Below are 144,179 nucleotides of genomic sequence, written 5' to 3'. Positions count from 1 at the left end.
GTATCTAGTGTAAATCTTTCATCATTCTAAGACCTCTGGAACTAGAAGAAAAATAGAAGGCACTGAGGAGGAAAAGGAGGAGAAGGAGGAGGAGAAGAGAGAGGAGATTAAGGAAAAAATTATATTCTTTGGAAGCATACTAACCTTTGAACTCCTTACCAAAGTCATGGTTAAACAAGCAAATAGAAAGACAAATGTGGAACCCCAAGAAGTCAGGTTGAAACCCAGACTCTTGGTCAGTTAATAATCAATTCCAAAATAACATACAGAAAAGAGAATTTAATAATAGACTTATCACATTTTTATGGTATCTAAATTTTTATAGCTGTTTAATCATACCCAAGTCATTAACCTCTTCTGAGTCTCAGATTTCTTGCTTGTAAAAAGAGGTGGTTAGATGAGAGGAAGACCATAATCTTTTCCTACATCAATATTCTCTGATGCTGCTGAGTTTCTACTATGTCGCAGACATACAATTGTGTGTTAAGGCACAGCTAGTAGCTCAGAGCTCTGGGCCTGGAGTAAAGAAGACCTGAGTTCAAATTTGGCCTCAGACATTTATTAGCATACCTGGGTACCTTAACTTTTGTTTGTCTCTGTTTCCCCAACTGGAGAATGGGGATAATTATAAAATGGGGATAACATCTACCTTGAAGATTGCTGTGGGATTGAAAGAGATAATATTGGTTAAAACAGCAATTAGCACAGTGTCTGACACATGGTAGTTGCTATGTAAATGGTTATTCTCCTTCCCTAGGGGGGATACAAGGATGTAGAAAGCCTATCATCTAGGAAAAGGGAGAACACATGTAATTAAAAAATGAAGAATTATATGACAAGTCATGTAGTGAGGCAAGTAGAAAATGTTATATACAATTGCTGAAGGAAAGGAAAGTGAAGCAAAGAACAGCTAAGGGTGAATTTTTTTCTGTCCTTTAATAATACAAACATTTAGTCTTCCAAAACATTTATTTGGTGCTTAAAGGTTGACAAAGCATGTTAAAAACTCCTATCATAGGAGTCAAGTAGTGTTATTCCCATTTTATAAATATGTAAACTGAGGCTCAGAAAGGTAAAGTAATTTGTTCAGGATAAGACACCAGCATGTGATAAAACTTCCTTTCTCATGGCTCTTTTCATTATACTTTGCAGCCTTTTAGATACATGAACACAGATTGATATTGTATTATCTAATGTGAGATTAAAAATTGGATATTAGATCATAAATCTCCCCAACTTAACCTTTCCCTTAATTTATCTCCCAGACTAGTAAATTGAAGAAGCTTTTCGTTTTCTAGATAGACCTTTTATTGTTATGGTAGTCACAAGGTGATGTTGATTAGAAGGATAGGAAAGTAGAAACACAATACAAATCGTCTTAAGTCTAAGCTTAGTCTATATTCCTTATAAAAACTCACCCAAACCTAAAAGGCCACCTTTGGAGAGCGAGAGCCCGTCCGTGCCACGCAGTCAGGAGCCCCGCCGAGCTGGCAAAAGCCCCACTTCTGTTCTCTCCACCCCGGAAGTCCAGTGCACTGCAGGCCGTCTGACATGCGCAGCAGGCGGACTGTTAGTCTCCTCCCCAAAAGGGTGGTCCTTCAAAAACTGGCGTCTTTCACTTATCCTAACCGACTGTTAAAAACCTTTCATATTTTTTTTACCACATTTCCCCCCTTTGCTTCCTCAAGAAACGGAATGTTTCCTTGATGGAACAGTAAAAAGAATATAATAACTATTGCTAACTAATAATATGTGAACAACAGTATAGAAAGGGAAGAGAGGAAAGTTTTGTCCAGAGGGACGATTTTTTTTGTCCTCATGAACCGACGCTTTGACATTAGTCTTGCAAAGGGAGAGCCTCTGCAGAGAGTACATGTTACAGATAGTATATATTATAACAGAAAGGAGATAGTAAAAGCTAATAAAGCAAAACAGTTCATATAAAGTCTCTGAGTTCTCTTGTCTTCTTGAAGTGGTAAGATGTCATCAGGAGGAAACTGGATTCTGGTCAGGAAAACTGGATTCTGGACTCTGGTCTGGAAAGCTGGATTATCTTCTTTAACTGTTTGAATTGCTGTATTTTTTACTAAACCTTAGCATAGCATTGTCGATGATCAAATTAATAAATTCCATTACATTCCCTCCTTTATATCCTTAGACTTCTAATAGAGGGTTGAGGTAGTTATGCAATCTGTAACACTTTTTACCACCATGTGTCTGGATCAAAGCCAAATTTAGTATGTGTTCATGACACCTGAAAATGTTATGGAAAGGTTATCATACCATATCTCATGGTTCCGAGACAGCCAGTGATTGTGCTAGGCCACAGGTGAGTTCAACTGAGTGAGATAAAAAGATAAATAAGTTCAGTTAAATTAGGTTAAATTAGGAGGGAGAGAGGATGAATACTGGACTGTGCCTAGTAATTGTGCTCTACATAGTCACCATCATAAGCAAACCATGGACTTACGTATACCTGTCTCTCCTTTTGTTGCACATATATTCTCTCCAGGGCCTGCATCAGAGTTCACAGCAAGTTAGTCTCTGAAATGATAAGTTTCCATATTCCAAAATCTCATTAATTTCACCAAAGACAGTATGATGGTAAAAATTCGTGCTATGCTGCGTAACTGAGAATATATTAGTGATATATACAATAATTCCAAACCATACCCAGAGTATAATGACATATAAATAATAAACGAATTTATTATATTAATCTGATTATATTAAACATTATTACATAATCTTCTTTTAGCAAGTAAACCACATCATCTTATACATGAATTCTCTAGTATAACAGTAGCAGATACTTAAAGTGATGATTAATTTATCAAAAAGAAGTAAGACTTCAATTAGCAAGATTCAATATTCAATGTTTTCAGTGAGGTATCAAGCAATAGGGTTCAATAACCCTCTCTCAAAAAGAAAGAGTTAAAAAAGAATTCTGGTAGCTTCTGAGGCCTGATGGCCTCACCCACAGCATATCCTAACCGACTGTTAAAAACCTTTCATATTTTTTTTACCACACTAAGTAGATGGCAAAAGATTACTTTAATTTTTTGCTTAGTTTGATTTTTATTATAGACTTAATAAACACCAAAGAAAATGACCATTTCCATACATGTACCTTATAAAATAGGAGATTATTGTACATGAAATTCAATCTCCCGTATATGGCAGTTAGCATAAGAGCAATGAAAATGGATCTACCCTTCTGAGATGTGTCAGTTTTTTATCAAGCAGATTACCAGAAGGACTTTGATCACCTTCACCAAGCTCAAAATTATAAATGGGATTTTGTCTCCAAAGTATAATCTTGGGAAGAGTTGTATCGATGAACATGTGAAACACCTAGAAGACTCTTTTCCAAGAGAATAATCAGGTTCCAACCTCCTAATAGATTAATTTCTGCAATAGTTCATTTTTATGTTATCTAATTCAATCCCAGTAGAGAATGATTCTTGAAGGGAGTACATTACAGGATTCTTAGAAGTGTAACATTAGATCAGGGATTTTATAAAACATGAGTTGAGGTCAGCTAGGTGGCACAGTAGATAAAGCACCAGTCCTGTATTCAGGAGCACCTGAGTTCAAATTCGGCCTCAGACACTTGACACTACCTGTGTGACAATGGGCAAGTCACTTGACCCTTGTTGTCCAGAAAAAAACAAAACAATAATAAAAACAAAACATTAGTTGTATGATCCTAACAGTACTATGCCTCATTTACCATCATCCTCATCCTCATTCTCATCACCACAAACAAGTATAGATATAATTAGACATTTTGGCTACTGGCCCCAGTTTATTTGAGGAGGGGTATGGGATAAGGGGAGAACAAACTTGGGGAGAGGCTTCAGATCAGGAGAAAAAAGCCCTATGTGGGAATTCTAACCCATGACAGAGGAGATAGAGACAGGAGAATAGCTCTCAGGTGTGGAAGTCCAGGGCCGCTGCTAATGGAGACATTGCCAAGTGATGGAGCAGAGTGGGTTTAGATAAGGAAAGTTTACATCAGATAGAGAAAGGTATGGAGATCACACCTTAACAGAATGAAGAGTATAGAGGACAGGGTGACCTAGCTGGGAATGTTCATGTCAAGAAATGGGGAAATACATCCTTCATAGAATCGGATCCTGTATTCTTTCAACATGGCCAAGGACTCCTTTGGTGGTGAAAGAGAGGCACCACAATAACATGACCAGAATAACTGAGGATCATTGCAGGGGACCTCAAGAGAGCAGATATGCATGTACCACTTAATGTAAAGTCTAGCCTGTAAAAGACTATAAAATGTGGAGAAGGCAGGATGGAGAAGTAGAAAAAAGTTCATTACTCCCCCCCTACCCAATACATAATGTCGGGATGTAATGACCCTGAGACAAAGATCTTATTGTTTCTACTTGGTTACAACTGTTATTATGTCTGCCTGTTTTCTGGCATAGTCAGATATGCCAAAAGCAATTGACTCTATCTCTCCTCATTGCCTTTTGAAGACATTTAATTAAGCAACCCCAAAGTATTTTGAATGGCCTAGCCCAGCTGATACATGGGAATTGTATGACCTCAATCAATTAATCAAGAAACATGTACTAAGCACCTATTACATATCAGGAACTATACTAGGAGCTAGAGATACAAAGACAGAAAACAAAATTATCTCTGCTCTCCAGAAGCTTAATCTAATAGGGCAGTCACATGTACATATATGAAGACTAAATAAAAAATAAACACAAGGTCATTAAGGACAGAATTCATTATGATTTGGGGGAATCAGGAAAGCTGGAGCTTGAGCTGAGTCTTGATGGAATTGAAAGATTCTATATGGTAGAGGTGAGGAAGGAGTGCATTCTTAACTTGGGAGAATGACAGTTAGTTGGAAAGGAGAAAGAGAGAAGGAAGAAAGGTAGGAAGGAAATAAGGAAGGAAGGAAGGAAGGAAGGAAGGAATGAAGGAAGGAAGGAAGGAAGGAAGGAAGGAAGGAAGGAAGGAAGGAAGGAAGGAAGAAGGAAGGAAGGAAGGAAGGAAGGAAGGAAGGAAGGAAGGAAGGAAGGAAGGAAGGAAGGAAGGAAGGAAGGAAGGAAGGAAGGGAGGAAGGAAGGAAGGGAGGAAGGAAACATTTATTAGATGCCTGCTTTGTGCCAGGCATTGTGCTAAGTATTTTATAAATATTTCCTCATTTGATCCTCACAAAAACCCTGGAAATTAAGTGCCATATTATTCCCCCCATTTTGTAGATAAAGAAACTGAAGCAAACAGGTTAAGTGACATGCTCAGAGTTACACAGCCAATAAGTGCCCGAGTTGGAATTAGAAGTAAGATCTTTTTAACACCAAGTCAAATGTGCTATCCATGGCATCACCTATCAGCCTCTTTGCATAGGACTTTAAAAGCCAGTATTAATATTTAATCCTAGAGGCAACTGGGACTCCCAAGACATTACTGAGCAAGGGAGTAACATGGTCAGATCTGCACTTAAGGAAAATCACTTTTGTAGCTGTGTGGACAATAGACCAGTGTAGGGAGAGATTTGAGGCAGAAAGACCAATTAAGAGGCCATTATAATCAAAGACTAATGAGGGACTGAATCACTTAGTAATTGTGTTAGTAGAGAGAAGGAATTAAATGCAAGAGATATTTTGGAGGCAGGAATGGAAAGATTTGACAGGTGATTGGAGTGAGAGAGAGGAAAGAGTCAAGGATAATATTAAAGTTATGAAACTGGGATACTAGATGAATGGTGATACCCTAGACAGAAATAGGAAAGTTCAGTGGAAGGATGGAAAAATAATGAATTCTTCTTAGATATGTTGAGTTTGAGTTACCTCTGAGACATCTAGAAGATTCTTCCATTTTTCTGTGTGGGCTACCTGTCATTCTTTGACATCTCTATGGTCTATTGTAGCCATGATCTAAAGAATTCCTCCTATGGCAAGCAGACCAGAAAAGGAATTATATTCAATAAATATCATTTTCTGTAGGAGGTTCCAACATATTGTGCTCCTTTGCCTCAGGGCCTGCCTCTTGATTTGAGCCAAGACTTCATTGATATTAGGTAACTCCTACATCATCATTCCTATCATATCCTTTCTTTTTTATACAGACCCTGGTTTCTTTTAAATGATCATTCTCCTAGTAGTGTCTTTTTTATGCCTGACAAATTGTGGAACTCTGTCAGATAACTAAAGAGATACTTGTGAAAGGAGGTACTTTGGGAGGTAATTTGGTTCAATGGAAAGAACACTGAACCTGGCATCATAGAAGATGAGTTTGAATCCTGGATCTGCCACTTAGCATCTATATAGCCCTGTGATGGTCCTTTAATTTCACTGAGACTCAGTTTCTCTTTGGCATAACGAGGGGTTGGACTAGAGGAACGTTAAGTTGCAAGTCCATATTTGTGTTCTAATAATGGTAGTAATAAATGATCACTTGCCAATTTACTAATCCTTTCTATAATTTCAATGTCTAGTTTCAGTGGGGATGGTTGAGGATCAAAATATCACAAATGATCACGTGTATTCTAATCAACTTCCCTTCCAATAAAATTATTATCATGGTTACGTGACTTTCCTGAAGACTGTAATAAGCTGGTCTCTCAATGTATTTGCAGTTTTGATTTTATGCCAAAGGAAGACATAGTTAGATTGAACATAAGAAATAGAGCCCATTTACCTCATTTTACTAAGAAGAAATTAAGAGTCAAGTCATCTTCCCGAGTGACAAATAGAAACAATAATAAATCCAGGCCCTAGAACCTAGGCCTTCTGGCTCATTCCTCAACTCTTTCCATTCATAATCACAAATAAACTCTTACAGTCAGGCTCAGATGTTTGCCAGTGAAAAGATGCCAAAAACAGTTTATGAGGTGCCATATTCCAAATCCTAATTCTGAAAAAGAACTTGGTGGTACTCGATAAAAATGCTGTGTAACTGTGGGCAATTCAGGCTGAAGAGACTACCCATTATAGGTGACATATTCCCCCAGGTAACTGATAAAGTGGTTTGAAAAATCCATGGAGCCAAATGGTAGATAAACAGAGGAACTTCATTATAATAAATCACTAGCCTTTCACAAACTATCATGAGCATAAATCTCCATAAAAAAGTAAAGTATGCATCCTCCCTGAGGATCTCATAGAAAATACATTTCTTTTGTGGCGGTGAATGAACGTCTATATTTCTTAATGAGCATATCCACCACAGAGAGGACTGATTACTTTTAATAACACAGAGTTGAACCTCTGCCACAGACCTGCTTTCCTAGATGGATGTACTATTCTTCATTGCAAGACTTTTCTCCAAGGCTGAAATATGGTGACACATTTAGCAAAAAGTGTATTTGCCAGGGGGAAAGAATAAAATATCTTACTATTAACCACCTGTGAGAGAAGTGAGGAAAAATGAATGCTTTTGAGTAATCAGATAGTCTAACCAACATGATTTCCATCCCATTTCCCATAAACACTGGTAGAGAGCTTGTTTATAAATGAAGAAATTATGAATGATTTTTTGTTTGTTTACTTTTGGTTCAGATCTAGGATGTCATAGGAGGGGGGAAACTTTGCAATTATGTTCACTAATAATTAGCCATAATAATTTGGTAATGGTTCTTCAACTTTCAGTCTTAAAGAGTTGTCCAAAGTCACAGAGCCATTATTTGTCAGTCAGGACATCAACCCAGGTCTTTCTGACTCCAAAGGCAACTCCCAAACCCAGTTCTTCAAACTGCCTCTAATATTGATGACAATGGTGATAATAATGATTTTTCACTAAAGTTTTCCTGTCTCATGATGGTATAGAGCTGACATGCCTCCTGTGGTTTTTTTCCAGATGGAACAGACAGAAAGACTTTGTGTATGGGATGTGATCATAAATCAATCAGGTCAACATATATTAAGGGCTTGCTGTGTAGCAGCACACTGTAGACTTTGGTTAGATATACAGATCTAAGAATCATTAGCATAGAGATGGTCATTGAACCAGGGGAGCTGATGAGATCCAAAGTGAGAAAGTACAGGTCAAAAAATGAATTAGGCCCATGAAGACCCTTTGAATGCAAGTAAAGATACCAAGTGGGACCTGAATGAAGATCCAGGAAAGTAGGGTAAGAAGGAGTGGTCAGGTAGCTTGGAAGAGAACTATAAGTCAACAATGTCATGAAGAGGGAAAATCCAGAAGGAAATAGTGAGCAATGGTGTCCAAGCCTGCACAAAAGTTAAAAATGATGAGAACTGAGAAAATGCCATTAGATTTGTCAAGGATGGTATTGGAAGAAAGATTGAAGAGGATTTAGAAGTAGGGGTGGGGGAACAGAAGCATCTGGCTTTCTCAAGGTGTTTAGACAAAATGGGGAAAAGAGATATTGGAAAATAGCTAGTAGAAATAGTAGCATCAAATAATTGTTGTTGTTATTGGTTTTAAGGATAAGATCAAAATGTATAGTGAGTCAGCTAGGTGGGTCAGTGGCAAGAGCACTGGGCCTAAAGTTAGGAAAACCTGAGTTCAAATCTGGCTTCAGATACTTACTATCCATGTAACCCTTAACAAGTCAGTTAACCTCTGTTTGTCTTAATCCACCAGAGAAGAAAAGAGCAATCCAGTATATATATGGCTCCAGTATCTTTGCCAAGAAAAACCCATGGATAGTACTAGCATGATATTGTTCACATTGTCATGGAGAGTCAGGCATGACTGAACAATAACAAAAACAGAGATGCATAGTGCTGGGCTTAGATTCAGGAAGACAGGATAAAAATTCATCTTCTGACATTTACTAGTTATATGACCCCAAGAAGGTCATTCAACTTATATATGCTTAAAGAAGCTTCTTAGACTTCTACATGAATAAAGATGCAGCAAAAATGTCTGAGGAGGAATCAGAAAGGCATAATGGGAACCCTCAAATGTGTATCAAAAGGCTCAGGAGCCTGGCTTCAGGAGAACTGGAATGATATGTGATGGAAATGGATTCCAGAGATTTTTAATAGACATTCTGTTTTTGGTTCTGGTCTGCTAATCATGTAGTGAACAGTAGCCCTTTGATTGAGTGCAATTTCAGGACTGGAACTGAGGAGAGCCTCAAAAGATCTTAATCACCCTCAGTTTCTTCCTGTCTCTTGGTAGATCTCCTCTTGGTTAGATGCCTTTGCTGACTGCATTCAGTTGATATAAGAGGAAAGGTCTGAGCTCTTTAAGGCCAACGTGCAACCTTGTAAATATGGTCCTTAGTTATTTGTCTGTTGTGATATTTGTTTTTCATTTTAAGTCAAGATTAATCTGGAGATTCTCACCTTGTATGTTCTGAATAGCCAGGAGAGTTACTATTATCTAGGAGGCTGGGACCCAGGGAAGTCCAAGTATATTTCAGGTTTTACAGCTGTCCCAGCATCAATTCCCAAAGGAACAAAGTAATATTCAGGCCCCAGACCAGTGGTAGCTGAGACAAAGACTCAAGAAAATGCTATATTTGGACTTGAAATTATAGGAACCAATACTTTGTAGGAACTGTTTTTATTCTGAGCCAACTCTCCCCAGAAACTGAGATGATAAAGAAGAGAATGTGTCTATTATGTGTGTGTGTGTGTGTGTTTGTGTGTGTGTGTGTGTGTGTGTGTGTGTTTGTGAAGGGGTGGGGTATTTGTATTTTTGTTATTTCTATATCTTCAAAGCATATATACCTTTGTAAAAGCTAATTGCTGTAAAATGATTCCATGGAACTGGTCACTGATGACTGAGTGTAGGGAGAAACACAATCAGGGGGATAAGAATCAATAGAATTAGAAAAGAAAAAACCCCAAATCCTCTAATACTGTCCCTAGAATCCAGCTATACTCTATACACAGATAGAACCAGGAGAGAGCAGTGTCATGAAAACACAGATAGGAGATAATATCCAGGAAGAATTGATCAACAGTGTTGAATGCTGTGGAGAGGTCAAGAAGGATGAGAATTGAAAGAAAAAAGGCCATTAGATTTTCCATTTATTAGATCATTAGTAACTTTGGAGAAGGCAGTTTCAATTGAATGATGTGATCAGATGTCAGATTGCATAGGATGTAGAAGACAGAATGAGGAGATGAAGTGGCAGTACCTAATGTAGCCAGCTTTCTCAAGTAGTGTATCCAAGAAGAAGAAAGGGGAGAAAAATAGAAAAAGCAGATGAAACGAGTGGATTTTTTTATGTATGGGGGAAATATTGTTGTATTTGTAGGCAGCAACAAAAAAGTCAATATTTTCAATCCAATAGAATCATGATGGAAAATGATATCCCTATCCAGAGAAAGAAGTAGGGAGTCTGAATGCAGATCAAAGCACACTATTTTCACTTTTTTGTTGTTTTTTTGGTGATTTTTCCCTTCTGTTTTTTCTTTCAAAAAGTGATTAAAGTGGAAATATGTTTACGTGATTTCACGTGTATAACATATATCATGTTGTTTGCTATCATGAGCAGGGAGGATGGGAGGAAGGAAAGAAGGGAGAAAAAAATCGAAACTCAAAGTCTTATAAACACAAATGTTGAAAATTATCTTTACATGTAATTGGAAAAAATAAAATACTATTTACAAAAAGGAAGGTCAATATTTAGAGACATGATTTGGATGATTGCAGGGCAATCTGCTGAAGGAAATGAGAGGGGATGAAAATAAGGATGCATGTAGAAGGATTAGTCTTAGGAAGAAGAAGGGCTACCTTGAGAAAGGAGATAATGTGGAGATAGTGAAGGAAGATGTCTAAATGATATAAGATAAAGTGTAGGTGAGAAGAGGGACCTCTCAGTGGGAGGACTTCTTTTTTGAGTCACATATCAGGTCTGAATGTCCACTGAGAGAGAAAGGAGAGATTGCTTTGGAAGGTTTGAGGACAAAAGAAAAAGTTTTGAATAGCTACTGTGGAGAACTGGATAGCAAATACATTAAAGAGTAGAATTACTGCACTAAGAGACCAGTTCAGATAAAAGAACATGAATTCATAATGGGCCCAGGCAGTATAATTCTGTAATTTTCTTCAGTTCCATTCAGTAGCATGTGAATAAAAGAAAAGTAGACAGATCATTGGATTAATCCAGAGTCGGGGTTGGGCAAATCATGATTGTCAATAAGATAATGGAGACAGGAATTTGAAAGTAGAGAGAAAAATTGAACTGGATTACCAAGGGGTCAAGCAAGAAGGAAGAATCCATGCAGAGTTGTTAACCTAGGAAAAAATCGGAGGGTAAGCTAATGGATTTCAGTGAGGGCAGAAAACATGATCAGGGTCTCTAAAGCATAAGGCTTTTTTTTGGAATGATGAAAGATTGTAAGCAAATAAAATAATTTTAAAATTCATGGACCTGGAAGGGAAATATGTGTGGATGATGACAAAATGAAGAGTATGACTATCTCTTTTCATGTAATAGAGATGGAATGTAGGAATAAGTTATCAGAATTGTTTGATTTGATGAGTTAGAGTATCAATATGCATGTTGAAGTTCCCCACTACAAATATATTATTTGAGATTGAGAGTGTAACTATGAGTCAAGCACTGAATTCACTGAGAAAGGAAGGAGATAGTTTTGAGGCACTTGGGGAGGTTCTATAGAATAAGGCCACCAGAATCTTGATTGAATGATAAATTTGGATAGCATTAACCTCAAAGGAAGAAAAATTACTAAGTGATAGTAGCAGAGGGGGAGTTTGGAAGTTGCAATGAAGAGCAACAAGTTTTGCAACTTCCCTACCATAACCAGTGAATTGGAGAGGGGTGGTAGTGGAAAGGGTTTACAGTCAAACAATGTCATCAGGATGTAGCTAATTCTAAACCAGTAGAATAGATGAAAGGAAACTATATTTAATATGAAAGGAAATTTGTTAATTATAGAGCAGGGATTCCATAGGGCAGAGTGGAAGAGGCAGGATAACATTGCAGTTGGACATTGGAGGAATGTTATTGAGCTGGGAGTAAGGTGGTCTGTAGTTGGAGATGGGAAACAGGATTATATGGGGATTCAGAATCATCAAGAGGAGAGAAGATGTGGAGATGGGAGTATGTTAACCATTGAGAAAATAGTTCAGGAAGTGTATCAGTGTTAATAAAAGGCTCTTTTGGGGGAAGTATGTCATTAGAGTCTTTGAAGTCCTAATTTCTAACATGTATTGATATATTCTGTGACATCCTGGGAGGACTTTTTGTTGTTCAGTCATTTTAGTTGTGTCTGACTCTTTGTGACCCCATTTTGGGGGTTTTCTTGGCACAGATACTGAAATGGTTTGCCATCTCCTTCTCCAATTGGGAGAACTACTCTATAACAGATCAGAATAGGTGGCAATATGGACTGGGAAGCTAGGAAGACCAGACAGAGGAGGCAGAAAGTGGCAGTGAAGGTTGTAAAGATGGAAGGAGTGACAGAAAGAAGCTGAGAGGTAGATACATGGTCCTAGTGCCAGACTCAGCAGACAGACCAGAGATTTAAATACAGGCTTTCTGATTCCCAACACAGAGCTCACTCTATAACACTCCCCCTAGGGAGACCTAGGCAAGTCATTTAACTTCTTTTCATCTCCGATGTATTTCTAGCATCAAATGAAATAATATATGTAAAGTATAGAGCTTATTTTTATTAGTACCACTCTTATATGCCCTTACGTGGAGGTGTTTTGGATGTGTCTTTCTGTATTAGTTATTCATGTCTTCTGGAAGTCAGTCTGGTAGGGAATTAATAAATCTAAATCACTTTCCTAGGGGCCAAAATGATAGTCCCAATGGTGTGGCTTAATCTCCTTCACAAGGCCGCATAGCCATGTTGTGTGTGTGTGTGTGTGTGTGTAGTGGGAGGCAGGGGTTGCAATGGGTAGATATAGGAAACTTCGGTTTTAGTGATGTCTGTGTGTAATTAAAAGTCTAAAAATGTCTAAGAATTAAGTTGGAGGGGCCAAATGAAAAGCACATGGACTTCTCACAAGTTTATGATGGAGAGGGGGAAAAACAGTTACCACAAGACCTTCAACTTACTATTACTGAAAAACATTTTTGGAGATGAGAGTCTAAGCATCTATCCCCCTTGATGGAGATATTAAAAATATCTGATGCCAATTATCTCCCAAACAAAATTCAAATGGTCAGCCTTGGTAACATATCACATAATTCTAATTTCTATATGTTATTAAAACCTAGAAAGTAATAAAAAAAAGTAATAAAATAATAAAAATGTATCCACACCCTCCTTCTTTACCCATTTCCTAACTATCCTTCATAGATTCAACTATTCTAAGGTTCTGATAATCATAATAGTACTTACATCGTACCTTAAAGTTTGTAAAGTGCTTCATATATATTACCTCATTTAATCCTTAAAACAACCCTAGGAGATAGATATTACTATTATACCCATTTTGCAGATGAAAGATATGAGTGAGAGAAGCTAAATGAGTTGGCCAGATTCACATAGCTAGAAAGTATCCGAGGCCAAATTTGAACCCAGATATTTCTGATGCCAAGCCCAGCACTCTATTGTTCCACCTAGATCCTGTATGGGAATATTGTGTATTATAGTTAGGTGATTGACTTCTCCCATCTAAACATTTCAGAACTCTCCAAATAATGTCATAAGATATTTAGAGTAGTAATTAGCATTTATACAGCACTTTAATATTTACAATATACTTTACATACATCATCTGATATGATTTTCCCCAAATTCTGTGAAGCACCAGAGATGCTATCATTTCCATTTTACAGATGAAGAAAAACAGGTGTAGAGAGAGGTTAGGATCATAGATTTAATATTGGAAGGGTCCTTAAAATGATTTCATCTAATTTTCTCATTCTATAGAAAAGGGAACAGAAATCTGAAAGGTAAATTAACTTACCCATGGTCAAATTAACAATAAATGTCCAAGTCAGAACATGAATTGTAAATCAAGCACTTGTCTCACCAGATCATGCCTTCTCCCTAGAAACTTTTCAAGGAAAAAAAAATGGAGAGACCTTCAGAAAGTCAATATTATGAGTTTCAGAAAGCCCCTGAACAAGTCAGGCTTGTAAAAAGATACAACAGAGTTTCTGTTTATAAAACAAAAGGATTCTTTCTCTTTCTTACCAAGTGATTCTCTGTAGGAATAAACTAAGTAGGTGGGCCCCCATTTATTTGCCTGATGACAGTTGATATGGAATCTCCGAATTGATAGGTATATCTGTAGGCTGTGTCTGGCTCACAAAGGGATACTTATCCAACGGTAAACAAAAGCCCAAACAATCTAGGCCTAATACCCTAGAGGGTTTGGAATATGATGATCTAATACTAACTTTGGCCCTCATTGCCTATAGAACACAGTACTTGTCATTTGATATCTCCTCCCACAGTGCTTTGGAAATGAGGGATGATCTCTGATCATCTCTTCCTTCCAAAGTCAGGCAAAGGAGGAGGTGAAGTGTTAGTTGTATTTATGTGAGCAGTAAATTTTGTGAGCATTCATCAGTTATTTCTCAGCTACATACCCTTGCCAACCTTTTTACCCTTGCCAAGCTAGAATCATCATGTCCTAACTTCTTCCAGACACACGAGGAAAAAAATATGAAGAGGAGACAGGTAGAAGGAGAAGGGAGGGGGAACTGTCTGGAGGATCATGGGAGGTCATAGGAGAACACAGAGAGAGGGAAAGGGGAAGTGAGAAGAAAGGATGTAAGAAAAAGGTATATAAAAGAAGAAAGAAAAGAGGAGAGAAGAAATAGGGGAGCAAGGAAAGGGGAAAGAAGGAGGTTGGAGGAAAAGGAATTTGGGAGGAAATTAATCTTAGTATATAAATTTTTATAGTAGTGATTTCCCAAAATCTGTTTCATAACACTTTGGGGTTTTTTCCTCAATTATCTCAAGGGATGTGGAAAAATAATTTTTTCCCAAATTTTCATAATGAATATTGGACTGTTGTTCAAAAACCCAATAGAGTGTAAGTTCCGTAATGGAGCTGTTTTAATTGTTGTGTTTGTATTCCCAGCACAGTTCCTGACACATAGTTGGCCCTTAGTAAATGCCTATTGACAGAATGAATGCCCATCACTTTCAGATGAGTCTTTTTCTGGTAATATTATATGATCATAAATTATGAAACACTAGGCTGGAAGAAAAATACAAATTGTAAGATTTCCCAAAAGGCAACAGAGTGGTTCATGGTGGGCAAAGATAGGTTGCAATATGTTTTAAGCAATGACTTATATGTGAGAAGCAATATAAAATTCAACCAGAACAGGAAAGATGATCATGTGGTAAGAGAAAGGTAATGTGTATCCAAGTATTTTGAGGATTTCTGGCCTATTGGGTAGATGGTCTAAGTGGAATTTCCAGATAAAAGTAAATTTTCTAGGCACCTAGGACCTGATTCCTTCAGGCTGGTCCCTGTTTCTGATATGACCCCCATAATCCCCTTCTAACCAGCTAGTTGGGCTTGGACACATATCTCTAAAGTATCAATTACAATAAATATATCAGTTACTCAAGAGGAAATGCACTTTGTCAAAATACCTCATATCAGTATTGTGTTTATTTAGCCCTTTTTCAATCTTGTATAATTCCCCTTCATTCTGCCTTAGAGTAGAGTCAAGGGCAGGTCCAGAAAAGGGCTAAAGGGAGAGGCTCCTTAAATGAGAATGCCACCCTGGTGTGGATGTACTTTTCTGCTTTCAGGGACTACAAGGGAGAATGGATATTTTGAAGTGGATACCCTCATCTCAAGATACTGTAAGACAGTCTGGTGGTGTATATAGAGATCTGGGGATTATGGTTATAAAGGTTTCTATCTAAATGTCTTTGGAAGTTACTACTCACTCTCTGACCTTGGGAAAGTCACTTAAACTCTGTAGCTTCAAGAAACTCCCCAGAACTGCATCTGTGGAAGTAGGCTTTATAAACTGATGAAATCTAATATCCTTTGTAAATTCTTTTCTAGAAGAACATTTTTTTAACCGTGTAGAACATTGATTAAACTCCAGAAAGAAAGTAAGACCCCCTTAGGCATGTAGCAATAGATACAATCAATGAATTTTTTGAGCACAACTCCCACAAAGTTAAAATCAAAACCAACATAGGGGCAGAGCCCTGAGGGGGCATGCCTAGGTGTGGTTTGAGAGGGGCACCATCACTACCTCTCCCTTACCTTCCCCTACCACTCTGGGTGACTATGCATATAGCTTCTGCATAAGTCCTGGTGCTCTCACTTATGGTTTTGAACATAGAGGGGAAGGGCTAGAACCATTTGCTAGAAGGAAGATATGGGTATTTATGGCGGCAGAGTTTCCTTAATGCTTATACTCTGCCCCCCACTAGCCTTTAGCAGGTGGGAACAGAGCCCATCTCACCTCTGACTCTTATCTTGAAGTTAGGCCCCCATGGTCAGGCACCATTGTACTTACTATTGCTCTGAAGGCCCCTCTGGCACTGGTCCATGCTGTTCCCTCTAAGAGTCTCTTGAGGACTCCAAGTAACAAACTACCAAGAACACGCTGAAGCCTGACTCTTGGAAGGCAAGGCAAAAACCCTGCACCTTTCCTTCTAGTTGGTCCCATATACCCAGAACATCAGATACAGAATTTTAAAAAATGTAGGGGAGCATACATGTCGCCTTCAATTTTTCTGTTTTTGAGATATAGCATGATACAATAGAACTGAATCAACTAACAATCACTTATTAAACACTAGGCCCTATGCTAGTCACTGGGGACACAAATACAATAAATAGAACAATCTGTAATTACAAGAATTATAGAAAAAAGGCTAAATGTAAAATTGATTCCAATAATAGTTCTGCCATTTATTATGGTTTTTTTTTAATGTTGGGAAAGTCATTTAGGGCAGCTAGGTGGCACAATGGATAGCATTCTGTGCCTGGAATCCAGAGGACCTGAGTTCAAATCCAGCCTCAGATACTTACTAGCTCTGTGTCCCTGGGCAAGTCACTTAACCCTGTTTGCCTCAGTTTTGTCACCTGTAAAATGAGCTGGAGAAAAAATGGCAAACTATTCCAGCATCTTTGCTAACAAACCCCATTAAACATGTGTCACAAAAAGTTGGACACAATTAAAATGAGTTAACAGCAAAAAGTCACTTAACCTCTGCAGGCCCATATTTCCTCCTCTATAAACCAAGAAAGTTGGACTATGTGACTTCTAAAGTTCCTTCCATCCCTGTGTCTATGATCCTACATGTTTATGGTATGTTTCAGATTTGATTTTATGTTGTAAAAATTGTAATAAATTCTTAGTTTTATTTTATAACATATAAACCAAAACATTATTTTCAAAGATTACTTTATGAAAAGTATATGTGGGAGGGGAAGGAGCATAACGTTTTTGGGAGAGAGAGGGGTAAAAGAAAGAGGCACTGATCCATAAAGTTTGGAAACAACTTCTGTATTACAAGATAAAAGGTGAGCAAAGGCCAGGGGTATGAGGCACATGAACTATTAAGAAGTAGAGATTGGCAAAACACCTTTGGAAGTCAGAGAGCAAAAGATGTGGTCCCAGATCTGAATCACAGAATTTATAGTTTTGAAGATACCTCAATGACCATTTAGTGCAACCCATACATAAATGAAGCCCAAGACCATACAGCTAAGAATGCAAGAAACTGGCTGTCCAAATGGGGATGAGGTCAACAAGAGGGATCTTTTCCACTTGACTCAAGGCATGCAGAATTTCCTACTTTTGTAGAATCATAGATCTTGAGTTAAAGGGGACTTTAAAGGTATGTATTTTAATCCTGTACCCAGCTTGTATTCTAATCCCATACCCACCTTCTACAGATGAAGGAATTGAGGCAAAGGACATTGCTTGTCCAGTGTCATACCCCAAGTTCAGCATTCTTCTCCATTGGAACTGCCCTTATCCCCTTGATTTCTTTAATGAGCTTCAGGTGTGGACCTCTCCACCACAATTAGCATTTCCTAGATAGGGAAGATCTGTGTTCTCTACCTGGTAGAAAAAAATTGGCCTCAAAGAATAAATGCCTATCCCCAAGATGTTTCTGTAAGAGTCTATAGGAATAGCATCACTTGGATTGATAGTTCTGTTGCTAAAAAATATTTCGGTACAAATAGATAACTGGAAATATACCCTATAATACAATTCATGATTGATGCAAAATTATCTCTATCAACACCTCTGATAGCACAAAACTTAAATGATAGCTGCTATTCAGTTGGTGACAGGGAATATATAGTAATAACAAACTCTATACCTAGTTTATATTTGGCTACAGAACAATTTGACTTGCTCAGCAAAACCCTCTATTTTTTGGCCTAAAGACTGTTTATTATATGCCAACTCTCTTCTCCCATCTTGCCAAGGTGAACGGTACTTCTTCACCTCATAAAACACCTAATAACTTATTAATACCTTTTCAGGCAGCCTCGGCAGAGAAGGCAAAGATGGATTGTATGAGGAGACAGAAGGATACTCCCTTTCAAACTTCACCCTCTCCAAGGTCAAGGTCAGGGTCAAACTAAATCTATGAGACAATTCCGGAAAGTATGTGTTAAGTATTCAGTGTCTAATGCCAAGGACTAGCACTAAATTTATTTTATCTGTTAGGAAGCCAGGAATACACTATTTTTCTAATGGCCTGTCCTCATAAACCTTGTGTCCTATTTCAGTTAATTTTTCATGAAATATACTATATGTATAAATGTTCAACACTTACTTGTTTGTATGTTTGGGAAGGGGAGAAGTGATTTCAAATTCAAATGATGCAAGGGCCAAAGTCGTACATAAGGATCCCTGTGGGGAGTGTACTGACTTAGAAAACCACATATTAACTCTGTGTTCTCAGTCGAATTCTTGGTTCAATTGCATTTATTTTTACTTTTAAAGGTAGTTCCTGGTTTTAATCTGCTGCAGCAGTCCTTGGGAATACTGCAAGCTTCCTCTTTGACATTCACTGCACAGGGTTGGGTCCCATTGATAAAAGACCTTACCCATATTTAACATGACTATCTAGTATTTTTCCTAAATCTTCATCTCATAAGCTAGGCCATAACTGATCTGTGTCCATTTGTCCAAACATCGAAAAACAGGTCTAGGATCCAGGGTTCCCCAGTTTTGTTTTGTTTTGTTTTTAACTCTCTTTTTGGGCCTTGCGAATGAATGAATATAGAAAAAAAGATATAGTCGCAAACTATGTGCAGGTGGCAAGTTAATTGTAACTAGGCCCAGTTCAGCTGCTTTCATGGCCTTTTAATATACAAATAAATCACTTAAAACTTCTTTTGCAAGCACTTTACAAATATCTCATTTGATCTTTCCCCAAACCCAGAGAAATAGTAACTGATGCAAGAAGATGGTAAGTGATTTGCCAAGGGTTATGCAGCTGGTAAGTGTCTGAATAAGCTGGATTGGAACTCAGGCCTTGATGACTCTAGGCCCAGAGATCTATTCACTGTGCTATCAGCTGCCTCAAAGTGCAAAATGTACTCAAATTTAAAGGGCTCACTTTACAAAGTTCCAATTCATTGGTAATGAAGCAAAACCTCTCCTAAAATGTACCTAACTACAAAAGTGCTATCCAACCTTCTTAATGGAAGCAACTATTCCAATTTATGATCACACACTAAATACTGGATGTTGTAGGAAAATACATCAATCAAATGCCTTTTAGGGAGAAGGGGCTGGAACTCTCATTTCATTAGCAGATAGGTAATTTTTTTCCTATAAATTAACAATCTTAGAGAGTTGGCTGAGGCATAGACAGGATAAGTGATTTAATAGTAGTCACTCAACTATCATATATCTGAGGGAGGACTTAAACCCAGGTCTCCATAATTTAAGGCTGTCCTGTTAACCCCAATGCCACACAGGTACTCAAGTGCTATTCATTGTAATTCTTCTTCCTGAGGTTGCCAATGTGCTATTCTCCCAATACCACCACCACCACCCATGCCGGCCTTTTCAGGGATGGTGGTGCCTTTAGGAAAAGAAAAAAAAGAGAAAGATAAAATTGAGGGTCAAGGGCTTGGAGGGATGTCCTTCATGCTTGCCTGCCAGGCAGCAAAAAAAAAAAAAAATACAAGATTGTACAATGTTAGGGAACTACCTGAGGATACTCAGGGATTTCTTTCTCCTGTTTAATTTTCAAGAATCCTGCATTTTGCTAGAAATAAAATTAACCCCCCTGTAACGATTGGAATGATGCCACCTGCTGGAGACTTACTGTAGGAAAGCTTCGCCATGAGGAGAAGGTGCCTGAGGGCAAGATATGTGGCTTTTCTTTGGTGCCAGGAAGTGAAGTTTGCTTGTGGGAGGAAGAGGGGGAGAGGCTGGCGCTCTAGCTCTCTTTTACCAGGACTCTCGTGGAGAGCGGAGCAGGAGAACTGTAGCTCCCTGAGATAGACAGATGAATCTAAGCCTTTCTCTCTCTCTTCACCAAATTCTTATTCTCCTTAATAAATGCTTAAAAGTCTAACTCTTGCTAAAGCTTATAATTTATTAGCAACCACTCATTAGATATTTTAGACAGACTAGCTAGAATTTTAGCCCTTTACACCCCCAAAATACATTTGTACAGATATTGAGAGGCAAGAGAGACAGCAGAGACAGAGAGACAAGGGAGATGAGAGGGAAAAAGAGAAAAGAGAGACACAGGGAGAGAGAGAGAGACAGAGAGATGGAGAGACAGTGACAGAGACAGAGACAGAGATTTGCTAAGGGCTTACTATATGCCAAGCCACTGTGCTAAGTACCAGAGATGCAAATAAAACAAGACAGTCCCTCCATTCAAGAAACTTCCAATCTAAGGAGAGAAAACAGAACATGTAGAGGAGCTAGAAAGTAGGATTTGGGAAGTACATGAGGCTAAAGCTGTCAAGGAAGTTCTCTGGAGGCCTAATACTCAGCAGGAAAAAAGTAAAATCTGGCTTTGTTAACAGAAATTTCATCAGGAGCCAACACCTGGGAGGCAAAGTTATGTAAGATGGTTGGAAAAAAGGGGAAAATTCTTTCTAGGGAGCCTTGAACTGGAATGTTTGCCCATGGAAAAGTCTTGATTTGATGTATCAGATCCCATGTACCATCCTAACAAACCCATACAGTGCCCAGGGCTGAAGGAGTGAAGTTGACTCTCTGGTTGTCCCACAAAGGAGTCAGGTCTGTTGCTTTGCCCATACAAATTCACAACTTCTCATCACAAATATGATGAGTTAGTACAAAGCCAGATGTTCTCAAGGGGTTTGAAATGCTGAAAATGACTTGGAGGGATTTGGTAATGAGTCATTCTTATTCCCTAAAACATTGAGCTGCCAGAATATGTGTGTGTTCATCTGCAGGCTACGACTGCAAAGATTTATGATATCAAATCTGGACTTGGGATTTGCAACGTAATGTACGTATTAGTGGGCATATTTGTCCCCCATATAATCAGATATGTTTTTGACAATAGCAACCTCTAAAAAAATTAGAAGGTATTAACATTGTGCATTATAATGCTGGTGATAAAAAAATACCCATTGATTATTCATAGGACAAAATGAATAAATACCTTGCAACTTCACTGTAACACTCACTGAAAGAGAAAACTAAATATCAAGCTGGATCATCTTGGATGGCATCCAAGGGGGTTTATTACTTAACTCAATTTAATTAATTCAGCATTTTAAGTGCCTACTACATCCAAAGTCCAGGGCTCTTCATTGTCCTCCAAAGACCTCATGGGATTATATGATTATAGGGATGGAAAGAACCTTAAAAACCATTAACTTCAACCCCTATGTTTTACAAATAAGGAAACTGAAGCCCAGAGGGAGTAATTGATCAGTACAGAATCATCCAGGTGACCTGCCAGAATTTGAACCTAGATCCTTGAAACTAGACACTTTCTAATATGCTAGCACTGCCTCTCCCAGTTACCCCTGCCCTCCCAGAAGAATGTAAGCTCCTTGAAAACAGAAATTATTTCATTTTTGACTTTGAATTAAGAGCAGTTTAGTATCTGGCACATGGTAGTTACTTAATAAATGAAACTCAAACTGAATTGCTTCCCTTATGGAATGATTATAATGCCATTGTTAAAATAAGTATCGTAGATTTATGGCTAAAAGGGAACTTAAAGGTTACCTTATCCAATGAATGTACTTAATTTTTAAAATGAGGAAACTAAGTTTCAGAGAGACTGAATGACATTCTCAAGTTTACACAGACAAGTATGAGAGTCAGGATTTGAACTCAGCTCCTCTGACTCTAAATTCAGAACATTTAACATTAAACCACCCATGCCGCCTGCTCTAAAATATCAATTGGTAAGACATATAACTCCCCCCCAACCCACAACATACACACAAATATGTCTATGCACAGATGCATAAAATTACAATTCTAATGTAAATACTTGGTGTGGGGTAGATTGGTTGGCTGTTGTCTTTCTTGTTCAAGAGGACCAAAATGACATCATTATGTCTGGGTCAAAGTACAATGTGCCCAATTGTGATTGAGCAGACCAACATGAGCTCAGAAGGCTCTACCACAGGTTAGGTACAATAAGTCCATAAGAATATTTGAAGTGGAGATGGTTCTAAATTTGTGCCTCTCATCATTCCTTTGAGCTACTGCAATTCTGCTTTGCTCATAGAGCAAAGTATCTTCTTTGATGCAGGCACGCCATGCTGGGCAGTCCTGTCTGTGGCAGTTGTCTCCCATGTCTCATAATCGATTCCAAAGTTCTTATGGAGACCTTGAGAGCATCCTTATATTGCTCCTTCTGATCTCCATCTAAGTGTTTGTTTTGTGTGGATTCTCCTTAAAATAGTCTTTTTGGCAAGTGTACTTTTAACATTCAAACAATATGACCAGCTCATCAGAGTTGTATTGTCTGCAGTAGAGATTGAATGCCTGGCAGTTCAGCTCAAGAAAAGACTTCATGTCCAGTTCCTTATCTTGCCAGGTGATCTTCATAACTTTCCTAAAACAATTCAAATGGAAGCAATTCCATTTCCTGGTATAGCACTGGCAGGCTGCCAGTCGTGAAGGCTTGTGGAAGATCATGCCAAAATTTGGTTGCCCAGTATAGTTCATTAGTTTTGCAACTAAAGAAGAAATTTTGAATTCCATTATGCTCTTTTTGTGTGGCAAAGTACCTGGAGTTGATGCTATTACAGCTGTGATTTACAAGGCAGAACATCCATTGCTCATTCAAAAGCTGACTGAAATATTCTGGATTATATGCGAAAAGGGGGTTATCCCTCAGAAGTTCAAGGATGCCTCCACTATCTATCTCTATAAAGGAAAAGAAAATAATTTGGCCTGTGACAATCATCATGGAGAGTCGGTGGGTGTGTCTCTCAGTCATTGCCAGCAAGATTCTTGCTAGAGACCTCCTTAGTAGGCTGATCCTTCACTTGGAAGACAGTCATCTATCTGAGAGCCAGTGTGGCTTCAGAAAGGACTGAGGAATGGGAAATATGATGTTTGCTTCCTGACAAGTCCAGTATCAGATGTCCCTCTATATTAGTAACAAACTGTTTATTCACGGAGAAATACTCTCATCTATTGACAATAAGTCTTCTGGTAGTCATCTTACCTTTGGCCTGCCACCTTTGTTGAATGAGAATGTTTAGCTAGAAGAGGATAAGTCTATGCTTTGTCTAGCATTCTCCAGCACATATCACTTTTATCACTCTTAAATCCTGTCTGTCTCTTCCTCTTACAATGCCATGGTCTGTTAAACACCATTGTTTGCTACAAGGGTATGTCCATGAAATTTTATTGAGTTTAGGTAAATGGAGAACAGTGTTGGTGACGAAAACTGATCATGTATAGATGTCTTCAAATAAAGCACAGATATCTACTTGCCAAGAGTTGTGTACAAGACCTGTTTTATTCAGATGTGGTTGGACTGGTAGCCATTGAGGTCCCTTCCTACTTTGTTTGAATCCCATTATGGCCTTGTATTGGTAATCTCCCAACACTATAGTTGTCATGACACTTGAATGGCTAGCAGATATAATAACGATCAGAATTAATGGTTGTTTTTCCTGATGAAGTAAGTTCACAGTCTTGGCTTAGAACTTCATATATAGTTTTTGGCAGAACATTATTTTAATATGAGAATTCCAATGAGTTATCCTATGTATATGTTGGTTTTTTTGATTTGCTGTGCATCATAAATTGATTGCGGTCGTGTCCTTGGTAGCTCTGAAAGACAATCTGTGTAAATGGTAGAATAAATATTGGGCTGGGGACTCAGGAGGGTTTTGTTCTAAGCATAGATTTCATAGTCCAGTAGAACTAGAAGTGACCTTAGAGTCCAGTCTCTTAATTTTAAAGAGGATGAAAGTAGGGACCAAGGAAAAAGTTTACTTGACTATGATCAAGTCAAGTCAAGAAACTTTTTTAAATTATTAATAAACATTTATTATATATCTACTATTTGCCAGGCATTGTGCTAAGGGCTGGGAATGTGAACATGAAAAAAGAAAGACAGGCCCTGCCGTCAAGAAGCTTGAAATCTAGATGTGATGGGGTAAAGGAGAAGAGGAGAAGGAACTGGACCTGAGGATATAGTTAAGTCAATCAGAGAAGTCTCAAAGTAGGGCAGCCAAGTGAGAAATGTATGAGCTAAGCTCTCTCATTAAATGGAAGTTTGGAGTTCATAGGCCCATCCTACAACCAGGTGCATTTATTAAGCACCTACTATGTGCAAGGTTAAGTGATGGAGATACAAAAGAAAGCTCTCCAAGAGTTTATAGTTTTAGACAGAAATGTGGAGACTATACACAAGATAAATTACAAATAATCAACAAGGGCCCATCAATCAGGGGGAAAAGCTTCTTATAGAAGCTGTAGTTTTAGCTAGGACTTGAAGGAAGCCAGGGAAGGCAGGATGTAGAAATGAAGGAGAGAAATCCAGGCATGGGGAACAGGCAGGGAAGACCAGTCACACAGCAAGTTAAAAATAGAGATGGGATTACAACTCAGGGCTCTTGAATGTGAGCCCAGAGTACTTTTAGATTCGTAGTGGGAACATGAACCACTGAAACACTGGATTTTTACCACTGCAAATAATCTTTAGCTATGGCAAAAACATAATCTCTATACTGGGTGCATGGATTCCTCTTTCATTCCTTCAGCTGTATTTATTAAGCACCTTCTATGTGCCAGACACTATGATAAGTAACAGAGATACAAAGTCAAGAATGAAATAATTCCTGCCCTCAAAAAGCTTATATTCTGGCTGGGGGAGCAACATGCACACAGATAAGCAAATATAAAATGCATACACTATGAATGTGATATAATTATGGAGGGAATACTAATAATTGGAATATCAGGAAAGTCTCCTTTGTAGGAGGCAAAAGAGCTGAAATTTGAAGGAAGCTAGAAACTGTCCACTGTCAACCCTACTGGTGAAAAAAGTGAATATTTGTACTAATTTCAAACTTTTTGCATTTTCCTTCAGTTCATTTTAGTTTAATACTTATGATGAGACAGCTAGATTTGGGAAGTCCTCAATTTAAAGCCATTATTAGACATTTACTAGCTATGTGATCCTGGGCAAGTCATTTAATTTCTGCATGTCTCAATTTTCTCATCAATAAAATGGAGGTGAAGGAAGGAGGGAATAAACATTTATATAGTACCTACTACGTGCCAAGAACTATTCTAAGCACTTTACAAATATTAGTTCATTTTATATTCTCACAACCCTGGAAAGTAGATGCTATTATTATTCCCATTTATACAATTGAAGAAATTAAAACAAACAGAAGTTAAAGGACTTGTTCAGAGTCACACAGCTAGTAAGTGTCTGAGGCTGGAAAATTCAGGTATTCCTGACTCTGGGCCATGTGTCTATCCACTATATCACCTACCTGCCATCTGGATTTAGACAGATTTATAAATCTAGATACCTATAACTAGATAGATGATAGCACCTATCTCCCAAGGTTCTTGTAAGGATCAAGTAAGTTAATATTTGTAGAGTGGTTTGCAAACCTTAATGAGTTATATAAACTCTAAGATAGTGTTAATATTATTATCATTACTTAGTCAGCTAATACAATGTGCAAGGCATTGTGTGAGATGTTAAATTCTACCTTGCAGTGGATTATACCCAACTGTACTAGGGAGTAAGTGTAGTATGTAAACAGATAAGCGAATACAAAATTTCAAGATGGACAGTGTGCTGCTAACAACTAAAGGGAATTGGGAAAGAGCTCTCTTGTTCAATAAATAAATCTCAAAATAACAATAAATAGGTACTGAGATATAGTGTGATATATTCACAAAGGACCTATTAGAGTCAAAAAGACTAACAGCAAATACAAGCTATGTGACTCTGGACAAGTCACTTAATCATTCATTATTAAGTTATCTTTCTAATATTCTAAGTTATAGAAGAGTTGTAATCTGCATCAGTGGAGGGAGATATAGTTGAGGCATCATAATTGGGGTTTTATTATACTGATGAACCAATTAATTCACAAGTATTTGTTAAGCCCCTACTCTGTGTCAGACACAGTGCTAGGTCACTGGGGATATAGGTACAATGAATGAAATAATACTTATTTGCAATGAGCATGGATTCTAAAATGGGGGAGACAACAAGTATTTATAATATATGTATATAAATATGTGTTTATATATAAACATACACACATATATGTATATATAATCAATATAATATTAATGAGTAGCCACACATAGTAGTTAAATACAAGGCAGCTTGGAAGGGAGGACATTAGCAATTGAGGAGATGAGGAAAGACTTGATATGGAAAGTGGTGCCTGACCCTCATTTGAAAAGAAGAAAAGTACTGTATGAGGGATAAAGATAAGGAGGGAGTGCATTCCAGGCATGGAGTCCAGCCAGGACAAAAGGAATGGAGAGGAAAGGTGGACTGTCACTAGTAAGAATCTGTAAGAAGGCCGAGGCAAGAGGGGTAGTCCAATGAAAATGGAAAGATAAGTTGAGGTAGTATAGAGCAGGGCTTCTTAAACTTTTTTCCACTCATGACCCCTTTTCACCCAAGAAATGTTTGTGTCACATAGCTATATAAAATAGGTGTACAAGTCAAAAATTTGCTGCCAAACTTTTTGTGGCCCCCACATTCAGTTACATGTCCATATGGAGATGCAACCCACCATTTAAGAAGCTTTGGTGTAGGGAGTTTATATTTTATTCTAGAAGCCATAAGAAGTCATCAGAGTTGGTAGACTAAGGGATTCACGTGGTCAGATCCATTTATGGAAAATTACTTTGGCAGCAATGTGTAGGAGGGACTGGGGTAAGGAAAGAGAGGCAGAGAGATGAACTCTGCCCCCAAAACAACAACAAAAACAAATAAATCTCATGTGCTACAGGAAGCATAGAGAACAAAGGCCTGTGTCATTTAGCCATCATCCTGCCTTCAACTCCCTGGTACATTATTCAAAATTCTTCATTGCATATAAAGCAGACGTTTTGAATTATTGTCGTTGCAGTCTAATATATGGTAATATGGTCTTCCTTCCTTAGGCCACTGGCCATCACCCTGCTCTTTAATCCTGAATTATTGCTGTACTAAGTCTGCTCAGCATGGTTCACTTGAAGTCTTCAGTAGGGGGCTGGGAGTGGAGACACAATTTGCACTATTTCTGAATAAGACAGTTTTCAGATTAGAATTTGGATCAAGTCCTCATGATAAATCCTGCCTGTGCTTTATAATTATTGAGAGAAGCCATGCCAAGCCAGAGGAGGAGGGGGAGGAAATTCATAATTCCCACATACTCCTGGAAAATGATGTGTTGAAGCAAAATAATAAGAGAAAAACACATGCTTTCAACTAACTCCACTTCCCTACACTCTGTGTATGTGTGTGTGTGTGTGTGTGTGTGTGTGCACACGCGCGTGTGTGCACGTTTCTTGCCACAACCACAAACCTTCAGGATTTGGAGGAAATGCCTTATAATTAATTACTTGCCAAAAATGATGTCAAAGAGCTGGAGCTATGCCATCCGGGGCCATCCTGCTGGTTGTCTCAGTACACAAGGACATGGCAAGGGTAGCTACAGAGCCCCCTGAGGGAAACACAAAAAAGGGGGGCTTTCGATGATGGTCACGCCGTGATTGGAAGCTGTGAAGCCAGGTGGAAGAAGGTTGCTCCCTCCAACTCCCCCTGATATTAAACAGCCAACTGCCCAAGTGCCACCTGTGGCTAATTATAATGCCAGCTGAGGTGTATACACACAAGGTGTCTGCTAATCTCTGCTTTAGAAAATGCTGAGTCCTATGCTCCAAGGAACCAAGGGTGACATGCTGTGATTCCCTTGAGTGTAATTGGAGCATTGATAGGTGAGAGAGAGAGACAGTGAGAGAGACGGGTACAGAGGGACAGAGAGAGAAACAGATACAGATAAAAAAGACAGAGACAGACAGGGACAGAGAGAAAGGGAGAGAGACAGAGACAGACAGGACAGAGAGAGAGCCTTCCATTTTACTGCTAGACAATCCCATAGAGAATGACCATGAGAGAATGTGTGTCACTGTAAAATAGTGTTAATAATAGTGCCTACCGGGAGCAGCTAGGTGGTGCAGTGGATAAAGCACTGGCCTTGGATTCAGGAGGATCTGAGTTCAAATTCGACTGCAGACACTTGACACCCACTAGCTGTGTGACCCTGGGCATGTCATTTAACCCTCATTGCCCCACAAAATAAATAGATAGATAAATAGATAAGTAGATGAATAGATGAATGAAAGAATGAATAAACAAATAAAGAAAGAAAGAAATGAGTGAATAAATAAATAAATAAAGGAATGATAGTACCTACCATAAATAAATAAATAATAGAGCCTACCTCCCCAGGGTTATTTTGAGGCTTAAATTATATATTTATAAAGAGTTTAGAACAATGACTGACTCATAGTAGGGACTTAATAAGTACTCGTTTCCTTTTTTCCTTCCATTTTTAATTTGGGGATTCTTAATGGGATTTTTTTTTATTTGAAGGTATGGAAACTTTTTAAAAATGTTGATAATTATTTAAATATAATTGATTTTCTTTCTAATCTTATGCATTTACTTTAGGCATTCAAAAAACGCACCCTGCTATTTTGAGAAAGGGTCCAGAGGTTTCACCAGAGTGTCAAAGCAGTCTATGATCCAAAAACATGGTTAGGATCCCCTGCTCTAAACCTATACATAATATTTTCCTGATCCTCATACACTACTTTGTTTTCACCTCTCATGCAGTTATATTCTGTTTTATGCTAAAGTTACATATATATTTCATTCCTTTAATGTATAAACTCTTCAAGGACTGGAATTGTGACTTGTTTTATTGCTATTTCACCCTTTTTTTCAGGACAGTTTTCTGCATGGAACAGGTGTTCAATAAATGTTTATGGAATTTGAATTCAATCTATAGGACCACAGGATAGAGGGATTGAAGAATCTACATGGAGCCTCTTATACAACATAATTTATAGGAAGGAAGATTAAAAAAAAAAACAACTAAGGCCCAAATAAGTGATTTCACACAGGTAGCAGGACCCCAGATGTCCCTGATGGAACCAATCTACACCCTTGGTTTTCATCTCCATTATGATCATTCATTCACATTGATTGAATCTCTTTAAAATTTACAAAGTGCTTCCTCTTAATAGTAATTCTAGTATTATCCACATTTTATAGATGAAATAACTAAAACTTGGAAATGTGATACAACTTACCTAAGTTCATACATATTTTTAGGGTTGATATCAGGGTTTGAGCCTGGGTATCCTGGATCTATTTCAAGGTTCCTTCCATTCTTTTCTTTTTTTTTTTAGTGAGGCAATTGGGGTTAAGTGACTTGCCCAGGGTCACACAGCTAGTAAGTGTTAAGTGTCTGAGGCTGGATTTGAACTCAGGTACTCCTGACTCCAGGGCCGGTGCTCTATTCACTGCACCACCTAGCTGCCCCAGTTCCTTCCATTCTACCATAAGTGGTCATACATAGGACATCACATTTTTGTCAGGTCTAAATTAGTGACTATATATATATATATATATATATATATATATATATATATATATATATATGTTGTCTTTCTTTGATGGAAGGAGATTCTCTCCCATTCTTTCCTGTCCCACCAAAAAATAGGGGGGTGGGGAGGTTGGGATGGGTGTAGCAATACTGATAAGAGCCAAAATCTTCAAACTCTAGAAAAGAAATATTTTAGCTCTAATGGAAAATTAATGCTATCATTTACTTAATTACATCCTGTCACTTATTTTTTTTAAATAGGATAAAATCTAGAAATACTACAATTGATAAAGGAGCACTAAAACTAAAGGTTTTCTTTAAAGCAAACTTTTAAAAAAGGAAAATTATTTCCTCACACTTCCTGAAAGGAAATGTTATCTCATTAATATATTATTTAATGACATTTGAAATTAGTGATGGGAAAATCCATTAAGCTAAGTCCAAGATATTTTCTCACTAGTATATTTTTCCTGCCCTGCTTTGGTCTAGTTTTAAGTAACTTGGGCAGTGAAGCCTCTGGTACCTCCCTTGGGAAAATGAACAAAGATCACATCTGCCTGATCTCTTCAGAAAGCTCTGATACACCACAGAGAACTAAGCAGGGTTTTTTAAAAAAATAATTTGACAGTCAAATTGCAGGTTTTCTGTTTTTTCTTCATAGGATCTGAGCCTTAGCATCTCATGTGAAAGGCAACCTAGGGATGGACCCATCTACCCGGTGTCGAACAGATTTTTGTTCTCATAATTTTGACCAAAACAGTCCTTCATTATTAAGGTATATTAAATACCAATTAGAATACTAATGCTAAATCTCATATTTTTATTTGAAAAGCAGCAAAATAATGAAACATTCACTGAGATATGAATATATTGAATCAATCAAGAAATACTCATGAAGTACCTATTGTGCTAAAGACCTGCCAATTTTCCTTGGTTTATCAGTTCTGAGATTTATCAAGTTGGAGGACAGAGACCCAGTAGTTGATCAGGAACCAACCTCTACTTTCCACTATAAATTAATTCCTTTTCATATGATATTTTTCATGTTTACATAATGCTTTTCTCACAATAAATCCATGAAGTAGTATTCAAGAGTAGGTATTATTATACTCATTTTCAAATGAAGGGTCAGTGAGATTCACTGTCTTAACTATAGCCTCTAGTTTGTTACTGTCAGAGCTGGGATTTGAACCCAAGTCCCTTGCTTTCAGTTCCTGTGGTCTTTTTTTATCAAACCACAACACTTAATTACAAGAACTTTCACTGTTCCTTTTATATATTAAGTCACATGACCTGTTTTCTGTGTTTAAATAAAAATGATGGAAACTGATCAATTCAATTTACCACCCTTCATAAGAAGGAGACCTAACACAATACAACTCACTATAAAAGTGTTGTTTGCTAATAACCCCTTCCTTCTAATACTATTCTATAGCCATAGGAGCAGATTGACTCAGAAAAACAATGACAGGTATGCATGCATTATCGGGAGAAGCTGAAATTAAATGTCCAGTAGAGAAATTACAGCAGAAAAAAGCCTTTACACAACACATATATGCAATGAAAAGGAATATAAGGGAGGAATAACAACCACAATGACAATGGTTGAAGAAGTTTGCCATATGGAATAGAGTAGCATTTTTGGAATTTGGAAGATCTCTATTCAAGTTTGGCCACTGATACATACTGGCTATGTAATCCTGGACCTTAAGTTGCAAAGTTGGTACTGGCCTCCATTGAGAGAGGGAATGTTCTCAATCAGAGTTTGATATGCAAAAAGAATCACAGATTTTGTCAAAAAGGTGGGGTGGGGAAGTGATAAAAATAACAATAAGTGAAATGCCCAAGGTATTTTACAGATGTATATAGTGCCTTTTATAAGAGAAAAATGTCTTATGAGAAATTGTGATCAGTCCAACATGACATATCTGTACATAGTGGTGGTGTAACAAAAACTCAAGTCTTTGAATGACAAAGTTAATTTTCTTTCCTCAATCCTGAACTGCAACGATTTCAACATGGTTCTAGAATATACATATTTAGACCCAATCTCCTTTAGCATGTCCTTGCTTCAAGGTAATAACACCGACATTTTCACATACAAAAGGTTCCCTGAGAATCAGTCTTTAAATTATAGACTTTTAGGGCAAGAAGAGAACTTAAACTTTAGCTAGTCTTTGCTCACACCTTCAGGCAGAAGTGCCATAAAAATCTCTGGCGACAAATGAGAATTTTTCCTTTTTTAAATGGACTCTGGGGAGGTTTCCATAACCTCCCTCAGTAACTGTTAACTACTTTAGAACTATAAGAAAGTTTACTCCACAAGCAGTAACCTTTTGGGGAATACATCTTTAAGAAATTAGTATTAAAACCCTACGAATATAATATCATGTCCCAAATGACAGTGAATATGCAATAGATATGTTTCTTTAAAGTTGTTTATAAAAATTTTAAGGTGTTTTAAATATACTGGGAAACTAGTGTTTTAAACAACTGATGCCAGCCCTTTATGGAATTAATAATCAGGGAAACAACAGTGAGGTGTACGAGAAAGAATATGAGATTTGAAGTCAAAGGTCTTGGGCTCAAATCCTGATACTCTTTCTCACTAGCAGTTCATATCACTAACACCTCAGAGCCTCTGTTTCCTGCTCTATAAAATGAGGGGTTCAGACAAGATGACCTCCAAGGTTCCTTTTCCACCTGCAAATCCTATGATTTGTTCCAATTTATCTCTGTAGAAAGTTAGGATTTCATACTTAAGGTGTACCTGGATTTTAAAACATCGGTTAAGTGGTGCTAATACCTATACTCTTGCACCTGCCTAACTTAAAGTCTTTTGTTGTTATTTTTGTATAAATCAAATGTAACAATGAAGGTGAAAACACTTTGTAAAATATAATCATTAAATTACTCATAATTCTAAAACATTTGGGATGAAAGGATCATGGAATCATCTGGAGCTGGAAGGGACCTTGCAGGCCAACAATCCAGTAACTTCCTATTATAGTTGGGAAAATTGAGATTGATTAAGTAACTCTGATTTACAAATATTTTCCTTCACAACCCTATGGTATAAACACTGTAATTATCATCCCCATTTTACATAGGAGGAAACTGAGGCTAAGAGGCAAAATGAGATGACCATGGTCATGGTCATGCCTACTGGATTGATTTCAGAATGAGCATTAGAACCTATGTATACTAATGATTACATGTCTACAGTGTTTTAAGAATGCAATATATGTGGTTTTTATATGTTTCTTTATATGCATTATATATGTGCTTTATATGCATTACTTTGTTGAAGCTTTGCAATGATACTCTCTCGTATTCGTATTTTAGAGATGAGTAAACTGAAGCCCAGAGAAGGTTCACAAATCTAGTAAGTGTCAGAGTAGGCCTCAGAGTCTACATTTCTTGATTCTAAGTCCAGTAGTACTATTCCCAGAGGGCTTCATAGCCTATATGAAGGTCCTAGAAATGTATGGAATCATTATTATTTTATTATTTTTATATTTTAAAACCCTAATCCTTTGAGAAACAGTTAAATGGTTCTCTTCACAATGAGAATAATTTACCTTTACATATTATTATTTTGGTTTTTTTTTTAATGAGGCAACTGGGGTTAAGTGACTTGCCCATGGTCACACAGCTAGTAAGTGTTAAGTGTCTGAGGCTAGATTTGAACTCAGTTATTCCTGAATCCAGGGCTGGTGCTCTATCCACTGTGCCACCTAGCTGCCCCTTACATATTACTTTATAATTATATATCCATAGCCATATACCATTGTATATTATTTTCTATTGCATATTGTTTACCTTTATATACCATTTAATAGTTGACAATGTCTTTTAATATCATTTATCTTATTTGACCATTACCACACAGACTTATAGAATCAGTAATATACACTGTATAGGTATATATGCTATATATGTATACTATAACATACTGTAATATATACTGTATTTGAATATTGTGATATGCTGTGATATACTGTATATGTATACTGTAATATACTGTATATGTATATTTCTTGTCATTATATACTGCTTAATAGTTAACAATATCTTTTAACATCAGTTTTCTCATTTGACTATTAGCAAACAGCCTTCTGGAATCAGTAATCCAATTATCATTATCCTCATTTTATAGATGGAGTACCTAAAGACCATAGAGGTGAATTGACCAAAACAAATATTTAATAAATGTTATAACCAGGAATTTAAGCTAGCTTTTCTGACTGTTTTTTCTTTCCTTAATAAAGTTCTCCTAGTGAAAGAAATACAAAAGTCTTTGGAGATTCTGCATTGTCCCTCATGTATTGAACTTGCTTTTTTCCTTCGTCGCAATTCTGAAACTACAATATTGGTACTAGGATAACAGCTTCTTGGACACATTGTGGGGAGGTTATTATTAGGATAGGATTAGGGCAGGGGCCCTTGAGTCAGTAAGACCTGAATTCAAATCCAGCCTCAGACACTTAATAGCTATGTGAACCTACACAAATCACTTAACCCTATTTCGCTCAATTCTTTATCTATTAAATGAATTGGAGAAAGAAATGGTAAATTACTAAAGTATCTTTGTCCTAAAATATAACATAACAAAACAAACAAATAAACAAAAAATCCAAATAAGGTCACAAAGAGTCTGAAACAATTGAAAAACAAGAAGCATCAAAAGCTTAGAAGGGGTGGCAAGGAGGGTGGCAATTATTCACACACATATAATATTTCCCAAAGGAATGTAAAGAATATTAATTTTTGAATATTTTGAGTTCCAAATTTGCTCCTTCTGTCTTTCTCCTCTCTCCCCCTTGAGAAGGCAAGCAATTTTATTGCAATTGTATATGTGATGTTATCCAAACATATTTCCATATTAGGCAGGTTGCAAAAGAAAACATACACCCCCCACACACACTCCCTCTTGACCAAAAGCATTTCTCTCTGCCCCTGAAATATGACCCAGAAATGGGTGTAGATGATAGATTTGCCAAACTGCATCTAGTCTTTTCCAGTGCTAGCACAGGAGTCCCCTGTAATCTATTTCTGACAAGTTACTAGGTCCCCTTAGCAGAGAACTCTCAAAGCTACCGCTGCTTCTCTCACCATCACTTAGTCCCAGTGCTATAGTTCTATCCATGTGGGCTCTGGGCCAGCCTCCAGCTCCATGTCACAGATCTCTCTTTCCAATCTCCTAAGCTGTCTTAGGCTGGAAGAGTATCTCACCCTGAAATTTTGTTGTCTCTGCTATGCCAAAATTCAATTTGTGGTGTTATTTTAAAATTGTTAGGAGGGGGATGTGGAGAGAGCTCAGCTGAGGACTTTCTCTATTCTGTCATCTTTGGTCCACCCTCCAGGTAGTCATATTTTCAATGAGAAGCATGTTTAATAAAATTAATAGCTATGTCATATTAATTGTATGAGGATTCTTATACATAGAAAAAGCAAATTTAATGCTATCCAGGGGTTTACTTCAATGGATCCTTAATCACTTCCATGTGAGTATTCCTTCCATCCATAGAGGTGATCAAGACCTTCCCATGCCACATAATATTTTGTGGTATTCTTCCAGAGAGACCCCATAGAGGATCAATCACACATTTGGATGCCTTCCTTTAGGTATTTTTATATTTCATAAGTTCCAGAGAGGCCCGTGGGCTATCCATCTGTTACTCCTTGCTCTTTATATATAAGTGGCCCACCTTCTTTTCATATCATATATTTTCTAACCAATAACCCTCATTGTACATATCATTATTGAAATGTGCTGCAGTCTATTTGCCCCAAAGACACATCTCTTCATTAACCTTTTGATCACCTGGAAATTCATGAGTGGTCTTCCCAGGTTAAAAATTTCTGGTTGTCAGTTATTTGGAGAATATCTATATGCTGTGCTCCCTAATGGACTGACATTATAGGTTATAACAGCTTCAATCCTCCCTCTCCCCAATGGGAAGCATGTATGTCAGGGCTGTTAGCAGATTGTGTCTTTTTATATCTGACAAGTCAACCCTCCTCTTCAATATACTTTCTTTTTCTCAAGCTCTGAAGCAAGGGCTATTAACCTTGTGTGTGTGTGTGTGTGTGTGTGTGATAGAGAGAGAAAGAGAGAGAGAGAAAGAGAGAAAGAAGGAAAGAAAGAAAGAAAGAAAGAAAGAAAGAAAGAAAGAAAGAAAGAAAGAAAGAAAGAAAGAAAGAAAGAAAGAAAGAAAGAAATTAAAAAAGAAAGAAAGGAAAGCCTCTTAGCCTTTGTGGGAAAACCTATTGCTTTATTGCTTCTCAGAATATTTTTTAAATACCTAATACAACATATGTTGGGCTACAAAGGAAAATAATTATATTTAAATAGTTATATATATATATATATATATATATAATATTCCACAGACTTGAGGTTAAAAACCTTTTTTCAAAGGCTTCATTTACAAGGACAAAGGAATTGGCTATGGCTGCATAGTTAGGCAATTTTAAAATGACATTTATTTACTTAAAGGAATTAAGTGATATGCCCAAGGTCACAGAACTAGAAGGTAATGTTGCTACAGTTTGAAATCTTCCAACTACAATTCTAGTTTTATTTCCAATAAATAAACATACAAATATTCAATTTGGCTAAAGGACTATCTAACTTGATACTGCTATTATTCTCTTCTGGAGGCATGGATCTCTGTGATTTAATGGTGTTTAAATTTTATTTTTTTTAAATCTTGATGTAAAGTAACAACTGATAAACTTTTTGTTTTGTTTTGTTTTTAGTGAGGCAATTGGGGCTAAGTGACTTGCCCAGGGTCACACAGCTAGTAAGTGTTAAGTGTCTGAGGCCAGATTTGAACTCAGGTACTCCTGACTCCAGGGCCAGTGCTCTATCCACTGCGCCATCTAGCTGCCCCAACTGATAAACTTTTAACAAGTGTAACTAAAAGACCACTAAATTTCGGATAAGACAACCTATATATGCTTCTAAATACTTTACAACAGACACTCCAGAAAAAGAAACAGTGTATCCACAGCATACTTTTGAATTTAATCTGCATTCTCAACATGTTCTCCATTCCTTTGTTAAGTCTACACAATCATTAAATCAAGTCCTCATTTGTAGCATTTACCATTTTCTGAGGTATAAATGCTCACACTGAAAATTTCACAATCAGTTTTTAGAAGCTGGTATGAGCTGGCTCCAGCACACCCCTGTGTAGATTGTTCACATCTTTTTCATTATATATATATGTGTGTGTGTGTGTGTGTGTGTGTGTGTGTGTGTGTGTGTGTATGTATATATGTGTGTGTATATATATATATATATACACACATACATATATATGATCTTGAACAAGTAAATGATCTTCTTTCCATAGACCTTAGCTTCATCATCTTTAAAATGAGGGAGAGTCAGATGATGTCTAAGCTATACTCCAATTCAAGGTACTATGATTCATTAAACCTAAATCCCAAATCAGCCAACCTTTCTTGCTGAATTTTTCCCAGTTTAAAAAAAAAAATCAATGCCACTGTGGTTCACATGGGAATTCATTCTCAATAGCTTCCTTGCTGAAGATTACCTGAGTGAAGATTATCAGCCTCAACCAATCTAAAAAAAAACCAAGAATGAAATATTATTTTCACCTCTCTCTATGTTTTAAAGAGAGTTCTTTGGTTTGGCTGTGACACATCAAGAATTTTGCTATTGAACGAAGTTTGTTATAGTTAATGTAGACAACATTATAGACTTAATAAAGAACTTTTTAAGGAGATAGATTATACAGCATTGTTAGGGATGTCAAATTTCTCACAAATGCAAAGTTCTATCTTTAAAAAAAAACTGCTTCTAGGGGTGCTATATAGCTGCCAATCTTGTAACATCGTTCTTTGGATGAGTCAAAATTACAAGATACTTTGCAGGCAAAAGAAATATGCTTAGTGGGTATAAAGAGGCTACAGCATGTATCAATGATGACTTACACATAAGAAGATGTGTACAAGAAAAAGCTAAGTATAAGAAATTCAGGTGGGCTTAGTATGTAGGAAGAATAAGAGTCAGCCTGCCAAAGTACTCTGGTATTTTATGAAGGAGGGAAGGAGACAGACAGACAGACAGATAGGCAAACACAAAGAGAGACAAAAAGCAAATGAGAAACAGAGACAAAGAGAGAGAATGATAGAGGAAGGGGAAGAGAGAGAGACATAGAAACAAAGAGAAACAGAGACAAAGCCACCAGAGAGACAGAGAGATAGAAGAGAGAGGCAGAGAGAGAGACAGAGAGAAATATGAAGTAAAGGAGAGAGATGAAGGGAGGGAGAGAGATGGAGGGATAGAGGAAGGAAGGAAGGAAGGAAGGAAGGAAGGAAGGAAGGAAGGAAGGAAGGAAGGAAGGAAGGAAGGAAGGAAGGAAGGAAGGAAGGAAGGAAGGAAGGAAGGAAGACAATATTAGGTAGTTCCTCTATAGAGAGTTTATGAGGAAATATGGGCAAAGATCACAAAATGTGAAAATAAGTTTGATGTTCTTGGAAAAATGTGGAAAGATTTACATGAAATAATGAAAATCAAAAAGAGTAGAATGAAGAGAACATTTTATGCAGTAATACGATAACACTAATATTATTTATAAAAAATTTTGAGTAACTAAATCATTTTCACCATTATGAATATCCAAATTAAATTCAAAGGGCATATGAAGAAGGATGCTATCTAAATCCAGAGAAAGAAGTATATAAAGAATGATTTACATAAACCCATATATGTATATGTGTGCATGTATATATGTACATCTATGCATATATACACACATGTGCATATATGCAAATGTGTATTTTGTGTACATATTTGTGTCTAATGGTAGCCATCTCTAGGGTGGGAAGAAAAAAAAAGAAAGCTACATGATAATTTTAATATATATTTTAAAAGAATAGCAAATTGTATGTAATAGATTTATAGTTTCATGTGCAGTCATCTTTTCCCCCTATTCTACCATGTTATGGAAATGCTTGTTGTATTTCTTGTAAAAATAAATTAAAAAACAAGAAAAGACATCAAAGGATTACAGTCTGCTTTGAATAAAGGAATGGCCAGGGAAAGAACTCAACCAAACAAAGGATAAAAGTGACAATAAAAGGAATACACAGAGGACACAGGTCTGAACTGAATATGAAGGGATGATATCTTTAAAGGATTTTTTTTTTGTTTATCCTTGTTCTTTGTGGGGTGAACAGGGTGGGGTGTCTTATGTCTGGTGCCAGATTTAGACTTGGGGCCTCCTGAGTCCAGGACTAGTGCTTTGTCCACTTTGCCACCTAGCTAACCCATGAAGACATCTTTAAAATAGGGTTGAGGGGTAGGAGGAATAGACTGGGGGAGGGGGAAAGGGAGAGGTTGACTGGGGAGAGGCAGTTCACATGAAGGAAACAAGAAAAAAAGCTTATGGAGGGGAGGGGAAGAGGGAGGAGTGGGAGAATGTGTGAACCTTACTATCATCAGAATTGGCTCAGAGAAGGAATAACATACATACTCAAGTGGGTATAGTAATATATTTTTACCCTTAGGTAAAGAGGGAGGGGAAGGAGATGGGGATGGGGTGGAAAAGAGGGGAAGGAGGGAAGGGGAGATTGTGGTGGGAGCAATAAAAAGCAAAAAACTTTCAAGTAAGGTGAAGATGTTCTGCATAACTGCATAAGTATAATATATTGAATTCCTTGATTTCATAGGGAGGGTTGAGGAGGGAGGGAGGAAGAAAAATTTAGAACACAGAAGTCAAAGACCTTAATCTTATCAGACTGGGCTCAAGGAGGGAATGACACTCACAACCAACTGGGAGGAATAATCTATTTAACCCTATAGGAAAGTAGGAGGGGAAGAGGATAAGGAGGGAAGGGGGAAAGAAGGGAAGGCAGAGCTAGGGAGGGGGCAGTCAGAAGTAAAACACTTTTGAGGAGGAATAGGGTAAAAGAATATAGAAAATAGAGTAAATATCATGGGAAGGGAATAGGATAGAGGGAAATAATTATGATGATCGACTATAATGGCAAAATGTATGGTACTTACTTTGCTGGGCTATTGTGAAGAAAATTCCTTGTCAAGTTTAAGGTATTATATAAAATTTATGATGAACAGAATACTATCAGAAAAACCTGGAAAGACCTACATTAACTGAAGCAGAGTGAAATGTATGGTATACAAAATAACAGCAATAGTGTAAGATGATCTGCTGGGAAGCACGTGGTTATTTTCAGCAAGGCAATGATCCAATATAACTCTGAAGGACTTGTGAAAATTGCAATCCATCCACAGAGACAAAACTGATAGCATCTGAAAACAGATTGAAACACATATTTTTTGACAATTCCTTAATCTGAAGTTTTGTTCTTATCTGTTTTCTCTCATAACCTAGCTAATGTTGAGATATTTTCCATGACTACTCATCTATAAGTAATATTGAATTGCTTGAGTTCTTGAGGTTGGGGGCGGGGAAGGGTGGGAGGAATAGAGGTCAGAACACAAAGTTTTAAAAAATTAATGTCAAAATTTGTTTTTACATATATTTTGGAAAATAAAATTATAAACAGAAAAAATGAATTAATTATATCCATAAACTATGCCCAAAGGGCTATAAAGCTGTGCATATCCTTTCACCCAGAAATATCACCATTAGACCTTTTTCCCAAAGAGATCATAAAAAAGGGAGAAGGACCCACATGTACAAAACTATTTATAGTTGCTCTTTTTGTGGTGGCAAGGAATTGGAAATTGAGCAAATGCCCATCAATAGGGGAATGGCTGAACAAGTTGTTATATATGGATGTAATGGAATACTATTGTACTGTAAGAAATGATGAGCAGGAAGGTTTCAGAGAAACCTGGAAGGACTTACATGAACTGATAGTGAGTGAGATGAGCAGAACAAAGAGAACATTGTACACAGTATCATCGACATTATCGATCAACTGTAATAGATATAACTCTTCTCAGCAATACAATGGTGAAAGATAGTTCCAAAGGACTCATGATGGCGAATGCTCTCCAAATCCAGGAAAAAAAAAGAACTGTTGAATCTAGATGCAGATCAAACCATACTATTTCTACTGTTTTTGTTGTTTTTCTTTTTTGAGGTTTTTCCTTTTTGCTCTGATTCTTTTCTCATAACATATCTAATATAGAAATATGTTTATTGTGATTGTACATATATAACCTATATCAGATTACTTGCTGTCTTGGGGAGGGGGGAGGGAGGGTGAAAAATTTGAAACTAGAAATATTTTAAAAACAAATGTTGAAAACTATCTCTAAATGTAACTGGAAAATAATAAAATATTTATATGGAAAAAAAGAAAATGCTCTCCAATCCAGAAAAAAAGAACTGTGGCATCTAGATGCAGATTGAACCATACTATTTCTATTTTTTTTTGTTTTTCCCTTTTGCTCTGATTCTTCTTTCACAGCATGACTAATGCAGAAATATGTTTAATGTGATTGTACATATATAACCTATATCGGATTGCTTGTTCTCTTGAGGAGGGGGAAGGGAGGGAAGGGAGGGTGAAAATATTGAAACTAGAAATATTATAAAAACAAATGTTGAAAAATATCTCTATGTGTAACTAGAAAATAATAAAATGCCTTTATGATAAAAAATAATTACATCCATAGACATCCCTAAAAAGAGAAAAAGACATATTTGTACAAAAATATTTATAGTAGCTCTTTTGTGGTGGCTAAGAATTGGAAACCAAAGGAATGCCCATCAACTGGGGAATGGCTAAACAAGCTGTGGTGTATGATGGTGATAGAATATTATTGTGCAATAAGAAATGACAAGCAGGATGATTTCAGAAAGGACTGGAAAGACATGTGTGAACTGACATATGCATATAAATGTTACATAAACATTTAGAAAATGGCAGTACAATAAAATGATGCCCGGTTTTGTAGCTGATGGTCAGCATCTTGTTTTATAATAGCCAGCCTTTTGAACCTAGATAAGTCCAGCAGTCATCAGACAAAGAGAATTAAAACAAAGAAACAAACAAAAGTTAATGTCCATCCAGAATGATATGTTACAAGTATCAGGCCTTTTAAATGGAGATTCCCTTGTACCAGCACAAAATTCTTGGGAAGTCTGTAGGATGGTGCCATGGGTCTTATAGTGATCTCTGTGGGAACCCAGTGGTAGAAAATGCCAGAAAAAGTCAGACATTCTAATGCTGCCTATTAGGTGGGCAAGCCTAAGCATGCCTAAAGGAAAATGTGGAGAAAATGTGGGTGCTGGAGCAAATCACATTTTGAATGACTTTGTATCAGGACTTGTTTATGCTTGTTAGATGCTCACAGCCCAGCAGGGATTACAATGTTCTTAGATTCAACAGATTAAAACTACTATTGAGTTAAAGTATGTATCTCTAATCATCTAGATACCCTAAATGATATAATAAAGTTGCTTCCCATTATTCTGAATTTTCTAAAAAGAAGTCCTGCATGTATCTGCAAGGAAATAAGAAAATGGGTCATAATGATTTCTTTTTCTTCTATACACTCCTGAAAGAAAGACATTTGGTCAAGTTTCCCAAGTATGCTCTAGGGGAAGATATAGCCCAAGTTGATGAGGAAATATGGCATGGAATAAAAGAAAACCAAAGTTAGAATATACTTTAGTAGTCCCCATTTCCCACCAGAGACACTACTATTGGACTTCTTTGGACCTCTGCATCATGTCTTCCTTCCCCAGGGAACCCATCATTGGGAAACCTCATTAGCCTGAAAGATTGAATCTGCCTACTCACATCTCATCAGTTCCCTTGGGCCCCTGATTGTACTCTGGTTGAACGGCAAGGCCACAGGTTCCAGGGCCTCATTTTTTTAATCATAAATGTATTTTATTATTTTCCAGTTACATGTTTTCAACATTTGTTTTTCATATGAAATCTAGTTCCTCCCTTCTCTTCCCCCTACCCAAGACAAAAAAGCAGTCTGATTATATATATATATATTATATATGCATATATAATTAGCATATAGATTATATATGTACAATCACATTAAACATATTTCTGCATTTGTCATGTTGTGAAAGAAGAATCAGAATAAAAGGGAAAGACCTCTTAAAAGAGAAAAAAACAACAACAAACAAATATAAACAGTATGGTTAAATCTACATTCATAATCCACAGTTCTTTTTTCTGGATGTGGAGAACATTTTCCATCATGAGTTCTTTGGAATTTTCTTGGGCCATTGCACTGCTGAGAAGAGCCAAGTCTATCACAGTTGATCATCACACAATGTTGCTGTTACCGTGTACAGTGTTCTCCTGGTTCTGCTCACTTCACTCAGCGTTAGTCTACTTAAGTCTTTCCAGGTTTTTCTGAAATATGCCTGCTCATCATTTCTTACAGCACAATAGTATTCCATTACACTCATATACCACAATTTGTTCAGCCATTCCCCAATTGACGGACATTTCCCCGATTTCCAATTCTTTGCCACCACAAAGAGATCTACTATAAATATTTTTGTACATGTGGGTGCTTTTCCCTTTTTATGATCTCTTTGAGATACAGAGGTAGTCATGGCATTGCTGGGTCAAAGGGTATGCACAGTCCCATAGCCCTTTGGTCATAGTTCAAAATTGCTCTCCAGAATGGTTGGATCAGTTCACAGTTCCACCGACAATGCATTAGTATTCCAATTTTTCCACAGTTTCTCCAACATTTATTATTTTCCTTTTTTGTCATATTAGCCAATCAGATATGTATGAGGTGGTACCTCATAGTTGTTTTAATTTGTATTTCTCTAAAGAATAGTGGTTTAGAACATTTTTTTTCATATGGCAATAGATAGCTTTGATTTCTCCATCTGAAAACTGCCTGTTCATCTCCTTTGAACATTTCTCAATTGGGGAATGACTTACATACTTATAAATCTGATTTAGTTTGTGGGAAGCTAGGTGGGGAAGTGGATAAAGCACTTGCCCTGGATTCAGGAGGACCTGAGTTCAAATCTGGCCTCCGACACTTGACACTTACTACTTGTGTGACCCTGGGCAAGTCAACCCTCATTGCCCCACATAAAAATAAAAGAAAGAAAAGGGAAAAAAGAAAATAATTTGGCTTAGTTGCCTATAAGGTAGATATAGCATGTGTCTAGATAATTGTAATACCAAATAAAAAATGGTGAGTCCAAAGCTATAACGCAGGTCTGAAGTAGAAAGTGAGAGATAGAATGTTGTAGTAGATATAGCACTACACTTGGAATTTAATTCCTTCCTAAGAGACTTACTTACTACCTGTGTGATGCAGTGAAGTCACTGAACATTAAAAGACTACACATATGGAGTGATGCAGATTTAACAATTTACTATAATTTATCTCAATAAATGTACTTTAAATATAAATAATTATAAGCAGATATTATACGTTTACTTTGAAATAATTTTCATCTTACTATATCTATTTTATCTTATCATTAAAAATAATAATGCCAGGGGCAGCTAGGTGGCGCAGTGGATAAAGCATCGGCCCTGGATTCAGGAGGACCTGAGTTCAAATTCGACGTCAGACATTTGACACTTACTAGCTGCGTGACCCTGGGCAAGTCACTTAACCCTCATTGCCCTGCAAAACAAAACAAAACAAAACAAAATAAAACAAAACAAAACAAAACAAACAATAATAATAATGCCTACCATTTATGGGACTTTTAAACATAATTACAAAGTCTTTTACAAATCATTACAGTCATTCCCCAATTGAGAAATGGTCAAAGGATATGAACAGGCAGTTTTCTGATGAAGAAACCAAAGCTATCTATTCCCATATGAAAAAAATGCTCTAAATCTCTAATGATTAGAGAGATGCAAATTAAAACAACTCTGAGGTACCACCTGACACCTATCAGATTGGCTAAAATGACAAAAAAGGAAGATAATAAATGTTGGAGAGGCTGTGGGAAAATTGGAACACTAATGCATTGTTGGTGGAGCTGTGAGCTGATCCAACCATTCTGGAGAGCAATTTGGAATTATGCCCAAAGGGCGATAAAGCTGTGCATACCCTTTGACCCAGCAATCCCACTTTTAGGTCTTTTGCCCAAAGAAATCATGGAAGGGGGAAAGGGACCCACATGTACAAAAATATTTATAGCTGCTCTTTACGTGGTAGCAAGGAATTGGAAGTTGAGGGGGTGCCCATCAATTGGGGAATGGCTGGACAAGTTGTGGTATATGAATACAATGGAATACTATTGTGCTGTAAGAAATGATGAGCAGGAAGAGTTCAGAGAAACCTGGAGGGTCTTACGTGAGCTGATGATGAGTGAGATGAGCAGAACCAGAAGAACATTGTACACAGTATCATCAACATTGAGTGTTGACCTACTGTGATGGACTATATTCTTCTCACCAATGCAATGGTACAGAAGAGTTCCAGGGAACTCATGATAGAAGAGGATCTCCAAATCCAAGAAAAAAAAAGAAAGAAAGAACTGTGGAGTATAGATGCTGATTGAAACATATTATTTCTTTTGTTTTGGGTGCTGTTGTTTTTTTTTTCTATTTTGAGGTTTTGCATCACTGCTCTGATTCTTTCTCTTGTAACAGGACTAATGCAGAAATAGGATTAATGATATTATGTGTATATATATGTGTGTGTATATATATATCTATATGTATATGTATAGATATATATAGATATAACCTATATCAGATTACCTGCTGTCTAGGGGAGGGGGGAGGGAGGGGAGGGAGGGAGGGAGAAAAATCTGAAATTGTAAAGCATGTATAAACAAAAGTTGAGAACTATCTTTACATGTAACGGGAAAAATAAAATATCTCAAAAAAAAAAAACAAAAAACAAAAAAAAACAAATGTTTTCTCATTTTACCTTTACAACAACTTTGGGAGGTAGATGCTATCATCATGTCCATTTTACAAATAAGGAAACTGAGGCAGATGATGATGTGCCCAGAGAATATCTGAGGTTAAATTTGAACTCAGATCATCCCAACTTTAGGGCCAGTGCTCTATTCTATGGGTAATCTAATTATTATTGTTGTTGTTGCTGTTGTCATCATCATCATCATCATCATCATGCATTGCATCATTAATAAAGCTTAGTGCTTTAAAGTATTCTTAAATGAAAGTGCTTCTTTGAGGTCTCTGGGCTTCATTTTTTTTTTCACCTGTAAAATGAAAGGGATTGGGCTCAGTTATCTCTAAAATCCTTTTTTTTTTTTTTTTAGTGAGGCAATTGGGGTTAAGTGACTTGCCCAGGGTCACACAGCTAGTAAGTGTTAAGTGTCTGAGGCCAGATTTGAACTCAGGTCCTCCTGACTCCAGGGCTGGTGCTCTATCCACTGCGCCACCTAGCTGCCCCTTCTAAAATCCTTTTCAATTCTATGACACTATGATTTACCTATGATAAAATAAAGCTTCATAGGGTAATATATCAAGGTGGATCTTGAAGGACAGGAACAAATTCAACAGTAAGAGGAATTCAGGTATAGAAAACAATTGGAGTAAAGGAGAATATTTATGCATTGTCTCACTACCTAGACTGGGAGGTCTGTGAAGCAGATAGTGCTCAACTTGGAATCAGGAAGACCTGGACTAGAATCTTGCCACATTTACTAGCCAAGTCACTCTAGGTAAATAATTTAAGTTCTCTAATTCTCAGTTTTCTCTTCTATAAAATGGGGAAAATAAATAGCAATTACCTCACAGTGTTGTTGGGAGGACGAAATGAGATAATGTATATAAGTGCCTTTCAAAGCTTGAAATACAGTTATTACATTTGAACTATGATTATTATTATTGTACTTTGCCTGTGATATTTGTTTTTTGGAAAAAAACTTGATCATATCTATGAATATCCCTTTGATATATGGAACATACATATCCAGTTTCTCAACCCATTCATATTCTAAAGACACTTGTGCTCTAGGATATATTTATATTGTCAGATATTAAAGATGCAATTCAAGACCTACCTGCTTTATTCTTGTTCTTGGCATATGTTGTCTTAGTGGTGGTGGTGGTGATGATGATGGTTAAATGGTTCTGGTGTCCTCAGAAGGTGTTTTTGCTAATGGATAGAATTTGTAAGAATCAGAATAAGTAAACAAGCCGACAACTTCAAATAATTCCCTCACTAATTTTGCATTTGGCATTTACAGAGAATTCAACAGCAAGGAACCATTTCATAAAAGAGACTTCAATATTGGTTCATTTGGGCTCTCCAAAGCCATTGTTAAGTTATTAGTACTTTGAGTTCCCCATATTTTGCTAAATTATTAGTCAGGTTTCCTAGGTGAAAAATGAGAGTCGCTGAGACTAAAATGTTACTGGGACAAAGAGAGGTGAGAAAGAGGGGGAACTTAGTGCTGGGACTGTCTTTGTTTTTTTTTTTGTTTCTTTTATTATACTGTGTAGTTCATTGAAAGGTGAAATTGCATTCTTAAAGAAAATGGAATTATGGCTTAAGTTTACGCCATTTATTTAATAAAAAAAATCTACTTGACAAAGTTACAATCTTCCTTGTGCCATTTACAGTGTGATCTTGGTCAAATCAGTTATTGTCGTTGAATCTCAATTTGTTCACTGAAGGGAGCCTTGGGATTTCAAAGGCCATATTAGACGTGTATAAACTCTGTGAGGTCCTATCAAGTTTGAAAGTTTTAACATATGGGATTAGCAATAAAATATATGTCTTCAGTCTGAGGATGACCATCATTTCCTAGATATACTCTACTCTTTGGGTTTTCATAGGATTCTTCTCTTTTGGTTCTCCTCTAACCAGTCTGACAATTCCTTTTTCATCTCCTTTGCTACCTAATCATCCATATCACACTACCTAACTGTGGGTACATCTTAATGCTCTGTCCTGGGACCTTTTTTCTCCTTTCTCTTTTTTTTGGGGGGGCAATGAGGGTTACGTGACTTGCCCAGGGTCACACAGCTAGTAAGTGTCAAGTGTCTGAGGCAGGATTTGAACTCAGGTCCTCCTGAATCCAGGGCCGGTGCTTTATCCACTATGCCACCTAGCTGCCCCTTCTCCTTTCTCTATACTCTCATATAATAAACTCATCAGCTCCCATAGATTTAATTATCATCTTTGTTCAGATGACTCTTAGCTCCACATATCTAGCCCTACAAGCTCTCCTGAGCACTAGTTGCACATTTCTACTCGCTTATTACACATTTCAAATTGGTTGTCTTCACCTCAATATTGTCGTTGCCTATCTAAACTTATCCAGTTCTGTATATCAATATATAAATAAACTTCTATGAATGAATGAATAAAAACTATGCACACAACATAAAGACTATGTCTCCATCATATCTAAAAATAGTTTTGCAACAGGAAAAGTTATATCTGAAAGTTGTTGCCTCCAATAAATTCAGTTTTAGTAAGGATGAAATCTACAATAATTCTGGACTAACAGACATGTCTCTATCTTAATTTGTTATAGGAACATGGGTAAATCACTTTCTGTCTGGTACTTAATTTCTTCTCTGACATGAGAGTTGGACTTAGATAATCCTCTAAGTCCCTTCCACCTCTAGTGATTTTTAATCCATGTCTATAACCAGAGGGTCCTGACTTCCAGCCCAAGGTTGATTCTACCACCTAAACATGAGAGCTTTCATTGACACAAACAGCCAATTTGTGGCACGTGGCACATTTCTATCAAGAAAGCAAAACGACTGGTGAATTCCTAGAAATACTCAGATATGCCTTGATTAATTGACAAACTGGAATAGATTGGTTTGGACTAGTTGTTTTAAGTTCCTACTATGCACTGGGCACTACAGCCAACTAACTGTGGTTACAACAAAATTAAAAATAGTTCCTGCCCTGAAGCAACTTATATATTTGATTGGGAGTAGAGGGGTGGAGACAGGGCAGAATGCAATATATAAAGAAGTAAATATATATGTGAGGAGTCCAACATACAAATAATACCTACTAGGTTTAGAAAAGATTTCCTTTGAAGGAGGTGGCATGTGAACTGGGTATTCTTCTAGATCTAAATATTCAAAGGGGCAGAGGCATGGCAGAAATAAATTCTAGGTACAGGAGGAAGAAAACAATAATTAATTAAGTGCCCACTATATACCAGTATGCTAAACACTTTATAAATATCTTTTCTGATCTTCCCAACAACCCTGGAAGGTAGGTGCTATTAGTAAAGCCTTTTGAGAGTTAAGGAAACTGAGGTAGACAAAGGTTAATTGATTTGCTCAGGGTCACACAGCTAGTAAGTGTCTGAGGTTGGATTTGAACTTAGGTCTTCTTGACTCCAAGCCCAGAACTTTTAGTACTGCACAAACTACCTACGTAGAGTAAAAGGCAAGAAAGCAGGTGATAGAATTCTGAGCCTGGGCATAGTCAATAGAAACCATTTATTAAGGCCCTACTGTGTCACACACTGTGCTAAGCACTATGGATACAAATATGCACCCCCCCCCAAACAAAAGGAAGAAATAAAGAAAAAGAAAGATGATACCTGCCTTCAAGGAACTTAAGCTCTATTGGAGAAAGCCACGCAAAAAGTTGAAAAGTGAAGTTAGGGGGAGCAGGAGAAGAAGGTAACTAACTCACAATAGGTCACAATGGAGAAGTCAGTCAGAGAATTGCCAACGTTGTTCAGTGAGGTGAGAAATTAGTAGGTGTCTAAGTTGAGCTCTCCCTTTAAATGGAGGTTTGAAGTCTATGGACCAATCCTCTGATAAAAGTGGCAAAAAAGGTAATGATGAGGTGGAGTACCAGGTCTAAAGAGGCCTTACAGAACGATGAGGTTATTCTAATAATGAGGTTTTTTGTGGGGTGGATGGGGGCATGGTGAAGTGAGTCAGAGAAATCCCAAAGTAGTATAGGCAGGTAAGAAATGAGGAGGCATGACAGATAGGCCAATTTTATTGGAATATAAAGTGTATGAGGAAAGTAATGTGAAATACATCTGGAAAGATAGGCAGAAACTATTTGTGAAGGGCTTTAAATGCCAAGATAAGACGTTTCATTTATCGGAGAGACAATAGGGAGCCACTGAAAGTTCTCAAGCTGGATAGTAACACAGTCAAACTTTTGCTAGAGAAAGATTCTTTGGTATCTGTGGGGACCACAATGTTCTGAAATAATAGACTATTTAATGCCTTCTTGAAGTTAAAGAAAAGAGGGAAATTAATTTGCATTTTTCATGGGGAACTATCCAGAAAAGTCCCCAAATCCCTTTGATCCACTGAAATGGATTTCAGTTTTATCCACCATATTAGTGACTTGGTATCTAATAACTAGCAACCAAGGTCACATTTACCATGTTATCCAGGTGAGGTTCATCATTAAATTTGGCTTCTTCCTCACAGTCTCCTGGGTTTCATTTAATGCAATTGACAGATGGTGCTGAGGAAATTCAGGTGTTGGTTAATGAGATTTGCTTTTTTGAAATGCGGGCCCCCAGATTTTTCAAATAGATTAAGACCAGTGGTAAATCTCCCTCTTTTTTCTCAGCATAACAGGCTTGATAGGCTCCCTAATGTCCCCATCCAAGAACTGATCCTTCAGCAGTAATCATACTTTACGAGGTGGGGTAGTTTGTCCTTAGAACACCAGGCACCATCTGGTAGATGGATGGGAAAAGGAAATGAGAAGCAGCTATTATGAATGTTGCCACTGATTAGTTATCAAGTGGCATCTAATTAGTTCATCTCTGATTATTGTGTAATTGAAGATATCTATCATATCCACATTTCAGTGATATACCCAAAATATTTCTCTTTGTCTAGAGGAGAATATGTGGCACATTACTGCTCACAGATCAAGGTTCACCCTTTGAAAGGCCAAATTTTCCCCACAGCACAGCAGAGCACAGTGATTTGCTATGGATTTTTTCCATTAGGGAGGGATTGTTCAGGGGTCTTCTAACCCTTGAGTCACGGTAGCACAGTAATCATGCTCCTAGGTGTCAAGAGAACATGGGCTGCTCTTATCCTCTAAACTAATATGGCATTGGTTTACAGGTCCCACTCGATACAGAGCTAGAGTTTCAGACAAGTACATCTCAAGTCTTCATATGACCCAAGTAACCTATGAAAAGAAATTAGCATGAGAAAGAGAACCACCACCATCATCACCCTTACCTGTTAGAATCCCTTATTTCCTTCTAGCATGAGCCCAAACAATACCTTCTACATGAAGCTTTTCCTGAGCTGCCCAGCTCCTAGTGCTAATCCTACCTCAAATACTTTATGTTTATTTTGTGTATATTCATCTAGGGACAGGTAGGTGGCACAATGGATAGAGTGCCAGGCCTGGAGTCGGGAAGACTCCTCTTACTGAGTTCAACTCTGGCCTCAGACACTTCTTAGCTATGTGACCCTGGGCAAATCTCTTAACTATGTTAGCCTCAGTTTTCACATTCGTAAAATGAGCTGGAGAAGAAGATGGCAAACAATTCTAGTATCTTTGCCAAGAAAACCCCTGTTGGGTCAAGAAGGGTTAGATATGACTGAACAACAACATGTTTTGTATATACTCATGTACGTATGTAAATAGTAATAAATAGTGTTTATCTAAAACTTTGCAATTGGCAGAGGGCTTTACATATGTTTTCTCATCAGATCCTCATAACAACCCTGTAAGGTAAGTACTAATATTAACTCCATTTTAGAAGTGAGGGAAACTGAGTCTGAGAAAAGTTAAATGATTTACCCAGGGTCACCCAACTACAGACAGTATCTGAACTTAATTCTTCTGGACTCTAAGTGCTTCATTCCACTTAGTTTCCTCTGCATGTTGTCTTCTCTGACAGTATGCAAAGTTTCTTAAGGGTGAAGATTTAGCTTTGTATCCCTGACACTTAGCACTGTGTCTACAATATAGTAAGTGCTTACTACATGCTTACTCATTGATGCATCCATCATTATCATTATCTTCACCATTTTTATAGTGCACATGTTTATAAACACTCTTCTGCCCACACTGTCACAAAGGTAGTACCTGTATTATTCTACCCATTTTTCAGATAAGAAAAATGAGACCTGGAAAAGTAAAAACCAAGCTAGTAGTGGATCCAGGACTTAAACCCAGATCCTCTGATTCTAAGACACAATTCTGTTTCTCATTGTACATAGAAGGAACTTTCCTATTTCTCATTGTACATTAAAGTTGGAAGGGACTTTCAATGCCTACCCTGCTCATTTTAGTGAGGGGAAAACTGAGACCTAAAGAAAAGAAGTGATATAATTAAGGAAAAATAAGTAGAGGCAGGGTTGCCATTAGAATCCTACTGTCTTACAACTCTCCCCACTATACTAGAATGTTCTTTGAAGTATATCTTCTTCAAAAGAGAAGAGAAAATAAATGTTTTCTATGAAAATTTCTGACTACTTCAGTTGTCCCAGTTCCCCATATCCTTTGAAGTTCTAAAAGACGGGATCATAGAATAAGAGAATCATGGATCTAGATCTGAAAGGGAACTAAGAGGTCATATTATCTAACCTCCTGATTATATCAATGAGGATACTGAGACCTTGGTAAATTGAATGATTTTTCCCAAAGTGAATCAGGTGATATGGTAGCATTTGAACTCAGATCCTTGGACACCAGAGCCAACATTATTTTCAATTTATCATACTATATCTTTACAGACTAGTAGGAAGCACTAGAATACATTCTATGAATCAGTTTTATTTCTTCAACTAGGCAATAAATTCTTTGGGGGGAAAGGGCCAGAGGAAGAACAGAATGGAAGGAGTCCGGTGATGTAGAGCAGTATCCTAGCTACGATTAGTAATAGTTGTTGACAAAAAGTATGTTCCTTAACCTCTCTGAACTCTCGATCTTTCTTTAAAAGTAGATTTAATAACAGTTGGGCAACTTTTTTCAGAATATTCTACACTTAGAGCTAGAATGGAGTCTAAACACATAATTTTATAGATAAGGAAACTGAGGCCCACAGAAATGAAATTAATTGCTCACGGTCATACTAGTTGTAAGTCAGGATTAAAATTTAGGTCCTCTGACTCCAAATCTAGTGTTTTTCCCACTGCCTCTTGTGAGAAAAGTTCATTGTAAATCTTAATCATCATCAAACAAAGTACTGTGCATATATTTCCTTTTCTTGAATGCTTGTTGACTGGTGGATTACACTGGATGCCGCTAGTGAAAAGAGGTCTAACTTTAAAATCTTGTTTCAGAAACTTATGAGCTATGTTACCCTGGTCAAGTCATTTAACTTCTTCCTTACTTTTCTCAACTGTCAAATGGGGATAATAACCCTTACCTACAAGGGTTATTGTGAAAATCAACTGAGATGATATTTGCAAAGCACCTAGTAGGCACTTAATAAATCCTTTTTTTTCCTTCCCCCCAATATACCTACTTGGGGGAGAATCAACTTATAGAGGCAAATAAGAAAAGAAAACATTGTGTGCATTAGTTTTGCTGATATACATATTTATTCAGTGCTTGATATGTGCTATGTACTAGGAGAGATATAAAGAAGAATAAAATACAATCCCTATCCTGAAGAATCATATAATCTATTTGTTCTAGTCAAGTTCTTGTATCCAAATACCTCTCACTGTATAAAGCTCATCTATAGTACTGTTCCTTCCTGGATTCCCCCCTCAACCCTTTCATTTCCTTCTCCCTCTCCCTCTCCTCTGAACTCCTACATGCCTTATTGTCTGCATTTATACAACTTAGTACTCTTTTGTTTTTATAAACATTAAATTTGGTTCACACAGCTTAATCTTGTCTCTTGATTTCAACTAAGATAATATCTATATAGCACTTTCCACAGTGCCTGACACATGGCAGGTACTCAATAAATGCTTATTCCTTTGTCAATCATTATTCCCTTCCCAATTGGATTATGAAGTCATTGAGGGTGGGAACCAGGTTTTACAATGGAGTTGCTTAATATCCAATTTTTATTCGATTGCCTTACAAAGTAATTCATCATTATTTACAATAACTAATTTTTTAAAGTATGTTTTGCTATAATCCTACTAGCATAAATTTGGTCATTAGGACCAAGAAAACAGGAGATTGTTTGTCTGGTAATGGTGTGATGGTAGTCCAGGGGGTAAATATCTAACTTTAGAGTCAGAAGACTTTGGTTCAAGTCCTGACATTTATGACCTGTGTGACCTTCAGCAAGTCACTTCAGCAATTTACCTCTATGAGTCTCAGTTTCCTTATCTATAGGATGGAAAAGGTTGGACTAGATGACCTGTAAGATACCTTCCAGCTCTAAACCTATTATCATAAAAAAGGAAAACAAAACACACAACTTATTACCATGTACATAAATAGACAAGATGTTAGGTGTTGGAGGAGATGCCATACTTAGAAGAAATTGAAATTATCAATCTAAGGCATAAGACATCAATGTAGATAACTAAGTGTATATTATGACATGATGAGTACATATTAAGAAATATATTAGGTTTGAAGTATGAAATACAGTACTGACTTCTGAGAGAAGGTCATTCCTAGAGTGGGTGCCATCTGCAGTGGCTTTAAGGGATGAGTAATATTTCAACAATAATTCACAATTTGGGGAGGGAGGGTATTCTAGACACACATAATATGGTGAGCGAAACCAAGCACTATTTTTAAGCTGAATTCTTGTCCTGAGGGCAAAGAATAATTTAATATGACCAGACCATGTAAAGGAATACAATGAGATAAATCCAGAAAGGGTAGACATCACCTAATTTTGAAGGTTCTGGAATTGTAGGCAGAGGAAATTGAGCTTTATTTTAAGAAGTAAAGGGGGAATGAGGAGGAAGGAGCAAAGGAAGACTTTGAGTAGCTGAGGAACATTTCTAGGGCTTTGAATAAGAAAGATCTATGGGCAAAAAGGGAAGAGACTGGACAGGAGAAAGAGTGAAGGTAGAAGACATATTAGAAGGATATATAATTGTAGACGTGGGTGGTAATGAAAACTTGTGTAAGGGTGGTAGTAGCTGGCAAAGGAGAAAAAAAAAGAAAAACTACTGCATGTTTCCCATGCATTAAGGGTATAATAAACAATTATCAGGACATTATCCTAAAACTGCTTTTTAACCTAAATGAATCAATAAAGGAAAAATTACCACATGTTGGGCAGCATCATGACTTCAGCTTTGCAAAATCTAGGATTTAAATGCCCATTACTACTGTCTGCTGGGAGCGTTTTTAGGAATGAAGATTCCAGCTTTGAGAGCATTGAATTTAAATCTATGACACTACTTACAACAGAATATGCTTGAGCACTATGATAACCATTCATAAAGTACAGAGCTCTGAGGGCTGATCTCTAAAGTGAAATGGGGTTGCAGGATATCACTTAGCAGGGTTGTATTCTTTGTTTACTTTTATATTTGAGTTGGGCTCTCTCTTGGCAACATTTATGAGATATCATCTTCTTTCTCCTTAAGAGAGGGATTTAAAAGAGCATATATCCCACTGGGTTTGCTGAAAGTCTTCTGCTGACTTATTTTTTTTTTCCTTTTTTACTTGCTCAAAGTGTTGTTTGGCATAAATCAACTCGACATTCATCTTAGGGAGAACCCCCAGAATAACATTCAAGTAGAAGTTTTTGAGAATCGACTTGACTATTTTTACTTTTAATTCAAGAGACAGGATGGAGTATGGTAGGCAAGAACAGGGAAGAAGATGGGGAGGGAAAGAGCTAAACTGGATTCTAGCCATGACTGAACAAATCACTGAACTTCTTTACATCTCCATTTTATTTATATGTAAAATGGGAATATTACTTGTACTGCTACTGCGGATCTTACTGGAAAGATCTCTAGTTCATCCTCATTTTATCTAATTAGCTCTTTGTTTTAGACATAAACTATTTTTTAAAAAATATTTTGTAAAGACCTATTTATTCCTATGTTTTCTACTGTTTTAATAAATATGGATACTTTGTCAAAAGGGTTTTTTTCTATATCTATTAGTGTAAATAACCACATGATTTTATCTATATTAATATGGTCTATTATATTGATAGCTTTCCTAATATTGAACGAAACCTGAATTACTGGTATAACTTCAAAGTGTTTACAGCACATAATCTTTTTTTTTTTTTTAGGTCAATGAGAGTCAAGTGACTTACCCAGGGTCACACAGCTAGTATGTGTTAAGTGTCTGAGGCCGGATTTGAACTCAGGTACTCCTGAATCCAGGGTGGTGCTTTATCCACTGTGCCACCTAGCTGCCCCTATAATCTTTTTTTAAAGCATATAATCTTTATGATATGTTGCCATAGTATTCTTGTTAATGTTTTAAGTTTGCACCAATATTCATCAAGGATATTGGTCTCTATTTTGCTTTCTCTGTTTTGACTCTCCCTAGTTAAGCTATCAAGATCTTATTTATACCATAGATAAAATTTGTTAGAATTCCTTTTCCTATTATTTTTTTCTAAACAGCTTACGTAATATTGTGTGGCTTGCTATTTCAATGGTTGATAGAATTTATTTGTACATACATCTTGTCCTGATTGTTTTTCTTTGGGAGCTCATTGATGACTTATTTGATTACTTTTTCTGAGGTTGAATTATTTGTCTTCTACTATTTATTCTGTTAATCTAGGAAACATATATTTTAAAATACCCATTTTATTTAGATTATCAGTTTTGTTGGCTTGTAATTCACAAAGTATTTTTAATTGTAGCCTTTATTATTATTTTTAATTATCAATTCATTTTTTTTCCATTTTTGGTACTGGTAATTTGGTTTTCCTCTTTTTATCTCTTTTAAAATAAAAATACTTAAGGTATTATCTACTTCATTTTTTAATGGTTACTAGTTTTATATGTTAATTCATTTTGTTTTCAATTTTTAAACTCTTTTGTTTTTCAGGTTTCCTATTTTGCTGTTTAATTTTGGTTTTTAATTCATTAGTTTTGCATTTTCTTATTGAATTACCAATTTGCTAATATTTTTTTCCTCTCTTTTGATGAAGGTGTTTGGAGATAATAATTTTTTCCCCTTAGGACTGCTTTGGCTACATCCTCCAAATTTTGGTTTGTTGTCTCATGATTAGCATTACATTTAGTGACATTATCTATTTTTATATGATTTGTACTTTGACCCACCTATTCTTTAAGAATAAGTTGGTTAGTTTTGAAGTTTGGTTAGTTAGATTATTATTCATTTCTTAAGTGGTCCTTAATTGCATGTAATTTCATTTGATTGTGGTCTATAAAAGATGCTAATCTTTTGCAATTTTGATTGGGTTTTCATTCCCTTAGTCAATTTCCATAGTCAATTTTTTTCAAGATGTCATTCACATTTGAAAAATTAATGTAATACTTCTGATTTCCATTCAAATGTTACCAGAAGTCTATCATATCCAACTTTCCTAAAATTTTGTTCAGGTCTTCAACTTTTTTGTTTACTTTTGTATTAAATTTATCTATGTCTGAAAGGGGTACATTGAAGTTTCCCCACAATTATAGTTTTACTATTTTTTCTTCCTGTAATTAATTTTAGATGCTATGATATTCAGTGAATATATATTTAATATTGATAAAATTCATTGTATATTGTACCTTTTAGCAAAATGTAGTTTCTCTATTGATATCTTTTAATCAAGTCTATTTTTACTCTTGCCTTCTCTGAGATCATGATTGTTATATTTGCCTTATTTTTTCAGGTGAAGCAAATTAGATGTTTCTCTTTCTAGTTTTGATTACATAGTTCTCATTTCTCCCCAAATTCTTTCCTCTAGCACTCTCATTTCATTTATAAAATAATTTTAACTTTTTTTAGTATTACCTCATTTATTCCAGGAATTCTAGTTGAACTTGTACCCATTTTGGTTTTTTTTTCTCTTTGAGGCTGTGCTTATAGATATTTTGGAGTCATTCTCTTTGTTCCTGGGATTCTTTTGATGGGCATGTCTATTGCCCTAATAATAATTAATGGTGAGATTATTTTTAAATGTTTCTTTTGTTTTGTTTTCTCATTCTTTTAGCCTTATTTTTTTTTTGCCTTTAGGATTTGCATTACAGCCAGGCTATGCACAATTTTGGAGGGAATATCTGGTGTGTGCTTTGGTTTGATTTATGTCCTCTTGGGAACTACTACTTCTTTCTTTTGGTATTGAATCTTGTGTTATTCAAATGTTTTCTTAGAGACAGCTCAGGCTGTGGACCTTCAAGCTTTCAGTGCACCCAAAGTAGTATGATCCAGAACTATGGCTTGATTGCTGCCTTCCTTTTATGAGCTCTATAAACTCTTGGACTGGGTTTGGGTCTATGCAACATAACTATGGACTTGCCCTTGGTGGAAGGTCCAGTAGACTGCTGCTGAACCCAGCAACTGATAATCAACTGGAAGTTCTGCAGAAAAAGAGCAACAAAATGGAGGCTCTCCTTTAATCTGAGCTCTCTGTCCTGTTAATCAGCTACCAGTTTCACACCAGGTTAAGTGCTGGATATAAAAATGGATATGTTCCCCGAGTCAGTGTCACACAACTGCCATTTACTTCTGCTGTTGGTCCTTGCCCATTACATAGCCTCAAACTCAGGAGTTTTCCTATCATAAATACTCATTCCTAAATACAAGTTATATCCTCAGTCTATATGGATCTGTGACCCAGCTCTGGGGTATTATGACAGAGATGCCAACTGGTACTTGTTCCCTCAACAGTGTCAAATCCCTCTGTTTGATGTAGGATCTTTTATTGACCTACACATACACATATACATACCACAAAAGCTCTTTTTTTGTAGCCTGCATTCTAGATCTTGTCCCCATTGTCCAACTACCTCTTTTTCTATCTCTTTATGCCAACCTGTACAAAACAAAAGTAAGAAAAATATCCACTGTGATTTTTTTCCTATATATTCTTATCAATATTCAGTCTGGGATATTTTCTAGGGAGTAGTTGTGAGGGGAAATTGGCCTTTACTACTTTCTCCTACTCTGCCATCTTGGCTTATCTCTTGATGTAGATTTTGTAAAGAAAAAGGAGAAATTCTACAACATATCACTACAAGTTGAAAAAATAGCACTTAGAAAGATACCATCAAATATCAGAATTATATAAAAGTAGGGTACTATCTTGGCTAAACTGATGACAAAATTATAAACAAAAGCACACACTCCAAAATAGACTTAATTTTTTTAAAAAATGGCATCATCACCAACAAAGCTGCTGTTTACATTTGGTTAGACATAATATTGTCCCATAAAACCTTTTGTGTTTTTTTCAGTCCTATTTGCTTCTTCATCATTCGATCTGGAGTTTTCTTGGGAAAGATACTGGAATGGTTTGCCATTTCCTTCTCCAGCTTGTATTACAGATGAGGAAACTGAGGCAAAGTGTTAAGTGATTTGCCCAGGTTCAACAGCTATTAAATGTCTGAAGCTGAATTTGAACTCAGGTCTTTCTGACTCCAAGCCTGGCACTGTGCCACCTAGCTACCTTTATAAAAAAAACCAAACAACTTAATAATCACATTTTTAAAGATATTGCCTTACCAAATAAGAATAATCTCTAATTTTAGTATAATGAAAAAGTTCTTAAAATATGGATACCTAGCAGAACACATCAAAAGCATGTGAGGACAGAATGAATTATAAATCATTCCTATCATTCTATATGATGCTGAAGTTGTCCTCAAAGTACTTTTAGTGACTACAGAAGGTGAATTTACATCCAGATATTTTTATTCAATTACAAAAATAAATCATTTTATCAACCTATACAATAGTCTGTGCCAATGAGTCTTGAGCTTAACTCCACCAAATGTGAGACAAGCAGTATGAGAATAATATTTTATTAAGCTTTTATATTTTAAAAGTGCTTTTCCCACAACAGATCTAGTACACGTAAGTAGTCCAAGCATCATAATCCACTATATACAAATGAGCAAAATGATAGAGATACAGTGACAATATCTCCAAAAGCTTCTATTTGAAGATCTCCAAAATATGGGTCCCTCCTGAAGCAGGCCATTACATTTTTGGAAAGATCTAATTACAAAGGAGATTTTCTCTAACATATAGTCTAGAAATTAGAGTCCTTACATCTTCTCAACTGTTCTTAATATCAGTCCATGATTTCATATTATGATGAGCTATATTTCAATATAATTTATTTCTTTTTAATCCAATGTAGTTGAATATATAAAAATATTGTTCTAGGAACAGGTGCTACCAGACTGCCAAAGGGGTCCATCAAAATACACACACACACACACACACACACACACACACACACACAGTAAAACTTCCTTTTCTTATCAATGTTCCTAGTTCTGCCCTCTTAGAACAAGTAGAACAAATGTAATTCATACACATGACATGCTTTCAGATACTTGGAGGTTACTGTCATGTCATCCTTTCCCCTTCCTTATCTCTATTGTCCAGGCTAAAAATCCTTAATCCCTTCAATTTATCCTCATGTTGCATGGTTTACTGTCCCCTCAGCATCCTGGTTGTCCTCCTTTAGATGTAATCTAGCTTGTCGATTTTTAAATCCCCCTTGCTATGTTCAACCTTGCTTCACCCTTAACCCCGTAACTCAAGACATAAAGCCAAATAAATACCTGTTAACTAACTAAAATCTATCTAAATTATGTTATTGAGAAGCATTTTAAGATTTTATCTATTGCTGGCCATGAGATACCCAAATGTAAAAATATTCAAAGTCTGCTTTAAATCAACTTATATTATTGCATGATAGATATCTTTTAGATTCTTATCCTACTAGATTGTAATGTCATTGAAGACAGGGACTGTATCTTCTTCGAACTTTATATCTCCTAACACAGTGCTACAATATGTATTACAATTGTAGCTTCTGAATACACTGATTAATTGATATCACTCATAATCATATATAAAAAACAGTAAACTCTACTAATCACCTACTCTATGCAGGTCTTTGAAAACCTTAGAGTTATAATGTACTTAATGATCTACCATCTTCTTGCCAGTGCATTTCATCTTTTCCATTCATTCATTTATTTAAGAAAGGATTCCAACACAGATTGATACTCTTGTCATAGGGAATGGCATATGAAGATGGACAGAACTGGAAGGCAATGGGATAACATCATAAAATGGCTAGTAGTCAAGTATGCCTGGAATGTAGACCAAGGGAGGGAAAGAAGTAAGAAATGAGTTTGGGAAGGTAGGTGAGGCACAGATTAGGCATAGTTTTGAATGGCAAGATCAGGACTTTGTAGTTTCTCCTGCATTCAGTGGGAAACCACTGAAGACCCCTGAGAAGAAAAGAGTCATGATCAAGAAGACTTTAGTATAGTGCAAATAATTGATGGGGTGGGGGAAGGGAATAGAGAATTCATTTTAATTCAATAAGCATTCAAAAATACCTTCTTTGTGCAAAGAACTGTGTGCTGAGTTCCAGAGACTATTTCCAATACCCAGCATGAGACCTATCATTAAGAAATTGTCCAGAGTTGCATATCACGTAATTGGTGAACCCACAAGAGGACCAACTCTGAGTCATTTTCCAGAAAAAAACAGTAACAATAACAACAACAAATTGGTCCTTCCAAATGCATTTGATCCATTAGCCTAAATCTGAGTCTTTCCAAATCTAGCTAGATTCCATATATCAGATGTTCAAACGGTTACCATTCACAAAGGGTAAACCCTGCAGATGATGTGAACTTTGAAAAATAATTCTAGAAGTTTGTTTTTATGCTTAGAGTGGATTTGGTTTCAGAATTTTTGAATCTAGAAATACCTTGCTTAATAATCAGATAATGATTAGCAGCATGTGCATCCTTCTATATAACCATTAAGGAGGTATTGTTCTCAGAAGCTGAGAACTTTGAACTCAACTAGAGAGCACCTTCAAGTCCAGTGAACCAATGGATTTGGATGACGCTAATCCAGCTTGTAGCAGTGTGTAAGGAGTACCTTTGCTCCAGACCTATAAAAAGTTTCCACACTCAGTTTGAGAGGAGTTCATGGTTGAAGCAGGCTCGTGGTGGAGGACTTGAGGAAGAACCAGACAAGGCTGGAACTCTAGGCTAGATAGGCCTTTTCTTAACTCCACGTGTTCTTTTTTCTCTAATATCTAGTATCCTTTAATAAATGCTTAATTCCCCAAAACTGGTGCTAAAGCTTCTAATTTAAAGTGATCACACATTAAATGTTAAACATCACAGTTTCTAACGTGGCTTATATACATTATTACATTTGATACTTGCAAAAGTCCTGTGAGGAATAGAGGAATAAGACTCATTTTTCCATCTCACAGATGGAAAAAAAGACTGCCAGAGAGATCAAATCAATTACTTGAGGTCACACAGCTAATAAGTAGCACCGTCACAACCAAAATCAAGGTATCCTGACTTGAATTCCAGGGAAGAGGAAACTGAGACCCAAGGAAAAATTAAGTAAAATGCATAGGAGGAAGGCTTAGGTTGCCAAAGGGAAATTTCAGCCAAAAGGTGACATTCTATTTGTCTGGAGTGACTTCAGAGTTCACTGAAGGTGTGGGTTGCTTGACTCTCTAGCAACACCAAGTTATTTCCCTGCATTGGAGGCTGGGAAGAGGGAGTAGAGGGAGAGCTAGTAAGGTCTTAACCCCAGTGCACAGAGATGGAACAAGCATTTAGGTATTTGGTAGAGATGGAGTGACTTAGATGAGTTTTTTTCTGACATCTTTATTTTGTCCACTAAATTGTTTTAAGTCCCATATTTGGTCAGCTTTCTGTACTAGCTAGAGAAATGTATACTCCTAGAGTAGAGAAAGAAATGAGTTAAAATTAGGTATTTCCAGATCCTGGACATGGAGTGGAAACAAAACCAGCCATACATATTATTTGAAAAGGAAAACCCTCAAGGGTGAACTCAGTCATCTGTCAGAGGAGAGCAGTCTATGAGACCCACATGACACATGGTTTATATTATATGGGGTTTTATCAGTTGCCCTCTCAGCAGCCTCTCCAGGTCTAAGGGTCACTGAAGTTTCCCTGGAGCCCTGCACTGCATCTGGCTGCTGCTCAAGACAATTGACTACCAGGTAAAATGCACGACTGATGAAATTATAGATTAGCTTCCTCATTTTCCCTTCTCATTTTTACCCCTTCCCTGAGCCTTTGCTAAAATGAATCACTGAAAAGAGCAATTCCACTCCTAGAATAGCCAGCTTTTCTAGGAGACTGAGATATGCTAAATGCATTGTTTAAAGGAAATGTGTCATTCCCAATCTCAGTGCTGCTCCCAAGTCCCCAGCCTCCCTTGGCTTTGACAGAGAGCTATAGGCCACCTGGCTCCCATTCAAACAGAGGCCAGGTCACACAGAGGAAAGAAACTGGCTTCCTTTCAAAGGCACTCCAGTCCAACTGAATAAATGCTGCAACTTTATACATTTGAGCTGCTACAAAGCCTTTAAAAAATAAGATGCTTCAATCTGAATTTCAAATCTTGTGGGTGGATTCCCTTCCCCCTTCTCATCTCATCTAGGATTTGTATTATCCATTGAACTCCAACAAAAGAAATCCTCATGGGACAGATAGAACTGGTGATCTCTGTACTGTGAACCCTGCATTTTCACAGAAGTGGCTTTCTTTTTCCTGGGAAGGTCCAGACATGTACCCAGCTCTTACAAGTATATCTAATTAAGCCTGTAATTTTTCAGTATATTCTATTCCAGTTCCTACTGAGGTTATGTTTTGAATGATCAAACTTTCCCTTATATATTTTCCATCTTCTTTCTCAATGGTGGACTCATTTTCTCACCAATAATCATGACCACTTTAGAGCTGGAAAGGATGTTAGTGATTGCTTAGTCCTACTCCCTCATTTTATGATGAGGAAATTGAAACCCAGGGAAGTGACTTGACAGAGGTAATAGGTTTAGTTAGTTGTGGATTCGGGCCTAGAATCCAGGGTTCCTGATTCCCATCTCAGGGATTTTTATACTATTTACTGTTTTCTTTGAGGTGAATATAGCATTTGGTTAGTCCTTGATTTTCTCTATCTGTGTGCTCCTTCCTGGGATGATCCTCTTGATTAAGAAGATACTCAATTCAAAGTAATAATTTTTAAAAACCTACCCACTTCAGTTTTGAACCTCACTGCCAATTTGCTATTCTTCAGACCCTATCCCCACCCCCCACCAACCTCCTGTCCAAAACCATGGAGAGGAAATAAAAGCTATCATCATCAGTACCCCTCAATCTTTCTTGGTCTTCATTAAACATATTTGGCTTATGCCAAAAACCCAGTTTTCTTTAATGGGTTGCCAACCAATGAAGTAAGACACAATGTACATAATAGGCTGCAGCCTGTTACCCAAGATTGTCTGTGCACTTGAAGGGGCATACATGGCATCAAAAAGATGATGTATGATTGTAAAAAGGTCAGTCAGTCATGAGAGGAGAGAAAAAGATAATAGATGGAGAGGCCACGTCTTGCACTGGGACTCAAGAAATGTCAAGAGATCAAAATGAAGCTCTTTCTCTCCCCTGACAATGTTGTGTCGAATGCCTCCTACTCAGAGGATTTTATGGGAAATAAGAAACAAGAGTCATACAAGATGCATAGATTTGGGTGTGTTTCAATCTGGAGGATTGGAGGAATACTCACACTTGAGAAATAGCAGAAAAATGTCAAATACTAAAACATTAAATCTAAGCATTTCTCTATGCCACCTAAGGTAAACCACCCCACCCTATTTTGTCCCAGATGCCTTAACTAGGTGAGGATATGACTTAATCAACCACTCATGGGTCCTAGACTAACAACTGAAGAAAATGCCTTTGTTGAGGGGGATGGGGGAGCTGCTTGGGTTTAGTCCCACCTTTAACACAGACCGGCTGTGGAACCATTCAAATCACTTAACTTAGAAGCAAGGGAGGCAACTCTCTAAGACAGTACTTGAGGGAAAGGGCCTAACCTATACTGGCAGGGGGGGTTTCCTCATCCAAAGTCTTCTGTATTAATGAAATCACAAGCCCAGTCCCTATTCCTATCTGTATCCCTATGTGCAAAGAAACTTAGATGCTAAAGAGGAAATATAATGTATATTTAAGAGATGTTATATGATATTAAATATTTTACATTGTATAAGTAAATACACTTGCATATACATATATGGAATATATGTAAAATCAATGTAATAATGATGATGGCAGCTAACATCAATGAAGCCCTTCCTGTGTTTTGGGCACTTTGCTAAGCACTATACAATTATTGTCTTACTTGATCCTCACATAAACCCTGGGAGGTAGGTGCTACTATTATGCCCATTTTACAAATAAGGAAACTGAGTCAAACACAGCTAAATCACATGGCTAAAAAGTACCTGAAGCCAAATTTGCACTCAGGTCTTCCTAACTCCAGGTGGAGGATTCTATCCACCTATACCACCTTGGTATCCAGACAATAAAGACAGAATAGATAAATGCAAGGCAATTATGGAGAGAGGGCACCAGCAGATGGAAGGAATGGATATCAGGAAAGGTTTTATGTAAAAGCTGATACTTGATCAATATCTTGACAGAAAAGAGGGATTCTATGAAGCAGAAATGAGGAAAGAGTATGTCATAAGTATTGGAGGAGAGAGGGGCAGTTACACTGAATTATAGAATGCAGGTGGGGGAGAAATGTATAATGGGGCTGGAAATATAGAATGAAGGCAGGTTGAGAGTACCCATAAAATCTGAACCAAAGTGTTTACATTTTACCCCAGAGGCAATAGGGAGTCATTGGAGTTTACTAAGTAGTGGGTGACATAGTCAGATTTTCAGTTAAAGAAAAGCTCCCTGGTAGATGTTGAAAGGATGAATTGGAGAGGGAAGAGGAGAAGGGTTAAATGTACCAGTTTAAAAAAAAAACGTTGCAATAATCTAGGCAAGAAATGACAAGGACTTGAATTAAGCTGGTGCTTGCATAAGCAGAGAGAAGGTATTAAAATAATAGGTGCTATGGGGATGAAAACAGCAAGATTTGGCAAGTTCGTGGATTCATGTAGTGAGGGAGAATAAGGAGTCAAGGATAACTGGCAGCATTGTGAACCTCAGAGACCAGAAAAATTGTGGTGCCTTTGACAGAAATACACTTCCTGGTTTTCCAAGCTTCCTTCAAGATTGAGTTCCAATGTGACCTTCTCCAAGGGCCCTTTCTCACCTCCTGCCTCATAGACAGAGCCTTTCCTCAAAGGTTGTCTTACATTTTCAGTGTATCTATCTTGTTTGTACACAGCTGTTTGCATGTTTTCTCCCCCATTAGAATTGGTTCCTTGAATGCAAGGATCATTTAGCCTGCCACATAGTAAGTAAGTAATAATAATATCTAACATTTATATAGCACTATGTGCCTAGCATTTTATAACTATTATCTCACTTGATTCTCAATGACCTTGAGAAGTAGGTAATAGTATTATTCCCATTTTATAGATAAGGAAATTGAGGTAAACAGTTTGAGTGACTTGCTCAGGGTTACACAGCTGGTAAGTGGCTAAGGCCAAATTTGGACTCAGTCTTCTTGATTCCAGGCCCAGTGCTCTATCCACTGTGCCCCTTAGCTGCCTAACAAATTATTGATGTTGGTGATGTTGGTGATGATGGGAAGTTTTATAGAGAGGGATGCTTTATGGCAAGTTTTATAGAGAGGGATGCTTGACATGAACAGTAATGGGTTCTGTCTTAGACATGTTGAGTTTAGGGTATGTTTCAATATTGGCCTACTGGTTGTTATAGTCCAGACCATGGGCATTGAGATGGCAATAATGGTGGCTACAAAGGTGGGGAAGCAGTCAGGAAGCCCTGCGTTCAAATGAAGCCTCAGATATTTGCTAGCTGTGTGTCCCTGTACAAGTCACTTAACCCTTTTTACCTCAGATTCCTCATTTGTCAAATCAGCTGGAGAAGGAAATGTCAAACCAATCTAGTATCTTTGCCAAGAAAACCCCAAATGGGTTCATGAAGAGTCAGATATGGCTGAGGAACAACTGAACAACAACAAAGAGTGGAAAGAGTGCTAGATTTGGAGTCAGAGGGCCTGAGTACAAATCCCGTATCTGCCACTTACTGTGTCACCTTGGGTGAATCATTTAACCTCTCTCGGCCTCAGTTTTCTTATTGATAAAATAAAGGGACTGGATTACATGATTTCTGAGGTCCCTTATAGTTCTAAATCTGTGATCTTATAATGATTCTTGCTTAAAAATTGTTCTACTTGAGGTTTTCCTCTTTTGTTCTGATTCTTCTTTCACAACATGACTAATGCAGAAGTATGTTTCATATGTTTGTACATATACATATGTACATACGTAACCTATTGTTTTCTGTCTTGGGGAGAGGGGAGGGAAGGGAGAAAAATTTGGAACTCCAAATCTTATTTTTAAAATGTTGGAAACTATCTTTACATTTAATTAGAAAATAATAAAATACTTTTATGATTTAAAAAAACTGTTCTGCTTGCTGGCTATCATTTATTGTTTCTTGCATTGTATATCTTTCGATTAAAAGTAGCTAAAAAAAGAAAGAAAGAAATTCACCTTCTTGGCTATCTAAAATGATAAAAAATAACTGAATAATAAATTAGTGATAAAACATCATTTATGAGACAACACTGTCCCCCTGAACCAAAAAAAAATAATGTTGCATATTCAATTTCATTGTTCTCCTTAATATAGTATTTTGATAATATTTTAGGGGAAATGAAAAATTTAGTAAAGAAAAAATTATTACATTATTATCTCATACTGTAAAATGTTTAGGGGGCAGCCAGGTGGCACAGTGGATAAAGCACTGGCCGTGGATTCAGGAGGATCTGAGTTCAAATCCAGTCTCAGACACTTGACACTTACTAGCTGTATGACCCTGGGCAAGTCATTTAACCCCCATTTCCCCCCAAAAAAAGTTTATTTTGTGCATATTTATATTGCATATATCATAGTAGTATGTATATTTCATAAATAAAAATGCATATGTTGGGGGTGTGCTCTTTTTTAAAAAAACTGTTTTAGTAGTGTAACAATTGGAATGTCGCTACCTGCTGGAGACTTACTGTAGAAGAGTTCTGCCCACGGAGCAAAGGTCTTTGAGGGCAAGACCAGGAGTCTTTTCTTTGGCATCAGGAAGTGACGTTGGGTAGTGGGAGGAAGAAGGAAGAGACTAGCGCTCTGTCTCTGGCTCTTTCCTTTGGACTCTGGTGGAGAGCGGAGCTAGAAATGTGCTCTCCCTTTAATGGATAGGAATCTAGGCCTTTCCTTCTCTCTTTACCAAATTCTTATTCTCCTTAATAAATGCCTAAAAGTCTAACTCTTGCTAAAGCTTATAATTTATTGGCGACCACTTATTAGATATTTTAGACAGTTTAGCTAGAATTTTAGCCCTTAACAGAAGGTATGGGTGAACAAAAAATTTTGGACCTCCCCCCTTTATAGCCTCTTCCAACCCACCTTTCTTCAAATCCTCCTTACATCTGTTCAAGTTTCAGAGTCAAATTATATTAAATTATCAAATATTTATTTAGCACTTACTATATGACAGGAATTGTGTTTAACACTGGGATTACAAAATACAGGTAGAAAGAAAGATAATCCCTGACCTCAAGGAGATTACATTCTAATGAGGAGATATAGCTCATAAAAGGAAGCTGAAAAGGGGGGAGATGGGAGAGAAAGTATCCAGAAGGGTGCAAAGTAGAGAGAAACCAGACAGTCAGCTGTGGAGTCTGCAAAGGAATGAAGACATTGCTGGCCTTAAAAAGTGGAAGTCCTAAGAAAAATCAGACAATCAGAACTAGAGTACACTTAAGGTATGAAAAGTATGGTAGAGAAAATCGGGAGAATTAGTTATTAGTGGGACCTGGAGAGAAGTTATAGATAATGGAATATAATAAGGATAGATAGCCCTTAACTGATTAATCTTAGCTCGGCAATTGATTATTTTTGTGGTCATGGACTTCATTTACTCTGGGTTTCTGTCAAACTAGATGCCTAAGGTCTTTAAGCTCTGACATCCTATTGTTCTTCCTGAGTATTATGTATAACCTAAGGATCCAAAATTCTGGCTCAGGCTTCCAATGAGATTCATCCCAAAGTAGTGATGACTTATATATCACATCCTAAAGATTCCCAAGGTATGTCCTGCAACCAGCACAAATGGTCTCTTAGCAGTTTGGTTGGCCTAAAGTCATTTTCTAAGTCTGGCAATGTCACTGTGCCCCTGCATTGCCAGTCTTGCTAATTCTACTCTCAAGGCCATCTGCCAAATCTAATTCCCATATTCAGCCAGACATTGACCCCATTTTCTAATATCCTACTGAATTAGATTGTATGTCACCAGAATAGAAGGTCTCTGAAGATATTATGTGGCTACTAGTCATGATGATGAAGATTTGAGTCTCAATAGCATATCTCAAGGTGAAAGCCTCAAGGGGATGACAATAGTGAGAACCTGAACTTCTCAGATTGGAGAAATGGTTTCCTCTTCCTCCATTCCCATGTTTCAGATTGGGGCTAATGAGGCAAACCCTCAAACTCCTAATTCATATGGTCAGAGATTTGGTGCTACAGACGGTCTAGTTTAATCTCTTCATTTGACATATGAGGCAACTGGAATCCAGAGAGAGAAGTGACACCCAAAAATACATAGTTAGTGAGGAGAGCCAGAATTCCAACTCAAGTTTAGTGAAATAAATCCAGTGCTCTTTCCATTGTATCATCTGACACTCAAACAAAGAAGGATCATTCTCCTACTTAAAATTCTCCATAGTTCTAATTTTTTTTTGTTCCATGATACTATGTTTAACTTCATTTTGATATGTACAGGTGCCTTCCTCTTTCTTTTTGGACCTAAGGAGCATAAGGACACTGAGGGATTTAGTTCCCAGTCTAAAGCAAAAAATAATAGCAACATAAAGAAAGCCTTTTTAAGGTCTACCCCTTCATCAAGGAGGCCAATTCCATAGGAAACTTGCTACCAAAACTAAAGTTCACTTTTGGCATAGGTTCAAGTCTGTCTTCAAGTATATCCCTATTTGACCATGACAAAATCATTCTTGATGCCCTCCAGACAACTTTCTGGCTATACATTTAAAATGTAATAATATAACAATATAATTAATATAATATAATATATAGGGATTTTCTTCTCAGTTAAATTACAGATCCAGACCCAAATCAAAATAAAACCTAAGAATTTTAGACCTATAAAATGTCAGTTAGATTTGACTTGAGAGATTATTCAGTCTAATCTCTTTATTTTCTTAGCCCAGAGAGTTAGGGTGATTTACTCAAGGTAACATAGCTAGACTGTGGCAGATATGAGATTAGAAGGCTTATCTGGTTGTTTTTATACTACACCCCAGATGTTTCTAAGTAAATCACCCTGTGTCTGAGTCTACATATAGCCTCAGCAACTGAGACTGAATAAGGAGGAGGTGCAGCACATTCACTGGTTGACCATGCTGACCTATCCAAGGAAATGTAGGGATGAAGAATGAGTGCCACTATGTTAGAGCAAAATGCAGGGAGGCAGATTTGTTTAGATGACAAATCATCCACTGATTCTATATTTGGGGAGAATATTCCTAGATGAAAACTACTTTGGCCCCTAGATTCTTGCCCCTGCCTCACCTCTATCCTTGGGAGTTCATCTTTACTAAGAAATTCTAGTTCTTCATAAGGCTTGGTCTCTGGTTTACACAATTGCTTGGACATTGGCCTTCTTTTCCTGGGGTAGAAAAAAATGAATTGCTCTTGCCTAGAAAGGGGAAAATGATACACTGGATGCAGAAATAGCGCTTTTGTTTCAAACATTTCTAGCGCTCCACCAAGCCGGAATGTACTCTCTCCTTACCTACCTACACCTAATAAAATTATCCTCTTCCTGCAAGATATAGCTCAGGCATTACCTGCTACATGAAACCTTTCCAAATTCTCTCACTTGCTGGTGTCCTTTCTCTCTAACTGCTTTCTATTGAACTACTTTCTATTTATTCTCTTTCTATTTATCCTGTATTTGATTATATATTTTCTCAATGTCTTCCCCTATTAGAATTTTAGCTTCTTAAGTGTAAGCATTATTTCAGCCATTGTATTGCATTCCTAGCTGCTAAAACAGAGCCTAGCATACAGTAGATGCTTAATAAGTACTTATTTATTGATTAAAATATTCACCTTAAAATGAGCATTGATCACCTTCTACACAGTACTGTGATAGGAAGTGAATGGACTGCCAAAAAAAAAAAAAATCGTATCACTCTACATTTAAAGAGCCACTAATCTATTTAGGGGCAATAGCCAGTAAAGCAACCAACATACTCATGGAAATTTTTTTTTTAAAAGGAAGCAGTCCTCACTCCAAAGGAGCTTACATTTTAATGGGGACAAGCACACAGATACACACATAAACACATATACATACATATACATTATAGCATACGTTTGTGTATATGTGTATGTATTTGTGTGTGTGTGTATAGAGAGAAAGAGAAAAGGGGGAGAATAAATTTAAATCAATACAAAGTCGTTAAGTATAAATGGGTATGAGAGGGAAGGTATTAGAACTTTGGGAGATAAAGAAGTCTTCATGTAGAAGGTGATTCTTGAGCCTCTTCTTGAAGAAAGGGAGAGATTCTAGGATGTGGAAATGAGGAGGGGATGGATTCCAGGCAAGCCTGAATCACAACCAATGAAAAGGCATGGAAACAGGACATGCAATGTTATGGATGAGGATCAAGAAGGAGTAGGCCAGATTGACTGGAATGAAAAGTGCAAATTGGGGAATATTGTACAATGAAACTGGTGAGATAGATTGAGACCAGGTTCTGAAAGGCTTTAAAAGCTAAACAAAGGAATTTATAGTTTAATATAGAGGCAACAGGGAGTCATCAGAGTTTATGGAAGAGAGTGACATGGTCAGATTTATATAGTAGGACAATCAATTAGGCTGTAATGTGTAGAATGAACTTCGAGTGGTGAGACCCTTGAGAGTGGGAGATAGATTTGAAAGCCATTTCAATACTCTAGGTAAAAAGGTGATGAGGGCCTGAACTAAGTTGCTCACTGTGTCAGAAGTACTAGCTAAAAATAAAAGAGTAAATGACAGTTCTGAGATATTTCCCATAATTCTCCCTTCCTCCTATGTTCTCCTTATCACTTACCATAGAAAAGAATGGGCTATGGATGGAAACAATCAGGAAGGGCATTCCAGGCTTGGATTTGTTAAAATAACCTCTGTGAGGAGGAAAGACTGTCTTAGAAAATAAGAAAGGAAATGCTGTGGTATGATTTCTATGTGCTGTACACAATGTTAGGTTATATGGGGTATGCAGATATATGAGATATGGTCCCTGCCCTCAAAGTGTTTACAATCTAGTTAGGGAGACCAGTTACAGAGACTACAATATCCAAAAAAAAAAAAAAAAGCACAGGAGGTAATAGAGGAATAGGGACTGAACCTGGACCTGTGATTTCATTGAAATCCCAGACTGGGAAAGTCCCTTTACTAATCTAGGTAAATACTTTCTATGAAATCTATAATATTAGAGAGTTACCTAGGCCAATAGTATCAAATTAAAATAGAAACAGATCCTTGTGGGTCACATATTGAATTAGAAAACATTAAGTTAAGATTATCTATGTTGTATTATATTTTTTGTTTATTTTGTTAAACATTTCCCAATTACATTTTAATCTGTTTCTGCCCTACTGGAACAGGTTTGTGAATCTGACAATTCTGACCTAGATCACTGAAAAGTTAAATGATTTACCCAAGATCATACTGCCAATGTGTGTCAGAGACAAAACTTGAACCCAGATCTTCACATTTCTGGAATCAGCTCCAAATCCACCAGGCCACACTGCCTTTCAGCAGGCAGCACTGTGTTATCTTCCCAAAGATAACATGATGTATTGAAAAGCCCAATGGATTGGGAGTCAGAAGATCTGGTTCCTCCTTGCAATGCTGCCTCTAACTAGCTGTGTGACTTTAGCCAATTTATTTCCCCTTTCTGGACCCTGGTTAACCATATCTAAAATAAGAGGGCCCAACTATATGATCTCTATTGTGCCTTCTAGCCCCAGTGTGAGTATATAGCACACACACACACACACACACACACACACACACATACATACACACACACACATATACACAGAAATAAAGACCATAAGAGGGGTTGGAGAACAGAGCTTCCGGCTTCATCCTTCTATGTGTATTTGATGTCTGGCTATTTATCTGCCTTATTACAAATTCACTTGGAACTGTCTCACATCTTCTTTCTCTCCCTCTTCACAAAAAATCTAAAAGACTTAACCTTCTTCATTAAAATTCAGATTTACACAATTGCTCTACTTATATTTCGGGGAGCTATATTGCATGCATGTGCATGCACATGTGTGTGTGTGTGTGTGTGTGTCAAAACGTGCACATGTAGTGGAGTTTCATGATAGCTTGATATAAGATACCGAACAAATTACAACAAGCCATTCATCCCTGCCCATCTTGAATGCTCTCACTAAGTAGAAATTACAGAGCTATAGAGCTAACATGGAGCAAATCAAAAGAGAGAATTCTTTTGAAGGAAGCCTCAGATTGCAAGATGAGAAGATCCTAGGGAGCTGCTGCTCTGAAAAATTCTATCTGTAGTATTTTTAATATCAGTTTGATGAGATCTCTGTTATAAACGGGTCTGGTGCCATGTAATTTGCAACATGATTTCACTGTCTGTTTATCTATCCATCCGTCCATCCATTCATATGTATATAAAGGAGGCAGGAAATCTGGTGTCTGTTGCTAGTTCATAAATCAGTGTCTGCTCTCAACAACATCTGAATACAAATGTGATTAAATTTGATACCATGCCCATTTTTCATTTATCAGATTTCAGGATCCGATGCCGAAGCAGCTGGCCTACTTAAATGCATACTGCTTTTAACCCCCGGAGTGCCAGGGGCATGCCCCCAACCACAAGCTAAGGGAGAAAGAGAGCCCTTTGGGAGACTACGAAAAAAAGGCCTAAAAAAGAGTATCTGCTATTCAAGAGACCAAATTTGTTTTTTGTTTTTTTCTAGTGTTTGGAGAGCACAGGAAGAGGAAGATGAGAGGATTTATACCTGAAAGAGAGCTTAGAGAATATTTAGAACCATCATTTCATTTTTCTCACAAGAAAACTAAGCCCCTGAGAATTCACTTTCCTAAAGTTATAAAGGGAACAAATAAATAGTGGAGCTAGGATCTGAACCCAGGGTTTCTGATTCCAAATTCATCACAAGAAAAGGAGGAAAAATTAGAGGAGACAGGGAAAAACTAAGAATATTAGGAAAACAGAGGAACAAGAGGAAGACTGATTCATGAGGAAATAGAGAGCAATTATAACAATAATCATCTACATTACAGTTTTTTTCTTACTTTACAAAGTATTCTTCTATATAATCATTTGAGTCTCACAGCAATTCTATACCAGAGGCTAGTTAAGGACAATTATCCCCATTACAGAGATGAGAAAACTAAGGTCTAAAAAAATTATATAATATATTTAAAATGCTTAGCAAATCTTAGAGTACTATATAAATTTCAGCTAGCATCATTATTATCAACATGAACAATTAATATAACAGCTGGGTCCAGTGTGCCAGCTTTCTGATTCTTAGTCCATTGTTCTTTTTATTAGTACCACAATTTCCCTAATGGTACCAGACTGCTCAAATTGTTCTCATCTGCCCATTCCTCTAGAGGAAGTCTTCACATACTTGAGTTAGACTTCCTTCTAAGTCATTGAAAGGTTTGAGCACCATCAGTTACCCTCAACCAGAGAAGGTTTTACCAGAGTGTGGCCACTATGCATGTTACAGCTTTTGGGAGCCACAGGTCACACCCAGGTTAAGAAATAACTCATTAGTTGATGTCATTGGTCTTTTTTGAAAATTGTGATGAAATAATGGGATTTAGCAGATACTCAAAGACCCACCTGGAGATTAATTGAGACTGATTGAATCAAGTGAGAGTGATTGACTGATGATTAAGCCTACTTCAAGTTAATTGGATTGTAATCACACCTGGCTAGCCCTTTAGAGGGTATTGTTCTCAGAAACTAGACTGTGAACTCAACTTGAGAACACCTTCAAAGCCAATGGATTTGGATGATGCCAACCAATCACCTTGAAGCAGTGTGTAAGGACCACCTCTGTTCCAGAACTATAAAAAAAGCTTCCACAGTCAGCTTGAGAAGGAGTTCCTGATTAAAACAGGCTCGTGGAGGAGTTCCTGATTAAAACAGGCTCGTGGAGGAGGACTTCAGGAAGAACCCAACCAAGCCGGAACTCTAGGCTAGGTAGGACTTCTTTTTCATAACCTTCTGAACTCTTTGTAAATATCTGTATGTTTTAATAAATGTTTAATGCCCAAAGACTGGTACTGAAGCCTTTTAATTTTTGGCAACCACAATTAAGATTTTAAACATCACAAAATAAAGGACAAACAACAACCAGACTATTCAGCCATAGATCTACAGAAGGAATAAATTGGTAGGAATTTATTAAAAGTATCTAATCATTCTATTAGATGAGTACCCATACACAATAAATAGAGGCTCTTTTTCAAAATCAAGATCAAACTGAAAAACTTGGATCTTGACAATGGGTTTCCTAAAACAGTTTTTATTCTCATGAAATCTTCCCATACTGGTAGTGCTACAAAGATCAAGTTCAATCTGTTTATTATTATTATTGATACTACTGTTCACGTAACAAATACTGCATCTATATACTAACAATAACATTTTATTTTGATTAATAATAATAGCCAGGGCAGCTAGGTAGAACAGTGGATAGAGCACCAGCCCTAGAGTCAGGAGGACCTGAGTTCAAATCCGGCCTCAGACTCTTGACACTTACTAGCTGTGTGACCCTGGGCAAGTCACTTAACCCCAATTGCCTCACCAAAAAAATTGATTAATTAATTAACTAATAATAATATTAGCCAACATGTATAGAGAACTTTAAGATTTGCAAAGGTTTTTGTTTGTTATTTTATGCCCATTCCTCCTTTGGGCCTTTACATAAATCTGAGAGGAAAGGTTCACAGGTATTGTTCTGGTTTTATAGAAGAGGGAACTGAGTTAAGTGACTTTCCTATGATTATACAGTATTAGAGGTGAGACTCTTATATTTCAAGTTGATCTCTATGTGTACTCTCCAGAAACAGACATCAAAAATGGTATAGGGAAATGAGGATGGGACTTGGACATAAATGACCTGAGTTCTAGTCCTGACTCATTCATCTTGTATAGGTCATTTGACTTCTCTAGGCCTCAGTCTAGTCATCTGTTAAAAGGAGGAATTTTGATGTAATTCAACAAATGTCTGTTGAACAATTCATGTCTAAGAGCCTCTGGTGGGTACTTGAGATACATAATTAACAATAATGCTTATCTTCCATAAATATTTAGAATTTACAAAGTATTTCTTTATGCATTACCTTATTGGATACTAAAAATAACTCTCTGATAGAGAAGGGATAATAATTTTCATTTTATGGATGATGAAAAGGGGAAACAGAGGCAGAAATGACTTGGATGCAGTTACAAAGGTAATAAATGACAAGACCAGGACTTGAACACAGAAATCTTGACTCCTCATTCAGTCCTTATTCTTTCAACTTTGTTACTATAACTCTATGACTGTAAGATGTGCCCTGACTCTTGATACATAAGCAATACTCATTCACTGAAATATATTCATGTCATCATTGTGGTTCTAAGGCCCTTTTGAAAAGTCAGGGTTCCTGTTCTTGCCCTGCTATTCATTATGGAGCAAGGGCTCACTAAAAACATTTGCCATTTGTTCTTGTTCTGTCAAGAGTATCAGTAAACCAGTACAATTATTAAATCAAAGATAAAACAATAGTTTTGCAGGGAGGGTAACAAACTACTAAACAAAGACAAATGACTCCTCCCTATGATCTTGACTACAAATATCAACACATATTATTGAGCTTCCAGTAGCTGGATTTTTATGCTCATTTTCATCCCTGGAATATGAAGGTGTTAATGCGGCCCTCCTCCAAGGGCATAAAAGGAAGAATGATTAATTATGAAATACCTAAATTATGGAGCAATAGAAATTAGCCAATTGGGCTCACAATTCATGACTCTGACACATTAGACATGATGGCCTTGACATTATTGAAAATCTATTTTTCCATGGTAGGATACAAAGTATTTTATATGTGTTGAATAAAATTCAAAATTATCCAGTGATTCTGGCTTGAAGACTTTATACATATGGTCTAGATATGTACTATTAACTATATATACTCTACCATTTTATTCCTTTTCCTCATCCTAGTCTCACCCTATTTTTCCTCAGGGAAAGAAGCTTTTCTTCATACCTCCTTCCCTACCCACCCCAGTCCAGTTCTTCCACCAGAATGGTAATAAGAAAAGGTTTTCTTTGCTTCTCTTCCTCCCTCCTCCAGCATTCATAGGGTTAACTGAGTCTCCAGTTTCTCCACCTAAGCAAAGCTGTGATTAACTCACCAGCAATTTCCACCCTCAGCCAGTCTCCAGATATAAAAGCCCCAGAACTAAAGACTTATAGGGGAGGAAACATTTTCTTTTATTTAAACATCAAAATTAGAGGGGAAGCAAAAGGCCCCCTTTTTAAAATGCTAGGCTTTCTGCTCAAGGATCTGGCCCAGGGCAGGCAGGATTTATCAATGTTTTTTGTTGTCTCAAGTGCAATAGTATTTACTGTGTGAAAGAAAACAGATAAAGCTACAAATTAGTTGCCTGGTCACTCTTGTAGATAGGAAGAGGTACAATACAGTGTATTAGGCACCCACACTCCCCTGCTCAGTGAACAGTGGTTCAAAGGACCCTAAATCCATATGTCACAGTTATCGGTTTACATTTAAGCTCCAGATAATATGCGAAGTTGGGGTGGAAGAGGTAGATGGCAGATGGTAGTCCACATGGCTCGCTTATTCTTCTACACTTCTTTGGTTTCCTTGGCTGCCATCGATGGCTAAAAATTGCTAGCCTCATCATGGGTCAACTCAACCATACCTTGGATTCCCTCTGTGTGCTAAATTGATTCTGGAAGAAGGGCTATCTAACCTTTGGGCCACTTGAGAACAAGCTGGTAAGATCCTGGCTCTTTTTTTCAAAACAGTTTATCATATTTGAGACTGAAATTATCCTGCTGTGGCATATCATTTATGTGGATGAATTCGGATGTTTTTTGAACTGATAAAACACAAAAAGAAAGAAGAAAAAAAGAATTGACCTTTTAAGGTGGAATTTTTCCTGCCATGCTTCAAAACATTTCAGTGTAATTAATTAAATCAATACCTAAATCACTGAATTCCAGGAACAAAATAGGTTTGAGATGGTTGAAGTACAAATTTTTGTTAATTACAGTGACTATCTCGAATCTCTCCTGTTTCAGGTCCCTAGGACCCATTTCATTAAAGAATCACCACTGAAAATGGCACAAACAACCTGTGGAAGAGCAGAGAAAGGATTTTTGGGAAAGTGAAAGTGGGTCAGAAGCAGAGTCCATAATGATCTCTTGAATTTGCATCATTGCAAAATGGAACAGCAAAATATATTATGAAATAGGCAGAAGTCTTCCTGTCAGGTATTTAAGTGTGATTATATATCTCTAAAATTAGGCCAACGGGGTAAATCCTTTCTAAGGATACCATCTAGCTCTAATATTGTTCATTATAAGGTTTTTCCAGCTCTGGAATTCTATGTTCTATGATGAAGATAAGATGGAAGCTCAAGAGACAGGGAGGGTCTAAGTGAGTAGAGCTTGCAAACCCAATTTAAAAGGTCTAGATTTCTGACTTTTGATTATGCCAGAGACTGAGTCTATATAGTAATTCAACATTTTTGGAGTGAAAATGTGAGTTATGCTGATTAGCACAAAGTTGACACCTATTTCCACCTTTGATTGTATCCACATATATAATGGCTTCCCTCATTAACATTCCAAAAAAATAGAGGGTTCTGGTTTTATTTGTTCTCCTCTGTCCTAGGCTCTTATATTTTCTACTCACTCCACAAAACAAACAAACAAACCACTGAAGCTCATAAATAGAAAGAAATGTTAGTTTTAGGCCCCTCCTGATCAGCTATCTATAAAAAGTACTAGTGACCATGTAAACCCCGTATTTTTATTAACTATAGTAAACCCTTTGTTAAGTAGATTTAGGCATTCTGGGCAAGAGACAGTTCTCTTCCAGAATGACCAATTTTCAAAACACTGTATCAATAAAATACAATTAGTATCAACCTAGACTAAACAACTGATGATGATTATGATAATGACTATGACAAATAGGAGCTGACCCTTTAAATATAGCTTGTAGTTTGCAAAATGCTTTCACAAATTCTGAGAATTGTCCTATAAGGAATAGAAGAAGGGTCTTATTATCTTTATATTAGAGATGAAGAAACTGAGGCTCAGAGAGCTTAAATGAGTTTCCCAAGATAACATCTTTTTTAACCATTTAACAGCCTGTTCAAAGCCTTGAAGCAAAAAGGTATAATGTGAAAAGTATTTAATTGCTTTACTGTCAGCTCTCATATTAATTGGCTTTGTGACTTTGGACAAGTCACTTAATACTTCTAAGTCTCAATTGTTTTCTCTGTAAAATGAAGAGGTTGGACTGACTGGTCTCTTAAGCTCTCTTCCACGTCCCAACACTCTAGCATATAACTCCATATTTTTGGTAGGATTTTGCATAGGGCATCTATTTGTCTTGAATAAGTACTTCTTTTTTATGACTGTAGAGCAGCTAAGTAGCATAGTGGATAGTTCTGGGCCTGAAGTTAGAAAGGATGCATTATCCTGATTTCAAATGCAGCTTCAGATACTTACTAGCTGTGTGACCTCGGGCAAGTCACTTGACCCTATTTGCCCCAGTTTCTCATCTGTGAAATCAGCTGGAAAAGGAAATGACAAAACACTCCAGTATCTCTGCCAAGAAAACCCCAAATTGGGCCACAAAGAATCAGATATGACTGAAATGACTGAACAACGATGACAAAAAAAAGTGAAAACAACTGGGAAATATCTTCTCTGGTTGCCTGGCTCATTAGTACTTGTTCATTGGATAGGTCATATGGGTCTCACTCATAATTCTAAATGAGGCTTATGTGGGGAGAAAAAGACTTTCAGATACTTGAAGACAGTTTCTTTTTTCTTCACAGTATCATCACTTCTCAAAGCTAAGCATTCCCCTTCTTTTGGCGTTCATGTGGCATGATCTTGAAGTCTCTCACCATTCTTGTTTCCCTCCTTGGTTTGATCTCCAGCTTATAAATGTCCTTCCTAAAACATAGTGTCCTGAACTAAGCAGGATACTATTATAGATAGGTAGTATACATGGGCTCTGTCTGGGGCAGAGAACAATGTGGCTATCACCTCCCTAGTGGAAGACTGAGTGCTTTACTGTAATGTAGCCTAAGGTTGTATTACCTTTTTAGTAAGCTAGATCACAATTAATACTCTGGGAGCAGCTAGGTGGTGCAGTGGATAAAGCACTGGCCCTGGATTCAGACACTTGACACTAGCTATGTGAACCTGGGCAAGTCACTTAATTCTCATTGCCCCACCCCCCAAAAATAGTTCATACTCAGCATGATGGTTCACTAAACTCCCCCCACCAATTTTTTTCAGACAAATACCATCTAGTCATACCTCTTCCTTCTTATGAAGACATTTTTTTTGCGGGCAATGGGGGATAAGTGACCTTCTCAGGGTCACAGAGCTAGTAAGTGTCAAGTGTCTGAGGCCAGATTTGAACTCAGGTACTCCTGAATACAGGGCCGGTGCTTTATCCACTGCATCACCTAACTGCCCCTTATGAAGACTTTCTGAACTCAAATGTAAGCTATTACATTTATTCCTATTCAATAGCTTATCTTGTTCAACCAAACCCAATTCTGCCTCTCTGCTCTTCCCACCCATTGCTCCAAGTTGATAGATAGCATATCTCTGTGGGGCCAAGGAAAACATTTCTAGTTCCTTTCCACATGGTAGCATGTTAAATACTTTAACACAGATTTTGTATCTCTTTTTATTTTTCAAGCTAAAAGTCCCAGGTTCTTCAAATAATTTACAAATGGCATGGCCTCAATTCTCATGTCAATGTCCTCCTTAAAATGTAGTACCCAAGGGGCGGCTAGATGGCACAGTGGATAAAGCACCGGCCCTGGATTCAGGAGTACCTGAGTTCAAATCCAGCCTCAAACACTTGACACTTACTAGCTGTGTGACCCTAGGCAAGTCACTTAACCCCCATTGCCCTGCAAAAAAAAAAAAAAAGTAGTACCCAGAACTGACCCTAACTGTCCATCTATAGTATATCCTGAGCAGAAGACAAAGCATTTGTTACATTCCTTTACTCTGGTCCAAGGGTTCTGAACCTTCTTTTGTGTGTCAAGGATTCCCTTTGGTATTGTAGCAGAGACTATGGACACATTCTCAGAATGTTTGGAAATGCATAAAATAAAATACATATCTCTCCCCCCACCAACTCTCCCTTTTTCCTTACTTCTTTATTGTTGTCCTAGGCACCACTATCATCCCCGTCCTCCTAGTCACCTCGGCTTATAAACTAGGTGTCATCCTTGACCCCTCATTCCCTTCCCCCACTACCCTATTCAATCCATTGTCAAGTCTTGTTATTTCTACCTTCAAAACATCTCTCACAGGCCTCCTCTCCTCTGACCTCCACTCTAACGTAGACCTTCATCACTTCCTGCCTAGACCATTGCAATCACCTCTGGCTTGGTCAGCCTCCCTCAAACCCCTCTCTGCTTCAAACCTTCCCACTCTCAGATGTTAAATTGATCTTCCTAAAACGCAGGCCTGACCACATCACCCTCCTAATCAATAAACTTGAGTGGCTCATTCTCATCTCCAGGATAAAACATACAATCATCTGTTTTGGTTTTAAAGCCCTTCATAAGCTAGACCCTTTCTATCTTCCTGGTCTTCTTGCACCTTCCTCCTCTCCATGTACTCTGCAATCCAGTAATGCTGATCCTATTGATTTTTTTTTAACATAACACTTGGTCTGCCTCAAAGTGTTTTCACTGACTGCCTCCCAAGTCTACAGCTCTCTTTTTCCTCATCTCTACCTCTTAACTTCTCTAGTTTCCTTCAAGCCTCAGCTAAAGTGCCATTTTCTTCAGGAAATTTTGTCCAGGCCTCCTTAATCTAAGTATCTTCCTTCTGAGATTGCCTCCAATTTATCTTGCATATATCTTGTTTGTAAAGAAGTACTTTCATGTTCTTTCCCACATTAGACTATGAATCCCACGAGAGCAGGGAATTTTGTTTGTATCCCTAATATTTATCACAGGTCCTGGAATATAGCAGGCATTTAATTAATGCTGAGGATAGAAGGGCCTGATGTGCTTTGGTCCATTGGGTCATAAAGAGTTGGACACAATTTAACGAGTGAACAAAGCCACAAAAGACTGACTTATTGTTTTATAAAAAATGAAGAAACAATCATATTGAAATAGTTATCAAAATATTTATAAGAATAAACAATTTTGAAGAGCCCAGGTTAAGACCTCCTTATTTAAACACTATGCTCCTATTAATTAATTTTTATTAATGCATGTAAGCTCACTTTTTTATGGTCAGCTTATACTGCTGGCTTTCAGCTCATGAAAGCAACCAGATACTTTTCACTTGAACTGTTGTGAACATTTCCTATCACTTCTGGGGTAAAAAAGGAAGGCAATCAAAATGAGGTATGTAGCTTAAGAGTAAGATAGGCTCCCACCCCTGCTTTGGTGGCTGATGCCAAAATTGGGGTGGGGTGATTAAAAAGGTAAAGAATAGAAATAGTTACCAGGAAGTATTTTTCTCCTTTTTCTAATGACATTTATATTAGCAATTTATTCTGGTGGTAATTGATCATAAAATCAGATTGTTGGCAAGCCATATGTAGCTCATAATCACAACTTTGGGCAAATGACCAACAAAGCTCTTCTGCCAGATCTAAGACAACAAGTCAACTCACTCAGAATGAGGTCCTCAAATCAAAGGCCCCACATGAGTGGCACAGAATGCAAAATTGCCAGAGGAAGAAATGAACATGAAAATCCATCTCGAATTAAAAGTCTGACAGAGCACCAAAAAGACAAATGGAATCTAAGGATGCAATTTGAAAGCCATACGGTCCGGAAGCAGTAAATATTTTTATTTCCATTGTACTGGGCCTGCATAACCACAACTAGAATACAGTATTCACTGATAATACTTAGCCCCTTGAGGTCAGAGATTGAAGGAGATTTTTATTTATTTTTCTTTTTATCCCCAATTTTTAGCACAGTGTCTGGAACATGGTAAGTAGCATTTGAAAAATGCTTATTTATTAATTAATAGATCAATTGATTGGCCTGCATACTCTAGTCAGGGACCTGTCTCTAATGGGACAAATATATAAATGCTATAAGGCTAGGTAAGTGGATTTGGCCTGATATGTAGACAATCAGTAATGTAGCCTGTGTAATATGAACTGGGCCTCTTTCTCAAAGTTATTTCTCCATTTACTTGTTGTCCTCGTGGCTTGAAGTACAAAAGCCCATTGGAGGATTGGCAGTAAAAAAGGTACTGGCTTTGGAAAAAGATGGTGATTTGGATTGTAAATTTCAATTCACTCATTTTCTAACTGTAAATTTGGGCAAGTCACTTTACTTCTCTAAAACTGTATTTCCTCCTCTATAAAATGACAAAATCGAATGATATGACCTTCGAGATCTCTAATCCCATGATCCTAATCAGGGCTTGTCATAAACCCCCTTTAGTTTTTAGAGAGAACAAAAAAATTGTTAGAGCAAGAAAATCTTTAGAAATTGAGTCCAACCTACATATTTTTACAGGGGAAGAAGAGACTTTAATAGTGAAAGCTCTAGAAGAAAATAAGGAAATTAGGGTTAGAGTCTGGTTTAAAATCTAGGTCTTCTCACTCTGCCCCTCTCACTCCTTCCCAGCTCCTATGCCATAGTTGCTTCAATCTATGAGTGATGCCTGATCTTTCAGTTCCATTCCCCCCTAGGCAGAATCTTATGGTCTTCATGATTGGATTCTTCCTTAGCCAGGTAGCACCACTTCCCTGCCTTGTTCAAGTGACTGCTTTTTCAGCAGGGCAGTGTGAGTACTTGTCTCTGTGAAATTTGAGGGGCTCCATAAGACTCCATGATGGCAACTGAGGGCTGATTTGAGTTAATGTGAGTAAAAAGATCATAGATTTAAAATAGATAGATTAACATCTTCTCTCCTCTTTACACTATATGACATAACCATTCTGGCCTACTTGCTCTTCCATACACACAAGACTCCACCTTCCTACTCTGGATGCTTCCCATGCCTGAAATGCACTCTTCCTCACCACTGCCTTTAGGGACCCTTTTTTTTTTCTTCAGATGCTATAGAACCACCTCTATAAAGTCCTCCCCTCAGTTGCTGGAGCCCTACTTCCCAAAATTACCTGGCAATTTATTTAGACAGACAGACAGACACACACACGTAATGTATGCTTGTTTGCATATATATATATAATATATATACATCAACACATATAGTATACATGTATATATAGTTGTATTATTATATTATATTATAATATAAATTATAATCTATATATTTATGTATGTGTATATATACACTATATATATATAAATGTGAGTATGCATATATGTGTATGTGTGTTTATTTGTACACATCGCTTCAAATGTTATTATAAAATAGTGGCATCATACTCAAACAGAACCAAGGCCATCAAACCATATATAACTATCCCTGCGGACCACATATTGATTTACTTTTAAATTGTAATATTAATTATGTTGTATGGCATTTTTAAAAATTTTGTTAAATATTTCCTAATTACATTTTAATCAGGTTCAGGCTATACCAGGAAGTGTTGTGGGCTGCATGCAGTCCACAGACCGTGTACCTGACATCTCTATTGTAAAATACAATCTATTTGAGGGCAGAGTCAGAGACTATTTGTTTCACTTCTGTCTGTAAGGGCTGAGCATAGCATAGTCCCTGGCACATAGTAAGCACTTAAATAAATGCTGATTGATAGTACACCTTCTGCATTTTACAGATCAAGAAACTAAGGCTCATAGAGAAGTAATTGCCCAAATCAATCAGTTAATAGACACTTATTAAAGATGGACTATGTCCTATTCCCAGGACAAGAGCAAGAAATGGAAAGGCCAGAAGGGGTGTGTGTGTGTGTGTGTGTGTGTGTGTGTACGTGTGTGTATACATGCATGTATACATGCATGCGTGCTGAAGAGTCAACCAAGTATGGGCTTAATGGAGCCAATGGTTACATATGTTGTAAATACGAGAGCTAGGATTCCACTCTAGACCCTTTTAACTATAAAGCCAGTCTTTCTTGTCTATATGTTCTCATTTAGCCTCAGCCACATACAGATGAAAACATCCTTCTGTGGCAAAAGCCTCAAATAAAAAACAAACCCATTTTTTGTTTTGCTGTCAGGCCATGTTTGATAAAACTTTCTGGTTCAAATTTCTCAGTTATAGCCTCTCTCTCTCTCTCCTTCTACTCTGAGTTCTTAGGAATCTAATACCTCCTGCCTCCTCCATAGAGATCCTTTGTCCTGCCCTCATATTACCGCTTTGCACTTTATCAGCTACTGAATTTTGTCATGGGAAGAGCCTGGAGTGGCAAAAACCAATTATTAGTGTTCATCTAATGTCCCACCTCAATACCACATTGTGGCTCATTCAGATAGATGCCCAAAGAAAGCCTGCCCATTTGAAGGTAAACCTTAATCTTGGGCTTTGATTATAGAAGGAAGAGGCTTAGGAGAAAGAGAAACTGGGGAGGGGGGCAGAAGAAGAGAGGAATAGCAAAAGCAAGGGGAAGAAGAGGAAGAGGAACATGAAAAGAAAGATGGGAGTGGGGAATGAGAGGAAGAAGGAAAGAGAGAAAGGAGAGAAAAAGAAAAAAAACTACACCAATAACTATTCCAAGTTTCTGAGGTTGGTTTTTCAAGGAACAAACATAAAATGAAAACTCTTGAATCTTGCTTTGAAGTTATTTTCCTTTTTCATAAGCATGCAATTAAGCTCAGGAAATGTCATAGTAGACACTTTAAATTAACCATAGAGATTTGATGATGGGCTCTATTTTTAATTGAATTTTTTGTTAATGTTCTCTAAGTGATAAAAATTCTGATAACACAGAATTTGCCTCAACTTGCCTCTGAAATGGAGAAGTAGTGGTGTTATCACACCAAATAGCTCCTCTTTATGTTTGATATTCTGGCATGGGGTTTGATCATCCTCAAAGGAGCACTTTAGAAATCACAGCTTTTGTGAACGACCTTATTTGTGTCTTCCATTTTGTTGCTCTGTTAATGTTATCAAAGGATATTCTCTGGCACCCTACACTGAAGGGAAGCCAGAGTTGTTTAGGAGGAAAGAACATTGTGCTGAAAAAGAGGGAACCCGAGATTTAGTACCAGCACTAACAGTACCATTGGCTACCATTTGCTGGGCAAGTCAATTTCTCCTATTAGTAACCTCATCTGTAAAAGTAGGTGTTTGGACTAGAAATTAGGAGTTCTTTTTTTTGGGGGGGGGCAGTTTGCGGGGCAAAGGGGGTTAAATAACTCACCCAGGGTCACACAGCTAGTAAGTGTCAAGTGTCTGAGGCCGGATTTGAACTCAGGTACTCCTGAATCCAGGGCCAGTGCTTTATCCACTGCACCACCTAGCTGCCCCCCTGAAATCAGGAGTTTTTAACAAGAAGTTGGTGAACTTTAAAAATATTTTGATAACTGTATTTTCATATATGTATTTCCTTTGTAACCCTATGTATTTTACTTTATGCATTTTAAAACATTATTCTGAGAAGAGCTCAAAACGGCTCCATCAGATTTCCATGGAAGCTCATGAAACAAAAAATGATTAAGAAGGCTTGGTATATATGGTCATTGAGCTTCCTTCCAGCTCTTCCATTCTGTGGTCCCTAATCAGAGGTCCCTTAAAACTGTAACATTCTATGTTCTATATTATATGGTCTCTTGCAGCTCTGAGAGATTATATAATTCTATTAAGTAAACACTGACTTAATGGAGAAGGGATGAAGTATGTCTATTTTTTTTTCTTTTTTGCTCCTGCAAATCACCACAATCTCCAAAGAGCTGACCATGAATCAGAGAATCATAGGCTGTTCCCAGGAAATCCCCTGGGAAGGATTCTAGGAAATGTAGTCAGATTCATAAGCTAGAAACATGCTGGTTTAGGGATGATGAGCCAGCTGGACAAGCTCTTATACTTGTGGGCTCAGTGCAGCTGCACTTTCTATCCAACTGTTAACACAGTCCTGGCCTTATAACACAAGGCACATAAGCTGGTTGGCTTAAAATCTGGAATCTGGCCTACAGTAGAACCTCGTTATGATGCTGGTGTCAGGAGGCAAGGATAATTCCTGAATGATGGGTTTTCTGGGTAACACTAAGAGAGATGCCCTCTTTATCACTCTGAATATAGTTTGATCCACAATCTAAGCAAATACAGTGTGTGACAAAAAGTTTTATAACAAGATTTGATTATAATTTTTCTACGAAGGCAACATTCAAGCACAAAAAACAGAATTCAATCTAATGGGATGATAATTGTCAAGCTGTGAGATAATTCTAGAGAGTAGGCCAGACAGCATGTCACAGAATCAGAGATATGGAGCTTGCAAGTATCTTAGATATCATCTAATCCAATCCCTTCATTTTACAGATGAGAAATTTGAGGCCCAGAACGAGAATATGGTTAAATGGAGAGAATTATAGATTGGAAGACAGAGGATTTTGAATTCATACTTTGCCACTTGTGTAATTTTTGGAAAGACATTTAATCACTCTGGGCTTCAAGTTACTTACCACTAGAATGAAGATACGACATTAGATAGATTCTAAAATACCATCCAGCTCTGAATCTATGATCCTATTAGTCTATGATTCCTTCTAGACTTCTATCTATCACCCTCTAATGACACTAACGCCATGTCTGGGACATGGTAATGTTTAATAAATGTTTTCTGAAGGATACTTTGAGGTTAAACGAACAAAAGCATGATTTGAACCTAGTTATCTTGGTTCCAAATCTAGTGTGCATTCTAGCACTCTCACTACACCATGCCACCACATCAACCATTCCTACTTTATACATATTGTCTTTAAAAGTTGACATTAGGGGGGCAGCTAGGTGGCACAGTGGATAAAGGAGGATAAAGTGGATTCAGGAGGACCTGAGTTCAAATCCGACCTCAGACACTTGACACTTACTAGCTATGTGACCCTGGGCAAGTCACTTAACTCTCATTGCCCCGCAAAAAAAAAAAAAAAAAATTGACATTAACCAATTATTCAATCAGTTAATCTACTTCAGTAGTTAAAATAACCAAAATGGGTAAGTTAGGTCCAAAGTGAGCATGGAACCCTGAATTATCTGGCTCGACTATAATAAAAGCCAGAAGATTGTTGTCTCATCTTCGTTTCATAATACAGAGGTGGTAGCTTTGGGTCTACTTGTCAATAACAAAGTGGCTATAACATACCTTCCAATGTTTATATCATATAGAATGCTGAACTTGGACTCCAGAGACCTTGGTTTCAATCCCACATTGGGCATTTAGGAGCTATGTGATCCTGGGCCTCATTTTTCTCATCTCTAAAATGAGGCAGTTGGACTCAAGAGCATGTAAGGCCCATTACAGTTCTGACATTGCATTGCTCTCAGCCTGTGTCCTAGGTTCCAGAGGTCTCAGGAGGCTGTCTGCTTAATTAATGACTATTGACAATTGACAAAGGCCATAATGTAAATGTGGATATTGCTAAGGCAGCTTTTAGTAAATTGAACTGATGGACTAGTAAATACAGTGAATGAACAAATAACTAGGGATGAGAGGACTAGTGAATCAAACCCACCATGTAAAAGGGTCTGCCAATCAGAGAAAAGTACAAGAACATTCAGGGATGATGGTTTACGTACTGCAGTTAATGGGGTGAAGCATAATGGGGAAATGGCTTTAGAATCTACCAACAACAAAGAGCAAGAGCAAGTACGTGAGAGCTAGAGCAATGTTCTGGTATTCCTCCAAGACTGAAGCTAAAAGCTGCTTATATGAGACCTTCTGTTAAATCCAATCCTCTGTTCCCAAGGAAGGAATGTTCATTAGAAACAGTGGAAGATGACACCATTAATTTTTTAAAATTTTATTTTCAAATCAAATCAACAAGTACAACCAAACTATATTCTATCCCTAGGCCCATGAGAAGCCTTTGCAAACTGATAGAGCCTAACAAAGCTTTCATTGCATTGGCACAGTCTTTGAAAACCCAGGGTCACATCTGTCATAATGTAGTATTAGAAGACTGCTAGAGGAACCTCAAAAATATAGTTTTGACCCAAACATTAAAGCATCCATACTCAAAGATAATAAGGTTCAGTTTCTGACCAAAGGTACTGGATTTATAATGCTATTTTGTGGTCTTCAGCATTTGAAGACCACAGCATTTCTCTTTCTCTCTCTCTCTCTCTCTCTCTCTCTCTTCAGCTGCTTAGTTCAGAATCATAATTACAAATGTTTTATTGAAAACAATGTACCCTAGGTGAAAAATGCCCACCCTTTCACCATTATGTCAGTTTTAATGTAATATAACTACCTCTAGGGTCACATGAGCAGTAAACAAACAAACAAAAAAGCCATGTTTCCCTTATTTGAGAACAAAAGAATTTGTGTCCTAGAAAGCCCTTGTCAACTAACTGTATAAGTACTAAAATTACATCACATTTTTTAAAAGTTGATTTCATTGCAAGAGAAACTTTGTGGTGTAGTAGAAAGAACACTGGACTTCAAGTCCAAAGACCTTGCATTCTAGCATGAACTTGAGCAAATAACTTAATATCTTGGAGCCTTGGTTTCCTTATCTGTGAAATGGGAATAAAAACATTCTCACTGCTTTCCTTTTCAATACTGTTTAGAGGGTCAAATGAAATATTGTATGAAAAATTATTTAACTATGAATGTTATATGAATTGTTAAGCTATTATCCTTGATATGATCACTTTTCAATTCTTATTTTAGTTAAGTCCACATACCATCCCCATATAAGAGTGTAAGGAAGGTCCTTGAGAGCAGGGATTCTATCATTTTAAAAGACTGTATCCACAGTGCCTATGACAGAGACTTATATGTAGAAACGGTTGGTGATCATCTATAAAAGGAAGCAATGAATTCAATGAGCCAGCATGGCTTCCTCAATGTTAGGTCATGCCAGAACTGTCTTATTTCTTCTTTAGATAAGGTTACTAAACTGCTAGGTCACGGAAATACTATTTATCTAGTTAACCTTCCTTTTAGCAAAGCATTCAATGTAGTATCACATTTATCTATTTTTATGGAAAAGTTAGAGAGATGTGGGTTAAATGATAATACAAGAATATGGAGGTAATTGAATCCTGGATTCAAAGTCTAAGTTTCCATTGGTTCAGTGCCAACTTAGCAGGAGGTTTTCAGAGGATATCCCAGGGAACTGTGCTTAACTCAGTAGATCATATAACATATATCATCAATTTAGAGCTGAAAAAGAACATACAATCCAATACCAAGTACTTTTGAACATTTTTATCAATGACTGTTGATTGACTTGGATAAAAGCATAGGAGGCAAGTTTATCAGATTTGCAGATAGCACAAAGACAGATGAGCTAGCTAACCCACTGGATGAATGCGGATCCAAAAAAGATCTTAAATGATTAGAGCACTGGACTAAATCAAATAAAATGAAATTCAATAGGGAAAAATGCAACATTTTGCATTTGGATTAAAAAAAATCAACTTCACAAACACATGATGGTATGGATACATAGCAGTTTGTCTGTGAGAGCTCAGTACAAGTCAGAGAGTATGATATAGCATTGAAAAGGAAAAAAATGAAAAAAGCTCTTGGGTTGCAGTGAAAAGCATAATTTTCAGAACTAAGGAGGTAATCATCCCTCTGTACTCTACCATGAATAAATGACATCTGGTGTATTGTATTTAGTTCTTAGTGTCACAATTTAGGGAAGACACTCATAAACTAGAGACTGTGAAGAGAATAATCAGGATGTTGAAGTACCTTGAGACCACTGGTTGAAGGAAATGTGGGAAAGGATAGCAGGGAGAAGAGAAGGTTCAGGAAGGGTGATATTTGAAAGGCTGTCATTTGTGTCATGGTACAGCAGAAAGACTGATGGATATGGCATCAAAGGGTTTGGCTTTTAGTCTCAGTGTTAATATTTATTACCTGCATGACCTTAAACAAGTCACTTAAACTTTCTGGTTCTCACTTCACTGTTCTGTAAAATCGGGGGTTATTCTAGATTGAGGGTCTTAATCTGGGGTATGTGAATGTTTTGATACAGATAAAGATTAAATATTTATAGAAATAAACAGAAATATAGATAGATATAAATTAAATATGGGCAAATAGGTAACATAGTGGGTAAAGTGCCAGGCCTGGAGTAAGGAAGACTCATCTTCCTAAATTCAAATGCAGCCTCAGACAATTACTACATTTTTTACCCTGGGCAAGTCACTTAGGCCTGTTTGCCTCCATTTCCTGATCTATAAAATGAGCTGCAGAAGGAAATGACAAACAGTACCATTATATTTGCCATGAAAACCCCAGACAGGGTCGTGGAGAGTTAGGACTGAAAAATAACTGAACAAACATGATTAAATATAGGTAGACATTGATACGCAAGTATAGAAATAGATTTCAATATAATTAGTTTCATTTGTACCTCTCTTTTCTTTTGTGCACTTACAAACATTATTTGGAGAAGATGTTTATATACTTCACCAGCCGTGACAGAGAAAAACTAAGAACCTTTGTTCTAAGTGATCTTTAGGGCCTTTCCTTTTTGAGACTATGATCTTATGGTATCAACATTTTTATGGTCAAAGTAAAAACAACTCAAACAGCACTAAGGTGTTTGGAGAGAAGAAAAAGAGCAAAGAACACACCCTGAAAGGAGCACATAGAAATTAGTTAAGCACTTACTGATTTTCACACAAAACACTTTGCATAAATAAAGCACCTCTTCAATGCTCCCCCCATCAATTGGTGGAAATAACGTCGCTGAGCTCCAATAGAGGGCTGGGTGAGTAAATTTTGCATTCCTGGCACAGATAGATTTTCATACTGACTAGACAGGGATTATGAGCTATATGTCAACTATTTACTGTGTGAGTTGTTTCTGCTTTCCAGTGGTGCATACTATAAAATGCTGGAGATTTAAAAGGTTCTCTGTGCAGTTTCGTGAAGGCAGTGACAGACACCCTTAATTTGTAAGCATTAGCAGAATGAGATGCAGTTGCAGAAATTGTAATTGGATCATCTTTGTATTTTATGCCAGTGTGTCTAAGTGTGCTTAAAGGATGTACCATGTGTTTGGTGAGACCTGACAGAAACAGAGGAGCTCTTGTAGACATGACAGATAATAGCAGAGTTGACTTTTTGCTGTTGATTCTGTGGTATATTCATGTGTATATGTATTTTCAAGGCACTATTCATTAAATAAGAAACTTGAAGCCTCTGACTACAAGCTTAATGGTTATCAAACCTTTCAGATGTTAAAATTGTCTGTAATCACCTTTCCATTAGCAGAACATACAGAAGACTGACTTTATAAATTGTAAAATCCAAAATTCATAACTTTCATCCCTGTTTTCCCCTAATGTCCATGAACTCATCGCACTAATTAGCTTTCTTCAGGATCTCTCTCATTTTTTAACTACATTATTAAGGTGTTAAACCCTAGGCTATAACATATAGATAGAGAAGTATCTGAATGTTGCTGACAGATCTTGAAATAGGTAGTTTCTGTGGGGTAAAGGATGAGGAAGGAAGTGGAACTTTTGGGCACATGATATATCTTTTTGAGCAGTTATGTGGATAGAATACCTCAATTCATGATATTGGAAAGGACCATTAGGATCACAGAATCCTGTACTCTCAGTTTTATTTGTTATAATATCCATCCTCATATCAGCTCTAAATCTGCCTCCCTTTAACATCCATAAACTGGTCCTAGTTCCAACTTTCAAGGCCTTGAAAAATTTATCTGATCAATATCCCATATAAGGAGCTGTTAAATATTTGACGATAACAACGCTGCCCTCTCCTCTCCCTTCCAAAAAGAAACCAACAAACAAAAAACCCTCAGACATCCCCAGTTCCACCAACAAGCCCTCATAAGTTGTGATTTCCACTTTCTTCACTACCCTGATTTCTGTCCTTTGGATTGACTCCATCTTGTCCACCCCCTTTTAAACTGATTCAATATTTAAGGGACTACCATGGACAGGGGCTATGTGATAGAAAGGAATTAGTGTTGAATTTGGAGTCGTACTACCTGAATTCATATCTCAATTCTGCTATATTCTGCTATTTGCCTCCTATGTGTTTGTGTGACCTTGGACAAATCATTTAGCTTTTCTGGGCTTCAGTTTCTTCATCTGTAAAGTGAACAGGTTATAATAGAAGGTCTCTAAAACAGTGGCATGCTGGGAAATGCTTAACAAATAGCTCTTTGTTTTGGTGGGAGTTGGTTAGAGCAGGGGCGATGCACTCAAGGCACAGGATTAAGTACAATCTAGATTATTAACATTTTCTTCATCGCTTTCTTAGACAATCAAAATAATAAACCAAGCCTGGCTTGTAGCATTTTCAGATTTCCAAGAGGTAAATGCTCACACTGAAAATTTCATAATTAGTTCTCCCAAGTCAGTTTGAGCTGGCTCCAGAATACTTTTTTCTCACATCCTTTTCAGATGTAGATCCATGATCCTTTGTGGAAGGGGAACTGGGCCAGGTGGTGAGGAAGATCTAAACCATACTATCAAAAAAGGTCAAATAAACTCCTGACCCTTAGGGCAGTAGACACCCTAGTAGAACTTGAAAAGGCATTAGAGTTCATCTAGTCTAATTCTCTCATTTTCCAGATGAGTAAATTGAGCCTCAGAAATAGAATATCACTTCCCCAAGGACACACACCTAATTGTATTTAATACTTTGCATTTATTTTTATGTTTATCTTTATATTTATTCCATATAGAATGTGTGTACACCTGGGTGTGTACTGCTCTTGCCCATTAATTTTTTTTTTAATTTTTTGTGGGGAAGTGGGGGTTAAATGCCTTGCCCAGGGTCACACAGTGTCAATCAAGTATCTGAGGCCGGACTTGAACTCAGGTCCTCCTAAATCCAGAGCTGGTGTTTTATCCACTGAACCACCCAGCTGCCCCCACTGCTCTTGCCCATTAGACAGTAAACTCCTTGAAAATAGAAACTTCCATTTATTCTATTTCTGTCCATAGTACCAAGTACAGTCCTTAGTACATAGTAAGCCTTCAATAAAAAACAATTAATTGGTTGACCTTCTAAAATACTTAAAATCTATACACTCATAAAATGATAGTATTTATAATGGTAAAAATCTCCAGGGATCCCCTATATAGTACATTGTCTTCATTCTGTAAACAAGGAAAATAAGACACAGAGAAGAGAAATAACTTGTCCGATATCATACTGTAAGTAGGTAGCAAAGGTAGATATTGACCCCAGGTCCCTTGAATCGCAATTCAACTATACTATAGCTATTATTTCATTGTGAACCAGTCATTTACTGTCTCCTATGGTTAATCATTTTTTTCAAAAACAGAAACGATTCCTTGTCTCCCCAAATAGACTGCAAGTTTCTTAAAAGTAGAGACCATGTATCTCCCATTCCCATCCAAAGTACCTAGAAAATTGCCTTGCTCATACTAGGTGCTTGATGGATGTTTGTGGGTGGTTGATTCAGTTATACTTTCATCTGAACAGACACCAGGTTCAACCCAATGCTTTATCTAAAATTGTACTTCCATCCAAGACTGTAGAGTTTGGAAAGTGGTAGGGGCACCACAGGGATGGAAATGTTTTCAATTGAAGTAAATCCATGGGCAGCAACATACCCTGCTATTTCAAATAGATTCAGCATGAAAAAGGCATCCCCACAGGAATAAATGGCACTGTTCTTCCTAAATAGCAGCTTTATTTAATTAAGAAATTCAGGCAGTTCTCAATGAAGTGAGAATTTAAATGGTAAGCCCTTGTGGTCTGAATGACAATTTTTCCCCTTACCATCGATACTGATCCAGTCACCCTCCCATGAACATATCTAGTACTTGCTTGCTTCCTGTCAAAAATCAGAGGATTAGAGCTAGGGGAGACCTTATAATGTTTTAGTGTAAGACAGTGGAGAGGTCAAGGTGAGACACAGGGCTTGTAGAACCAGACTTCCTTATTTGGGGAAAAAACCTAATAAAAATAACACTGGATTTGAAGTCAGGGTATCTGGGTTTGAATTTCACCTCTGCTAGTTTGGGAAACTATGGGCAAGTCACTAAACATCTCTGGGACTCAGTTTTTTCCTCAGTTAGATGAAAATGTTGAATTAATTGACCCCTGGGGAGATTCAGAAGATTTCACCTGGCAAGAATGATGAAATAAATGTAATAAGATAGATATTAATTGAGATAAAATACCAATTTCTGTATTTGGGTTACAAAATAAACTCTAAAATTACAAGATACAGGAAGTATAACTAAACAACAATTTATATAGAAATAGGTACAGGGATTTTAGTGAATTCAAAATAAGACATTATTCCAACACTATATCTCAAGACACTAATTTAATCCTAAATAGCAAATAGTATCCAGAATGAGGGAAGTGATGATAATGTCTTGTCTGAATAAGGCAGAGTACAGCCAGTATACTTCTGAGTGTCACATTTTAGGAAGGCTATTGCCAAGTTGAAGATAATTTCTAAGTGAACAAAAAGAATAATGCTAAAATAAAAGAATGTGAAAAATACTCAAAGGAACTAGAGTTAGGGTAGAACTTTAGGAGGGACACAATCTCTTCATTATATGCAAAGCAATCATGTGAAAGATTGCTGAGATATATTTTGCTAGTTTATAGAAGGCAGAACCAAGAACAACAGTAAGTTATTGAGTGGAAGATTTAAGTTTGATATCTAGAAGAACTTTCTATCAATCAGAACTATTCAAGAATGGAATGGTCTGCCTTGGAAGGCAATTAATAACAACAACAACTAATATTCATACAGCTCTTTGATATTTGCAAAATGCTTCCCATGAATTGTCATTTGAACCTCAAAACAATCCTGTGAGGTGGGTGTTATTATTGTTATCACCATTTTGTAGATGAGGAGACTTAAGCTGGGAAAGACTGAGGGCCATGTCCAAGGTCACACATGGCCAGTCTTGAAGGTGGAAAATGAGGTGAATTCTTCCTGACTCCATGTCCGGTGATCTATCTACTATACTATCTAGTTAGTTTGTAGATCCTCATGAGAGGTCTTAAAAAAAGGCTGAATGACTGCTGGTTTAGTACTCCATGGGGGGAATTCTTGATTCAATGGGGTTGGAAAAGGATACACCTTGAGGTATATCTAAGATTCTGGAATTCTTTCCTTCTGTGATCCTGTGACCAGACATTTTCCTTTCTCCTGATTCCACTAAATACCCTCTTAGAAGTCCAAAATCTGATTTCAGTTGCTCCTTCCCTGGGAAGACCTACTTAAGGGGTCTTCCTATACATATGGCAATAGCCATGCTTCTGTCTCCCTCTTTGTCCTATGATGTTCCATTCTTCTGCCAGCTCTCCCAAGAAGTCTTTCCTGATCCTATCATTTTCTTTTGTACCTTTCATTGTACCATAACTACCTGTATCCATGTGATAATTCTCCCAGTAGACTAGAAGCTTCTTGAGGGCATGAGTATATCTTATTCATCTTCATATGCTTGTTGTTGACACACACCATAGAACTTGAAGCACTTGTCAAAATGTTTGTTGAGTATTTTTGAATGTTTTTTTTTTTTAATGTGAGTCTGATAGTCAATATGATTCAGTAATGTAAACCCAGGCCAGAGATTCAGAGAAAAAAATCACAGAATATCATAGAGTAGAAAGAGTTTGGGTTTAGAGAAAGACAACTTTGGTTTTAAACCTAGGACTGCCCCTTACAACCTGTGTTACAAGGAACAACTCATTTTCCCTCTCTGTGCCTCAGTTTCCTTATTTATAAGGAGGTTAGACTAGATCAAGGCTTCTTAACCTTTTTCCACTTGTGACCCCTTTTTGCCCAAGAACTGTTTATGCAACCTCAGGTATAAAGGTATATAAAATAGGCATACAAATCAAACATTTACTGCCAAATTTTTCACAACCCCCACTTTCAGTTATACAACTCCATATGGGGTCATGACCCACAGTTTAAGAAACTTAATACTAATCTTTTCCAACTCTATATCTACAATCCTATGATAATTTCAGAGTTTGAAGAAGTCTCAGAGGTCAACTAGTTAAACCCATGCCGGCTCAAGAATTTTTTCTATAACATAGCTCTAAAAAGTTGTCTTTCAGGCTTTGCTTAAAAACCTATAGTAAGGGGCAGCTAGATGGCACAGTGGATAGAGCGGCGGCCCTGGAGTCAGGAGTACCTGAGTTCAAATCCGGCCTCAGACACTGAACACTTCCTAGCTGTGTGACCCTGGGCAAGTCACTTAGCCCCAATTGCCTCACTAAAAAACAAAAAACAAAAAACAAAAAACAAAAAACAAACCCTATAGTAAGAGAGAATCCTCTACTTCCTGGGGTAGCTCACCCTACTTTCCTCTAGCTCTAATTGATAAATTTTACCTTATATTAAGACTAAATTACCTCTTTGCCACTACCTATTGCTGCTAATTCTATCTTAGAGGGAGAGAAGGAGGAAGGGGAGGTAAACAGAACATGCCTCATCCCCTCTACCACATGACAGACCTTCAAATATTTAAAGAGAACCATCATCCCCCACTCTACTCCTTATATTTTCTACTCTCTAGGCTAAAGACCCCAGTTCCTTCCACCTTATCCTCATGGTGCGTTCCATTGTAGATAAGTCTGACTTAACAATGCCTTTTTCTAAAATTTGATACCCAGAACTGAACACAAACACACAGCCAGTGCCCTTACCAAATTCTTCAACCTTTCAAAGATCATTTGAATCCTTTCTGCCTCATTTTTCCCCTTGGTTTAAGGATAATCTCATAGAACTTCACAGACTGTAAGAAATAATTACTAGTTACAAATCACACTAAAAAAATCAATGCCATCCATTTTGCTCACTAAATGTTAAATTCTTTCAAGGGATACTGAGGTCCAATATTTGTTTGTTTGGGTTTTTTTAACCACTCTATAGCATGTCACAACAAGTCATTTAGATAATGTTTTTAATCAGCATACAGCAGTTACTTTAAATTATCCCTGTGGTGCATGGGCAGGATGAAGACAGTCACAGCACATTCATAAAGAATGACTCAGAGCCAAACTGCCCCTTGTCAATAAATTTAGACAACAGTAATTACCTGTGGGTTATAATCAACAAGAGAAAAAAAAAAAAAAACACAAACCTAACAACTTGGGACTGCTATCAAGCTGCCGTGGGTGTAGGTGGGTGTAGTGTAAATCATAGAGAAAATTTGCATCTGAATTTCTTCTAAAGAAAATGAAAACTGTCCATTCAACATTATGCTGGTAGATGGGCCAAAGCATAAGATGTGGAGTGGTTATCTAGCATATGGAGGCCTAGGGCTTTGCTTCTGGACAGCAAAAATTAGAGGGGATTAACTCTAATTGTCCTTACTCCTTCAACACCTTATTAGGAAGAATGCAAAGAGTTCCTCTCCAATCCTGGTGTCTCCCCTAGACTTCTTTCCCATTTCTCCTTTTCAGTGTTTCTCTCCCACTTCACTCCTCTGGGTGATGTTTCAGGGTCTATTCTTTCACAGTGACTTGTGGTCTGAGGATTTAAAGTATCTTCCTAAAGTCTTTACTACCCTGTACTCCAGAAATTTGCATCATTGTGGTACTTGCTCTGAGCGCATCATTATTTTTCTTAATAGCTATGTCACCCCCATAGCCTTAGGGCCTCTTCCTAAAGGCTCTATGATCATTGGGAAACATTCTGGGAAATGGGGACCTTTCACACAATGATCAGGAGAAGCCAGAAAGCTAGGGAAGCATTATCAACATTTGAACCCATTTTCTAAACTATAATCTTTGATAGCTGATATAATGGAAACCACCCCAGAAGCAATCAGGCCATCTGAGTTTTTAGTCTTTTCAGTTCAATTCCACAAGCACTGTACCTATGTACTGTACTAGGCACTAGAGACATAAAGACAAAAAAGGTGATGTCTGAGCTCAAGGGAGCTTGCATAGAACTAGAGGGTTGCAACACAAGTTCAATAAACACAAGATCAACAAAACCTCATTTGGCAAGGGGGGGGCAGGGATAATATGACCAACAACAGGGGAAATGAGGAAAGACCTATTCTAGGAGGTAGCACTTGAGTTCTATCTTCGGGGGACATAGAGTTTTCAAGAAATGAAAGGGGAAGTTATTCTAGGAATGTGGGACAGCCTGTGAAGAAGCATGGAAACAGATGATGAACCTGTGTAGGGGAAACAGCAACAAATAGGCCAATTTGGCTGGAAAGCTTAACATGTGATGAGGCCTGGGTAGGAAGTGGAGATGGAGTTATGTCAATAGCATGGAAAGACAGAGAACAATCAGATTGTGAAGAATTTTACATGAAAATCCCTGAACTGAGAGATTAGATAATGATGCAGACAGGTAATTTAAGGTAATTATAACAGCAACAGCTGATATCTATATAACAGTTTAAGGTTTGTGAAATGTTTTTCTTACCACAGTTTATATGATCCTCACAACAAACTTGTGAGATAGATGCTATTATTATCCCCATTTAATGGATGGGGAAACTGAGCTTCTAGGAGGTTAAATAACTTGTCCAGAGTCCCAGAACTCATAGGAGACTAAGGCAGAATTTAAATTCCAGGCTATCTGACTACCAATGCAACACACTAGTCCCTCTGATACTTTGCCTCATAAATGGTCTTTAAAGTCCTTTCCAGTACTAGTCACTAAACAACAAAATATCAGACTTCCAAAGAATCTTACAAATCGTGTAGTGAAAGAATCATAGAATCAAGAGTGATAAGGTACATTAAAATGGTCAGAGGACCTGGGTTCAAATGCTGGTTTTGTTACTTGATAAACATATTAAGCTTAAAAACCTTAAAATCCCTGACCCATTCCAACCAGTGAAATAAGATTTTGGTCTCCTGGATCTCTGCAGTCCCTGCCAGCTCTAAATCTTATAAGCTATAGATATCAATGGTGTCAGTGTTGTCCCCTTTACGTCTCAGATACATCTCTCAATGACCATCTTAGCCATGTAGCTATTTCCTTTTCTCCAGGGAAAGCCCATATTCAAAGAAATACTTTGGCATTTTCACTTTATTATTTCAGGGTGGTCCAGAAACCCATGTTAATGATATTTTGAGTCCTTATATTGTCTCGGCTTTACTGAGATGTTCATTTCAATATGCATTTAATCAGAATTCCCTGCTGCTTTTATTTCAATACATAGCCTAAATGAGTTCTTCACCTCTGCACTAAGGCAAAGAACATGAAATTTTCACCTCAAAATTAATTATAAAAATACAACAATGACTAAAAGCCCCTGGAAATTACTATTCAGGATGGTTGGGGCATCTCTGCCATTACTGAAACAAAACCCTGCTAATGACTGAGTGCAGCTGGAAGGAATGTCTGGGAACTGCATGGCTGATGGGAGGTGGACAGACAAAGCAGCTCCATAATCAGCTGCTAGCCACTTTGTGATTGGGATGCCCGGTGGCCTATAATGGAGCACAGCAGAAGACACTCTAGGTTACTCATTTACATTGAAGGTAAATTCTCCAGATTTTTTTTCACTTTGCTGCATTTTCTGAGGATCTCTCAGTCAATACATGATTATATTGTAGGCATGGGCCAAAGTGATGGCAAACATGTGAATGCTTAAAGAATAATTGAAATTGAAGGGAGACTGTGAAAGTGGAAAGATTACTCGATTTCCAACCAGCAGCCCTGGGTTTAAATATTGGTTCTTCTCCTTATCTTCTCTTTGACTCTGGGCAAGTTACCACTTCCCTGAGTGTTTGTTTTTTCATGTGTAAAATGAAAAGAGTAAGATTAGATGATATCTCAGGTCCCTTCTAGCTCAAAATTCTATGAACTGGTAAAACTAAATTAACATAGAGAAGCAAAATTTGGTTTAACATTAAATATAATATAAAAAAACTTTTCTAATAACTAAGGAGAGTGAGAGTCCCATCACTGAAGGTATAGAGGCTAAGAAGCCTTTTAGGGACCTTGTTTTTATTTTTCTTTGTATACCCAACACTTAACAGTTTCTGGCACATAGTATTCTGGCACATACTATACAAATGTCTGTTGACAGAGAATTTGTTAAGCATTTAGTACATGACAGGTACTATACAAAGTGCTAGTAGAAAGGAGAGAGAGAGAGAGAGAGAGAGAGAGAGAGAGAGAGAGAGAGAGAGAGAGAGAGAGAGAGAGAGAGAAATGAGACAGCATCTTACTCTTCTCAAGGGACGTATATCCTAATAAGAAACTTCCAAGAGTAGGAGAATAGACATCCAATGCCAAGGTGGAGCACATCAGAATAGTACAAAGTGGAGAATGAGGGTAATGTGGATGGACCTTCACATGACATGGATATTTCTGGTAGGGACTTTGCAATCATTGAGACGGCCTAAAACTGACTAGAAAAGATTCCTGTATCCCTCTCCTATACTCATCAGGGATCTAAGTTCTTCACTGAAAATCCGAGATAAAGATATTCATTTTCTATTATTTTTTAGGAGCTTTATAGTACAGAACCACGGAATGTCAGACTTGGAAATGATGTTGGACAGCAGGAAGTCCAATCCCTTCATTTCACAGACAATGAAATTTGACCCCAGAGGAGGAAATTAATATTTTTAAATATATCGTTAATGATAAAAATGCAATAAAATTATATTTAATAAAGCATCCCAGAAAGGGATCCAAACTTAAAGGGAGGTAAATAAATTAATCTTAATAAATTTGTTGATCAAAATACAAATGATCAAGATCACGTAGTGAGGTATAAACAGACTAGGGAAACCCTCAGTAACGAATTAGTCTAAAAAAAACCAAAACAAGCAACTATACCTCCCCACATCCTTTTACTTTCTTTCTCCAAGAATCCAGTTGGAGAAAGCTAGAACTGAATGGGATCATAGTGTTATGGTGAAATGGGAGGGGGTTTGGGGAAGGCGTTCTTAGGAATTCCTCTTTAAAGAATTACACCCTCTTGCACGCAAATCCAGTTAGACTTAAATAATAATTTATTTAGGTGCTAGGGAAGGGAAACCAAGAGAGAAGTCCTTAGACTTCTCATGGGGAGAAGGCATGGCACAGAGGTGTGGCTCTCTGAGATACTTTTCTCCTAGAGCAGGAGATAGGCAGATACTTTTATAGAGGACCTATTGCGGTCCAATGAGGTGATCATCTGACTGTGGAAAGTTCCCTCATTGGGGGAGGATCATCACCCACTGGTGGTGGCTGGGGGAAGCTGGGTGAGGGGCAGCTCCAGATCTCTCAAGCCATCTCTCTCCCCCTCACACCACAAAGGGAGCAGCCACACCTAATCTTATCTCCCCCAGGGCTGGGGGAGATTGGAATAAAGGGAGCTGGTCCTGGAGCTAACTCAGTCCTGATCCTGTGCCACTTATCTCTTAGGTATGTCTGTCCTTTGGTTTAGTTTCTCATGGAGAAAGTTCTTTGATTTACCCCAGAAAACTTCTGAGGTACCCAGGGGCCCATAACAATAGCTTCCATCCAGGGAGGAGGGTAGGAGAAACACCATCCACATCAACTTTAACAGAGAAAGAGGGATATGGTCCTCAAATGTTTAAAGATCTGTCCTGTAGAAGAATTATATTCATACTTGTAATCCTAGCAAGTCAGGGGCTGTTTCATTTTGGGTTTGTTTTTGCAACTTAAGTGCACTGAGGACAATGGCTTACACATAGAAGATGCTTAATGAATATACACACATGTATACATATGTGTGTCTGTGCATGTATGAATATATACATATATGTGCACATTCACATTTGTGTATGCACTTAGATGTTCTGTGTGGAGCCACAGTTGTTTGTACACACACACACACACACACACACACACACACACACACACACACACACGGCTCCAGACAGGACAACTAAATAGTGAGAATAGTTGGATTGTTTTCAACTCTATGCACTATGTAATTATAAATTCTCAAATGATACAATCCAAGAGAAATAGCTAACATAATAGATGATAGAATAACGACCCCCAAAGATCTCAGCAGCTATGATAGACCAAATCTAATAAAATGAAATGTAATAGACATAAATACAAATTCTTATACTTGTATTTTTATAAAATCTTCATAGGTTAGAGATATAGAATACATAGGGTGGGGATAGCAATCTCTAAAAACAATCTGGGAATTTAGCTAGATTATAAGGTCAATATCAATATCTGATGTAGTAATAGCTAACATTTACATAGTGCTTTAGGTTTTTTAAAGTGCTTTATTTATTATCTTATTTGATCATTACAATAGGCCTATGAGGTATTGCTATTATTATTTTCATTTTCCAGATGAGGAAATTGAGCTTCTGGGAAGTTAAGGGACAGGATCACACAGCTAGTAAATTAGATTGGTTTAGAACTCAGGTCTTTTCAACTCCAATTCCAGTGTGTTATATTCCAACTACCTGCAAGAAAGTTACAGCAATCTTTGGCTATATTAATGAAGGGGAGGTATTACCATTTAAGGAGGCTTATCTCTGACTCATCCTTCTCCTTTACCTTGTATATCAAACTAATTGTCAGTTCATAGATCATACCTCTGCAATACTTCTCCAGCCAGTGTCTTAGACTGACTACCTGGGTAACCCTGAAGCAAACCATTTAACCTGTTTTTGTTATAGTTTTCTCAACTGTTAAGTGATAATAACAATATAACAATAGCACCTCCCTCCCAGAGTTGTGGGAGGACCAAATGAGATAATATGTGTAAAGCATCTAGCACAGTACCTGGCACATAGTAGGTGCTTAACAAATGTTTATTTTCTTCCTCCCCTCCCTCTCTATTTCTATTGCTGATTATTGTAAAGGCCAAATTTAGTAAGGGGAAAGTTAATTGGGTGCCTCACTGTAATATTGGGGTTCAGAAAATAATGAGAGACCTCTAGGTCCAAAGTTTTCTCCCTTCCAAACTGCCTTTTATAGTTATTTCTCCCAGACTAATAAGAAAGGAGATTAACAGCCTCTTTTCCACAAACAAACCAGATTTTTTTAATGGGAACAAAATTTACAACACAGCTGAATTTAATAAAGCCAGGGCCAATGAGAAAGGGAATAAGGGAAGAGAAAAATATGACCCGCTTCCTAGATGATTAGAATCTAAATCTATAGGGTAAAAAGGCCCCAGGTACTTCTATTAATCTCCCTGGCTCTAGCAAAGACTGACTCAAACCCCAAACTTGCTTCCAGCTCAGCTATCCCAAAGAGCTGGCCTCACTTCCACAACACAAACTCACCACCACCTGGAATCCATAGTTCCAATGAGAGTCAGTTGTGCAGTCTCTCCCGGTTTGGTCCAAAGGTCAACCACCATCCAGCTCCTTTCTCTCCTCTTACCCTGTTCTTCCTGGAGTTCTCCCTTCCCCCTTCCTGCCTCTCCCACAGGAAGGGGAGGTCATTAGCCATGCTGAGTCTCCAATTGGTTCAAAATACCCCCTGGGCTGTCCCTATTATAATCTATCCAGGTCCATGTGGGCCTGGGGGAACTACTAAGGGAGGCTTAGATACTTAGTTTGATACTTTGACTCAATAAATGTTCTTTTCTATAATCTCTTCAAGTGCACACCCCTCTTCTCTTAGGCTTTTCAAGATTACATCTTTTCAGTCTGACCATAATGAAGCAAAGATGTGGTCATGGAAACCCCAAATCACAATTAATTCCTTACATTACCCTCATCTGGACCTTTATGCCTACCATCCTGGAATATTTTCACAGCCTTCTAAAATGCTTTTGCCACTTTAATTTCTCTCACAATCCAATCCAGTCTTCATAATCATAGAAAAAAGAATCTCCATTATGCACAGATCTGATCCTGTTGTTATTTTACTCAAAACTCTTCATGGCCCCTCTATTAGCCTTCAAGTAAATTTCAAGTTCCTTTGCTTGGTATTTGAGGTCCTCTAAAATCTGCCTCCAACCCACCTTTCAATTCACATCTGGTTTACCTCCCTGACACTCAAGTCAAAATGGGCAGGCCTCTGCCTCCCAAATACACTCTGTAGTCTCTTACTTTTGTGCCTTTGGCCACATGATTCCCTCTTCTAACATGCTCTCCCTCTTTTTTTTTTTTTTTGCATTCTTCTCCATTTTTAAAAGCCCGATTCAAAGTCTCCACAGTAGGTAATGACCTCCTTGCTCAGACTTCACCCAACACTTCATGGTATCCTCCTGCCATGCCACTGCTGGTGTTCTATCCCCTCCACCTGCCCATACAACCCTTCACCCTCCCATTCCCAAAAAAACTTATAGAGACCATTCACTTGCCACTCAGCTTTGAAGCTCCTATCCTGGTGTTGTACTAATATGATACATAAGAACTCATTAGAGCTGGCCCTTGACTCAGAACCATGATTCTCTCTGGCTATTTTCTTATATTCTGCTCTAAAGTCATGTTTGAACCATTTATACTTCTTATTCTGAGAATTATCAAGTTGATATTATCATCACTTCTGGAAAGGGCTGGTCAATTGCCTTCCTTATAGATGTACTCATCCTCCCAGTGACGTCCTAGACAAAAACACTTTCTCTAAATATAAATCCTCTATCCTCTGTCTATCATCTATCTATCCATCTAATATATGCATATATGCAGATGTATTGCATATGTGTGTATTAAACATATATGTATAAATATTCTAAAAGTAGGAGACTATAGGCATACACACATATCACACAAAAAGAAGAGAAGGGAAGATTTCACATCTGTGATATACATATATATGTATACATACATATATGCGACCCATATACACATATACGTATATACCATATATCACAGATAGATGTAAAACCTTCCCTTCCTATATATATATGTATACATGATATATGAAAATATATGATATATATGAGAAACCTTCCCTTCATTTCTTTGATATATGTGTGTAGTCTCCCTCTATTAGAATTTAAGCAACCTCAGGACCTGAGAGAAGGGATGATATCTCTTCTGTATTTGTATTCCCAGTCCTTAGCATAGTTCTTAACACACAATTAGAATAAACATAAACCCTTTTCATTTCTTCATTTTATTTATTCACTCTAAAACAATTATAGTTAACTTGTCTTCATAACACCTAAGTTTACTGCTAATACCATTTCTTATCTCAACTTTGTATCTCCCTCAGTTCTTAGGAAGAGGTTCTGCACACAGTATGTGGGTAATAAGTTTTTATTGAACAGAGAAATAAATGGATGAACGTGAGGTAGAAATGCTATGCCTCACATCACTTCTGTGACAGGGAAAGCATGAGGAGATCAGGGGAAACTCTCTGGACTGGGAAAACTGCACCAGACAGATTTGATTTAAGCCCATCTGTGAAGGTTACTCAAGCAGTTTATCAGAAGTGACACACACCAATGGACTCACCATGAAAGAGCCAGTGAGGGACAGATGCCTATTCTGAGACTAGCCTATCAGTAACCCTCCTTGGGGAGGGAACTGATTAAGCCCCCGAACCACATTGCTGTCAGAGATCATTCAACCACACACCTTTTCAATAACACTCTTCAAAGACTTTTGCAATTGATTGTGTGACAAGAGTTTTACATGAGCAACTGGACCAGCTGATCAACCCAGATTATTTCTAAGGAAGACTATTACAATGAAGTAACCTAATTACACTTATATGGCCCAAATAAGGAATAAAAATGAATTACTAGGAAGTTTATGAATTACAGGGGAAAGAATATTTCACCTGTAGATTATCAGAAGACTTCAGAGTTAGAAGGGACATAGGAGAGTACCAAATCCCAAGATCATTTTAAAGATGAGGAATTTGAGGCCCACAGTGGGAAATCGACTTGCCTGATTTCAGTCAGTGCTAGACCTTGATAGGTAGCGGGATTGGACAAATCTGTAATGAAGAGGGTCCAGACATTAGATAGACCCTGTGAAGAAAGACAGGAAAACTGGAAATATCACAGCAGTGCCCAGTAGTAGAAAGCCTGGACAGGCAGGAGGATGCTTAGGAAATTCTGATAATAGACACATTACAGGATTGGCATCAAAGGAGCTTAGTAGAGAATAGCAAGAGCGTGTCCCAATAGGCAGGTAGAGGCTTCAGGGGAGACCGAAAGAACAGGTATAGCCCATAGGCAGATTTTAGAGTAAGTTTTGTGACCTAGCCATAAAGGTTTTCTTTTAGGATAGGGCTCCAGTTCTTTGGAATGGGAAATATATAGGAGAGAGATCCCTGTATTGCTACAAGGCCTGAATTGGAATTCTGATTCTACTACTTACTTTCTCTGTGGCTTTGATTGAACCTATATGGTCCTCATTTTACTCATCCATAAAATAAGGGGGTTGGATTAAGAAAAATATCTAAGGTTCCTTCCAGCTCTGAATATTAAGACTCTAGAGAGCAAGGACGGGTCCCAGATATGAAGCATCTCAGGATAAGGTGGGTACAGTTAAGAATATATGTGTATGTGTATATGATATATTTCTACACCTACATATATGCACACACACAAACATGCCACCTGTATGCATACATTCATACATACATGCATATATACATACATGCATTAGAGATAGCTTTGGTTAACGAGACTAAATCTTTGGTCACAATACACAAGGTAAGAGCCCAGGGATTAAAACAAAATAAAAATAGATCAGGAAATCAAGCAATGGCAATGGGCAATAGCAGAAAGAGCACAGGATCTGAAGTGAGATAAACTAGAGTTCTAATCCCACCTTTTTAGCTAATTTGCTATGGCACTTTATATAAGTAATTTTTTTCCTCCTTATCCCTCAGCTCAGCAGCTAGTTGGCACAGTTCTGGTGTCAGGAAAAACTGAATTGAAATCCAGCCTCATACACTTACTAGCTATGTGACCCTGAGTAAGTCACTTAACCCTATTTTGCTTCAGTTTCCTCATCTGTAAAATGAGCAGGAGAAGGGAATGACATGTAACAACTCTAGTATCTCTGCCAAGAAAACCCTAAATGGGGTCACAAGGAATCAGACACAACTGAAAGAACTGAAGATATTTTCCATAACTACTCATGTATAACATATTGGATTGCTTGAGTTCTTGTGAGTGGTAGGTGAGAAGAGAGGGAGGAAGAGAATTTGGAACGCAAAATTTTAAAAAATTAATGTCAAAATTTGGTCTTACATGTAATTTGGAAAATAAAATTCTAAAATAAATAAATAAATAAACAACTGAAGAGCAACAATGCCTCAACTTCCCAAAAGGTTAGACAGAAAAAATTCCAAGATTCTTTCCAGCTTTAAATCCTCAGACATGCAGCATGTATGAATACTTGTAGCTTTCTCTGAGGCTAGTAGCTTGGTTCCTGTACATGGAAGTTAGGTGGACCCAGATGGATGATTACAGATCTAGGTCCAGAAGTCAGTGTTTACACATATAATTCCCAGCAGAAACACAACTAGAACACAGGACTTCTTATTATCCATCCCACAAATGTTCTGTACATCATGCTCACTCTCTAGAATGTCAATTTTTGAATTAACAAAAAGTCCCCTTTTGCCAATTTTTGCTGTTGCTTTTTCACATTGCACAATTTATTAAAATTTTGTTAAAATTCTCCTAATCATTCAAATTACATTTCAAAAGCACACCCAAAGAAAGAACCTGCTCTTATTTCACTAATATGCAAAGATAATCAATGACCAAGTACCTTACAAAATGTGGCCTGATATGTTGTTGATATTGCTATTCAACTTTTAATTGTGGGGCAGCTAGGTGGTGCAGTGGATAGAGCACTGGCCCAAGAGTCAGGAGTACCAAATCTGGGCTCAGACACTTAACACTTACTAGCTGTGTGACCCTGGGCAAGTCACTTAACCTCAATTGCCTCACTAAAAAAACAAAACAAAAAACCCTTTTAATTGTTCTATCCATCCTAAATACCAATTTTCTACAAAAGAAGAATTAGATTTTCTTTGTCTAAATAGGGGGCTTGGACTTTAGGTAGCCTATTCAAAAACAACTTCTTTGGGAAATGAATGCTATGACCACAGTTTACTTGGTCAGGGTAAAAATATATGCCATGAAAAATCATAGGACTCATAGTTACAAGGTTCAAATACTAACTGCTAGTTAATTTGTTGCATGATATTTTTTAAGCCAGAACCCTTTTCTAGATCTAGTTCCCAATCTGACAAATGGCTGTGATAATTTCTACCCTATTAAGCTCCCAGATTTGTTGGGAAGATGAATAATCACCTTATTTTGAGACCTAATCCTTCTAGAAATACATAATATTTTAGATATCCTCCTAATCAACCATATAATCATTTTTATTGAATGTGGAGACTTAGTCCTAAAGAGAATAATACATTGAAAAGGATCCTGGTTCTTTAGTCAGAGGGTCTGCTTTCAGGTTCTACCTGAAACTCCCTGTGTATTCTTGGGTTTGTCGCAACCTCTGTGGATCTCAGTTTCCTTATTTATAAATTGAGGTTGAGTGGACTTCATGGCCACCAAAGTCTCTTCAGGTTCTGATTTGTTAAAGGTCACATAGTAAATAAAGTTATAATTCAGATCTTCTAACTCCCAAGCTATTATTTTTCCCACTACAAATAAAATTAGAAATTATGAGTTTCTTTGAAAGAGTTAAAGCCATTGTTCAAACATTAGTAATTATAACTGGTCATGTAGGTTCACAAATTCAGTGTTGCACTCATTGGATAATCATTTTCTTTCTTTTCTTTTTTCTTTTTCTTTCTTTCTTTCTTTCATTTTTTTTTGGGTGGGGCAATGAGGGTTAAGTGACTTGATGTGGTGGCATGGTGTAGTGAGAGTGCTAGAATGCACACTAGCTAGTAAGAGTTAGCCCTCTGGTTCAGAACATGGGCATTCCCCCAAATTCCAGCAGAAACTGCAGCCACCTTACCCTGGCCAATAACCAAACCCCCTTACCATTCTTCAAGTAAAGCCCCAGAAGAAGCCACTGGCACCAAAGACTCCAAGGCCTTTGAGGAGAGGTCTGTCTTGGGCTGGGTCTGCACCATGCACCACATTCCTCACTCAGCCTGAACAGCAGATGATCCCAGTTGCCTAATTAAGCTGTCTTTGGCAGGAAAATAGTCTTCTTCTGTTCTTCTGTGGGTTAGGCTGCTTCAGTTGTCTTATGGCATTATTTTTGGAGTGTGTGAATGGGTTTGTCAGGAGTTCAGGGGAGTCACAGACTTTCCTCCGCCATCTTGGCTCTGTCCCCCTCACAATAGACTCTTAATTGGTCTTCTTACCTAAAGTCTCTCTTCATGCCAAACCTCCTCTACACAGTGGACAAAGTGATTTCCCTAAAGCACAAGTCTGATCTTACCAAACCTCCCTCCACTAATAAACTTCAATGGCTCCCTATTACCTTTAGTATCAAATATCATATCCTTTATTTGCCATTTAAATATTTTCACAACCTTTCCCCTTCCTATCTTTCTAGTTTTCTCACATTTTAGTGTCTTCCTCACACTCAAATCAGGCAATTCCTTACTCTGCTTTTACTAATGATAAAGAAGGGAGAACTTTTGTCAAATATGTTAACTCTATTTAGTTAATTATTCCCAGATGCCCATCCATGAAGTTATAGCATTTTATATTTATTACCTAGATCCAAATTAATAAGTCAGACAAGACCTATCAGGAAACAAATAACTGAACTTGTACTAGATGAGAAGGCCTGATGGTAGCAGCATAGGGCAGAAGAACTCTTGAACTGAAGTTAGAAGTGAGTTTCGATCTCATATCTGTCACTTATCAAGTGTAGACAAGTCATTGAATCTCTCTGAGTCTCACTTTCCTAATTTTTAAAACTGTGATAGTACTAATTGTACTTATGCCTTATGGCATGATGTGAAATCAAAAAGACCTAGGTTTAAATTCCAATTCTGGCACGTGCAAATTGCATATTCCAAGCAAATTACTTAACTTCTGAGAATAAAGCAACTTCCCAAGAACTCTACTAAGCTCTAAATGTCCTATGAGGTGTGTGGGGTGTTAAAGGAGGACTAGCACCTCTGGAGTGAGGGCTTGTTGAACTCTTCAGGGCTGCTCACCCACCCTTGCTGTCCATCTTTCACACAAGAAACTAGCATGCACAATGGCCACATCCCAGTGAAACCATCTCAACAGACAAGCTAAATCAGGTTGAGGGTGACTAAGGGGCCTCAAAACCATCAGTGACTTGGTGATGGGGGTGGGAGTGGGGGGGGCTCTATCGCAAGCATGTGAAGACTTTCCCCCATAGTAATGGACAGATGAGAAGAATTTGATCCAATGTCCATGAAGGAAGCTGAAGCAGGCACTCTGGAGTGTTTAGAGCTTGGAAGACACAAAGGTCATCCACTGTATCCTGAGTCACCGCCAGGTGTCCTGACTTTTTTCTTATCACTGGACTTTGAGTCTGACAACTTTGTGCAACTCTGTCTCACTTAAATCCAATTCACATGCAAATCAAGGCATGACCCCATGATTTCATTGGTCCTTTTTTTTTTTTTTATGTGAGGCAATGGGGGTTAAGTGACTTGCCCAGGGTCACACAGCTAGTAAGTGTCAAGTGTCTGAGGCCAGATTTGAACTCAGGTCCTCCTGAATCCAGGGCCGGTGCTTTATCCACTGCGCCACCTAGCCACCCCCTTCATTGGTCCTTTTTGAAAACAAAGAACACCATCATAGATATCCTATACTAGGAGTTGCCCATACTGACCAAATCACATATGTAAGACATTTCTCTATATTATTCGTAGCAATAGTATTCTACATACATTAGGCACTTGAGAAAAGGTTGGGTTTTTTGTAATTGAATTATCACTGAAACTTGGAATAAGACCTCTCCCCAATTTTACTGGAAAATTCAGGCCTTTTCCTCTATCATTTTCCTTCTCTGCCTCTCAGTGGGAAAAATTAATAAATGCATTACTTATCTGACAGAGCTATTGTGCATAGAGATAAAACTAGGACATAGTGTCTGGGGCTTTGATCCAGAATGCCAACATCAGAAAGAGAGTTGATTCCTGCTTATTAAATTATTATTCCCTTGTTCCAAAGCCCTTTGTCATGTAGGTCTCAATAGACCCTGTAATATTTAAGTTTTCTCAATTTCTCACCTGGTCCTATGCCACTATCCCACGGTTCCATTATTGTGGAACCCTTTTCCTTGGGCCCATATCAATCCATGACATTTGTCTAGCCTATTGTATCTTCCAAACTCTCTAGCCCAATATCATCCTAGGGACTGGGACAGGGAATAGGGAGGGAAGGACTGTGCCACTAGGGCATAGGTTGGGATCTTTGGGCCAGAGGTTATTCCTTCTCCTGGTAGCACTATACTTGGTGGAGACAGGTTCTCTTCTATGCTCAATGTTGTTCTGTGCTTTTCATAGAGAGTACTTCAATTAGCAAAGTTGTGGGGGAGCCCAACCAACTCCCTCCCTGATAATCACTCCAGAAAGAGTTCTCTTGCTCTCCCCCTATCCCCACCAAGTGATGTTCCTAGACCTCAATCCTGACAGAACCTTTTGTCCTGAATTCTGAGGTCTTTCCTGGGGTCTCTCCATCACCCACACTTTCCTAAATTCCTAGTTTATAGCTTTTGTTATTGGGAAATTGAATGATGTAATGTATATAAATATTTTGTAAAATACAAAGTACTATTAAAATACCTATTATTATCATCACTGTTATTAAAGTGTAGGAGTTGGACAAGATGATCTCAAAGACCTCTTCGATTTCTCTCATTTTTTGTGATTAGTAAAACATTTCTTTATATCATAATCTGTTGAGATAAGGGACCTCGCTTTGTTCATCTCTGCTATAATAATAACATTAACTCATATGTTTGGAGCACTTTAAAGCATTCAAGGTTTCCTCCTCATAGGCACCCTGGGAAATAGGTGATACAAATATTGTAAGAATGCAAGTTCCTTGAGCTTAAGTATCATTGCATTTCTTGTACTTGTATTCCCAGTGCCTATCTATGCCTGGCACATAGTACAAACTATGCATATTTATGTCTAATGGTAGGCATCTCTACAGGGGGGAGGGGGAAAGGCAAAAAGAGAAAAAAGAAAGTTACATGATAACTTTATTACATATTTAAAAGAAACAGCAAGATATACATAACAGACTTGGAGTTGCACATACAATCAGCTTTTATTCCCCCTTCTCTACTATGTTATGGAAATGCTTATTTCTTTAAGGTCAGATTAAAACAAAATTTTTAAAAATGCTTAATCTATTATTTTATAAATGAGGACACTAGGGGTCAGAGAAGTTCAGTAACTAGCCCATATTGAACAGCCAGTGTCAAATAGCCCCCACCCTCAATGTACCTACCACAGTCTTAGTTGAAAAGGAATATGAGGGGGTAGCTAGATGGCACAGTGGTTAGAGTACCGGCCCTGGATTCAGAAGGACCTGAGTTCAAATCCAGCCTCAGACACTTAACAATTACTAGCTGTGTGACCCTAGGCAAGTCACTTAACCCCAATTGCCTCACCAAAAAAATGTTAAAAAAAAAAAAAGGGAATGTGGGAGCTTTTTATCCCCATTATGGTTGAGTTCATAGACTACCAAAGACTCTTGCCCCTATTAATGCTGCTTTATGAGAGAGAGAGACAGAGAGACAGAGAGAGAGAGGAGAGAGAAAGAGATGGAGGGCAGAGGAAATGTGGGAAGGAGGGAGGGAGGGAGGAAGGAAGGAAGGAAGGAAGGAAGGAAGGAAGGAAGGAAGGAAGGAAGGAAGGAAGGAAGGAAGGAAGGAAGGAAGGAAGGAAGGAAGGAAAAGTAGAACATCGTAGAAAAAAGCCAAAGCAACTGAGATTTCTTGGACTTAAAGGGAAATTAAGACAGGAAGGGAAACGACAGGAAACTCAGATCTATTGAGACTGCTCTTAGCCAAGCAACTGACAAAGGAATGAAAATCTAGTTACCAATTGCTAACCCACTATGCTCTACAACATAGTATCTGGGCATGTCCACCTTGAATACCACCTAAGGGACTTTTATTGCTAGTATTCCAAAGGGACATCATTTTAAGGCACTTCTCCCTATTTGGCAGCCTCACACTTTGGGCCCAAAGGACAGCATTCTAGACCTGTTCCAAGACTAAATGCAAACAGCCTCCCTCCATACAAACATGGTACCCACTGGAGCCTACTCAATCTTGGTTCTTGTATATGACTGCTATAGCCCAATAAAGCATTTTTACTGCAACATGCAGAGCAGATTTGCCAGCATCCCCACATTTACAGATGGCCATTAATTTCTTTCCCAATGTAATGCATTCCATTCACAACCCCCCCCCATGCATACCTCATCATAAATTTTGAGTGTAGAGAGGCATCGTTACAGTTAAACATTGAAAAATAAATGTCTCTGTTTACTTCACCATTTATTATTTCACCAAGGATTTCAACCTATCTTAAGAATATCTCAGGGAATGCAATTAGTTTGGTAGGCAGGACTTCAAACATTGTTGAAAGTTTTCCTTTCTCTGTGTAATACAAAAGTTGATGCCAACAGGAAATTATCTATAGGATTCAAATAAATAAATAAGTCCTTATCAATATATTTATTTTTAACAGCTAAGTTCTTATTGCCATGGTAGTTTTTAGAAGCCATCAGGTTAACAGGGGAGAAATACATCAAGGATGGCTTCTCTAAGTAGTAGGGTGGGTGGGGTGCACCTACACTTACTGAAGCACAGGTTGAAGCATCATTTCTTCTCTCGATATCATAATGTTCTACATTCGTGTAGTACACAGATCACTTGGACTCAGCAAGAAAGCAATCGCTCAGATACTTACCAGGAAGAAATCCTTCCTTAAGACACTTAATAGCAGTGCAATGGCAAACAAGTCCCTTGTCTTCTATGAATTTGCTTTCCTCATATATCAAATGAATATAGCAATAATGTGGACCTCATTTGACTATTGTGAGATACAAATGAGATAATGTACATTAAAGGGCTATGAAAATATTTATGTTGGCTATTCAAATGGATTTGTTATCTCTTCAAATTGAGTGCTTCCTCCAAGGATATAGATCACAATCCTTCATTGCCTTTCGTTCTTATGTGACTCTTGTCCAGGCCCTCCCAGAAATTTCACCACAGTGTGTACACACAACCTATTAGGTACCTTCTTCAATTTCATTTAACAGTACAAGAATGCAAAAATGACCAAAAGATGTGAACAATTATCAAGAGACAAATCACAAACTATAAATGACCATATGATAAAATATTCTAAAACACTAATAAGAGAAATTAGCATTAAATAACCTTTATGTTTTACCTCATTCAGTAAATTGTCAAAGATAACAAAAAGTAAGAATAGTCAATGTTGGAGGGACTGTGGGAAGATAGAACCAATTGTACATTGTTCGGAAAACCGTGAATGCTTACATCATTTTAGAAAGCAGTTTCATGTTATATAAATAAAGTGAGCAAAATGTTCATGCCCTTTTACCTAGGTATTTTACTACTAGCTTATATCACAAGGAGATCACTAATAATAAGTCCCCATATATTGTATACCAAAATACATACAACAGAATTTTTTGTGGTAGCAAAAAAGTTGGAAACAAAATAGATGTCCAATGACTAGAGGACAGCTAAACAAATTGTGATACAAGATTGTAATGAGATATATAACTGTGTTGTAGGGAAAAAATGAATGGGATCAATACAGAGAAACATGGAAGGGCTAACAGCAACTGATTCATGGTGAAGTCAGCAGAGAAAAGAAGACAATATGCATAGTTACTACAATAATGTAAATAGAAAGAACAACAATGACAAAATAACTGAAAGTAAAAGTTACAAATTTATCCCCACTCTTTTGCAGGGGTATGGGAGAGGGAAAAGTAACAGAGTATGGAATATTGTACATATTTTCAGATTTTTTTCAGCGTGTGGATTGATTTTGCTAATTTTTTTCTTCTCCTTTCAAAAATATTATTTGCTTTATAGGATGGCTCTGGAAGGGAAGAGATTGGAAAATAAGAGGAAATATAGCCAATTAAAACCAAAATTATTCTTTTAAAAAGAATCACTAAAAGTAAGTTAAAAATTACAAGGATGCCACTAGAGCAGAGAAGTATCCATTCTGGTCATGCAACCAATCCATTTTCTTCTTTGATCATACATTTCTTTGGTATATGATCATTTACTCCTGTTTGTCATAGTTCCTTATTTATGTGTTATAACTTGACTGTACCCATCATGCAACTCTCCCTTACTCTTAGAGAGATATTTATTTTAAATTCTCCAGAATACCATAACTTGCAGTGATCTTATTATTCATCTTATTCTTTCATCCTTTTTTTTTGGTGAGGCAATTGGGGTTAAATGACTTGCCTAGGGTCACACAGCTAGTAATTGTTAAGTGTTTGAGGCCAGATTTGAACTCATGTCCTCCTGAATCCAGGGCCAATGCTCTATCCACTGCACTACCTAGCTGATCCTCTTTCATCCTTTTTTAATGGAGTTCATATATAAATGGACCTGGAACAATTGAATAATCAGATATTATTATTTTATATTTAATGTTTTGTGGGCTTTTGCCAATATTGATAAACTAACTGACTTTTGTAATTGACAGAAAGTTTTGGTTTCTAGGTTCATCTTCTGTAGTATCACTTATATTTTCAGGACAACTCCACAAAGGGACAAAATGTTGGGGATAATGTATAATTCATCTATTTGTGATTTTTCTCCCATGGGTCTTTTTATTTTAACAACATTTTTTTGGGTATAGGATAAGTTGAGGATTTGGGTTATTTGGTATTTAAAACATTTTTTACATTCTCTTTCCACTAGTTATTTGTTAAATTCTCAAGGATATTTGGGGGGGTTTTATTTGTAGTCCAGTGGTTCTTATTATGTGTAAAGTGTAGTGTTCTTGGAAAAAGCATAGGACCCAGAGATGAAAGATGTGGTTTCAAATTCCAACTTTTGTTACTACCTTCGGAAGTCCCTTAACCTTAGTTTTTGCATCTGTCAAACTATGATATTTCCTGCCATGCCCTCCACCTCATCTAATCTTAACTTCACCAATCACTTGCCTTATTTCCTCCTCTCCTCCTATGTCCAACAGTGCCATGGTGAAGTCTAGCTACATGAACTTGGGAGAGAGGGAGAGAAGCAGGCTTTAAGGGGTGGATTTGGTTTGGTCTGAGTAAAAAAAAAAAAAACAATTATGAATCCTAGATTTATTACCATGGAGTGCCCTAGGCATAAGCATCATTCAGAGAGTAAAAAAAAAAGATGTAATCATTTGGAGAAACAGCAAAGTTTAGTGGAAATAGCTGGGAAGTGAGAGAACCTAGGTTTGAGTCCTGTCATTGCCATTTACTGCCCTGTATGACTGTGAGCATAGTATGTCACTTCACTGCATCTCATTCTCTTCTGCAAAATTAGAGCTGAGAAATTGATTTCAAAGGTTCCTTCTAGTTCTAAATCACTTAATTGTTAACTGTTAAAAATCAGATTCTCATCCAAACTTTTTTTGTAGGGTAAAGGCATGCTGGGAGGAGAAGATAGAGGTTATGAGTATTTAACATTATATCTGCTGGCAGGTTTTTTTTCTGTGTATTGAGAAATGTTGCTAATTTTCCCTCTTCTTAACCCTCTTCTTCTTTTTTCTTTTTTTCTCTTCATTGTTATAAGGGAACAGAAGAGATTTTAATAGATTGGGCACATTCCATCTGGATGGAAGTCAAATATAGAGAAAAATCAAGGCAATATAAAAATACAAGATATCTGTAAAAAAACTATTAAAATTGACTTCTCATTCTATATTTATTATCAGGCAGGTTGTCATGATCACTTCTTTTTTTAGAAATAAACCAGGAGCAGACACCTTCCAAGGTCCATTCTCAATTCATGAATGACTTTATCCCAATACTCATATATCCTGATTAAGGCACCATGTTAGAGATAATAATACTTAAAGTATTTTCTCATGTGGAATTTGTGAAAAAAAAATGCTTTATAAACCCAAAAGTGCTATTTAACAGAAATTATTTCATTAATGTTTATTCTAGAGAAGCCCCATGCTGTAGTGAATTGAATGTTGGTCTCAAAAATAGAAAGACTTGGGTCCAAACCCTGTCTCTGAACCTGGGCAAGTGACTTAATTTCTCAGTGTTCAAAGCAGCTCTCTAAGACTACGCATTGCAGAGAATGTGCCAACCTGCATTGGTAGAGGGAATTCCTTTGCTTTTCTAACTGTGAAATCATAGATCTAGTCCCTATCCCTATGCTATCATTTTTATTAATCCTCAGTGACATGATGCCATATGCCTTAGAGCCCAATCCATTAAATATCATGGAATTACATGTTTATAGCTGAAAGATATATACTCTAGTTTGGAGGTTCTGAATCTGTCTTATGCCAGGGACCACATTAGAATTCTGGTTAAGCCTATGGACCCCCGTCTGGGAATGTTTTTAAATGCATAAAAGAAAACACATGAGGATGTCAATTATACACAGTATTTTTTTTTAAAGTTCATGAACTGGGGGCAGCTAGGTGGCGCAGTGGATAAAGCACCGGCCCTGGATTCAGGAGTTCCTGAGTTCAAATCCGTCCTCAGACACTGAACACTTACTAGCTGTGTGACCCTGGACAAGTCACTTAACCCCATTGCCCCGTTAAAAAAAAAAAAGTTCATGAACCACAGATTAAGAATACCTCCTTTATGTTTTAAATGACTGAGAGTTAGAGAAATTGAGTCATATACCACAGTCACATGGATAGTAAATGGCAGGACAGCGGTTTGAACGCAGGTCCTCTAATCCCAAATCCAATGTTCTTTCTGCTATCCCTATGCTTGCCTCCAGGACCTCAAAAAATAAATCTTCAGAGAAGGAAGCAAGTCTTCTGGAACTCATGGCTAGGAATAGAAGTCTGAAGCCATTGGTAGCTCAGTGTAGAGGAAGTGTGGTAGACAAATGGAAAATGATAAAGATATAGAGATAGTGAGAAGATTGGGGAGGCAAGGGAAGAGGTGTGTGCAACAAGAATGGGGACAGTGGGGGGCGGCTAGGTGGCGCAGTGGATAAAGCACCGGCCCTGGATTCAGGAGTACCTGAGTTCAAATCCGGCCTCAGACACTTACTAGCTGTGTGACCCTGGGCAAGTCACTTGACCCCCACTTGGCCCCGCAAAAAAACCCAAAAAAAAGGAATGGGGACAGTGGAGCTCATCTGGGGCTTTGTGCCTGAGATTAATGCTAGGAGACACATGCATTTCCTATTAGAAAAAAACAGGGGGCAGCTAGGTGGCACAGTGGAAGCACCAGCCCTGGATTCAGGAGGACCTGAGTTCAAATCTGGCCTCAGACACCTGACACTTACTATCTGTGTGACCCTGGGCAAGTCACTTAACCCTCATTGCTCCACCAAAAAAAACAAAACAAAACAAAACAAACAAAAGAACAGACATTTGCTTCAACTTTGTGCTGACTTCAGGGTACCCTGGTCAGACTGGTCAAATTCTTGTGCAAGTTACAAAAGAATAAGGAAGTCTATGGCAGGTAATACACTGAGAAGTTTACAGAAGCTTGGCTATATGGTCTGAGTTTATCTTTTTTCCTCTCTGCTATCTTTGATATTGATATTGTCTATGACAGTGGCTATTTTGCCCCTGGGGAAAGTGGTCAGAAATTTGTATGGTATATATATTTTCCTGGAGGTCTTTTATGGCCCATGGTTATGTCTGATTGGTAGTCAGGTCACCAAGCAATTCCAAAGGGAAAAACATATGTGAGCCATAATGGTCTGTCCAGAACTCCATAGCTGATCCTTTAATACAGTGTTCCATCCCATATCAATGGAGAAAATTACCTAGCAATGGACATCTTCATGGCAGACTGTGATAAGAAGTATATTTCTCTTAGACTTTTATAGAGATTAGGAAAAGCAACCCCAAACCTATACCCAAAAACACTGACAAACCAAGACAAATAAAGAATCTGACTGGAGGTTGGGAGGAAGGGAGGGAGGTAGTAGAGAGGGGGAATAGCAACAACAAAAACATTAAAATAAACTGAAATAGTGTGGCAGCAGACAACTGAGATTCATAATTGTAACCTAAGTATGTTTTAAGATGTTTTTCACAGTGGATGCTTTGTCAGGAACCGCTCAAATGGGATTATATGAATTAGATGAAGCAGAAAATTAAAAGAACTCTAGCTCGGTAGGAGAACAGAAGAGATTTTAATAGATTGGGAAGAAAGAACACTGCTAACTGACAACATATCTGCTCAAAATGGATATTAGATACTAAATTATTTCTGTTAGAAAATAGAGATTTTGTGTTATTTAGTCCATAGTTAATTGAATAACAAAACATTATATATCAATTTCACCATTCATCCAATCTTTCCAAATTTTGCCCAAAGCCTCCCCTTCCAACACAAATTCCAATGATCTATTCCTTGGGTGGATAATCAATCAGTCAGTCTCAACCCTGCATTTGTGATACCCCAGAGTGTCTCCAATTATCTCAAAGGGAGGTGTGGAAATGTTTTAAATGTTCTCAAGACAAAAGTTGACTTTAATTTAACAATAATATGGCATGCAGCTACATATAGGATATTACCAGGCTGCTTCAGTGAAATTCAGGGACTCAGAAAATGATTAGCCAAATAAAAAGGCAGAAATAACAGTGAAAACAAAAAAATATGAGAAGATTTATCTGAAGTGATGCAGAGTGAATAATCACAATAGAAACATTCACACTGAATACATATTACTACATATGCAAGAAAATTTTGTATGTTATCACTTTTAAAGGATCTATAATTCTGTTGGAATGTGTACAACTTCCACCAAGGTACAAGGCAATCTCTTCACAACAAAGTAGTTGTTTGGGCCAGAAAAATCCATCAACCTCCAGTACTCCTAGCAATGATCTGCTTCAAATTTAGCTAGCTGATCCACAGACAACAGAAACAGAGACCATCAACAAGCCCATATTCTAACTTTAAAATTTGCCTGGTCTTCTGTTCCTCTGATATAGTTTTCAATAACCTGGAGATGGCAATGATATAATGAAGCTTGGGAAGAGTTTAGTAGAAAAAATAATGTCTTTATTATTGTCTCTTACTGTTAACAATACAATCTGGAAGAAATGCACAAATGAAAGCATTCAGAAGGGAAAATGGGAGCAAATCAAATAATCCTCTTACTATCTCGTTAAAGTTAATGTGCACAAATATATATTTTTTTAATAAACCAACTCTAAGTAATGGAAGGTGACTGGAAACATAGAGACAGACTCTGAAATAGAAATAGACTTAGTATGCCAAGTCAGGTCAACAAGTTAACAAGCATTTATTAAACACTTATTATGAGTCAAGTACTGTGCTAATCACTCCGGACACAAAGAAAGGGAAAATCAGCTCCTGCTCTTACGAAGTGTACAAACTTTTGGGGAGATAACATGTAAACAACTTTGTTATGCATATTTACACAAATATGTACTAAATGTGTGTGGTGTGTCTATACATATATATGTATATATACATACACATATATGCATATATACACACAAACATACATATATAAGTACATGTGTATGTGTATATATATATATATGTATCTGTCTGTCTCTCTGTGTGTATATATATGTATATGTATATGTACATCTACTTATATTTACTTTGGAAAGAGCTGTTTTGGTTGAATGACAAGGTTAAAAATCAGACTATAAAAATCAAGAAGAAAATGAAAGGAAAAAAGTGGAAGCACCAGTTATAGACATCTTTGTATTTTGACAATGGAAGAGGAGAGAGATATGGAATAATAGCTAGACGGGATAGAGAAATCAAGTGTTTGTTTTGGTTTTGGGTTTTTTAAGGATGGGGGAGACATGGTCATGTTTGTAGATAGCAATGAAGCAGTCAGTAGATAGTGTGTCATTGAAGTTGAATGAGAAAGTGAGGATAATAACAATCCACAGGGGGAAAATAAGACAAAATATATTGAAAACTTTCAAATTAAATTATCATATTCAACTAACTAGATACTTCATTGAACTATTTAATCTGTACTTAAATATGGGAGATAAACTACAGATGGAAAATGACTTGGGTCTAGAGTTGGATTAGAGTAACAAAGTTGGGATTGAACGCATTTGGGAAATCATGTCCAACTGTGAGTGACCCAAGCTGCTCCTCTCCATTGAAGTTAATTTTTTCACACTTATTTTCCAAATGATATTAAAAGATTACGAAAATGGAGAACATGGTGTCAGAAAAAATAGCAATTGTAGGTAATAGTGCAGTTATGAAATTTATAGTATAAATGCATATAAGGCTGTCCTTAGGATGGCCTAGATCCAAATCCTAACCCAGAAACTTAGATGTGTGGCTGAGGAATTTACTTATCTTTCCTGGGACTCAGTTTCTTCATCTATAAAATGAGAAGGTTAGATTAGATAGCCTCTAAGGTCTGTTCCAACTCTGTATCTATAATCTTGTTACATAGAAAAAAATGGGAATGATCTACTGTGATTTTTAACTAATCCATAAGATGATATCAAGAACTACTTATCAACATGTTGTATGATACATATTCAAAGATATAGTAGAAGGACAATGGACCACCTATGAACCAAGAGTAAGCCTACATATTATACTGGTACCCCATAAATGGTTTTAAGTCAAAGAAAGGTTAAGAGAATTATCATTTTTTTCAATGAGTTAACTGTCACTCTTAGCTTTGTGTTATCTATAAACCAAATAAGTATGTCATCAATACCTTTTAAAAATTAAAAAAAAAAAAACATAGGACCTGGAACTGATAAATGGATCATTTCACTGGACACCTCTTTCAAAGCTGACCTACTAATGATAAGTATAATGATTATTGATGCCATATTCTACTCATTTTCTTTCAGTTTTACCTGTTGACCTACATGCACAAAAATGTTTATAACTGCTATTTTTGGAAGGAAGGAAAGAAGGAAGAAAGGGCAAAAGAGAAAGGGAGGGAGAGAAATAGAGACATACAGAAACAGAGAGGCTGACAGAAAGACAGAGAGACCAAGAGAGATAGAAATACTTGATATAATTTAACCTTAAAAGTGAAAGTACCAGTAGCTGAGGGCCCTGCAGAGCGAAAGGTTGAGGGGGCATTCCAGGCATTTGATAAAGGCAGTGTGATATGTGAGAAAAAACAAATAGACTAGGGTAGCTGGATTATAGATCACATGGAAGAATAGAAAGAAATAAAGTGCAAGACTAGAAAGATAGGGAAGGTGAGATAGACAAATTGTGCCAATGATTGGGAAAATCCTGTGGTATAGGTAAGGGAAGCTTTTGACTATGTGAGAGGAAGGGTTGAGAGGAGAGCTGAAGACCAGAGTCCAAAAAACTGAAGTCAGGTTAGTTGCCAACGTGTTCCCAGAGCATGTGAATCCAAAGTCCCAGCTACTGATCATAGAATTCAGAGTCAAGAGAATCTGTAGGAGATTATAAAATGAAGATCTGATTTGTCCAAGATATCTTTGTGGCAGCTTATGTGCCTCACCTCTAGCTGATGCTGTTATACCAGACAAAAAAATGGTGAACTGTTGTCCCAGTCCCCAGGGAAACAGTTTGATTATGAGACCTAAGGATGTTTGGGAGAAAGGACAACTTTCCATGAATGGTTTCTACTAGGCATGTACAATTTTGTAAGTGTACCCCACACTGCCCTGGACTCATTTCCATTCCTGATTTTCAAGGGACCAGCCTGAGTCAGAAACTCAGCTCTAGATAGACCCATCCTACCACTACCATTATTCCAGTTATGAGCAACAATTGGAATCTGCAAGGAACAAATAATTAGTGCACCTTGCTTATTCACATCTGTTTCATTAATACAGCATCTCCTCTAGCAAGGAAGAGGGGCATTTGGGCTGCCAAAGCTGCTGATCTTTTCCTTTCACTGAGTTACCATCCTTGACAAAGCCAGCCCACTGAAATGTGACAGCCGGCAGAGCAGCCATTTGGAAAGCGGACATCCTATTTCAGCGATATCCAGCTCATTTCTAAATGGCGAGATTTCATTAGGATAGGGATGAGGAGTGCTGGAAGTGACTTGGATCACATGGGTGAACACGAAGGCATTTCTCAATAGCCTCCAGCTGGTGATTATATGAACCTATTGAGTTCAGAGCCTCCTATCGCATGAATATAGATTAGAAGAACAAGGAAAGGAATAATCAGAGAGTGATCTAAACTGGATTGCAAGGCCCCATGAAGTAATCTTTACCTCAAATACTGACTTCCCACAATGTTTTCTTAGGATGTATTAAAGGCAAGTTTGAACTGGAATGTGATACAGAATATTGTTTTCTGTAAATTTAACTGTCTCTAGTCTCAAAACAAAACACAGAGTGGATGCACATGTATTCACACATAAGTCATCACAATTCAAGGGAATCTGTTTTCCATTTTAAACTGAACCCTTTAATAATAAAAATAAAATGTTCTCTATGACATAAACAAGGTTTACTAATTCCCTAAGGACAACCACCATGGCTTCGACACTCTAGTGCATCTGTGATCTCACCAATGAGGCTGTTCCTTCCAACAATGAAGAGCATAATTCATCCATGCTTGTTTATCCTTCACTGGTTTTGTCTATAACCTTGCAAACTTGTAGTTTGCAATAAAAAGTCCACTCAATATTCTAGGGGCCTACCTCACTTTCATCTGACATCAATCAATCAACAAGCATTTATTAAGCACCTACTCTGTACTCTTATAGGTTCTAGACAAAGACAAAAATGCAGTATTTTCAGCAATTAAGGAGTTTACATTCTAACCAGAATACAAGTATACATATAAAAAGACATAATAACCACAAATCAGTAAAAAGGTAGTTAAATATAAAATAAATAGGGAGGAAAAGAAGTAACAATTCTTGAGGTTAGAGTACACTAAGGAAAAGATTCATGTAGAAGTTAATGCTTCTACTGCCTCCTGAAAAATATAGGGATTTTATGTGGTGAGGAGGGAGATGGATAGTGCAAAGGACACCAGTGGAAAGTACCTAAGGTTTATATCAGTTGGTTATCTATTGCTCTTAACCATCTGATGAACCCATTTTATTTTGTAATCATATTTGATCCTCACAACAAAGATGGGAAATAGATGTTATTTTAATCCTCATTTTATAGTTGATGAAGCTAGGGCAGACAGAGGTTAAATGACTTGCCCTAGGTCACACAGGTATAAAGTGTCTGAGGCTAGATTTCAACTAAGATCTTCCTGACTCCAAGCCCGGCTTTCTATCTATTATATAACCTCTAAAAAGCGAACAATCGAGATTGTGGTGGAGTCAAGATGTTAGAGTAGAGGCAGCAACACAGCTTACCTCTTTCAACATATCCATGCAAACAAAGAACATTAAAATAACATAACATGTAAAGATTAATTCTGGAGAAGCAAAGTCAACAATATGTAGGGTAAGACATGTTTTCCCCTTCCAATTAAACTTTGTAGATCAAGATAAGAAGGCTTTAACACTGAGTGGAGGAGGGGTGGCCTAGAGCACACCAGCAGCACACTTAGGCGGCAACCACATCAGCAGCAACAGCAACTTTGGGAACTCTCAGCCCAGAGATGGTAAAGGGTTTGGAAAACTGGTCAGAAAGAGATTACAGTGGACACTGAACTGGCACTGACTTGAAGACCATGTTGCATTGACCATATGCAATTCTGGGTCATAGTCCCAGAGCCAAGAGGAGTGTTATTATTGATAGCTGTAGACAGGCAGGGACCTTTTCTGCATAAAGCCTAGAGCGTGCAGTAGGAGAACACACCTCTCCCTCAATCACACCACCTTGGAAGACCTGAAAACTTACACGTTCCTAGAATTAGCCCTGAAAACTACAGCACAAAAAGCCTGATGTTTGGGAAGTGCCTTCTTCTCTGTAGAAACAAAACTCACCTTTAATATAAAGTTAAAAGTCAAGAAATAGGGTGGAGGGGAGGCAGAGCCAAGATGGAGGAGGAAAGGTACTGACTCACCTGAGCTATCCCTAAAACTCATCCAAATACCTTTAAATACTGATATAAGACAATTCCTGGAGCAGCAGAACCTACAAAAGGATAGGGTGAAATAATTTTCCATCCAAAAACAACTTAGAAGGGCAGCAAGAAAGGTTTGTCATACCTGGATGAGAGTAAAGCACAGTCCAGTGCACACAATGCAGACCAGGCCTCAACAAACCAGGAACAGGCCTTGGGAGCCACTGAATCAGCAGCAGTGCTTCTGGAACTCTCATTCCATGAATGGTAAGGGAGTTGAACAACTGGTCAGAATATTACAGGGATCTCTTTGCTAGAACTGAGGCAAGACTGTTGCTTGGTTGAAAATCAAGAAAGAGAGGTAGAGGAAAAATTGGGGGAGAAAAAAGAGAAATGAGAGTGATGCAAGAAAATCATGAAAAAAAGGAATCAATAGTTTTGCAGAAGACACACACACACACACACACACACACACACACACACACACACAAATACTGAAGAAAATAACAGACTAGACCAAATGGTAAAAGAAGTACAAAAAGCCAATGAGGAGAAGAATGCCTTGAAAAGCTGAATTGGCCAAATTTAAAAAAAAAAGAGGCACAAGAGAAGAAAAAAATCTCCTTCAAAAGGAGAATTGGCCAAATGGAAAAGGAAGTACAAAAACTCACTGAAGAAGACAACATAAAATATCTCCTTTTACAAACATCTGACCTGGAAGATAGATCCAGGAGAGATAATTTTTAAATTGCTGGACTACCTGAAAGCCATGATAAAAAAAGAGAGAGAGAGAGAGATAGCCTAGACATCAGTTTTCAAGAAATTCTGATATTCTAGAACCAGAAGGTAAAATAGAAATGGAAAGAATCTAGCAATCACCTCCTGAAAGAGATACTAAATTGAAAACTCCGAGGAATTTTATAGTCAAATTCCAGAGCTCCCAGGCCAAGGAGAAAATATTGCAAGGATCCAGAAAGAAATAATTCAACTATTATGAAGCCATAGTCAGAATAACACAAGCTATAACAACTTTTACATTAAAGGATCAGAGGATTTAGAAAATAATACTCTGAAGAGCAAAGGAATTGGAATTACAACTAAGAATCACCCACCCAGAAAAAAACTGGTATAATCCTTCAGGGAGAAAATGGGAATTCAATGAATGAAAGGACTTTTGGGCATTTTAAATTTAAAACAAACAAAAAAACCCCCAGCTAAATGGAAAATTTATCTTTCAAGAAATAGGGTGGAAAAATGAGAAAACAACAACAAAATATCAGACCTTAAAAAAACTACTATGGGCTAGGTAGTGTGGTGGATAAAGCACTGGCCTTGGATTCAGGAGGACCTGAGTTCAAATCCAGCCTCAGACACTTGGCACTAGCTGTGTGACTCTGGGCAAGTCACTTAACCCTCATTGCCCCACAAACAAACAAACAAACAAAAAACAACTAATATAACAGGAAAAATCAAGACACAAACTCAGAATAAGACAACATGAACACAGATATAAGCAAAACCTCAGATGCAAAACATAAGCTCAAGAAGAATTCCTAGAAAAACTAAATAAAGAGATAAGTGGTAGAGGAAAATTGAGGAAAGAAATAATAGTGTTGCAAGAAAACTATGTTAAAAAGAAATAATAGCTTGATAAAAGAGGCAAAAAAGTTACTTTTAAAAAATAGCACCTTAAAAACCAGAACTGGACAAATAGTAGAAGAGACACAAAATTTACTGAAGAAAAGAAATAAAGAAATTTGTATAAAGGAGAATTGGTCAAATGGGGGGGAAAAAAACTTACTGAAGAAAATAATTTCTTAAAAATAGATTTGGGCAGGGATGGCTAGGTGGTGCAGTAGATAAAGCACTGGTCCTGGATTCAGGAGTTCCTGAGTTCAAATCCAGCCTCAGACACTTTACACTTACTAGCTGTGTGACCTTGGGCAAGTCACTTAACCCCCATTGCCTTGCAAAAAAAAATAGATTTGGGCAAATGGAAGCTAATGACATCATGAAATATCAAGAAACAATAAAACAAAAATTTTTTAAATGATGAAAGTAGAAGAAAAATGTGAAATATATAACTGAAAAGAGAGAACTGATATGGAAAATAGATAGAAGAGAGATAATTTAATAATTATTGGACTACCGAGAAGCCATGATTTTTAAAAGAGTCTAGATAACAAATTTCAAGAAATTGTAAAGGAAAATCACCCCAGTATCTTATTAACAAAGGGTAAATGAGAAATTAAGATTCCACCAATCATCACGTGAAAGAAATTCCAAAATGAAAACTCTTGGGAATATTACAGACAAATACCAGTGTTACCAGATCAAAGGGAAAATATTTTAAGCAGCCAGGAAACAAACAAAGAAAAAACCATTCAGATGCCATGGAGCCACAATCAGAATTGCACAAGATTTATCAGGTGCCACATTAAAGGATCAGAAGGCTTGGGATATGATACTATGGAGGCCAAAGGAACAAAGTATAGTCAAAATCACCTCCCCAGCAAAGCTAAGTATAATTCTTCAGGGGGGAAATGGATATTTAATGAAATAAAGAACTTTCAAACATTCCTGATGAAAAGACCAAAGCTGCATAGAAATTTTGATATTCAAACACAAGACTCAATAGAAGTATAAAAAGTATATTTCTTGAAATAGAAATCATAAGGGATTTTGAAAGGTTAAAATGTTTACATCCCTATATGGGAAAATTATACATATAAATCCCAAGAACTTTATTATTCTTGGCAATTAGAAGGAGTCTATAGAGGCAGAGGACATGGTTGTGAGTCTATTATGTTGAGATGATTTCCAAACCAAATGATAGTTAATAAAAAGGGATTCACAGAGAGAAGAAAGAAGGAAGATAAAGGGTGAGAGAACTTATGTTACATAAAAAAGGCACATAAGGAAGAGTTTTTACAGTAGAGGAGAAGATGGGGGTGGGATGGCAGACAATGGCTGAACCTCACTCATTGAAATTAGTTCAAAAAGGAAAGTATACTCGCACATATTCTTTTGTGTGTGTGTGTGTGTGTGTTTGTGTGTATATTCAGACTCATTTTGGTATAGAAATACCAACAGGAAAATAGGAAGGGAAGGGAATTGAAGAAAAGGGGAAAGAGGAGCATAAAAGGGAAGGCAGATATATGAAGGCAATGAACAGGTGTAAAACAGACTTTTGAGGAGGGACAGAGTAAAAGGTTAGAAAAATAATGAGAAAAAAATAGGATTGATGGGAAATACACAGTAATCATAACTCTAAAAAGGCAAGAGTAGCAATTATGGTCTCAGACAAAGCAAAAGTAAAATTAGATCTTATTAAAAGAGATAAAGAAGAAAATTACATCTTGCTAAAAGGTACCATAGAAAATGAAGTTATTTCAATATTGAACATATATGCACCAAATGATATAACATTAAGATTCTTAAAGAAAAAATTAAATGAATTACAGAAGGAAATACATAGTAAAATTCTAGTAGTGGGGGACCTCAGCTCTTCCCCCCTAAGAACCTGAAAAAATCTAACAATAAAATAAATAAGAAAGAAATTTAAAATATGAATAAAATTTTAGAAGAGTTATATATGCTGGCCCTCTGGAGAAAATTAAATGGAAATAGATAAGAATATGCCTTGTTTTCAGCTCTACAGTACACATTCACAAAAATTACTGAGCATGTATTAGGGCATTAAAAACCTCACAGCCAAATAGAGAAAAGCAGAAATATTAAATGAACCCATTTTAGATTATAGCACAATAAAAATTCATTTAATAAAGATTTATGGAAGCATAGATTAAAAGTTAATTAGAAATGAAATCATTTAATCCTAAAGAATAAGTGAGTCAAAGGACAAATCATAGAAACAATCAATATTTTCATTAAAGATAATGACAACAGTGAGACAGCATTCCAAAATTTTTGGAATGCAGCTAACACATTACTTGGGGAAAATTTACATCTAAATTCCTATATCAATAAGAAGAGAATGAACAGGTCAATGAATTGGGCATTCAATTAAAAAAAAAAACTAGAAAAAGAATAAACTTAAGATCCCCAATTCAACACCAAAAGAAAAATCCTACAAATCAAAGGAGAAAGTAATAAAATTAAAAGTTAAAAACCTTAAATTAATAAAATCGAGAGCTGATTTTATTTTTAAAATCCAATAAAATAAACTATTTCGTTAATTTGATTTTTTAAAAGGGAGAAAACCAAATGACCATTATCAGAAAAGGGTGAAGTCACCACCAGTAAAGATACATTAAAACAATTATTAGGAGCTATTTTGCCCAATTATAAAGCAATAAATATAGCAATGTAAGTGGAATGGATAAATATTTACAAAATTATAAACTGGCCAGGTCAACAGAAGAGGAAGAGGAATAGTTTAAAAAAAACTGTCTTAGAAAAAGAAATTGAACAAGCCATCAGTAAGTTGCTTTAAAACAATTTGCCAGGATTAGATGAATTTACAAATGAATTCTGAATGGTGGAGCCAAGATGTTGGAGGAAAGATATTAAACGCACAGGGCTCCTGATACAATCACCCCAAAAATAGTAATAAAAGAACACTTGGGGCAGAAAAACACACAAAAATGCGGGCTGAGAGTTTTCTCCAGCTATAGATAGATTTCAGGGGGCCATGTTGGGCCACAAATAAAGCCTAACCCTGCAATTGGGCCAACACACCAGACACGTGCCAGAGGAATTTGCCCCAGTGCCTCTGAATCGGCTGCAGCACTGGCATCTTCTGGAACCAAGCATGCGGTCTGGCTGAATGGCTGGCCCGGGGGGTAAGTGCAAGGGTACCAGTGGACTGGGGGGAAGGATTTGACTGTCCCACCCCAGTGGGCAACCAGGAAAAAATCCTGAGCGGCTAAAGGCCCAGGTTGGGGAGGGGAACAGCTGAACAGGCTCATCTGAAGCTGAGAACCATACCACAGAATGCTTTGCTGGTTTGTTGCTTAGTAAGTGGGCCTGAGGTTATCTACGGACCTGAAAATTGGCCAGTTGAGATTAAAACCTGCCCCCACCTCAAACCAAAATACCTGGGACCCTCTGAAGCTGGGAACGGGAGCGGAGCCAAGAAGCAGCCCTCCCACCCCCAAGTGGAGAGTTTAAAATCAAATGAAAGTGAGGCCACGCAGGCTGAGAAGAAGCCCAACCATCCCCCAGACCATACTGTAGCTCAAACAGTGTATCCTGGAAGTAGCTCCACACTTTAAGAAGGAGTTAAAAGCCAAGAAATAGTAAGCCAGGATGAGCAGGCAGAGAAAGCAGAAGACCATCAAAAACTTCTTTGGGGGTAAGGTAGACCACAATACAACCTCAGAAGAAGAAGATAATAACAGGGTCAAAGCTCCAACATCCAAAGCTTCCGAGAAAAATATGAACTGGTCTCAGGCCATGGAAGCTCTCAAAAGGGACTTTGAAGAGAAAGTAGGAGAAATAGAAAGAAGATGTAGAAAAAGGGAGGAAATAATGGAAAGGGAAATGAGAGTGATACAGGAAAGTCATGAGAAAAAAGTCAACAGTTTGAAAAGCCAAATGGAAAAGGAGATTAAAAAACTATCTGATGAAAATAACTGCCTAAGAATTAGGATTGAACGAACGGAAGCTAGTGACCTTATGAGAAACCAAGACACAGTAAAGCAAATCCAATTGAATAAAAAATAGAGGGCAATGTGAAATATCTCCTTGGAAAAACAGCTGACCTGTAAAATAAATCTAAGAGAGATAATTTGAAAATCATTGGACTACCTGAAAACCATGACCAAAACAAGAGCTTAGACACAATCCTCCAAGAGATTGTGAGGGGGAATTGTCCTGGCATTCTAGAAGCAGAAGCTAAACTAGAAATTGAAAGAATCTACTGATCACCTCCTGAAAGAGATCCCAAAAGGAAAACCTCCAGGAATATTATAGCCAAATTCCAGAACTCCCAGGTGAAGGAGAAAATACTGCAAGCAGCTAGAAAAAAGGAATTCAAATACTGTGGATCTCCAATAAGGATAAAGCAAGATCTAGCATCTTCTACATTAAAGGACTGAAGGGCATGGAATATGATATTCCAGAGGGCAAAGGAAGTGGGACTACAGCCAAAAATGACATACCCAGCAAAACTGAGTATAATCTTTCAGAGGCAAAAATGGGATTTCAATGAGAAAGAGGTCTTTCAAGCATTTGTGATGAAAAGACCTGAACTGAATAGAAAATTTGACTTTCAAATGCAAGACCATGGAGAAGCATAAAAAGGTAAACAGGCAAAAGATTTCATGAGGGATATTAAAAGATCAAACTGTTTACATTCCTACATGGGAAGATAATACTTCTAAATCTTAAGAACTATCCCAGTAAGGAATTCACAGAGGACACAGGTCTAAACTGAATATGAAGGGATGATATCTGTAAAGCATTTATGTTTTGTTCTTTCTGGGGCAGACAGGGTGGGGTGTCTTATATCTGGGGCTGGATTTGGACTTGGGGCCTCCTGGGTCCAGGGCTGGTGCTTTGTCTACTGTGCCACCTAACTAATCCATGATGACATCATTAAAATAGGGTTGAGGTGTAGGAGGAATAAACTGGGGGAGGGAGAAGCGGAGAGATGGTCTGGGGAGAGGTAGTTCACATGAAAGCAACAAGAAAAAAGTTTATGGAGGAGAGTAGAAGAGGGGGAAGGAGCTGGGGAGTGAGTGAACCTTAATATCTTCAGAATTGGCTCAAAGAAGGACTAACATACATACTCAAGTAGGTATAGTAATATATTTTTGCCCTGAGGGAGGGGAGGGAGAAAAGGGGAGGGGGGAAGAAGGGAAGAAGGAAAGGGCAGATTGGGGGAGAGGGCAGTAAAAAGCAAAACACCTTCAAGGAAGATGAAGATGTTCTGCATTACTGCACAAGTATGACATACTGAATTGCTTGATCTCATAGAGAAGGTTGAGGAGGGAGGGAGGAAGAAAAATTTAGAACATAGAATTAGCTCAGGGACCCTGATCTCATTGGAGTGGGCTCATAGAGGGAATAGCTTTCATACCCAATTGGGAGGAGTAATATTTTTAACCCTACAGGAAAGTAGGAGGGGAAAAGGATAAGGAAGGAAGGGTGAAAAAAGAGAGTGCAGAGCAAGGGAGAGGATAGTCAGAAGTAAAACGCTTTTGAGGAGGAATAGGTAAAAAGAAGATAAAGTAAATGTCATGGGAAGGGAGTGGGATGGAGGGAAATAGTTATGATGATTGATTATAATGGCAAAATGTATGGTACCTACTTTGCTGGGCTTTTATGAAGAAAATTCTCTGTCAAGCTTAAGGTACTATATACAGGTTATAGTGAACAGGATACTATCAGAAAAACCTGGAAAGACCTACATGAACTGAAGCAGAGTGAAATGTACTGTATACAAAATAACAGCTATAGTGGGGGATGATCTGCTGGGAAGCATGTGGTTATTTTCAGCAAGGCAAAGATCCAACATAACCCTGAAGGACTTATGAAGATTGCAGCCCATCTGCAGAGAAAGGACTGATAGTATCTGAAAATCGATAGAAACACATTTAAATTTTTTTTCTCCTTTTCTCTTTGACAATTCCTTAATCTGAAGTTTTGCGGGGTTTTTTGACTGTTTTCTCTCACAACTAGCTAATATGGGAATTTTTCCATGACTAATCATGTATAACTTATTTTGAATTGCTTGAGTTCTTGTGGGTGGGGGTGGAAATGGAGGGGGGAAAAGAAGTTGGAACACAAAGTTTTTTAAAAATTAATGTTAAAATTTTGTTTTTACATATATTTTGGAAAATAAAATTCTATTCAAAACCAAAATAAAGAGTGACATGTAGACAAAACAACCAAATGAATTCTACTAAATATTTAAAGAACAATTAATTCCAATAATATGCAAGCTACTTGAAAAATTGATAAAGTATTACTACCAAATTCCTTCTATGACATAAATATGGTTTTGATGCCTAAATCAGGAAGAACAAAAACAGAGAAAGAAAACTATAAACTAATTTCCCTAATGAATATCAATGCAAAAATTTTAGTAAGGAGATCATAGTAGTATATAACAAATACCATATACTATGACCAGGTGGAATTTATACCAGGAATGAAGGACTAGTTCAATATTAGAAAAAAAAACTATGATCATAATTTGCCATTTCAATAAAAAATTAGGATAATCTAAATAGATGCAGAAAACCTTTTGATAATATACAACACATTCCTATGAAAACATTAGGAAGCATAAAAATTAATGGAGCTTTCCTTAAAACCATAATAATATCTGTATAAAAACATCAGCATGTATTATCTGTGATGCAAATAAACTAGAAACCTTCCCAATAAGATCAGGGGTGAGGCAAGAATATCCATTATCACCACTTTTGTACAATATTGTACTAGATATGCTAGTTATAATAATAAGATAAGAAAGAAGAACTTGAAATAATAAAAATAGGCAGTGAAGATATAAAACTATCCCTCTTTGTGGATTATATGAAGGTATACTTACAGAGCACTAGAGAATCAACTAAAAAATTAGTTGAAACAACTAACAACTTTAGCAAAGTTGCAGTATATAAATTAACCCACATAAGTCATCTGTATCACTACATATTACCAACCAACTCATGACAGAAGAGATGGATATATTCCATTCAAAATAACTATAGACACTAGAAAATACTTGAGAGTCCAGCTGTTAAGAGAAATCCAGGAACTATCTGAACACAATTACAAAGCATTTTTCACACAAATAAAGGCATATTTAAACAACTGGAGAAATATCAGTTGTTCACAGGTATGTCAAGCCAACCTAATAAAAATGACAATTCTACCTAAATTAATTTACTTATTTGGTATCATATCCATCAAACTACCAAAGAATTAGAGACAGAGGGGATGAGAAGGAGGAAATAGCTAACATTTATAAAGCAATTTAAGTTTTGCAAAGTGCTTTATAAATATTAATCTCATTATATCCTTATAACAACTCTGGTAGACATGTTTTTATTGTTCCCATTTTATAGATTAAGAAACTAAGGTTGAAGGAGGCTAAGTGTCTCACCCAGGATCACATAACTATTAAGTGCCCAAGGCTGAATTTGAACTCAGATGATCTTGATTTGAAGTCCAGGACTCTATTCACTATGCCACCATATTGATCAGTTAATTAGATTTGACAACACTGATATACTGATATAGAAATTCAGGCCAAGGGGTTTGTCCAAGTTCACTTAGCTAATTAATGGCAGAGTCAGACATCCCAGATATCCTGGACTCTGAGACCAAATCTTTGGTCCACTACAGCAGAGGCCACAGGGTGCAGTATTAGACTTACAAACATAAAAGATTTAGCTTCTGATTCTCAACCATGTTATTTAACCATGGAAGATTTATAAGATTATAGAATTAAATTGAAAGAGACCATTGAGGATATTTTAGTTCAATCTCATTCCTGACACCACCCCTCAATTTTAAAGGTAAAAAATTGTGGGCCTAAGAGGTCACATGGGAGAGAAAATAGCAGAGGTCACATTTGACTCCAAAGTGAACCCTTACACTGTACCATGATATTTCCACATGAAAATGTTTCTCCATATGAAACATTGGACTAATATCTATAATGTTTTTTAATAGATCCTGTGAAATAAGGTATGCTACTGACTACCATATCTTAAATGACTTTATAAATGTCATCCAAACAGAATACTTTCTAAGTTATCACCAAATAGTCATCATCAACCTTCAATCTGAAGACTTCCCAGTGAAAAGCTCACTATATCTTCAATCAGACTGTCTCAGTATTGGACAGTTATAATCCCTGTGGCTTTCTTTTATTAACTTCTACTCATTTTTCTTTGTTCTGCCCTCTGGAACCAAGCCAAAAAAATGTATTCCTTTATCACATAACCGCTCATCTTTGCCCCACAATGTTCTCTTCTTGAGCCTAAGTAAGCATACTATGACCACTAGAGGTTATGAATGATAGGATGATATGGCTAGAAGGGATTTAAGCATTTATCAGTCAATAAATAAACTCTTATTAACTGCCCACTGTGTGGCAGGCACTGTGCTACTAAGTGATATAGATACAAAAAAGAGGGAGGAAAAGAGTATCTGCCCTTAAGGAGATCACAATCTAATGGGAGAGACACAAAGCAAACACATTTTTAAGAATAAGCTATGTAGAGGATAAATAGGAAAGAGAAAGTAAGAAAGTAAAGGCCCTATAATTAAGAGAGACTGGGAAAGGATTTAGTTGGGACTTAAAACTAAGTCAGGGAAGACAGTTGGAGATGAGGAGGGCAAGCAATCCACTCCTAAGGGACAGCCAGAGTAAATGCCTCCAGCCAAGAAAGAGACTCTTATTCATAGAACAACAAGGAGGCCATGTCACTAGATTCAAAAGCACCTGGTAGGGAGTAAGATGTCAGAAGACTGGAAAGGAAGATAAGTGATTTGTTCAAATATCATGGTTAAAAAGGATATTCAGAGCATGTGCAAATATGGGGCACTATTCTGAGTGTGACTTAATCTATCAAAACAAAGGAAGGCAGAAGAGCTTAATGGGGGAAGTTGTTGTTATTGTTTGTTCTTCCTTCATTCTCAAAGAGGACCATGACATTGGAGTGATGTCGTGACTTGCACTAAATTGGATTTTCAAATGAGGAAGGGCTGTGAAAAGTCACCAACCTCACTCTTTCCTCCAGAGCCATTTGGGTCCAGTGACAAAATACATATCAGGATGATTGGAAATGGCCCCAGATGTTTGTTTGGGTTTTTTAAGGTACTTTTTTAGGGGTGGGAGGTAGTTAGGGTTTTATTTTCCAAATTATATATAAAAACAAATTTTGACATCAAGTTTTTAAAACTTTGTGTTCCAACTTCTCTTCCTCCCTCCTTTCCTAATCCCTCCTCCCCTCAAGAACTCAAGCAATTCAATATAGGTTTTATATGAGTAGTCATGCAAAACATCTCCACATTAGCCATGTTGTGAAAGAAAACAGACAAAAACAAAACTTCAGATTAAGGAGCTATCAAAAAACATTATTCTTCAATCTGTTTTCAGATACCATCAGTTCTTTCTCTATAGATAGATTGCAATTTTCAGAAGTCCTTCAGAATTATATTGGATTATTGCATTGCTGAAAATTACCAAGTCCTTCAAAGCAGATCATTTTACACTATTGCTGTTATTTTATATACAGTATATTTCACTCTGCTTCAGTTCATGTAGGTCTTTCCAGGTTTTTTTGATAGCATCCTGTTCATCCTATTTTTTTTTTTGTTTCCTATGAAGTAACTAACAAAAAAATAATTATGTTTCAGTCAGTATTCAAATAACATCCGTTCTCTCTCTGTAGATGGATTGCATTTTTATAAGACCTTCGTAGTTGTCTTGGATCATTGCATTGCTGAAAATAACTGAGTCATTCACAGTAGATCATCTCACAATAATACTGTTCTTTTGTATACAGTAGATTTCACTTTGCATAAGCTCATGCAGGGCCCTCCAAGTCTTTCTGATAGTATCCTGCTCAGCATTTTTTTATAGTAAGCTACAATTATATAGTACTTTAGTTTTGACGGGGTTTTTGTTTCTGTGTTTTTTGTTTTTTGGTGAGGCAGTGAGGGTTTAGTGACTTTCCCAGGTTCACACAGCTAATAAGTGTTGAGTATCTAAGCTGGATTTGAATGCAGGTCTTCTTGAATCTAGGGCTGGTACTTTATTCATTGCACCACCTAGCTGCCCCTATATAGTACTTTAAAGAGAGATTTCCTTACAATAAACTCATGAGGTGGATTATTGCAACAGTAATAGGTGACTTTTATATAGTACCTTAAACTTGACAAAGAATTTTATTCACAATAGCCCAGCAGAGTAAGTACCATACATTTTGCAATTATCATCAATCAATCATTAATTAATCATCATAACTGTTTCCTTCCATCTTATTACCTTCCTATGATATTTACTCTATTTTCTATCTTCTTTTACCCTTTTCCTCCTCAAAAGTGTTTTGCTTCTGACTGACTCTCCCCTGCTTTGCCCTCCTTTCTTTCATCCTTCCCTCCTTATCCCCTTCTGCTCCTACTTTCCTACAATGTTAGATAGATTACTCCACCCAATTGTGTGTTTATGTTATTTCCTCCTTGAGCCAACTCTGATGAGATTAAGGTCTTTGAGCTAATTCTGATGTGTGTAAGTCTCCTTCATTTCCCCACTCCTCCCCCATCTCTCCCCCTACTCCATACAGCTTGAAAAGCCAAATGGAAAAGGAGATTCAAAATTACCCCATTTTACCATTCCCCTCTCCCCTCCCCCAGTCTATTCCTTTCCCCCCTCAATTTTACCCCAAAGATGTCATCATGGGGCAACTAGGTGACACAGTGGGCAAAGCACCACCCTGGACCCAGGAGGACCCCAGCCCATATCTGGCCTAAGATTCAAGACATTCATCAACCTCAACTGCCCCCACCCCCCAAAAAAAGAAACAAAAAATTAAAAATAAATGCTTTGCAGGTATCATCCCTTCATAATCAATTCCCACCTGTGCCCTCTGTCTAAATTTATTCCTATCATCTGACCTAATATTCAGAAGACTCATGATTTAGACATATCATCTTCCAATGTAGGAATGTAAACAGTTTAACCTTTTAACATCTCTCATGATTTCTTTTTCCTGTTTATCTTTTTATGCTCCTCTAGGGTCTTGCATTTGAAATTCAAATTTTCTATTCAGTTCAGAGCTTTTCATCATGAATATCTAAAAGTCCTCTTTTTCATTGAAGTCCTATTCCTCTCTCCCCCTGAAAGATTATACTCAAATTTTGCTGGGTAAGTGATTTTTGGTTGTAAACCCAATTCCTTTACCCACTGGAATATCATATTCCATGCCCTCTGATCCTTTAGTGTGGGAGCTTCTAGATCCTGTGCTATCCTTACCATGGCTCCACAGTATTTGAATTGCTTCTTCATGGCTGCTTGTAATATTTTCTACTTGATGGGGCAGCTAGGTGGCACAGTGCATAAAGCACTGACCCTGGATTCAGGAGTACCTGAGTTCAAATCCAGCCTCAGATACTTGACACTTACTAGCTATGTGACCCTGGGCAAGTCACTTAACCCCCATTGCCCTGCAAAGAAAACCCAAAACAAAAACAAATATTTTCTACTTGACCTGGAAGCTCTGGAATTTGGCTATAATATTCCTGGAGGTTTTCCTTTTGGGATCTCTTTCAGGAGGTGATTGTTGGATTCTTTCAATTTCTATTTTACCTTCTGCTTCTAGAATATCAGGGCAATTTTCCCTGACAATCTTTTGGAAGATGATGTCTAGGCTCTTATTTTGATCATGGTTTTCAGGTAGATCAATAATTTTCAAATTATCTCTCCTGGATCTATTTTCCATGTCAGCAATTTTTCCAAGAAGATATTTCACATTGCCCTCTATTTTTTATTCATTTGGATTTGCTTTATTTTGTCTTGGTTTCTCATAAAGTCCTTAGCTTCCATTTGTTCAATCCTAATTCTTGGGCAATTGTTTTAATCAAAAAGATTTTATATCTCCTTTTCCATTTGGCTTTTCAAGCTGTTGACTTTTTTCTAATGATTTTCCTACGTCACTCTCATTTCTCTTTCCATTTTTTCCTCTATCTCTCTAAGTTTATCTTCAAAGTGCTTTTTGAACACCTCTATGGCTTGAGACCAATTCATATTTTTCTTGGAAGCTTTAGATGTAGGGCCCCTGATGTTGCTATCCTCTTCAGAGGGTGTACCTCAATCTTCCTTGTCACTAAAGAAGGTTTCTATGGTTGGCAACTTTCTCTGCTTGCCCATCTTTTACTTGACTTTTAACTCCTTCTTAGTGTGGAGTCCTGCTTCCAGGTTATACTGCCTCAAGCTTCAGGGGGTCCCAGGTGTTATGAGTTAATAAGGGGCAGTTTCTTCACTCACCTAGCCTTTTCTCTGTTCTATATAACCCCAGAACAACTTGCTAATTAACCAGGCAGCAAAATTTTATGTGCTGTTGGTTGTTAGCTCCAAAGATCCTGTACCCCTTCCCAACCTGGGATGTTACTACTCAAGGTTTCTTCCTGGTTCACCACTGGGATAGGACATCCAAATCCCTCCTTAGCTCCTGAATAAAGCCCTGTAGAATCCCTCTGGACAGCCATTCAGCCCTCTCACCAGGACGTGAGCTTAGTTCTAGAAGACGACGGCACTGCAGCTGATCCAGAGGCTCAGGGGCAATTTCTCTAGTGCAGCCTGCTTGGGACTGGATCTGTGTCTTGTGATTGTGGGGCTGCACTCAACTCCTAGTCTGGCTCCCCCTTCTGCTGAACTGTCAAGCTGTCTTTGGCTGGAAAATAATCTCAGTCATCTTTTTGTGGATTCTGCTGCTCCAGGAGTTGTTTTCGGGCTATGTTTAGAGGGTTTTTTTAGTATTTGTGTTAGGAAGTCTGAGTGTTTATTGCCTTTCCTCCACCATCTTGGCTCTGCCCCTGGCCCCAGATGTTTTAAAGCAATTGAGGTTAAGTGACTTTCCCAGGACACAGCTAGTAAGTATCTGAGGTAAGATTTTAATTCAAATCTTCCTGACTCCAGGGCCAGTGCTTTATCCACTGTGCCACCTAGCTGTTCCTAATGGGAAGAGTACTGAATTTTGAGTCACTAGGTACAGAATTCAAATTCAATTCCTATTCCTTAGTAGTTATGTGTCCCTTTGGGCAAATCTCTTAATCTGTAGGCCTCAGTTGCCTTATCTGTAAATTGGACCAGATCAACTTTTAGGTGTCTTCTGGCCCTAAATTGATGAACTTATGAAAAATACACACACACTGCAGGTGTAGTAATGTAGAAAAAAATTTCAATGCACTAATTAAGTTGAGTCTTTCTCCATGTACTAAGTAATTAAGAATTAGGTAGGAGAAAGAGGCTGATTTTGCCTCAATTTGCCAATGGGGATATTCATCACAAAATATCAGTTATAGATACCTAAGCTATGATCTTATCTAATAACCTTTTACAGAGACTGAGAGAAAGTGACTTATACAAAGGCAGAAATTGCCCCAGATGGACCTGAACCCAAGGGTCTTAAATCTAAAGCTAGGGCTGGGTTAGCCAGAGTTTCAGAAAACAGTTTCTCTCTGTCCTCCTTATCTCCACTGGATTACTGGAATGATCTTTTGTATTTAAGGAAGAGGAATCAGCTCCTGCTCACAAGGAACTTACCTAGTTGTAATCAACTGATATTAAAGCAAAGGATGCAATGAGGACACATACCAGCCTTTGCTGTAGCCCCTTGAGCCTATTTTGTCCTGATCTGGGACATGTCAGAGCATGCATGAGATCTAACCAGGAGCTGTTCAGCTCTTTCAGGTCCATAGGCTGACCTACCTACATGCTTCCTGAATGTTTCAGCATTTACTGTTTTATACTCAAGGGGAAAAAAGCCGTGCCTTTTACAAAAGCACCAATCTAGGCTAAACGGACTCCAGGCACCTTTGAATACACCCATCATGAGTAAGTTAAATAAAAATATACACAGGGGGTAGTAAAATTCCTTTGGTGCTCAGTGGCTACATGATTCATTACCCACTCTGTTTCTGGTTACTTGCTGCCCCTTCCCTCCTTCTGTCAGGGGAAAGCCTTACCCTGACTATTCTGACTACCCAAGTTGCAAAAATTTATATCTATCTATCTATTGATCTATCTATCTATCTATCTATCTACACACATAGAGAGACATATATCTACATTATGGATCTATTTCCTGGTCTTGCTTTTTTATATGATACCTTCTATAAAGGATATTGCATACATATGAACACCTATATAAATATATAAAAATATGTATATATATATATGTATATATGTATAGTATATATTTACATGTTTACATTTATATATGTAATATTTTCACATTGAATCCCATTATAAAATGAGATATAGTTGACAGGGAAAGCAAGACAAAACAAGGAAGTAGAGAATTGACCTTTTTTTAACTTAAATTTTTCTATTTTTATTTTCAGCTCCAGATTATCTCCCTTCCTCCACTCCCTCCCCCAGCCAATTAGAAGGCAAGAAATATGATAGCCATTATACACATAAAGTCATGTGGAAAATGTCCACATTAGCCATGTTGTAAAAAAAAAAAAAGGAAAAGAAGGAGAAAAAAGCAAAAAAGCAAAAAAATGCTTCAATGTGCACTCAATATCCATTAGTTCCTTCTGTGGAGGTAGATAGTATTTTTCATCATAAGTCCTTTGGAATTGTCATTGATTATTGTATTGATGAGAGTAGATAAGCCTTTCATAATTGATTGTCATTACAATACTGATGTTACAGTGTATAGTGTTCTCACTTCACTTTGCGTCAGTTCATATAAATCTTCATAGGTTTTTCTGCAACTATGCCATTCATCATTACTTACAGCACAATAGTATTCCATCATAATCATATACCAGAAGTTGTTCAACCACTCCCCAATTAATAGACACCTCCTCAGATGCCAAGTCTTTGCCACCACAAAAAGAGTTGCTATAAATATATTTGTACATATGGGTCCTTTTCATTTTTCTTTGATCTCTCTGGGGTATGATATGACATTTTAACAAAGAAAATACACACTTAAGTAGAAATGACAACACAGCATAGTGTAAAAAGCTCTAAATTTGAACTCAGGGTATCTGACTATGTCATGGCATTGTCATTACTTTGAGCTAGTCACATCTCACTGGTTGTTGGTTTTCTTTTCTGGTACAAGAAGGGTTTGGATCAAATGATTCTTTTTTTGCAGGGCAATGAGGGTTAAGTGACTTCCCCAGGGTCACACAGCTAGTAAGTGTCAAGGGTCTGAGGTCAGATTTGAATTCATGTCCTCCTGAATCCAGGGCCTGTGCTTTATCCACTGCATCACCTAGCTGCCCCTGGATCAAATGATTCTTAAGGACTTTTCCAACTCTAACATTTTCTGAAGGCAATAACTCCTTTAAAAATCATTTTTAATGAAAGTCATTCCCCAATTGAGAAATGGTCAAAGGATATGAACAGGCAGTTTTCATATAAAGAAATCAAAGCTATCTATTGCCATATGAAAAAATACTGTAAATCACTATTGATTAGAGAAATGCAAATTAAAATAACTCTGAGGTACCACCTAATATCTATCAAATTGGCTAATATGACAAAAAAGGAAAATAATAAATGTTGGAGAATTTGTGGGAAAATCAGTGGAGTTGTGAACTGATCCAGCCATTCTGGAGAGCAATTTGGAACTATGACCAGAAGTCTACAGGACTGTGCATACCCTTTGACTCAGTAATACCACTACTAGGTCTGAATCCCAAAGAGATCATAGAAAAGGGAAAAGAAACCACATGTACAAAAATATTTATAGCGGCTCTTTTTTTGGTGGCAAAGAATTGGAAATCAAGGGAATGCCCATCAATTGGGGAATGGCTGAACAAGTTGTGGTATATGAATGTAATGGAATACTATTGTGCTGTAAGAAATGATGAACAGGCAGATTTCAGAAAAATCTGGAAAGACTTAAATGGACTTATGCTGAATGAAGGGAGCAGAACCAGGAGAACATTGTAACAGCAACATTGTGTAACAGTAACAACAACATTGTGTGATGATCAAATGTGATAGAATTACCTCTTCTCAACAATACAATGATCCAAGACAATTCCAAGAAATTCATGATGGAAAATGTTCTCCACATCCAGAAAAAAGAAGTGTGGATTCTGAATGCAGATTGAATCATACTGTTTCTATTTTTTGTTTCCCTTTTGTTCTGATTCTTCTTTCAC

The sequence above is a fragment of the Dromiciops gliroides genome, chromosome 2 (assembly GCF_019393635.1).
Source record: "Dromiciops gliroides isolate mDroGli1 chromosome 2, mDroGli1.pri, whole genome shotgun sequence".
NCBI lineage: Eukaryota > Metazoa > Chordata > Mammalia > Microbiotheria > Microbiotheriidae > Dromiciops > Dromiciops gliroides.
The sequence above is the reverse complement of the archived record's forward strand: the minus strand, read 5'-3'. Positions refer to the sequence as shown.